This window comes from Macaca mulatta, chromosome 12 (assembly GCF_049350105.2).
Source record: "Macaca mulatta isolate MMU2019108-1 chromosome 12, T2T-MMU8v2.0, whole genome shotgun sequence".
NCBI classification, from domain to species: Eukaryota; Metazoa; Chordata; class Mammalia; order Primates; family Cercopithecidae; genus Macaca; species Macaca mulatta.
Window position 1 is genome coordinate 144,030,064 of NC_133417.1, and position 144,179 is coordinate 144,174,242.

At 48.4% G+C, this 144,179-nt stretch overlaps 2 protein-coding genes and 2 pseudogenes across 3 annotated transcripts; 2 read left to right on the top strand and 2 right to left on the bottom strand.

The window, feature by feature from the left end:
• Positions 1–8,224: 8,224 nt before the first annotated feature.
• Positions 8,225–8,307, top strand: LOC114671670 (U4 spliceosomal RNA; annotated as a pseudogene).
• A 42,899-nt stretch (positions 8,308–51,206) lies between these two features.
• Positions 51,207–53,415, bottom strand: LOC100428932 (uncharacterized). The gene has a single exon (XM_028831295.2). It carries the CDS (start codon positions 53,413–53,415, stop codon positions 52,852–52,854), a length of 564 nt encoding a protein of 187 aa, XP_028687128.1. The 3' UTR covers positions 51,207–52,851.
• On the top strand, positions 53,324–115,394 carry TWIST2 (twist family bHLH transcription factor 2). 2 transcript variants are annotated; one of them, XM_015111246.3, is made up of 2 exons: positions 53,324–54,675; positions 114,701–115,394. In XM_015111246.3, the coding sequence occupies exon 1, from the start codon at positions 54,158–54,160 to the stop codon at positions 54,638–54,640; it is 483 nt and encodes a 160-aa protein (XP_014966732.1). In that variant the 5' UTR covers positions 53,324–54,157; the 3' UTR covers positions 54,641–54,675; positions 114,701–115,394. The 2 variants fall into 2 exon arrangements, with proteins under 2 accessions (XP_014966732.1, NP_001180741.1); NM_001193812.1 differs by lacking the exon at positions 114,701–115,394 and having other exon boundaries at positions 53,972–54,699.
• An 11,115-nt stretch (positions 115,395–126,509) lies between these two features.
• On the bottom strand, positions 126,510–131,334 carry LOC100423658 (uncharacterized; annotated as a pseudogene).
• Between the last annotated feature and the right edge of the window lie 12,845 nt (positions 131,335–144,179).

The following is a 144,179-nucleotide window of genomic DNA, read 5'->3' on the forward strand; positions in this document are numbered from 1 at the left end:
CTTTCTGCCTCCCCTCCACGCCCTCCCTCCCGAAACAGGGGACCATGTCACGGTTGAGAATGCAGACCCTGGTTCAGACTCAGGCTCCACTCTCAGCCACTGTGAATTCCTGGGCAAATGACCTTCTGTGTACATCAGTTTTCTCTCATGTAGCGTGGAGACTGAGGAACGCTCACTGCATACATGGTGTGGATTAAACAAATTAATCTATGTGAAACCCTTAGCACCTGCAGGGAGCCAAGAATTCCATGAAGGAGTTGGCTCTGCTGTTACCAGTGGTGTTGTTATTTCTCATTCCAGGCAGGGGGTCTCGCCTGGGTTCGGGTGGAAGGATATGGCAGAATCTCCAGGAGGAGGGGGGCTCCTGGATATGCTGACAGATGAAAGCCTCTCCATCCAAGCAAATGGCTGGTAGGAGCCAGCCGATGGTGCCCTGTGCCTGGGCACTGCCCACCCTCCTGTCTGTCAACTCCTCTCACATCTATCCTTAGGCAGACAATGTTGTCATCTCCATTTGTGGCTGAGAAAATGGAAACCTTAGAAAGATCCAGTAACTATCCAAAGCCACTGACAGGATGTGACCTGAGGCCATCTGCTGTCAGAACTGCCACCCTAACCAGCCCCACGGGGAGAGCTGGCCATGGCCTTCAATTATGCTATGCCACGTGCTGCCACCCTAACCAGCCCCACAGGGAGAGCTGGCCATGGCCTTCAATTATGCTATGCCACGTGCCAGAATTTACATCTTGACCATGGTGGTGGCCACACAACTGTGGACTTTCGTCAAAAGTAAAAAGGATGAATGTTACTGAATGCAAACTATGCCTTAACGGAAGACACCCTGAATTGCATAAACATTTTTTCCTTTCAGTTCAAAGGCATTTTCGTGATATTTGTTGTACAGTTTGTTTGGTAATAAAGTCAAGAGGCAGCAGGAGGCTGATTTTGTCCAAGGCTCACTATGTAGGCTTTGAAATATCAGTGTTTCTTGGTCAGCATCACCTTTCCTGGAAAGAGGTGAGTCTGTGGGAGATCCCATGTGCAGATGGCAGATGCCAGGCTGGGCTCTCCGGGGTCAAATGAGCTAAGTCTGCAAGTCTGATGCAGGCGAACATCTGCCGGGGAGCTGGGAGGCTGTATCTTCCTGCTCACCTCCATTCTGAGAACTGTCATCAAGCTCCTCACGCTCAGGGCTCTTTGAGCTTCAAAACACTACTCTTTTATGAGAATCGCAAAATCATCGTGGGGTTCCGGCTCAGTTTAAAACTTAACCTGAGAGGTCTCTGGCGCTGCCGTTTTGTTCTGGAGGTGTTTGTACCCCTGCTTTATGGGGAGGATGCTTGCAGAAAGGACACACATGAGTGATGATACATATGTGTTGGAGACAGAAAAAGCAAGGTAGCATTGACCTTTGTTGGGGCCCTGCCTTCCTGGCTGGGGTGCCGCAGTGGGACACCCCCTGCCCAGTGCTGCCTGTGTGGCAGGAGGACAGCTGGGCACTGTGCCCACTGACCTCACAGTGCCTGCAGGTCCCCGTCATGTCCGTGCCTGCCTCTCTGTCCCTGGACCATCCTGCTCTGCCCGCTCCCTGCTCCTCCTCAGCTTCTCACTAAGTCCCGGTTCCCTCCCATCCTCCTGCAACCTTTCCTTCTGTGCCCTTCCCTCTGACAGTAACTCCCACTGCGCGCTGCTGCTCTGGAAAAGGGCTTCGTTTGCCTCAACCTGGGTGGGCATCACAAGGATGCAGGGCTGTGCAATCCGCGCTGGCAGGCGACAGAACACTTGGGTAGCTTTTGAAGTCAGTTTTGTTGAATTAGTGTTGCCGACGTTAAGCACGCAGGCGCACACACATGCACATTCTTCCTGACATTCTCACATTTTGAGCAAATCCAATGTAAATGAGACGGGAAGGTAACTGGGAGAATCTCTGTCCACAAGAACTACTTTTAAGGCCAGATCTCATTTTCAATGACGACTCTCTGTCTTTACTTGATTGGAAGGTTCAGATATGTTAGAAATTTAGGTGGGAAAAGTGACGGAATCATGTTATGTCTTGATTGTGTGGTGGTTATACGACAGTATACATCTATCAAGACTGAAAAGGATAAATTTTACTGAATGGAAATTACACCCTAATAAAAGATGGAAAAGCAATAGGTTGCAAAATAAAGAATTCAGTAGATTAAACAGGTGTTTGAACTACATGACACCAACAGCCCATTGGCTAATTTTTTGTCATTTAATTATCTGATTCAAAGGGCTGTTTGGTAAAGAACCAATATCCAGTTTTAAATTTGGCCAGGTTGGGGGAGGACACTCCGTCTTTTTGTCTTTCCAGCTCTCTTCCTTTCTAAGAAGCACTCTCTCTCCTTCTGGAGAACTCATCCTCCCCCGTAACTTGAAGAAGCTCAGAAAACTCAGTTTATCCCTGATTTTGAAGTGTGTTCAGATGGGCTTTTCTATTCCCTATTCTGGATACAGCAAGAATGAAGGCTTGGGTCCACAGGAGGAAAATGGGGTGGGCAAGGTCAGATGAGCAGCCGCAGAGGGAATCGGTCCAGCGGGAGCTCACGGAGGCCACTTGGTCAGTCTGAGGTTAAAAGATGCCTGGACAAGAAGGGCAAGGACTATGTTGCCCCATTTTCCAGCAGATTTCAGAGGTGAGGTTGCCTCATTGCCGGCTTGTTCTTTCTGGAGCTAGGGTTGTTCTCATGGTCCATCTGGACAGTGAAGGAGGCCAGGGGTGTAATGAAGAGGGGACGCTGGATCGAGGAAGAGCCTGAAGCAACCATGGCATCAAAGAAGGTGGCCCGAGAAACACAAATGGTGGTTAGAGTGTGCTTCCCTCGGAAGAGAGCAGGTGTGATGCAGGAAGAGGATGGAGTCCTTCCATCTCCCCGGCTACCCATCTGTTTACTCCTAGCTCTGGGTCAGCACCCACCAAGGGAATGTGGAGCCTCGGGAAGGGAGGGCTGGGGAGCACCTTGGCACGGCAGCTATTGGCTGCAGTGAGAAGAGACCACGGTGAAGCCACACATTCTGCAGTCTGCCCTGGGGACAGTAAAGGCCGAGTTCACAATGCTGAAAGTTGAAATTGTGGTGAAAATAATCAAGCTTTTAAAACATCATCTCAAAATGCAGATACAAAGAATAAAAAATAAGAAAATGATGGGAGAGATAATGATAGAGAAGACAGAATAAAGATCCAACCTATGAAAAATAATTTTTTAAAAAAGAAAAATCAAAAAGCAAATCAAAGTTATAATAGAAGAAAACTTTGCTGAGTGATGTGAAAATATCATTAAGCCCTCTGTATTCCAGGGTTTCCCATCTGCAGATTCAATCAACTGAGGATCAAAAACACTGAGAAAAACAGTTAAATATAATAATATGAAAATTAAAAATAATACAAATAAAATCAATACAATATAACAACTATTTATAGGGCATTTACACCATATTAGGAATTATAAATAATCTAGAGGTGATTTAAAGCAAACAGGAGGATGTGTGTGGGTTATGTGCAAACACCATGCCATTTTATATCAGGGACTTGAGCATCCTCAAATTTTGGTCTGTTTGGGAGTCCTGGAATAAGTCTCCCTTGGATACTGAGGGATGTCTGTCCTGGAGTATCCAAGTCAATAGGATTCTTCAATATTACCCAAGTAGTTCACATTCTAGCGAACATCTGGAAGGACAAGAGGAGGAAGGGAGGGATGGAAGGAAGGAAAAGAGGAGATAACAGAAAAGTGAACAGGAAACAAAATTTATTACACCATGTTTTTAGATAAGACTAAACATTACAAACATACAAATTCCTTAATTCAAATTAAAATTCCTACAGGATTTTAACTTCACAAAATAAGGAAGGAAGGATAAGAGAAGATAAAGAGGAGTGGACAGGAAACACAATTTCTTACAGCATGTTTCTAGATAAGAAGACTAATTATTACAAACATATAAATTCCTTAATCAAATTGACATTCCTATAGGATTTCTCTAACTTCACAAAAATAAGTGCATTTGGAAGTCATGTGAAAATAGCTTCAACCAATAAGGAAAGGAAAAGAAAGACAAGAAAGGAACAAACGGGAAGTGAAGAGAAGGAGGAGATGGAGGAGGCCTCTCCCAACTGGATGTTACAACACTTTTGAATCCACAAAAATTAAGCAGATTTATAGTCATTACAAAGGATCCAACAGTCATGAGATTTGTCCAGGTCTTCTCCAAACACTTAAAACTGCTGATCTAAATTTATTTATTTTGAGATGATCTTGCTCTGTCACCCAGGAGTGGAGTGGTGCCATCATAACTGACAGCAGCCTCCAATTCTGGGCCAAAGTGATTCTCTCAGCTTAGCATCCTGAGTAGCTGGGGCTATAGGTGCATGTCACCACACCCAGATAATTAATTTTTTTTTGTAGAGATGGAGTCTTGCTGTGTTGTCCAGGCTTGTTTCAAACTCCTAGTTTCAAAGGATCCTTCTGTCTTGGCCTCCCAAAGTGCTGGGATTACAGGTGTGAGCCACTGCACCTGGTCTTTAAATTTAAAAATTGAGCCAACACAAAAAAAGCAAGAAAGGGAAATCAGTTCCCAGAAATCAGGAGGGAGCTCTCAGCTGGGGCAGTGAACAGGAGTCCCAGTGGTGTGCTCCAAAGAGGGTGTGCAGGTGGGCTGGAGTTCTCACAGTAGGAGAAGTTCAAATGACCATGAGAAGAAAGAATCCAGAATTCTCTTCTTGTTTGACTCTAGGAGATGAGAGTTTGGAAGTTTCCAAGCGTGAGCAGGGAGGGAGCAGAACAATCTGTGTTTTGGCCACAGGTCGTAGCCTGGAAGCAGAAATCCTTTAAAAGGCTGTGAAGTGAGAAGCACACACAGCCTTTGCTGTGTGCAGGTGTGAGGCCCACAGTCACACTTCTATGCTCAGGGTGTGGAGGCAGCAAGCTGAAAACCATACTCACAGATGAGAAGTAGCTATAGCTGAGCCCAGTGTCAACTGAAATAGACCCACAGGGTCCACTGCCCCGGAGTGGGAACATTTGTGCCCCAGGAGCTAAAGTTAATGGAATAATCTGAATGAAACTCTTAACTAAAAATACTTTAAATATTCAAAGAGCTAAAGGAGGGGAAAGAGTTCATTCCTGCTTCTGTAACAACATTCCACTTTCTGGGTAACTTATAAACAATGGGAATTTATTTCTCCCAGTTCTGGAGGCCAGGAAGTCCAAGACCAAGGTGCCAGCAAGCTTGGTGTCTGGTGAGGGCTGCTCTCTGCTTCCAAGACTTGCCTTGTTGCTGCTGTGCCCTGTGGAGAGGACAAACACCGTGTTCTCTCTCACTTGGCGAGGGGACCGAAGGCTGTGTCCTCACATGCCAGCAGAGTGGAAGCGGGAGGCAGTTCTCTGAAGTCTCTTTTATAAGGACATTAATTCCGTTAATGAGACTGGGGTCCTCTTGGCCTAATCGCCTCCCAAGGGCCCCAACTCTTCATAGCAACCCCTTGGGAGTCAAACTCCGATACATGAATTTTGGGGGGAAACACACATTCGAACTACAAAAATCCTTAAAGCAAGAATAGGCAATTATGAAATAAGAATCAGCAAACGTGAAAAATGATTAAGAAGGTTTTATAAGAGCGAACAAGAAACCTCCGAGAGTCGATGTGACGTCGCTGAAGAGGGAAGCACAGTCACGCATGGGGTGAAGACCGCGTGTACGACCACGGTCCCGGAAGAGGATAATGGAGCTGAAAACTCTTATCATCTGGTGATGTCGATGGCACCGCACGTTCCTGACGTGTTTGTGGTATAAACAAACCTACTGCATGCCAGTCGTCTGAAAGTCTAGCACATAGAATTATGTGCACCCCGTAATACCTGATAATGGTAATAAATGATGACGTTACTGGTTTATGTAGTCGCTGTGCCATACTTTGGGTCATTATTTTAGATTACATTCCTTCCATTTGTTAAAAAGTAGAAAAATAGTTACCTGTAAAACAGCCTCAGTGGGTCCTGCAGTACGTATCCAGAGGAAGACATTGTCATCATAGGAGGCGACAGCTCCATGTGTGGTATTGCCCTGAAGACCTTCCAGTGGGACAGGAGGTGAAGGTGGAAGACAGTGATATGGACGACCCGGACCCTGTGTAAGCCTAGCTTGTGTGGTAGCTTGATTTTCAGCACAAAAGTTTAAAAAGTGAAAAATTAAAGTAAAAATGTTTTTAAGCAGAAAGAAGCTTACAGAATAAGAATATAAAGAAGGAAATTACTTTTGTAGAGATGTACAATGTGTTTGTGTTTTAAGCTAAGTGTTATTACAGAAGAGTCAAAAAGGTTAAAAAATAAGAGTTTATAAAGTTAAAAAGTTACAGCAAGTTCAGGTTAATTTATTATTGAAGAAAAAAATATTTTTATAAATGTAGATGAGCCTAAGTGTGCAGTGTCTATAAAGACTCCAGCAGTGTACGATAATGTCCTAGACCTTCACATTCACCACCCCTCACTCACGGACTCACCCAGAGCAACTCCCAGTCCTAGACCTTCACATTCACCACCCCTTACTCACGGACTCACCCAGAGCAACTCCCTGTCCTGCCAGCTCCACTCACGGTATGTGCCCTAGATAACAGATGTATCCTTTTTTATATTTTACACTGTGTTGTGTTTTGTTTTAGATGGAGTCTTGCTCTGTCGCCCAGCCGGAGTGCAGTGGCACGATCTCGACTCACTGCAACCTCTGCCTCCCAGCTTCAAGCGATTCTCCTGCATCTTCAGCCTCCCAAGTAGCTGGGACTACAGGCGCCTGCCACCACGCCTGGCTAATTTTTCTATTTTTAGTAGGGATGGGGTTTCACCATATTGGCCAGGCTGGTCTCGAACTCCTGACCTTGTGATCCACCCTCCTCGGCCTCCCAAAGTGTTGGGATTACAGGCATGAGCCACTGGGCCTGGCCAACACTGTGCTTTTGCTATGCCTTTTCTGTGTCTAGATACCAAATACTTCCCATTGTGTTACACTTGCCTACAGTATTCAGTGCAGTCACATGCTGTCCAGGTTTGTAGCCTGGGGAAGAGGCTAAACCACATAGCCTAGGGGTGTAGGAGGCCACACCATCCAGGTCTGTGTAGGTACACGCTCTGATGTTCACACAATGACAAAATCATCTGACAATGCATTTCTCAGAACATATTCCCATCATTAAGTGATGCATGACTGCAGAAAACTGGGGGAAGAAACGTGAAAACTTGTCAGCCTGCAGCACAGTGAGATAAAGAAATGGAAACACATATGAGAAATTAAGAGGCAGAGAGAACAAGATGAGGTGCTTAAATATGCACCTCATAGAAGTTCTAGAAAAAGAACAGTGAGGCCGGGCGCGGTGGCTCAAGCCTGTAATCCCAGCACTTTGGGAGGCCGAGACGGGCGGATCACGAGGTCAGGAGATCGAGACCATCCTGGCTAATATGGTGAAACCCCGTCTCTACTAAAAATACAAAAAACTAGCCGGGCGAGGTGGTGGGCGCCTGTAGTCCCAGCTACTCGGGAGGCTGAGGCAGGAGAATGGCGTAAACCCGGGAGGCAGAGCTTGCAGTGAGCCGAGATCCGGCCACTGCACTCCAGCCTGGGCGACAAAGCGAGACTCCGTCTCAAAAAAAAAAAAAAAAAAAAGAACAGTGAGACTCTGGAATAGGCAATATTTATAAAGATAATGCCTGAAATTTTTCCAGAATTGAAAGACATACATGGTGTGATTTTAAAATATCCTCAAGTCCTAGACAGGATAAATAGAAACCAATTCCTGTGAAGACAGAGCATAACAAACCGCGAAACACAAGGATAAGGAGAAAAAATTGAAAGCTACTTGGGATTAAAAAACACCAAAAACAACAGATACGAGATGAAGGGTAAACAGTGAGATGGTGGTACACGCCTCATCAGTAAGGCCGGTTGTCGGCATGCAGGGTAATTATATCCATAATCCTCACATTGCTCTGATCCAAGGACAGACAGACTTCACAGAGCAGGAGAGATAACCTGGAAAGAGCGAAAGGAAGTGAATATTCGACAAAAAAGGCATCACAAACCAGGATGACTTGGAGGATTAGACAGTAAGTGGTGCCCATATAATTGGTTGGCTATTTAGAAAAACACATTATCTACTGTATACAACCCCAAATATTAAGATTAAAGAGTTAAATTTAAAATAATCATAGTGCACAGCTTTGCACAGTGGTAGTATCGTAACCCATGAGGTTTATCCGAGGTGCGATTATTGCTAATTAAAAACTTCCCCACAATAATAATAGTGTAAAACGTGGGATGAGTAAATGAGAAATGTGCCTAACATTACTGATGGTCAGAGAAACGCAGATCAAAGCAGCGCTCTCCTAAGCAGAGGTTTTTAAAAATGTGAATGCCCAGTGCTGGGAGTCAGGTGGGGAGGGGCCGGGTAGCCTCCCAGATCCTTGGCAAGAGTGAGGCTACAAAGTGCTAGAGTGCTTTTGGAAAGCAATTTGGAAATTTATGTGTTAAAAATGATCCAATGTCCATTACCTTTGACCCAGTAATGCCGTGATGAATCATCGACTTTGAGGGAATAATAAAGAAAGGAGACAATGATTTATGCCTGAAGGTGTTCCTCACCACCTCATTTATAATAATGAAATCTAAGAAAAACTACAGTGTCCATCATCTGAGAGATGTCTTCAAATAAATAATGGAAAGCTAAGTGATGAAATATTATACTGTCAGTATAAACTGTTTGAGAGTTTTTAATAACAGGAGAAAATGAACATGGGACAATGTTAAGTAAAAAAAAAAAAAAAGCAGGTTATGTTACTGAATACAAAAAATAACTGCAAGGCTCTTTTTAAATGAGCGTGACCCTGCCACAATATTGCAGCCGTTACCTTTGCGTGGTGAATTGTGGAAGACTTCTGATGTCCTCCCCTTTTCTACCATATGGATGACTGCTTTTTGAGCACAGCACAGTCAGGAAGGGCTGTTTACGAAATTTGAAATAACTGCTGGGAAGAGCATCCTTTGACCTACAGTTTGCACAGTGCTTTCGAGAAAGGCAGCACACGCTGCGCTGGGATCCTGTGCTGCAGGGAGCGGGAACCGTGTCTGGGGAGGGAGATGCCACCTGGAGCAGCTCTGAGCAAGGGACGTGGATGACAGGCTTTGTCCTAGGACCAGCCATTTGCTGAGAAGTTTCCAGAAAGTACATGCCCTCATCTCTTAGCTCTGTGTCCTTGAGCCGAAGCCGCTTGTCACCGTCTCTCCTTTCCACGGAGGACTCGGTCTCAGCTCGGGGGACTGTGACGATTGCACCAGTGCTGCCAAGAAGGAGGCCAATTAGTACAAAGTAAATTTTTCTCCCCCAGGGAAAATGGACGGAGGCCACCAGAGCACTTCTCTGATGGCAGAAAACACGAGTTTCCTGCGTCCTGGGCCAACCAGCCACAACCAGAGATGAAAGAGACCAGAGAACGTCCCACAGCCTCCTGGGCCAGAGCCGACCGGGCAATTAGACCTCAGCATTTATTTATGGAGCTAATTTTGTGTGTATTGCTCCTATTTCCGTCTGTAGATAAAAAGCAGAGATAATCAGCTTGGCTCAGAACGTGGATACTCTGGGAGCCCCACCCGGGGACCACTTTAAAGCAGACGGATCCCACAGGGAATGGTTCTGAATTGGGGCCGAGGAATTCCACTCCACCACAAACTACACAACCCCCCTCTTCCCGCTGTGTCTTCCTCCAGCCGATTTGTGGAGGGGCTATTTATAGGATTTCCACCATTTATGGGAGGCATTTCTGAAAGGAAAAATCAGGCGGGGGCGTTTTCCTAGTAAAAGCTTATGGTCATCATCATTTGCTCTCATTAGTCCCAAATCCTCTTCGCTGCAGCGTGAAAGCCCTCCTCCATTCTTTGCTTCACCACATTTTGATTCACTAACTCCTTCCCTAAGTTCTGCTGTCTCAGAGACAATTTGTAATTAATGACGAAAGCCCCACTTCCCGAGCTGTGCTGGAGAGGTGGGGATCTCACTAGCACGCGTGTCTCCAGCAAATACGTGTTTCTTGGGGAGTGTTGTGAAGATTTTATCAAGCATATCCCTACACAGAACAGACAGGCTGCCAGGTCACATCTGGGGACAACTGGGAGCCTGGAAATGTATCGTATTTCTTCTCATGAAGTTTTCTCACCTGTCTTTGGAGCTGCCGTGATTAACATTAGGGCAAAAATTAAAATAAAAAAAAAAACACATGGTAAAACCAGTGGAGTAGCAGCTGATAAAACAAGTACAGTAACTAGAAAGAAAGTAATTTTGAGCTGATTGAAGAGAGAATAGTTTATTCTCCCTTCCGGAAATAACTGCTGCCTCTTCAAACCTGACATTAAAATACCAGAGATAAACAGATTACTCGCTATGTTTTGAAATTGAAAGTTAACTTCATTATTTTAAGAATTTTAGAACAGTGTTTTTTCTTCTCATGACAATCAGATATCAGCTTCCTCTAAAAGTTTTTGAACGTCCCCTCACATTAGTTGTACTGCCTTTTTCAATTAAAAATACTTCGAGGACTGTGAAATGATTAGTCAATTCCAACATTCTCTATTAATCAGTGCTACGGTGAAGGCTTTAAATATTGACAAAAACATGCCCCATATAGGACAAACCAAATCATCTTTCAGGCATTGGATCAGAGCCAATAACTTGAGAAATAAATATGTTGATTCTTCCACAAATCTTTAAGTCTGATCTGTGTTATCTTCGTTGCAATTATAAAAATAAAATAAAAGGGGCTTCAAATATATACTAGTCTTGCTATTTGAAACAGACGAGAAAAAACAGAGCTTCAAATATATGGTATTCTTGCTATTTGAAATGGAAATGTGAAAGAATGAAGAAGAACGGCAAACAAGTAAAGATTTAATTTCAGTTTTCAGAGACAAATCAGTTATTCTAGGTGATTAAAAAAGACAGGCCTTGTATTGGTGCATTTTCACCCCCAAGTCAAATAAACCACGTCTGCAAGAAAGGTCTTTTGCCTTTTGCTCTTGTCCAATTTACCTTCCAAAATGCCTGTGGGTGTCTAAGGCACTCTCTGTAGTAGCTGTGACTCTGAGCAGCTGATGACCATTTTGTGCTGGCGATTGTTATAAACAGAAATCTTATCTAAGAAAAGCTGAAGGAACTAGAAGACACTGCTATTTGAAAATGTGGTTGTGAACCTTTTGTAAAAGGGAGTCCTCTCCATGGAACAGTCGCCCTCAGGTTCTCCATTTGTCTAGGGGAGAAGGAAGAACTATCTGGAGGCACCTGCTACCCGTCCTGGAGTCGCAGGTGCTCTGGTGGGCGTGGCCATGTCTAAACCACGCCCATCGCTCTGGTGGGCGTGGCCATGTCTAAACCCCGCCCCTGCGGATGTGAGATGCTGCATCCCTCCGAGTTCAGCGTTGACTCTTTGAACAGACATTCCCCAACACACACACACACACACACACACACACACACACACAGACACACACACACACAGATCTGTGACCCATGGGCATTGCTGAAGTGCCTGGCATGGCATCTCCTGAAGCAGCATTCAGGGGAGCCGCTGGGAGGTCAGCAGAGTGTCGGGGCGGGGTGGCTCCTGGGATCAACCGCATCTGACATCTTAATCTGCCCAGGGCTGCAGCCATTCTGAAGCCCGGGCACACGGAAAGCACCACCATGACAGAAAGACCACCCCTGAAACGCCAATTTTCTTTTCTTTCTTCCTTTCTTTTTCTTTCTTTCTTTTTTTTTTTTTTTTTTTTTTTTTTGGAGATGGAGTTTTGCTCTGTCTCCTAGGCTGGAGTGCAGTGGCTTGATCTCGGCTCACTGCAACCTCCACCTCCCGGTTTCAAGCGATTCTTCTGCCTCAGCCGTCCTAGTAACTGGGATTACAGGCAAGCACCACCATGCCTGGCCAATTTTTTTTGTATTTTTAGTGGAGACAGGGTTTTGCCGTGTTGCTGAGATGCCAGTTTTTACAGGTTTCTACACGATGGCCATTCTGGAGTCATCACTTTGGTGGCATGTACAACACCTCCATCCCACTGCCACACACCAATAAAAGTTCCACAAAATCACTCTAAGTCCACTGCCCTGAGATTACTGATGGAGGAGCAAGTGCCTGCTGTGTAAGGTGAGGGTGCCAACATGAATCTCTTGGCCAGGGTAGAGAGTTGACCCCCACTCAGAAGTCAAGTGAATGAGCAGAGGTCAGCGAGGCTGCCAATCGGCCAGAGAGTTTGGGCCATTCCCCTGAGATTTTACATCTAAATGAATGCTCCAGAGTTCACTGACACCAATAGATTTAGAGGAGGGGGACGTTGGTTGCACACGGAGATACTGTTGGGGGTGGTGGGGGTGGTCATTCTCTGGCTCTTCTCTTCCTCCTACCCTCCAAACTCTAGCTGCTGACTGGAGTGGACAGGGTGGCTCCCCAAGTTACTCATGACAGGCAGAGGCAGTGCAGGCACCGGGCTCAGGGCAAAGGAGAGTGACTGGGATGCCTCACCCTGACTTCCTCTTGATTGCCTGGAACAACTTAGCTGAGTCTTTCTTCCACAGTCCCCTTCTTCCCTACGTCCTGGGTGTCCTACCTGACACCAAAGGTACTAAGCTCCGGTCACTACTCTGCAGAGCAAGGAACGAATGTGTGTTCTGTGGCTGGTGGCTGTAAACAGAGAAAAGATGGTTTATGTATGGTGTAAGCCCTAATAGCTTGCCATGGGCCATGGCTCATGGCAGGCAGGGGGATGAAGTGGCCTATTTTGTCATCATGTCACGGCCTGGTCACACCTGGTCACGGCCCACCTTGGTCACAAATGCAGATGGGGTGGCACCCGTGTGGAGGGTGTCATTAGTGTCATGACCTGCTTCTTACAGGGAGAGCCTCCAGTTCAGGCAGAGCAACAAGACCACGCCCCACAGCAAATACAAACTGCTCATTTTCATAGTGGAAGCTGTTCCTGCGTCATTTGAAACTTTTTAGTCACACATGATATACATACACAAGAGTCTACATATAGCTGTGTACCAACTAAACACATCCAGGAAGCCGGGCACCAGAATTAGCGGCACCAGATAAGTCCGTCCCGGGGGGACTCCTTCCAAAACCAATCACAATTCTAACTTCTAATAACATAGATTAGTGTTGCCATAGATTTGTGTTTGTACTTTAGGTAAATTGAATTGTGTCACATATACACTTTTGTGTCTGGCTTCATTTGTTAAACATGCTATTTGTGGGATTTGTCCAAGGTAGGGGCGGAGCTCTCTTTTTTGTGGCTGCATAGTGCTCTCTTTGTGGGTATAGCACAGTTTGTATGCTGGTGGATATCTGAGTAATTTGGGGATATCACTAATCATGTTCATACAACTGAACTTTTTTGACATTTAAAAATTAAATTGCAAATTTAATTTTTATTTGTAATACAAATTGCAAATTTTGATTCTCTGTGCAAGAACTGATGGATAAAATGTTTACATTGGGTTGACATCACTGAAGGTGTTGTTTTATTGATGCAAAATGATGACCTATACTTAGTGTAATAATCAATTGACTTGGATCATATCTTTACTTTTAATGCCTCTGTGTGTGTGTGTGTGTGTGTGTGTGTATGTGTATTTGTGACTGACTGCAACATGTATTTGTTATCTCACAGTTACCATGGGTCAGGAGTCTGGGTCCTCTTGGCCAGCTGCATGCTCATCTGGAGTTTGAAGTCCTCTTCTAAACTCATTTAAGTTCTTGGCAGAATTTGGTTCTTTGCAGTTCTATAACTGCAGCCCTCAACTCCTAGAGGCCGCCCCTCACCTTGGGAGTTGTGAACCCTGTGAGGTGGCTGCTTCTTCAGCATCAGTAGGAGAATGTCTCTAACCCCTGGTCCATCTTTATGGGGCTCATCTGATTAGCCGGTACCCACCTAGGATGATTTGCCTTTGACAGGTCCTGCCCATTCTCATACGGCTTGAATCCTAGAAGTCGGCACTCAAGAGAGCCACACTGGAGTTCTCCTGACCACATGTCTCTATCTCAGGGCAGTCTCTCCAGCAAGCCAGTTTCAGACTGGCTTTACTCCTGCTTGGTGACTCATGGCTGCAAAGCAGCATGTCGCATATTTTATTCTTTCCACTGTCCTTCCTTCCTGATGTGCCAAGAGTCTTTTATTTTCTTTCTGTTTAACAAACTTCCCTGAGGCTTTCTTTTAGAGTAGGCTTGCTGGCAACACATTCTCTTAATTTTCCTTTATTTGAGCACATCTTTCTTTTTCTTTCTTTCCTAAAGGATACTTTTGCCAGATATGGAATTTGGGGTTGACAGCTTTTATTTCAGCACTTGGAAAATGTTGTGCCACTTCCTTCTGGCCCCCATAATTTCTGTTGAGATACCTGCTGTCATTCAAACTGCTTCTCCCGCTGGGGGAAGGTATTGTTTTGCTGTCACCAATTTCAAGATTTTACTTTGTGTTTGGTTTCCCGGAATTTGATTATGCTGTGTTTTGGCATGAGATTCTTTGAGTTCATCCTGTTTAGGATTTGCTCAGCATCTCAAATCTGTAAGTTGATGTCTTCTGCCAAACTTGGGAAATTTTCAGCCATTATTTATTTGAATACTTTTTCAGGATCTTCCTCTTTATTCTCTCCTTCTAAGACTTTGAGGACATGAGAATTAGATTTTTTGTTATAGTCCCACAAGTCCCTGAGGCTCTGTTTCTTTTTCAGTCTATTTTCTCTCTATTGTCCAGATTCGTTAATTTCTGTTGTTCTCTCAAGTTCACCCATTCTTTCTTCTGTACTCTCCATTGAGTTTTTAATTTGAGTATTTCAGTTGTATTTTTAAAGCATTAATTGATCAGATCATATCCTTATTTTAAATAGACTACATGTGCCTTTTAAACTGCTGTACCTTACCATATCCTTCTAGCCCCTATCACAAACTATACCTAATTCAGAAACACCTTTTAGTGAACACTGTATTTTTAAAGCTATGAAATCAGGGCCAGGCATGATGGCTCAGGCCTGTAGTTCCAACACTTTAGGAGGCCGAGGTGGGCGGGTGGATCACTTGAGGCCAGGAGTTCAAGACCAACCTGGCCAACATGGTGAAATCCTATCTGTACTGAAAATATAAAAATTAGCCAAATGTGGTGATGCACACCTGTAATCCCAGCTACTCAGGAGGCTGAGCAGGAGAATCACTAAAATCACTAAAACCTGGGAGGCATAGGTTGTAGTAAACTGAGACCCCACCGCTGCATTCCAGCCTAGATGACAGAGCAAGATTCCTCAAAACAAACAAACAAACAAAAAAACAAAACACTATGAAATCAGCCTCCAGGAATGTCAGTTCAGAACAGGTAGGTTCTACTCTGAACAGATGAGGTCCCCAGTGTTCAAAGAGCTTAACCAATTTGTGGCTGTCTTCCTGTGGCAGGGCTTGGTGCCTGCATGGTGATCAGATCAGACGTGAGTCCTTCTTCCCTATTTCTAAGATTATTCCTAATTTAAAGATCCTAAAAGTACTTCCTGGAGTCCTGGGAAAACCCACTTTTGGGGCCTGGGTGCCTCCTCCCAAATAAATCATGTGTTATGAGACAAACTTTTTTTAGTTGCCACACTCCCCCACTTTAGTTAAAGCCTGAGGTCTTAAAGATAAAAATGGCCAATACATCTTGATTTTAATGCAAGGAGCTTGAATTCAGGCTCAGTCACCTAAGTTTGAAATGCAAGAGTGTGACTGACCTTTAGCTGCGTGTCGTTAAAGAGTCTGTGGGTCATTTGTGTCTGGGACCAATCCAGAAGGCCCAGTTGCTCTGGCTAGGACACCAGACCCCAACTTTTGGGACCCTAAGTCCAGCATATCTGCCATCTGCTCCCTGGGACAGCTGAGGAGACGTCTGGACTGAACCCCACTGATGGTGGATGTGTTGGTCCTTTCCATCCAGGTTACCAGGACAGCTGGTCAGAAAAGTCCTGCCTGGCCGGGCGCGGTGGCTCAAGCCTGTAATCCCAGCACTTTGGGAGGCCGAGGCGGGCGGATCACGAGGTCAGGACATCGAGACCATCCTGGCTAACACGGTGAAACCCCGTCTCTACTAAAAATACGAAAAGAAATTAGCCGGGCGTGGTGGCGGGCGCCTGTACTCCCAGCTACTCGGGAGGCTGAGGCAGGAGAATGGCGTGAACCCGGGAGGCGGAGCTGGCAGTGAGCCGAGATCGCGCCACTGCACTCCAGTCTGGGCGACAGAGCGAGACTCCGTCTCAAAAAAAAAAAAAAAAAAAAAAAAAAAAAAAAGAAAAGTCCTGCCAACCTTGCTCCTGTTAGAAAGCCCTGGCCATCGCTCGTGATGGCAACAGGCTGCCACCCCACCCCTTCTGTCTTCCGGCTCCTCCTTCTCCCGCTGTGGGTCCTTAGAGACTAGAAGGTGACACAAGGCTTTCTTTGTTTTGTCCATCTGTGTTCTCTGTGTCAGGGCCTATATCAAGTTTCCTAGCTGCCATGACTAAGTGCCACAAACTTGGTGGCTTCAAACAGAAGAAGTTTATTCTCTCACAGTTCTGGAGGCTGGAAGTCAAGAATCCAGGTGTTGACAGGGTGATGTATCCTCTGAAGGCCCTGGGGGAGAATCCATCCTTGCCTCTTCCTTCTTCTGGTAGCTGCAGGCGTTCCTGGTCTTGCTGGGTGTATATCTCCACCTCACTTTCACACGACCTTCTCTTCTCTCTGGGTCTCTCCTCTTCTGTCCCTTGCAAGGACACTTGACATTGGATTTAGGGCCTCTCTGAATAATCCAAGATGGTCTCATCTTGAGAGCTTTCACTTAATTACATCTGCAAAGACCCTTTTTCCAAATATGATAATTTATATTTGGGCATTAAGACGTGGATGTATCTTTTATGGGGGCCACCATTCAATGCAGTGGAGGGCCCAGTCGTTCAGAAGGGCAGGAGCCTGCTTCAATTCCACCTCTGGAACCAAAGGTCAGTGCTTAGTAAGCTCCTCTAGGACTGCCCTCTCTTCTCTGGAATTTCATGCTCATGGTTCAGCTTGTTTCAGTCCCATCTCAGAACAATCCTGAGGATCCACGTGCAGAAACAATGGCCCAGTTCGTTCTGACACCACCCCCATGTAGCAGGAAGTTTTGATCTATCCATGATTGATTTGAAACACTCCAGTGATAAAGACATTGCTTTCTTTCAAGCCATCTGGAAGTCAGAGCAAGGAACTTCTCCCGTTAACTTTGCCACATCTGGGTGCGAGTGATTCACGGAGAAGCAGCCTCGTTCTGGTTTTCATTTCAAGCGATGTTTACAAGGAATTTAAGCAGTCGCCTCTTGAAGGGTCTTTCATTCTATGGCCACTGCTTCTCGCAGAGCCCACTTCTCTGTCTAAAAGTAGAATAACATTTTCCACAACCCCATCTTAGGAAACGTTGGAAAGACTAACAAATTCCTATTTGCAAATCAATTTCAGATCTAGAGTTCTGCAAGCATAAGATGTTGTTATTTTATTTGCTAATTAAAACCATCTCCTTAGAGTTTTGCTTTCCTCTCTCATTTGAATAACAAAGAGAAACCGAGATAGAACCACATCTGTTGAATCTTCTCAATTATTTCTGAATACGGGGCGGAGGGAAAACAGGAGACATCATGAGCATGACGCACAGACACTGAGGAAACCATGGATGTGCTGCTGGCAGATGGTCAAAGCCCAGCGAGCAAATGTGTTTCTATTTCTGCTCTCAATTAAGTATCAGCTCTCCAACCTCAAGTTCAGAGTTGGACCTGGTGTTCACTTTTTCTCCTTCATGACAAAATTGAATCAGTGTTATCCTGGTCTATATTTATTTTTTAATAAACCTTCTTCCTTCTAGTCATCCTCAGCTTCAATTTTCAACTCAGAAAATGCTGATTACATTAGAACATCCAGGGTCAAAGAGAAAGGGAAAAAGACGGACACATAGTGGGTTAATATTAAGCAAATATGAGGATCACTCCAAATTCTTAAATGGTCTTGACAATATAATTTGTAAAACATTTTAAATTCACACAGTGCAATTTGTGATTCCATATTGCCAAACTCGCCAATGAATGTATTTACTCTGCTTCTCGTTTCTGCCCTTTGGCCTTTTAGACCCCAGTGTTCCCTTCTGACATGAACTTAGCCACATCTGTCCGAGGGAAGACAGAAAATCCCACAGATCTGACAGTGATTGCAATTTCTCTGATCTGACAGACACGTCTTATACATCTCCTGCATGAGAAATCCCCTTTCCAGAGGCCAGGGACAGCCCTAGCTCATAGCTCCTCTGTTGATTTGTTTGGGTGTGAAACCCTGAAGAAGAAACCTCCAGAAGGAGACGGTTCTCTGGAGTGGCAGTGGTGGGCTTTGGATGAGGTCGTCCAGTTCTCCAGGTTCTTTCCATTCTAGAAAGGGCAAGTGGGGGAAGTGGGGAGGGTCTGGCGGTGTCTGGCGATCAGGGGGCCGGGGGAAGTGCAAGTCTGTGCCTGCCCCACAGATCTCGCTCCTCCAAGGGCAGCAGGAAGCCACCTTGCCCCCTCGCGGCCTGTCCACAAGTGATACGGGTGGGGCTGATCCCACCTAGGTGTCCATGGCCCACCTGGGTTCCAGCAAGCCTGGTTTACATCACGCATCTCTCTCTGACTCCTTCCTCTTTCAGCCTCGCAGCCAGTTTGTCACCAGATCCCTCTGAGGACAGGAAACAGCCGTTTCTTGCGTTGCCAGGAGCCAGCTGTGCTGGGCCCGTTACTGTCACCTTCCCGCCTTCCCACGAAGCCCTTAAGGTCCGCTGCACATGGTGACTGTCATATCCACATTGTAAAGATGAGAAACCCAGAGCTCACAGGCCGTTTGTGCTGGTGGCTGGGCAGGGGCCAGGTTTGGAGCCAGCCTTCCTGCCACTTTCCCCTTCCCCACTCACCTTTTCCTTTCCCGCCCCAGCCTCCTGCTTCCATCCAGACTCTGATGCTCTCTATCTTCCCAGGCTATCGTGGCATCTTCCAGGCCAATGCCCCTATTTCTAGCGTCACCTACTCTAAATCCTCCCTCCACCATTGCCAAAAGCAATTTTCCCTGGAAATCTTTAAGCCATCTACCTCCAAAGCCTTGGCTAGGCCTTCCTTTCCCTTTATTCTGACCCCTTCCTCCTCCTGGTCTCCTCCCTCCAGCTCCCTCTCTATAGACGGAGATCACTCTCCTCATCACTCCTGGGGCAACTCCCCCACTCCTTCCATCATGCGCCTGCCCCGCTCTGGGAAACCAGAGCCTGCCCCTGTTCCCAAGGACTTCGCAGTGCCTTCCCCTGCCCACACCCTGCCCACCTGGGAGCCAGGCATGTCCACTTTCCACAGAGTCTTCCCTGAGTGCTTTGGGCACAGGGAGCTCTCTGCATCCCTTGTCCGTATATCTAGGGCCCTGGAGGCCTCGTCAGTGGTGTTCTGTCTTTCGTCTCCAACTAGACAGAGCACTCGCTGGGGTCAGGGCATGCATCCTCCTTCTCAGTTTCCCTACAGTGACTTTTTGGCTCTTTTTCGACAAATTAAACCCTTCTGTCACAACTCTGCCATCAAAGCCCTTAGCAGCTTCACCCGGCCCTGCTTTCCTTCCTGGGACCTCTCTGATGTTCAGGAACCCACTGGCCGGCTCCCAGGCTCCCACCTCTCTTTCTAACTTGACCAGTCATTCTCAACTGTGCTTCCAGAGCCTTCTGTATTTGCAGGGTTCCCCTGAGCAGGAGGAGGGGCTGAAGCTGATGGGGTCTGAGCCTCTACCCTCCACAACCCACCCACAGCCAGAGCAGGAAGCCTTGTCCACTCTGTAGACTGAGCAGCTGGTACCTTTCTGGGTAGATTTCCTGGTTCAAATCCTGGCTCTGCCTCTTCCTCTCTCTGTGGTCCTTGGGTGACCTATGCAGCCACTCTGCTGCCTCCTTTTCCTCACCTGTGAACCGGAGAGGATATCAGCCCTCTCTTAAAGGTTGCTGCAAGGATGGGAGGTATCAGAGCAAGCACTGAAGCTTCATGGGGTGAACGAGCCGGTGGAGGGTGGCCTCGACTTCTTCCGTTGCTCCGACCCATGGAGCTCCAGTGTCTTGGAGATTACAGCACGTCTTTGGTAAGAGTTTTCTGCCAGTTGCAGGCCAAGCCAGCACTATTTCCTCCTCTATGGGGCTCTGGTGGCAAGTCCTCCACCCTGTGGGAATCTCTCAGCCTCTCCCGCTAGGGCATTTAGCGGTTGAAGAAGACTAATAACAGTACAGTGAATGATGACTGAGTGCTCACTGTGTTCCCTGGGCTGTACGGAGGCAGCCATGGGCAGTCCTCACATGCCCGGGCTGTTCTGGAACCCACACCCTCCATCTCTGACAATGCTAAGGGCCATTGACACAGTGCTGGAGTGGGAGTGCTTTGCTCTTGGTGGATCTCTCTGGCCCCTGCTCAGCCCTTCTGGACCATCATCATCTCCAGATAGACATAGGCTTCCCAGCCAAGAAGGTGAACCAGAGAGCTCCCGCATGCCCTGGGCACCGGGTGAATGAGAGGGCTCCCACATGCCGTGGGCACCAGGGCTGGCCGAGAACCTGACGACAGGAAGCTGGGATAAAGCTGGAAATATAAACATGCAATGGGGTGAGCAAAAGTACTACCCGAGAGTGGACCATTTTTTGGAATTTAAAGAACAAGATTCAGACTTCGGGTAAAACTCACTGGTGACATAAGCTAAGCATAGTGAGAAGGGTGATTTGATCCCATTTGGGACTTAACTGACAAATTGCAGTATTGAAACAGTCATTTGTCAGAGAACTGCTCCCGGGGCTTGGAGTGTGGATACCAACTCAAGCAGAGGCCGCATGGAATCATCCCTCCCATTCAGGATGAGCGAATCTAGGACCTCTGGGGTTAATCCTGTCTCTTTTGTTTGCTTATTTGTTTGTTTCTTTGATATATTGTTCTATTTTCTCAGAGATTTCCTTGGCTTTTATCTCCCAAATATTCTGTTGAAAATTTTTATTTTAGCAATCACATGTTGTTGTTTCATAAAAAAGAAATTGTCTAAAGGGCTCACTTTTATTTTCTGTTCATTTTTCATATTATCTTATTCTTGTTTCAAAGATGAACTTATCTTCTCACTATGAAGCTAAACATTATTTGCTAGGATATTTTTATTCCTAAATTATATCCATTTCTTTTCTAGTCTATTCTCAAGGGTTCATCCTCAGGCTGGCATTTGGTGTCCTTTTTTTGCTTCTCTAGGTCTTGCCTTGATCATCTTCCAGGTTAAGAAAAAAATCTACATTTAAAATCTGGGTCTCTGTAATTTTTGTATTCCAAATATAACTGAATCTAGAAAAAAATTACTGGTTTATATCATAGTTAATTGACTTACTTCCATTATATATGTAGCCAATCTAGGCTTCAACAGTAAACTGAATTGAGTTATAGAAGGTGGGTATTAAAATGGCTAATTTGGGATTATTCTGACTACAATTAATGCTGTGACATGGTTCTGTTCATTTTAAATAGAATTTCATGGAACAGATATTACCAAAGTGTACCCATGTCCCAGCTGCCCTTGACTCACAGTGAGCCCACCTTGGTCCCTCTGGTCAGATCTGCTTGGGGTCAGGATGCCTCCCACAGAGCTTGGGAAGTGCTGTGACACTGGGCACCCTGTCCTTACACTGCAGCAAGTCCACCACGTTCAAAGTATAAGAACTCTGGGTAACACACCTTGCCAGGAGAAACTGTGACCTACAAAAAGCAGCAGAGGACAGAAACTCTGCTGATATATGTTATATATATCATACACACACACACACATATATGTATATATTTCACTCAAAATTGTGGAAGAAGTTGGGTAGTGAGGATACCTTGGTGTAAGTTGATTCCAGCTCTTAATGGCTATGTGAGCTTGGGAAAGTAATCCGACCTCTCCAGGCCCTTCAACAGAGGACTGTAGACCAGCTCACCTACTCTTCAATGTCATGCTGGTGAGTGTGGTTTGGGGAAGGGATGGCGTGAAGAGATTCTAGGCAGCATGCCCATCTTGGTGTCCCAACACCCTTACTTCTAGGAATCCAGTATTCCTACCAACGGAGACATCATACTAGTAACCAAGACTTCCACAAAACGCAGGCTCGTCAAGAGCTTTAAAAAGGAAGGCAGGAAGTGACAGGAGCTCTGATTCCATCCTCATCTGCTACCCACCTCTCTCACTCGCTCTTCAAAGCAGACTTGGAAGAGAACTTTTTAAAAAAATCATATTTATTTGCCCAAAGTGGAAAGAGTGATCTCATTAGACCCAAGGCTGTGATTTCACTTTAGGTTCAGTGGGAAGGATCGGTGAGCTCCTTGGTAACAAAGCCCATGAAACACACACATGTTCGCTATGGCAAGTGGACGTTGGCAGGACCTCTGTCATTCAACGCTACGTAAACACTCGGCTCCACACTGCAGACTTTAAAAAAGAATGTACACTTGACTCCATTTCAAGTCGAAGAGAGTTTAATGAGTATCCATGTATGGTGAGCGTGTTGGCCTCTTTTCTTGGGGTGTGAAAATACATATAGGTAGCACATGTGCGTGTGTGTGTGAGGGCATCCGCCTTCATGGAGCAGCCAATCTTGCCGTGGAGACAAGACTACCTCACATCTGATCATCCACAGTAATCCCAACGACCTGCAATAAAAACAGTAGTTCCCATTTATTGGGCACTTACTGTGTACTGCATTCTGACCAAGGAGCATTCCAGGGCTCACACGGTGACTGGCACAGAGGACACTCAGTCAATACATGTTAGTTTTTGTTACATCAGATTTTGCTGTGCTCAGTGTTCCCGGAAGGAGACAGCTCTGATTTGACCAGTGACTGAAAAGGCCTAAAATATCAAGGCGAGCTCTGCACTGTCCTCTCGGAAAGGTCTCATCACCATGGACGTTTTGACTCGCCAGGGTGGAAACAGCCTAGGATCACACTGAAGCCAACGTCTGCATCCTGTTCTGTTCCTGCAAGATTCCCACTCCAGCCTGCATCTGCCAGGCTGCCTGATACCTTTGCAGCTTTACAGGTAACACGTAGCCTCTACGCCGTGATAAAGAACACATTGACCACATGCACTTTCCTCTTCCTGGAGGCCTGCACGGTGTGAAATTCACTGTCAGTCACAGAGACCCTTCAGATCTGGGCAAGACCAGTCTCTCTGGAACCAAGGCCCTGAGTGAGGCAGTTTTTTACGCCCAGTAGGTTTCCATTATTATTCTAATTGAATTTCCAGCTTCTCTTGAAGTTAGCAAGGTTTGTTCCTTCATGCTCCTTAATTTTACACATTGGATAGCAGCTCTAAATGTCAAAGCTAGAGCCATTCAAAGTGATTTTTTAAATGAACAGTAAGCCAGTTAGATTCCTTTGTGGCAAGCATGTCACAGCTTCCCTTACCCCAGGTCCTAAAAGCTCCTGCTAATGGTTTCCTACATTATTACACTAATGTGCCTGGGGGCTGGTCTACTGGAAACAGATCTGTAATAAATATGTCAACAGCAGTGAAGGACAAGAAGCCGGGTCCTCTGCCCCCGGGCCCAGTGGGGCTATGGCACAACACAGCTCCAGGGCACCATGTGCCAGCCCTGTTGCATCTTTTTGGGGTGGGTTTTGATGGTGAAAGAATTATTGATCTTAATGAGGCTTCCTTGCACATTCATCAAAACTGTTGTCACATTTGGTCAGAGGCCTCACATGCGACCCTGGCTAGGGTGAGCCTTAGAAGGAAAATTAAGCAATTAAGCAAATCCAATTGCCTGGAGGCACAGGGGCTCCACAGACCAGACTTCAGCCGGAAAGCAAGAGCACTAATGGGGCTGCAAAGCCTGAACCTGTGACACCATCACTTTGGACTCACCCTGGGCGACCGGTCCAGAGGGAGCAGTGTCAGTTTCCTAGCACTGCTCTCACAAATCACCTTGAGCTTAGCGGCTTAAAACAACACAAATCTATGATCTTCTGGTTCTGGGGAAGTCTGAAATGAGTCTTATGGAGCTGAGAGGGGTGTATGCAGGAGTACGCTCTTCTGGAGGCAAACCCATTGCCTTGCCTCTTTCAGCTTCTGGAGGTTGTCTGTCTGTCTCTCTCCCGTGATGTGATCACATCGTGACACCCAACCTCTGCTTCTGCCCTATTTCCAGTCTCTCTGACCCTGACCCTCCTGCCTCTGAATGATAAGGACCCTTGTGATGGCATTGGGTCCATCTGGATAACCCAAGACAATTTCCCTGTCTCAAGACTCTTAAGCTGTAAGTCCCAGCCACAGCAATCAGGCAAGAGAAGGAAATAAAAGTCATCCAAACAGGAAATGAAGTCAAGCTATATCTCTTCACCAGTAATATGACTATATACCTAGAAAACCCTCATGACTCCACCAAAAGCCTCCTGGAACTGACAGACAACTTCAATAAAGTTCCAGGGTACAAAATCAATGTTTGAAAATTAGTAGCATTTCTATACACCAGTAATGTTCAAACTGACAGCCAGATCAAAAAGGCAACCCCATTTACAATACCACATACTCACAAATACCTAGGAATGCATCTAACCAAGAAGGTGAAACATCTCTACAAGGAGAACTAAAAAACACTGCTGAAAGAAATCATAGATAACACAAACAAATGGAAAAACTTTCCATGCTCATGGATTGGAAGAATCAATATCATTAAAATGGTCATATTACCCAAAGAAATCTGCAGATTCAATGCTAGTCCTATCAAACTACCAACATCATTTTTCACAGAATTAGAAAAAAATTATTCTAAAATTCATACAGAACCAAAAAAGAGCCTGAATAGCCAAAGCAATTCTAAGCAAAAGGAACAAAGCTGGAGGCATCACATTACCCAACTTCAAATTATATTAAGGCTGTAATAACCAAAACAGCATTGTACTGGTACAAAAAACAGACACTTGGACCAATGGAAGAGAACAGAGAACCCATAAGTAAAGCCACACTTCTACAACCATCTGATCTTTGACCAAGTTAAAAAAAAATAAGCAATAGGGAAAGGACTCCCTATTCAATAAATGGTGCTGGGATAACTGACTAGCCCCTTGCAGATGAATGAAACTGGACCCCTACCTTTCACCATATACAGAAATTAACACAAGGATTAAAGATTTAATTATAAGACCTCAAACTATATGAATCCTAGAAGAAAACCTAGGAAACATCACTCTGAACATCAGCTTTGGGAAAGAATTTATGACTAAGTCCTTAAAAGCAATTGCAACACAAATGGACAAGTGGGACCTGTTCAAACTAAGGGGCATCTGCATAGCGAAAGACACTATCAACAGAGTAAACAGAACAGCCAATAGGATTGGAGAAAATACTCTCAAACTATGCATTTTACAAAGGTTTCAAATCCTGACTCTAGTAGGAACTTAAATAATTGGACAAGCAAAAACAACCCATTAAAAAGTGATCAAAAGACACAAGCAGAGGCTTCTCAAAAGAGGACATACTAGCAACCAACAGACATATGAAAAAATGCTCAACATCACTAATCATCAGAAAAATGCAAATCAAAACCACATCTCACACTAGCTACCATCTCACACTAGCCAGAATGGATATTACTAAAAAGTCAAAAAATAACAGATGCAGGTGAAGCTGTAGAGAAAAGAGAATGCTTATACACTGTAGGTGAGAATGGGAATTAGTTCAGCCACTGTGGAAAGCAGTTTGGAGATTTCTCAAAGAACTTGAAATATAACCATCATTTAACCCAGCAATCCTATTACCGGGTATATACCTGAAGGAAAATAAATTATCCTACCAAAAAGGTGCATGCACATGTATGTTCCTTGCAGCACTATTCACAAAAGCAAAGACATGAAGTCAACCTAGATGCCTATCACAGTGGATTGGATAAAGAAAATGTGGTACATATACACCATGGAATACTATACAGCCATAAAAAAGAACAAGAGCATGTCCTTGACAGCAACATGGATGTAGCTGGCAGCCATCATCTTAAGCGAATAATTGGAAGACAGGAGGGTCAGTGTCAGTGAGATTGGAACAGAAAACCAAATACCACATATTCTCACTTATAAGTGGGAGCTAAACATTGGGGCTCATGGACATAAAGATGGCAACAATAGACACTAGGGACTACTAGAAGGGGGAGGGAGAGAGGAAGGAGAACAGGGCTTGAAAAACTAACTGTTGGGTGCTATGCTTAGTACCTGGGTGATGGGGTCTTTAGTACCTCCAAACCTCACATCAGACAACAAACCCATATAACAAACCTGCACAGGTATCCCCTGAATCTAAAATAAAAAGATCAAATGATTTTTTTTTTCATGAGAAGAGTAAAAACAAAACAAAACAAAACCCTTAAGTTAATCACATCCGAAAAATCCTTTTTGTTATGGAGGGTCACATATTCACAGGCTCTGGGGATTAGCATGTGGGCATCTTGGGGGCCATTATTCTGCCTCCATAGGAACATCGTCCTAAATCAGAAGACGGAAGTGCAGGAAGTGAAGCTCTGTGTGAGTCACAGGGCTCTCCCTCGGCTCTCCTGGGGAGAGGGGATGGGGACATGGAAAGCACAGCCTGTAAAACTCAAGGCAGTGTCTGCGAGAATGAGCATGAGAACCATCTCTAACGCCTGCATCAGACTTCACTCTTGTGCACTCTTTGTCTTAGTCATTAGGGCCAGCTCACTGGATGTGTGCTATTTTTCATCCCAATTTATAAAAAAACAAATGAGGTCATGATATGCTGAGTTACTCACCCAAGATCACAACTCTGTACACATCTGTCAAGGTGGTGAGGTCTGCAGACAAATCAAAGCCGGAATGCCCATCTTTCCCTTTTAAGGGGAATTCAAATAGTTTAGGATCTCAGAAGAGCCCCTTCCAAAGAAAGGTAGCATTTTTCATGATCACTTTCCCACACGAAAGACCTCACTGAAGGAGCCAAAGAGTTGAAATCCTCAGACGCCAGAGGAGCCCTTCTTCGAGATCTTTAAGGCATGATTCATGATGCCAACAATCTCTTGCTGACTCTTCTAAGTGTAAATCAACTTGACAATGCACATTCTCTGCCTCATGTGCTCTTCAAACCTGGCCTCTTCACAGGACGCGGCTTCGTGATGTAAGCTCTGGACGATGAGAGCTGTGCAGTGTGATTAATGCACCACGTGTCAGCAGGAGGATCAGAGGTTGTGTGTGTGCGTGCCTTAGTGTGTTGGTGTGTCCTCCCTGAAGTTCAGGGCTCTGGGAGTCTCTTTCCTACAGAGAAAAAGGAGGGGGAAGCACAACTCCATTGAAACTCCATTGAAAAAAGGAGAAAATGTCAAAGGAGAATTTACTTAGCATGAAATATTTTCATGACCCAAAAAGACAAGGACTGTGAGGACAAAGAGAAAAAGGACTCAAGCATGAGCTCCAGGGTAGTGGGCCCTGGTCCCTCCTCCCTCCTCACTTGGGAGAACGTGAACATGCCCTTGGCTCCTGGGTCTGTGCAGAGCTGCCCTTCATCATCCATACACTTGTCCCCAAACAAGTAGGAACTTCCAGGTAAATCTACAAGTGTGTGGGCCGACTGTCCTATTCGATGCAGACTCCAGATCTAAATATTCTGCTTCTCTGGGCTTGGGTTCCATTGTTCACACCGCTAAGCCTGCCCACATCCAGGTCCAGAAGCATCCTGGCCACACACCCAGTGCCAGAGAAGGGCCCTGGAGACTGGAGGAGCTGAGCAGGAGGCTCCCCAGAGCTGCTTCCAAGAGCAGAGTCATGCTAAGGAAAGTGAGGGTCAGTGCGCAGGGACCCGAGCCATCATTGCTCCAGGGGTGAGTCTGGGGCAGAAGAACACAGAAACAGTTCAGGAGGTGAAGCACTGTGCATCAAGAAGCTCTAACAATGGTGGGCAGCTGAGCCCGTAGGGATAGGGTACCTGTTTATTTTCTAAAAAACGATACTTGAGAGTGAAAAAGGGGTGTGATTCATACCACCCATGAGGGGCTATCCCCATATGAGTGCTGCAGATGGAAGGGAGGGACCCAGGACCCCAATCGGGACTTATGCCAAATCCCTGCTTCTCAACTACTGCACAGACAGGGGCAGACACAGAGTACCAGGGGTACTCTGGTATCCCCTGGGTACCAGAGGATGGGTGGTGCACTGATAGGATGCACTTTATAGTATTAGATCTTAAGTGGGAAAGAGTTCACACTTGGAAAACCCCAGAAGTCCCACCTTTGAGAATTTACAAATTAGTTCCCTTCAAGACTTAGAACACTAGAAAAATTATTGAGAGAAAAAGACTCATCAGCTGCAAGTGGGAGTAATATAAACGTCGTGAGTGATCTACAAGACAACCCAAATGCTTCTATTGACCAGAGTACTGACCTGGTGAGGCAACCATGCCACAGGCTTTCCAAGTGAGGGAGTTCTATTTCTGCTTGGGCTGTAGAACACTGCCAGAGAACACTGTTCCTACTCTAACCACCAGAAGATGCCACATCATCTGTAAGATCATAAGTTTTCTTAAGAGCTGAGGGTACAAGACAAACAGGTGAACTGAACCACAAGGAGTGACAAGCCCACAAAGGAGAGTTAAGATGTGTGGATTGTTTTACATTTGGCAAAGTATAAGAAGAGTTAACATAAAAACAAGCAAAAAAGAAATAGTTGAAATCTAATGGTTTATTAAATGCTGAGTATGGATATATAGGGTTGAATGGTGGCCCCCAAAAAAGTCATGTCCATGTCCTAACCCCTAGAAGTTGTCATTTTATTTGGTAAAAGCGTCTTTGCAGATGTCATTAAGGACCTCAAAATGAGAACATCATCCTGGAGTATTCAAGTGGGTCCTAAATCTTCTGTCAAGTGCCCTTATAAGACATACAGAGAAGAAAGTTACAGAGGAAAAGGCAACATGAAGATAGGCAGAGATTGGAGTGATGTGGCCACAAGCCAAGGAAGCTGGCAAACCTAGAAGAGGCAAAGAATGAATTCCACACTAGAGCCTCGGTAGTAATAGGGCACTACTGACACTTTGTTTCTAGACTTCTGCCCTCCAAAACTGTATGAGAATTAAGTTCTGTTATTTTAAGCCACTAAGTGTGTGGTTATTTATAGCCCCCTTAACAAACCAATACAGTGGGCTGGCGTGACAGTGTAGAATTGACGTAGGAGGCAGGACTCTCTATCAGACAAGATTGAAGGCTGGCTGAAAGGGGTAAGAGGCACGAAAAGCATCTCTCCATAAGACATGCCCACCATCACCATGACAGTCTACCATGGCCATGGCAATGCCTGGAGGATACCACGCCTTTCCATGGCAAGGACCTGGAAGTTACCATGCTTTTCTAGAAATGTCTGAATAATCTTCCCCTTATTTTGCATGTAATTAAAAGTGGGTATAAATGTGACTGCAGAATGGCCCTGAGATGCTACTCTGGACACACTGCCTATGGGGTAGCCCCACTCCATGAGGAGCAGGACCTCTGCTGCTGCTCTATATTGTGGCTTCAATAAAAGTTGCTGTCCAACACCACCAGCTTGCTCTTGAATTATTTCCTGCATGAAGCCAAGAACCCTTCCAGGTTAAGCCCCAATCTTGTGCTTACTTGCCCTGCATCAGAATCCCTGATAATTCTAGATACAAGGGAGCCTGCAGTCACTCACTGACTTTTTATATGGACCTTTACCAAGTACTTTTGTGAAGGATCAGAAAGAGGGAAGGAAACCTGAGAGAGTCTGTATCAGGAGACATGAAAGCCTGCCTATATCATGGACCCATGTCCAATATGTAGCAAAAGCCATGCTGGGAAGGGACAGCTCCCGAAATCAGGCAAAGATGCTCTTTCAGGAAGGGGAGGAAGCAAAAGCCATCTTCTTTACAGGAGGGGCTGGAACCTGACTCAAGCACAGCATCCTGCCCTGATGCAAAGCAGAAGTCTGACACTTATTACTAAAGGAGGATTAGAAAACTCTCACCCAACACCCTCCCAGACACTAACAAACAAGAATTTGATTGTCATGGGGGACAGGTAGGGATGCTGCCAAAACCCCATCTTTGAGGCCCAGATGCACACCTATGACTGAGGCAGGAGCAAGAGAATTGAGAAACCTCTCCTGACCCTACCCTAACGCTTGCACCAAGTAACAAGCATAGCAGGCTGTGACTGGAAGAGGCTGTAACTAGAGAAATCCCTTCTCTGTGGTGCAGATGTACAGGGCACATTGAGCGCTGAAGGTATAGCAGAAATATAGAGGGAAACCCTACAGCATTCCAGGCCCAAGTAAGCACAGGGAAACAGCAGCCCTCCAAAGAAGAAATTTGAAGTCTGTACCCACTAAAGTTAACTCTAAGAACAGAAATTGTACACCCAACTCAACTACTAAACAGATTGCCTCAACTCCTGTAACAAACACCTATCGTCAGAAGACACATGCTCATTTCTAGGCATAAGTACTATTTAGATTAGTCTCTACTGTTATTTTATGTATAATTTTCCACATTCAATAAAAAATTATGTAATACACAAAAAGGTATAAAAGATGACCCATTGTTAAGAGACAAAGCAATCAGCCAAATCAGACCCTGAGATGACAAGATGTTGGAAATATCAGACAGGGATTTAAAATTACTGTAATTAATATAATAGAAGATCCAGGATAAGATAGACAACACATATGAACACATGAGAAATTTCAGCAAAGAAGTAAATACTATAAAAGAATCAAACAGCCGAGCCTGGTGGCTCACACCTATAATTCCAGCACTTTGGGAGGCCGAGGTGGGTGGATCACAATGTCAAGAGATGGAGACCATCCTGGCCAACATGGTGAAACCCTGTCTCAACTAAAAATACAAAAATTAGCTGGGGTGGTGGCATGCTCCTGTAATTCCAGCTACTTGGGAGGCTGAAGCAGGAGAATCACTTGAACCCAGGAGGCGGAGTTTACACTGAGCTGAGATCATGCCACTGCACTCCATCCTGGTGACAGAGTGAGATTCTGTCAAAAAAAAAGGGGGGGGGAGTCAAATGAAAATGATACACATTAAAAAATATTAAAAATATATACCATAGCAGTGAAGAATTCCTTTGACAAGCTTATCAGAAATGTAGAACATTAGAGGAAAAAGTGTTATTGAAGTTAACCAGTAGAAATCATCCAAGCTGAAACATAAAGAAGAAAAAAGAGTAGGAAAAAAATAACAAGACAGAGCACTCAGGAGTTGTGAGGCAATATCAAACAGTCTACATATATGCCATTGTAGTCCCAAAAAGAGAAGAGAGAGAGAGAGCAAGATAGTGGGGCAGGAATAAGATTTGTGTGACAGTAGTTAATAATTTACTAAAATTAAGGAAAAATAGCCCAAGAAACCCCTGACGATCAAAGAAGTTCAGATATATCACATCAAGATATATTTTAGGGCAAATAGAAACAAAAGATAAATATAAGATCTCTTTTAAAAAAACTGAAGAAAAATACACATCACATGCAGAAGATCAAAGATAAGAGCTAGGGCAGATTTCTTCTTAGAAATGTTGTAAGCCAACAGACAATGGAGTGACATCTTTGAAGTACTGAGAGAAAATGTTGCTGTCTACCCAGAATTCTATATAACATGAAAATAGCATTCAGAAGTGAAAGCAAAACAGACTTTTAAAGATTAACAAATAAGGTGTGTGTTTCCTGCACACCTGCACAACAAAAATTGTTAAGAAAAGTTCGTCAGGCAGAAAATGTGTGATATCAGTGATACCAATACCTATCTGGGTCTGTACAAATAAATGATGAATGCCGGAACTCATAAAAATGAGTAATCATAAAAGATATTGTTTATTCACATTTTAATCTTTTTCAGAGATGATTGTCTAAACTAAAAGTGTAACAATGGTAAAATTCATAACATATGAAGAATCAAAATGCATGATGACAAAAGCACAAAGAATGAGCAGGAAATGGAAGAACACTATTGTGAGGCTCACACACTGCATGTGAAAAGGTATAACAGCATTTGAAGATAGATTGTGATAACTTAAAGATGCGTGTTGTAAACTCTAAGGCAACAACAGAGGGAGAAGGAGAGAGAAAACATTGTACAAATAAACCAATTATAAGGTAAAATTGAATACACAGCAATATTTAATTAATCCAAAAGAAGACAAGAAAATCGGAAAACAGGAGCAGAGTGCAGAATGAACAAATGATAAACAAGTGGGCTGGGCACGGTGGCTCATGCTTGTAATCCCAACACTTTGGGAGGCTGAGGCGGGTGGATCACCTGAGGTGGAGAGTTCAAGACCAGCCTGACCAACGTGGAGAAACCCCATCTCTACTAAAAATACAAAGTTAGCGAGGCATGGTGGCACATGCCTGGAGTCCCAGCTACTCGAGAGGCTGAAGCAGGAGAATCGCTTGAACTCTGGGAGGTGGAGGCTGCAGGTGAGCCGAGATCACGCCATTGCACTCCAGCCTGGGCAACAAGAGCGAAACTCCGTCTCAAAAAAAAAAAAAAAAAAAAAAAAAAAAAAAAAAAAAAAAAAAAAAAAAGGTAAACAAGTTATAGATTTAAATTCAACCCTATAAGCAATTACATGCAGATGCTCTGATTAAAAGGCAGAGATTGTAAAACTGGAAAGGAAACAAGACTCACTGTATGAGTAAAAAAAACCAAAAGACTTTAAGTGTTAAGACTTAAAAAGGTGAAAAGAAAAGGAGAGAAAAAGAAATACGATGTAGAGACCGATTAAAAGAAAGCTGAAGTGGCTATAATAATATCAGAAATACTAAAATTCAGCATAAGAAATATTACAAAGACAAAGAAAGACCTTATAAACCACTTGGTCAATTCATCAAGAAGACATCGCCATCCTAATTGTGTTTGTCCCTATTCCTGAGCTTCCAAGTGCATAAAGCGAAAGCTGAGAGAACTAAAATGATAAATGGACACATCCAGAATGACAGTTGGAGAGTCCCACACTCTTCTCTCAGTATTGATAGAAAAAGTATGCAAAATAATCAGGAGGGCAGTAGAAGATGAGAAAGTTGGTACCAACCAACTTGACTTAACTGACATTTCTCAGAACACTCCACCGTCTTCAGAATACACATCCTTTTCAGGTGTACACAGAATATTCACTAAGATAGAACATGTTCTGAGCCATGAAACAAATCACAGCAACAGTAAAATGACTGAAATCATACAAAGTGTATTTTCTGACCACAATTTAATCAGTTCAGGAATGAACAACAGAATGGTATCTGGAAATGCCACCAATAGTTGGTTGGTAAGCAGCAAATAATTCTTAGGTGGAAGAAGAAATACAAAATAAATTATAAAATGATTAGAATTATAAAATAAAAATAAAACATATTAAAATTTGTAGGATGTAGGTAAAGCAGTGCTTAGATGGAAATTCATATCATTAACTGCTTGTATTACAAAAGGGAAAAGGTCTGAAACCGCTAAGCTTCCACCCTAATAAACCACAAAAGGAGGAGAAAATTAAACCCATAGCAGACAGAAGGAAGAAAATGATAAAGAACAGAAGTAAAAAAGTAGAAACACAAAAACAGTAAAAATATCAATAAACCCTTATCCAGAGTGAATAAGAAGAAAGCGAGAAAATACAAAGTACCAATGTTAGAAGTAAAGCAGATACTACAAAAATTAAAGGGATAATAAGAAAATGTTATGAACAACCTTATAACAATAAATTGGATAACTTAAATGAAACAGAACAATTCCTTTAAAAACACAAACTACCAAAATTCACTCATGAAGAAATAAACCACTTGAATAAATCTACATCTATTAGAGAAACTGAATTTATAGTGATTTGAATGTATTTGGATTCCACAAGGAAAAGCACAGGCCCAGATGGCTTCACAGACAGATATTGCCAAACATTTAAAGAAGAAATAATACCAATTCCATACAATTTTTTCCCAAAAAAATAGAAGTGGAAGAAATACTTCCCAAATCATTTTATGAGGCCAGGATTACCCTGATACCCAAATCAAGAAAAGGCATTACAAGAAAAAAAAAAAAAGAACCGACCAAAAAACTAAATTAGACACAAAAACCCTTAACAAAATATTAGCAAATGAAATTGAGTAATGTATGAAAGTGATAATACGTCATGTTCAAGTAGGGTCTAATCTATGGATGTAAGGTTGGTTCAACATTTGAAAATCAGTAAACATAACTTGCCATATCAACAGGTTAAAAGTGAAAAAATGATATGATCAACTTAATTGATGCAGAAAGAATATTTGGCAAAATGCAAAGCCCATTCATAATTGAAAAAAAAAAACCTCTCAGAAAACTAAAAATAGGGGAGAACTTCTTCAACCCGATAGGGAGCATCTGTGAAAAACCTTCATCTAACATCATACTTATGGCAAAAGACTGAATACTTTCCTGCTGTGATTGGGGAAAAGGTGAGGATTTCTGTCCTCACTACATTTTTTAACATTGTACTGGAGTCCCATCCACTGAAATAAGTCAAGAAAAAGTAACGAAAGGCACATAGATAAGAAAGAATAAAAACTCTTTATTCATAGGCAACATGATTATCTATGTAGAAAATCCCAAGAATTTACATAGATGCTCGTAGAACAATAAATGAATTTAGGATGGTCACAGGATACAAAGTCAGTATACAAAAACCAGTTTAATGTCTGCATACTGTCAATGAACAGCTGAAAATGGAAACATTGAAAGTGCTGTTTAGCACTGCACCAAACCAAAAAACAAACAAACAAATAAAAATAATTGCCTAGGTGTAAATCTAACAATATATGTTCAGGATCTGTTACAGTTTTGAAAACTCAATATTATTAAGAGCTCAGTTCTCCCCAAGCTGATTTGTAGATTTAAGGCAGTAACAACCAAAATGCCAGCAGGTATTTTTGGTAGAAATTCAGATTCTAATATTTATATGGAAATGCAAACAACTTAGAACAGACAAAATAATTTTTAAAAAGAAGTACAAAGTTGGAGGATTCCCACTACTTTAAGACTTGCTATAAAACTACAGAAATCTAGACAGTGTTTTATTAATATAAGAACAGATATATAGTAATGGAAAAGAATAGATAGCTCAGAAATAGTCTTACATGTATATGGTCAATGGATTTTTGAAAAATTTGCAGGAAAATTCAATTGGGAAAGAAAATTATTTTCAGTAAGTGGTGCTAGAATAATTGAACATCAATATGTAATAGAAATCAACCTCAACTATTAATCTTACACTGTATACAAAAATTAGCCAGAAATAAATCATATAAATAAAAGAGCTAAAGCAATGAATTTTCTAAAAGAAAATACAGAAAAGGTATTTTTGATATCTGAGTTAAGCAAAGATTTCTTAGATATGATACAAAAATACAAACTGTGAAAGAAGAAGTGATAAATTGGACTCTATCAACATTGAAAACTTCAACTGCTTGAAAGACTGTTAAGAAAATGAAATAAGATGAAAACTGCGAGAGAAAATACTTTCAAAATATAAACTAAATAAAGAAATTTAGAATTATATAAAATTCTTATTCAGAATTTATATACATTTAGAATTGTATTTAGAATTTATATACATTTAGAATTACATTTAGGATTTATATAAAATTCTTACCCATTTAATAAGAAGATAATGACCAAATTAAAAATGGGCAAAATATTTGAACAGACATTTTACCACAGATGACAAATGGCAACTAAGTGTATTAAAAGATGGTCAACAAATCTTGAGACTCTTGTAATGCCAAAGAAAAAGACATGCTCAAAAATGGTAGGACATATGGGAAAGACACAGGTACAAACATGAAAGTGACCCCAATGGCCAAAGCTGAGGGAATTAGAGAAACAGCATAAATGATAGTATTGGATTATACCCCACAGTATAAAATAAATATCTATTAGTCAATAGTGATATAAATAACAAATAAATAAATGGGAAAAGGGAACTGCTCTTCTTTACAGTAGAATTCTAATTAGTAAATGGAGAAGACATAATGCAAATAGAAAATCACTATTTGGCAAGCACCACAACAAAAGCTGTTGCAGGCAAGAATCACAAATAGATGTTACAATTATTGGGTAAAAATAGGATGAAAAGCAGGATAGTCTCCTGGTCTCAAAGTATCTTCCCACAAGATTCTTACTAATTTGGAATTAGTAATTTCCACACTAAAGGAAAAGGGGTAACTTTATAATAGAGAAAACTAGCATTCACCTAACCGAGTTATCAAAGTTGCATCAGCAGTAATAATACATTCCACATACATTATATTGTTTCTGTGGTATTCTTACCCAAAATGCATAACCTCAATATGTTCATGAAAGAACATCAGATGAACTCAATTTGAGGGTCATTCTTTAAAATCACTGGCCAGGACTTGTCAAAAGTGTCAAAGTTATAAAACAGAAAGATTGAGGATCTGTCACAGATTAGAGGAAATTTGACAGTTAAATTCAATGTGGCATCCAGGATTAAATCCTGGACCAGAAAAAAAAAGTGTGAAAACAGGAAAATTTGATTAAGTCTATAGATTAGTTCACAGTATTATATCCGTGTTAGTTTCCTGGTTTCCACCACTGTACTATGGCTTTGTGAGATTATGGGAGACTGAATGAAGGGCATATGAGAACTCTCTATTTTTGCAACCATTATGTGAATCTAAAATTATTTCAGAATAAAAATGACATTTGGTAGAAAAAAAAGCCAACATCATTAGTCATTAGAGAAATACAAATTAAAACCAACAGGAGATAACTGTGCACCCACTAGGATGGCTAGAATTATTAAGACTGATGCTAGCAAGTACTAACGAAGATGCAGAGAAACTGAATTTGCTTTCTGTCTTTATCGTGGTAAAAAAGACACATCTATTGCATTTACAATGGTGCACAACCACTACCACTATATATGAATAGTTCCAGAGTCTTTTCATCAGCACAGATGAAAACCCTGTACCCACTAATACTCACTCCCTATTCCCCTCTGTTTTAACATATACCCATGATTTGTTTTAATCAGGGGAAATGAGACACGCAGATATGGAAATGACTGTTATGAAGGGAGGAATTTTATACTCACAGATCCCTGGAAACAGGAGGTGCAGTACACCTGGCAGGGCCTTATGGCGAAGCACCAGGATTGATCAGGAGGCAGAAGAGGTGAGGGGGATGCGTGCGAGAGATCCTTGATCGTGGTTTCACTGGAGAGGCAGGGCAGGGTGAGCAAGTTGAGCATGTTTAGGATTGAATAGCTGAAAAAATTTCAGCAGGCTCTGGGCTATAGTGGTCCCTAGTTGTCAGTATCTGGCTCTGGGGTGATTTAGGGAAGGGTGGGTAGTGTTATGGTCTGCAGGAGCCAGATAAAATCAGGTGGATGGGGATACTAGTTGGTTTGCAAATCAAGACATGCTCTCAGACAAGTTGTTTGCTATTTCCAGGAATTAGCGAACCCTGGGAGGGGCAGTTCCTTCCTGGGTCTGCAAGGACCCAAGATGTCAAAGCACTGTAAAATACAGAAAATAAAAAACATGACTAACACATGCCCTCCTCTTAACCCCTGGCAATGACTCGTCTGCTTTCTGTCTCCTGGATTTGCCAATTGTGGACATTTCATAGACATGGAACTGTATAATATGTCGCCCTTTGTTTTTGGCTTTTTTCATATAATGTCTTGTTTTCAAGGTCTGTCCATGTTGCAGCACGTGTCAGGACTTCATGCCTTTACATGGAACGACTGAATAATATTCCGTTGTATGGCTGGACCACACCTGTTACCTTTTCATCTGTGAGTGGGTGTGCAGGTGGTTTTTACATCTCAGCAATGGTGATCGATGCTGCTACAAATATTCATGTACACATTTTTTTTTGCACACCTGTTTTAATTGTTCTGGTTACATACCCAAAAGTATTATTAGGATTGCTGGATCATATGGTCATTCTGTATTTCACTTATTGAGGAACTGCCAAATGGTTATTCCCAGTAGCTGTGCCATTTTACATTCCCACCAACAGCGGAGGAAGATTCCAGTTTCTCCACATCCTTGCCAAAATGTGTCATTTTTCAGCTTTTGTTTTTTATGTTCTATAGCTGTCGGCAGCTGAACTTGTATACACTGCTGGTGGGAATGCAAAATGGTCCGGCCATTGTGGAAAATAGTTTGGCAGTTTCTTCGAAAGGTAAGTGTACATCCTCACAGGACCCAGCAACCAAGCCCCTAGAAAGATGAGAGATGAAATCGTCTGTGAGAGACCTGAGAGAGGTGAAACACATGTGTACAGAGGCAGCTTGAGGAAAAACCACCCTAAACTGGAAACAACCTAAATGATCATCAGCCAATGAATGGATGAGCGATTGCAGTATATACAGACCACAGAACTCTCAGTCACAGAAAGCAGCAGGCTCAAATATGTGCAACGGCATGGATAACCCTCCAGGGCACGAGTCTAAGGGTGAGAAGGTGGACGCGAAAGGCTGTTTTCTGTCTTGATTTCACTTTTATGAGAGTCTTTACAAAGCAAAACAGAAACAGAAATGAGATCAGTGGTTGCCAGTGGCTGGGGAAGGGGAGGCAACTGAGTGCAGAGGGGTTCAAGAGGACTCGTCAGAGTGATGAGAATGTTCTTAGGGAGATAGTTCCGCATATGAATTTTAAACTTGAAATGGATGGATTGTACTGTATGCAAACTATACCTTTTAAAAATGGTTATTTTTTTGTAAAAGCTTGCATGCTTTAGACGGATCTGCTTTTCTGCTTTATATGTGGAGCATGAAAACCAGCTTGCAGGTGGAGGGGCTCACAGTGTCTCAAGACACACAAAAGTTGCAGGAGGATGTGCACGTGTGGGAAACTGAGTCGGTTTCTCAATGTCAGCAGCAAGGGCTCACAAGGCTGTTTGTTTTGTTTTTTACTAGGTGTCGACAGCGCCTTCTCCTTCACCTTCTCTCTCTCTTCCTCCTCCTCCTTCCTCTTTAATGAATTGACCATTTTCCTTAATGTGAGCATAAAGAAAATATCTTGTTACTTGAAGATTTCCACAACTTGCATTGTTGTTGATTATATACCAAAATCTTCCTGGAAGAAAATACAATATTCCAGATTCCTTACACAAATAATTTTCAGAGAATGAAAAATTAGTGTCAATATTTTCCTCCTATTACGTTTCTAACCTCCTTACTTCTGTGTGTGCATCTGCCAGCCGACCCGTGAGCGCTTCTGCTGAGTTTCTCAGCCGGGAGTCAGTGGAAATCTATGGATTTCAAATGGATTAAGACCACAGGCGACACCCCCATCGTGCAGCCTGAAAGATGGACACGTTTTACACCCATCCTGTGTGGCCCAGGGAAACAAAGGCCACACTCTCATCCTTTGATATTGGCTCATGAATTTCTCCTCCGGGGGAAAAGTAAGTATCTGTCAAATAATGCAATAAAGTCGTTTGGCTTTACTCTTGGAGCTCAGCATCTCTTCAGCCAGTAGGCGTGAGGGCCTTTTTGAAGAAGGAAGGAAAAATCCGTCAGGAGTAGAAGAGGAAAGAGAAACTGGAGGAAGAAGCCTGGAGGGAAAGCTCGGAGTGGGCAGGCTTTGGTGCCTTGGCAAACAGGGAGGGGAAGCGGCGGCACTCCTGGCCGCCATCTATCCATCTTCCCTGGCGGGAGATGAAGAAATAAAGAAGGGAAATGGAGTCAAGGGAAATCATTAAAAACATTTTAGAAACTGTACAGCCTAGAGAAGTAACATGTCACTCCATATCCCTACCTATACACACACACACACACACACACACACACACACACACACACACTTTCTCTCTCTCTCTTTTCTGAACAGGACACTCCATGGCTCTTTCCTGGTCACTTGGGAGAGGCCTGTAGCCCACTCCAACTGCCCCGGAAAAGAGAAATTTACCACACACCCAGAAGCATTCCCCCCAGAAGCCTGCTTTGATGTGTTTTTATATTCCAGATATAATCAGTTTTAACACACGAGTTTAATTCCAAGTTTATTGCTTCATACATGTTAGGTCAAACCTGAGTGTTTATTTAGATAAGTGTTCAGAACTTTTTAAAGTCAAATTTTCAACTCATGAGTTTAAAGTTTTCTGAAGAACATTTTGAAACATAAACATAGTTTTAATTTAAGATCTGCTAAGGCTCAAAAGTGTCATGGGGAAGGAAGGCCATAATTTCTAATTATAAAGCATTGGGGGCGATAAATTCACATGACCTTTCCAGGAAAGTTTATGACCACGCCACCACAGGGCAGGGGCTTTATGAGGGGCCGGGGCATGTGTGGCCACCCCAGGCCCCTGCATGTTATTTAGACAGAGTAAAGAAAATCACACTCCTCACATCCCCAGGGCCTGCTCTTTCGACAGCACCCCTGAGCCACAGAGCGTGATACGTAGCTTCAGTCCCAAACAGGGATTTCCATTTCTGAAAATAGAACCGGGACACTATCATGCTGAGGGAACCCTAGCGATCATTCACCCCAACTGGTATCCACAGAGGGGAAACTGAGGCCACAGTGGAGAAGGGGATAACCAAGGTCATCTTCTAACCAATGACAGAAAACAGAATCCAGACTTTCCCTGGCCCAGTTATTTTTCTGACCTTCCCCATAGCCTGGTGCTGTGGCTAAGTTTTGCTCTTTTTTCTTCTCCTTCTCCTTCTCCTTCTCCTTCTCCTTCTCCTTCTCCTTCTCCTTCTCCTTCTCCTTCTCCTTCTCCTCCTCCTCCTCCTCCCCCTCCCCCTCTCCCTCCCCCTCCTCCTCCCTCTCCCTTTCCCTCTCCTTCTCGCTCCCCCCATCCTCCTCCTCCTCCTCCTCTTCTTCCCCTTCCTCTTCCCCTTCCCCTTCTCCTTCATATTCTTTTTTGACAAGGTCTTGTTCTGTCACTCAGGCTAGAGGCAGTGGTGTGATCATGGATCACTGTAGCCTCGACTTCCTGGGCTCAAATGATTATTTTGCCTCAACATCCTGAGTAGCTGGAACTACAGGCACACACCAACACGCCTGGCTAACTTTTGTATTTTTTGTAGAGATGGGATCTTGTTATGTTGCCCAGGCTGGTCTTGTACCCCGGGCTCAAGCGATCACGCATCTCAGTCTCCCAAAGTGCTGGGATTACAGGCATGAGCGACTGCAACTGGCATTTCTTTTCTTATATGATAAAAAAATAAGAGTTTCAATTGCCTGCCTTCCCACTCTCAATTAGCATCTACATGCAGCAAGAGGTGGTGGGTCCAGGTGAGCTCCCATGTTAGCCCAAGCCAATCTCCAGACACTTCATAGTCATGGGAAGAGAGACCAAATTCTGTGGCTCCCGCCTCTTGGCTCCCCACTCTCAACTCCCCCTCCACTGCCTCCTGTCCCCTCTGCTGCCTCCTGTCCCCTCCCTACCCACCGCAGTTCCTTGTCTGGCTGGGCACTGGGCTGGCTTCCATCTTCCAGCTGGATCACTTTTTCCCTTAGAACTCTCGTTTGTTTCCAGTTGCCTCCAGAAGGAAATTCAAACTCCTAACTGGTCCCACAAGGCCCTTGGGAGCCTGGTCCCCACCTTCTTCTATGGTGCTAGAAGCACACCCAGTGGACGAGCCTTGCTTATCTGCCCAGCACCTCTTTCCACTCTCAGGGCACCAACCTGCCCTTCTTATCCCACCCCATCACAGGAGCCCCAGCTGGAGTCAGGCCGGCAGAGCCCCCTAGTGTCTCTGCCAAACAAGAGAGGAAGGCTGTTTAATAAGCACTGCTGTCGTGGGAGGATGTGACTCTGGAGTGTCCCACCTCCTATCATGCACAGGAAAAAGCAAGGCCCACACACAGAGGGAGGCAGAGCTAAAGCATGGAGAGAAAGGAGAGGGATATAACATCACTGAAACTCCTGGATCCAGCGAAGCCTGAAGGCAACCCAAGCCTGAACTTCCCAAGTAGTGAGCCAATACATTTCTGGTAGGCAGGTTCAGGTTGAATGTCTGTTACCTACAACCAAGAGGGTGCTAACCACTGAGCCCCTGAGGTCTGAGCCACAGGGTGCTACCCATTTCAGGGACATGAACGCCTCTTTCATGCCTTTGGGTCTTGGCACAGCATCATCTCTTCGCCTGAATGAGTTTTTCTCCTTCCTCTGCCTGGCAGATGTTACTTACTGTATTAGTCAGGGTTCTCTAGAGGGACAGGACTATAGGGAAGATGTATCTATGAAAAGGAGTTTATGAAGGAGAATTGGCTCACATGATCACAATCTGATGTCCCACAACAGGCCATCTGCAAGCTGAGGAGAAGGAAGTGAGTTCAAGTCCCAAAGCTTCAAAAGTACAAAAGCCAACATTGCAGCCTTCAGTCTGTGGTTGAAGGTCCGAGATCCCCCAGCAAACCACTGGTGTAGGCCCAAGGGTCCGAAAGCTGAAGAATTTGAGTCTGATGTTCCAGGGCAGGAAGCCTCTAGCACAGGAGAAAGATGAAGATGGGAGACTCAGCCCATCCAGTCCTTCCACGTTCTTCTGCTTGCTTTATTCTAGCCTTGTTGGCAGCTGATTAGATGGTCCCCTCCCAGACTGAGGGTGGCTCTGCCTGTCTTAGTCCACTGACTCAAATGTTAGTCTTTGGGAATACCCTCACAGACACACCCAGGAACAATACTTTGCACCCTTAAATCCAATCAAGTTGAAAATATTCACCATCACACTAGCCCTTTACTGATGTCTTTCTGGACACCCCAAACCCTGCAGATCATTCTCTTCTCAGTCTTCTCAGCTTGGATTCAAAACCCCATTACATCCCTCAGCATGCTGTCTTATAAAGTATCTGTCGTCCCGGAGAGGTGGCTCACGCCTGTAATCTCAGCACTTTGGGAGGCTTAGGTGGTGGATCTCCTGAGGTCAGGAGTTTGAGACCAGCCTGGCCAAGATGGTGAAACCCTGTCTCTACTATACAAAAATTAGCTGGGTGTGGTGGCATGCACCTGTAGTCCCAGCTACTCAGGAGGCTGAGGCAGGAGAATTGTTTGAACCCAGGAGGTGGAGGTTGCAATGAGCTAAGATCGCGCCATTGCATACCAGCCGGGGTGACAGAGTGAGACTACATCTCAAAAAAAAAAAAAAAGTGTCTATCTATTGGCTCCTACTCCACTTCTTAGCACAATATGAAGCACACTAAATAATGATTAATTAGAAGGTACTGTATTAATAATTTGCTGTGTTTGATTAATTTCTTCCCATAGTTGTACAATAAATAGCATAGGGTTTTTTGTTTGTTTTTTTTTTTTTTGAGATGAATTTCAAGCGATTCTTCTGCCTCAGCCTCCCAAGTAGCTGGGATTACAAGCGCCTGCCACCATGCCTGGTTAATTTTTGTATTTTTAGTAGAGACAGGATTTCACCATGTTGGCCAGGCTGGTTTAGAACTCCAGACCTCAGGTGATCTGCCCACCTCGATCTCCCAAAGTGCTAGGATTATAGGCGTGAGCCACCGTGTCCAGCCACATTTTTTTAAAAATTAGGGTGTATCCCCAGTGAGGAGAGATGCCACCGTGATTCCTATGATCCCTCCACACTGCCTTCATTTGAAAGTACTATGTTTAAAGAAGTTAAATGAGTAGGGAGCTGAGCAGGGCAGGAAAGAGAGGGCATAGGATGTGGATGACAAATTTGAAGATTAAAAATCAGGGCAGGACAGTGAGAATGTGATATGGTTTGGCTGTGTGCCCACCCAAATCTCATCTAGAATTGTAGCTCCCATAATTCCCATGTGTGGTGGGAGGGACCTGATGGGAGGTAATCATCATGGGGGTAAGCCTGGAAGGAGCTGGAAAGTTACTCTGGAAAATCTGAGCCCAAAAGGAGAACCTGGCAGTGCTGAGAGATGAGAGGGTTTGTACTGAGAAAAGGTTAAATGTGTGAAAATCCACATTCTGAATGGTGAGATCCCCTGCCTAGGTCCCTTCCCCTCCTAAGTCTCCCAAGACACTGGAACCCAAGCTTCTGCCTCAGAGCAGGAGGTGGAAGAATTCCTCCCAGGAGAGAGGGGCCAGCCACAAGGAAAAATAGCAATGACTGGGCGATCTTCCCCCAAGTGTGACTGAGTCCCCAGCTGATCATCCCAAAGTAAGGCTACTAGTGACAATGGTCCCTCTTCTCACATACACACATATACATGCACACACACACACATGCACATACACACACACATACACACAGAGCTGCCAATCAACTCTTTAATGCCAAACCCTTGAATCTGGGCTTGGTCTTGTGACTTAGCTCATGGAACATTGGTACATATGTCAGGAGCAAAAGCTTAGAAAGCATTTGCCTTGGGGCTCATGCTCTTCAGACTGTGGTTGGAGTCCTGAGACCACAGCAAGAACAAACTCAAGCCAGCCTGCTGGAGAAGCCATGTGCAGGAGCACCAAGGGGTAAGAGCTGGTGCCTACCACCACCAGATCTGTGACAGAGGCCATCAGGCTTAAGCCATAAGATGACCACAGGTACATGAGTGACACCAGGCAGGATTGCCAAAACAAACAAACCAAAAACCACCCAGCTGAGGACAATCTGAACTGCTGACCTACAAAACTGTGAGCAAATACAATGATTGGTGTTTGAAGGCACTACATTAGAGGGTGGTTTGTTATGTGATAAGAGATAAGAGATAGATTGGAAGGGTGTAAGAACATCAGCCACCTGGCTATCTGGGGAGCAGGAAGTTTCAGGTAGGCTTTTGTGTGGGGACATGCACCATACAGGGAGGAACTACCAGCAGCCCAGAGTGACAGGAGTGGAGTGAGCCGGAGACATAGAACCTGGAATTGGAGAGGTCATGGGGCATGATCTTTGTCAGATTGGGTGGGCCTTACAGATGCTGGCAAAGACATTCATTTATACAAAGTGAAATGAGCCCTTGGAGGGAGCAGAGCAAAGGAGGGGTTAGATCTGACTGCATCCTGATGACACCATTGAGCCTGTCTGCTAGCCCTGAATTTCCTGGAACTGGCTGCCCCAGCCAAGGGCTAGATGACTTGCAACTTCTCCAGTTGTGCTGGGTCCTGCCTCTAGGAGGCATACCTCTCTTTCTATGATGTTACTTAGCATGGACCAGCAGTGCCTGAATCCATTCTTAGGTCAGGGGGTTGCAAACTGTGATGTTATAATTCTACCGTACCTCCTTCATTTGTTATTTTGAACACTTCTATAGAGTGAAATAATTTTTCATCAACTCTTACATTACATTGAAGTATAATTCAGTAAGAAAGGCTAGTTACATAAATGATTCTTTCCCTTTACTTACCAATTTTTGGGACCATGAATCCATTTCCTAGCAGCAGCCAAAAATGACCAATAAGTTTTGTATTTGAGTAACATTGAGACTTAAGGTTTTTTACCATCTGTGATATGTTTCTGTCTATTGCAGTTACTTTTCTCAATCATGATCATTTGCCCTGAAGTGGGGAAACACTCTCCAGTCCCTTCCTGGTCCTTTTGACATGAACATGATAGTTATTGATGGCTTCCTTGCCTTCTGGTGTAGTAAGATGCTCCAGGCTTATCTAGTTTTACTCTAGACCTAAGTCAACCATTTCTTCAAGGAGAGACCAAAATCTGCACACGAGCAGTGCTCATTGTCAGTGGGTGTTCATTGTCCTAGTTCTTTTCAGTAGTTGGGGTCAGGAAATACAGACCCAAGCCCATAGCTGATGTTTCCAACAAATTTAGAATTACATGGTTTCACTTACCTTTTTTTTTTCTTTTTCTTTCTTTTTTTTTTTTTTTGAGACAGAGTCTCACTCTGTTGCCCAGGCTGGAGTGCAGTGGTGAGATCTCGGCTCACTGCAAGCTCTGCCTCCGAGTTTCATGCCATTCTCCTGCCTCAGCCTCCCGAGTAGCTGGGATTACAGGTGCACGCCATCATGCCTGGCTAATTTTTTGTATTTTTACGAGAGATGGGGTTTCACCGTGTTAGTCAGGATGGTCTGGATCTCCTGACCTTGTGATCTGCCTGCCTCGGCCTCCCAAAGTGCTGGGATTACAGGGAGGAGCCACTGCACCAGGCAACTTCTTTTGTTTTACATTCGTACCTCTTTTCTTTGAGGTTGGAGATCTTGATCCCCAAAGACATGAACATAATTATTGATTTGGCTTAGCTTACAATATAGTTTTGGAATAATAATAGCAATTTTATTACTAGAAACATGAATGCTTAAAGGTTTAAGCCTTTTTTGCAGTTCTTTTTGCCTTTAGAGTGTATTTCACTAGAGATGTTAAGGCAATTATAGTGTTTTAAAGCTAGTTTAAATTATTTATGTTTGTGTGGTTAAGACACCAATATAATATACATTTGATAAGGTACATTTGTGTGATTTCGCTTTTGATTCTTTAGGGATTTCCATTTTTTTCATTTTACTTGATTTTATATATGTAATTATATGAACATTTACATGATTCCAAAGTCAAATCTACACAACAAGATTTATTTGGAGGGACTTGGCTCCCATTCCAGCCCCCTACACCCTATTCTTTCTGATTCTATTTATGTCTTGTTTGATCTTTCCATTTTCATTTTTTAATTGAAATTTGGTATATATTCCAGGTTAAAAAAAGTCAAATGAGTTTGATGCAAGAACAACTTTGATTAGCTCTCAAAGGCATTTTAAAATGTGTGCCAACTGGGCGCAGTGGTGCACGCCTGTAATCCCAGCACTTTGAGGGGCCGAGGCAAGTGGATTAGTTGAGGTCAGGAGTTTGAGACCAGTCTGACCAACATGGTGAAACCTTGTCTCTACCAAAAATACAAAAATTAGCTGGGTATGGTGGTGAGCTCCTGTAATCCTAGCTACTCAGGAGGCTGAGGCAGGAGAATTGCTTGAACCCAGGAGGCCAAGGTTGCAGTGAACTGAAATTATGCCACTGCACTCTAGCCTGGGCGACAGAGTGAGACTCTACCTCAAAAAAATAAAATAAAATAAAATAATAAAATAAATAAAAATAAAAACGTGTGCCAAAGGCCAGTGTTAGCTCCACTTTAAGAGCGAATGTTAGTGATGTCAAGAAGTCAAAGGCAAAGGATGGGGGAGCCCTAGCGTCCACCTTCTAAACCACAGTCCAGAAGTGTGGGTGTCCCACCAGGAATCCATTATGGAGAACAAAGAGTACATTGCGTAAGCAGGAAACGACTTATTAGAGGCCATGATAGAATCATTTGTGGAGCTGAATGAGCAGGCTCTAGGTAGAGCTGTCGAGCCTGGCTTCCCAGCCATACTGCAGAGCTGGAGTTGCTAACTCATCACATCCAGAAACCAGTGAATCCAGAACCACCTGGAATCAAGGAGCCACTCCTGCTGCAGCCAGCTTTCGAGCCATAATGCTCCTGCTGTGCGCCTCTCCAGGGACTGGATGTGCAGACCACACCTCTCGACATCCAGTGCCTGGACACCAGGCTGCCAAGAAAACCCAATACCTCCACCCTGGGCTGACCAGCAACGTGCAGGCATCTTCCCATTTCCCTACATATCCCTAGAAGTTCACCTCACCAGCCAGGGCTGCCAGAGCCTGAAAAAGGTCATTTTCTTTTTTTTTTTTTTTTTTTTTTTTTTGAGACGGAGTCTCGCTCTGTCGCCCAGGCTGGAGTGCAGTGGCCGGATCTCAGCTCACTGCAAGCTCCGCCTCCCGGGTTCGGGCCATTCTCCTGTCTCAGCCTCCTGAGTAGCTGGGACTACAGGCGCCCGCCACCTCGCCCGGCTAGTTTTTTTTGTATTTTTTAGTAGAGACGGGGTTTCACCGTGTTAGCCAGGATGGTCTCGATCTCCTGACCTAGTGATCCGCCCGTCTCGGCCTCCCAAAGTGCTGGGATTACAGGCTTGAGCCACCGCGCCCGGCCGAAAAAGGTCATTTTCATCTTCCCATCTGCTGCAATTCAAGAAGAAAGAAGAGAGGCTGGCTGGAAAGGAGGATGAGTACCCAAAACGGGGAGGAACGATGCCACCAGGAGATGACGCTGTTCGACACTGCTGGGTTAGCAACATCAGACTCTTGAGGGCAGAGCCATTACACTGTAGCTGTGCTTTGGCCCCAGCCCCCAACCCAAAGGATTTCTCAAGGGGATTATTTTTTATCTTTTTTTTTTTTTATGTTGATTGGAATCTATAACATTTATCTTTTTTCTTGACATATTGGTTGGACATATTTTGGGGGTATTTTGACACCTGTACAAGATGTGTAACAATCAAACCAGGATAATTGGGATGTCCATCATCTTCAACATTTGTCTTTCTTTCTGTTGGAAACATTATACAACTTAATTTCTAGCTATTTTGAAATATACAATAAATTGTTGTTAACTATAATTTCCCTACAGCACTGCAGAATACTAGAACTTGTTTCTTCTATATGACTGTATTTTTGTTCCCCTTGGCCAGCTCCTCTTTGTCTCCCTGTCTCCCTTCCTCTTCCCGACATCTGGGAACCACGATCCTACTCTCCACCTCCATGAGATCTGATTTTTTAGCTCCCACATGTGAGTGCAAACACAAGATATTTGTCTTTCTGTGTCTGGCTTATTTCACTTAACACTATGACCTCCAGTTCCATTCATGGTGCTGAAAGTGACAGAAGTTCATTCTTTTCATTTCTGAATATTCCGTGTTTTATATATATATATATATATCAGATTTTTGTATCCATTCATCCATGATGGACACTTAAGTTGATTCAATATCTTGATCATCGTGAAGAGTGGTGTGATAAACATGAGTGCACAGATATCTCTTCCATATAGTGATCTTTCTCTTCCTTCCTTCCTTCCTTCCTTCCTTCCTTCCTTCCTTCCTTCCTTCCTCCTTTCTTTCTTTTTTTTGGAAACAGAGTCTCACTCTGTCACCCAGGCTGGAGTGCAGTGGCTCGATCTCGACTCACTGCAACCTCTGTCTCCCGGGTTCAAGAGATTCTCCTGCCTCAGCCTCCCAAGTAGCTGGGACTTCAGGCGTGCATCACCATGCCTGGCTAATTTTTGTATTTTTAGTAGAAACAGGGTTTCACCATATTGGCCACGCTGGTCTCGAATTCCTGACCTCAGGTGATCCGCCTGCCTCAGCCTCCCAAAGTGCGGGGATTACAGTCGTGAGCCACTGCGCCCAGCCAGTATTTATTCTTTTGTGTTGGCTTATTTCACATAGCATCAATGACTTCAGGATTCATTTACATTGCAGCAGTTACCAGGATTTCCTTCCTCGTGACTCACCCAGCAGAGTAGCTGGGATTACAGCCACACACCACCATGCCCGGCTAATTATTTGTGTTTTTGGTAGAAATGAGGTTTTGCCATGTTGGCCAGGCTGGTCTTGAACTCTTGACCTTAAGTGATCTGCCCGCCTTGGCCTCCCAAAGTAGCAGTGGGGATTTTTAAAGGAGAATCCTGCCTGTACAGGATGTGTGCCTTGGGCTTTAGGTTCTGGCTCTTTGTAAGTAGGATTCCATCCTGCTGGTGTCACTGCTGAAATTAGGCAGAAGATTGGCTCTTGGACTTGACATTCAGAAAGTGTTCTTTCTGATACTCATCATCAAGAATACATTGCACTTTACGACTAGATTCGAGAAGTATCTTCAACCCTGGTTTTTAGAACTGAAAAATGATTTTGCAGTGACCCCCAACCCCTACCGCTGCTCTATCACACTGGGGAATGTGCTGGATGATTGAAATCTCAGGAGGTGGCAGGTGGTTGCAGGGAGGCATAAAGTATTGCCAGAATAAAGCCAACAATACATGGTATGAGGATAGCTTTTTCCCAGACAGCATATTTCTAACATTCGGCAACATGATGCTGAAGACCCCTAGAATCTACACAGAAATGCCAAAACTTGGTCAGATAATTCTCCAGAGTCCATCTCTGAAAATTTGTGGTTTCTTAAAATAATGGGTCATATTCCCTGTTACTTCAGTCTAAGAGAGAATAATTCAAAAGGAAGGCACCAAGACTAGTTTGATGGAAAAATGTCAGTGGAGCGCTGTGTTAGTGTAAGACTGCTACTGAGCTAATGCTATTTGCTTTGCAAATAAGGAGGTGCTATTTGACTGGGAGATGCTGTTATCAACCCCTGGATCAATGTCATTGACTCATTAATCTGTTGGATTGATTCTGTCACACAAATATGGGCTGCTCTGTCATCTGCTCTCAGTTCACTAAATTCAAGTGGAAGGAACAACCCACTACGTCACTGGGAATGGAAACTAGACCTTTAACAATATCTTGGTTTTTGTCTCTTGGCTCCATCAAGAACTTCATAGAGTTAAACTACAAAAGGATCTGCTGAAGAGCTCAGGTGGGTTCACCTGTGCAGGCATTTTGACAAAAGGTAGTGACAATGGCATTCAAATATATAAATTCATTGCTTTATATAGCTCCTGAGAGTTTACTAAATGTTTTTCACATCTGAGCAAGTACACAGTTTATTGTCCCAAGAAAGCCCAGGGGCTGTATAATTGCATTATCCTATTGTGTGTGTGTGTGTGTGTGTGTGTGTGTGTATGTGTGTGTTTGACACAGTCTTGCTCTATCACCCAGGCTGGAGTGCAGTGGTGTGATCTTGGCTCACTGCAACCTCCATCTCCTGGGTTCAAGCGATTCTCCTGCCTCAGCCTCCCGAATAGCTGAGATTACAGGCATGCACCACCACACTGGGCTAATTTTTGTATTTTTAGTACGGATGGGTTTTCACCATGTTGTCCAGGCTGGTCTCGACCTCCCAACCTCAGGCGATCCACCCGCCTCGGCCTCCCAAAATGCTGGGTGGATTACAGGCGTGAACCACCATGCCTGGCCCCTATTCTTGAAGACTATCCCCAGGTGACAATCCCAGCAGTGTCATTCCACTGCAGCAAGATTAAAGCCAAACTAATAGCCACCAAATTCGCTGTGAAAACATATCACCTTCTCTTACTTGCTGCCCTAAGGAAAACGTGCAATAGAAGAATCTTTCAGAACACCAGGTCATTTTTTTAAAAAACACAAAGTCACATGAAACAAAGCACACTTTTTTACATATATGAAAGGAAGCATTCACAGGATTTTCCATACTCAATAATGAATAAGTACCCCAAGAACTGTATTTACTTCTGTGGATCTTTATTGCGTGATATTTAATTCAAGTCCGAGTGAGCCTGGGTGGTCCTGCAAAGAATATTCACACAGAGATACATTATAGTACTTACGCTATTAATACATTGGCTTTATTAGCCTTATCACTGACTTAATTTTTGAAAGAAAAAAAACTCAAACTAAATCAATAACCTGAGTATTATTTCCCAAATTGATGATATTTTCATTTGGGTTTTAATTCAGCAAATTCCCCTCCTCAAAAGAGAAGAATGCTGTCACTTCCCCAGACAACCTGCAGGTGACTTTGGAAACGCTGCTAAATGCCACCGTGCCTTATTTTCTCCTATTTATGCAAGGGGTCACTGCCCAGGTAATGACTGTGAAGGGCTGGCAATACAGCATAAGAAAGACACTCCAAATTCCGTTAACCAAGGTTTTCTGCAAGCACCCGTCAGTAACACAGACTCCAGTACTTTAATCATTGTTAAAGTATTTTAAAATAGAAAAGATATGCCATGAAGAAAGTGCATCCAGACGACTGCACTGGGCTGCCGGTTATGACAGCACCTGGGCGCCCCGGGGGTCGCAGGTGAAATCCTCCAGGCCCATCTCCCTAGGCAGAGAAGAGCCTGCAACCCAGCTTGCTCTCCCCTTCCAAGGCGTCCCCGGGGCCTCTGGTCATCAGGGCTGGGCTGAGCCCTGGGCTGCTCAGGACCAAAGCTCAGCTGTTTTTCTTTCAAACTAAAGTATGAACTCTCTGCTGGAGAGAGAGACAGAAAGAAGGACAGCGAAAGAGACACACCGACAGAGCCAGAGTGACATAGGGGCACGCAGACAGAGAGACAGGGGTGGCGAAGCAGGCTACCAGGCAGCTCTGCTCCTCAGTAAAAGCCCTCTGCATCTGGGAAGGGGGAGATGTCGCTGGATCTGGGTCCTTGGACCCACACAGGGTTGGTAAAAAAAAAAAAAAGCAGCAAATCGCTACTGTTACTGCTCTGAGCAAAGAAACCAGGGAAAGGCCAGTTCGGGAAAAACAGGCCCTGTCCATCTGACGTGAAGCCCCAGGAAGGGATGCAGCCCAGCACAGGCAGGATGGCTGGGGACCTGGCTTCTCTGTCTCTCTCGTTCCTTAAGTTTTTATTTCAGAATTTTGAAGAAAGGGACCCGGAAAGCTATTTTGCTGTACTAGAGGGGCCGTGGGCCTTCCCAGCGCGGAGGAAGTAGGGCGGTCAGGCCGGGTGGGGCTGGGGGCGGTGGCTCTGCAGAACCTTTAGTCATCGAACTGAAGCCGCGGGTCCGGTGCGCAGACACTGCGCGGGGCGCTGCTACCGAGTCACATGCATGCGAGGGCCTGCTCCTTGGTGTTCTGCCTTCCTTGACAGATTGTTGGTAAAACATCCCCTAGAACGGCCGGAGCCAGGGCCCTTAGACAGGGGCGCGAAGAACCCGCTCTCTGCTGTCCTCGGGTTTCCCAACGCGGTGGTCGTGGCCCGCGGGCCCCACCTCGCGGCCCGCCTGGCCTGCCGGAGGAGCAGCGGAGGCCGAGCACTCCCCGGCCTCGGGTTCAACTTCAATAAAAGGGCCCAGCCCGCCCTTGATCACGCGGCTTGCCTGACAGCCAGGTTCAGGCCCGGGCCTAATTGAGCCCGGGTCACCTGGGAATAGGTTCAAAGGCATCCAAGCCGTAAACCACCTCCAGGCCCAGAGCCAGAGCGGCCTGGCGAACAAAGAGCCCCCGAACCACTTCAAACGCGCTCACGCTCGGCGTCCAGATGGCCCGGGGGCCGGGGTCCGTGGTGTCGCTCACCGAGGCCGGGCCCCACACTCCAGCCACCCTGCGCCCTCCTGCTCGGAGCTGCCCGCGGGCGCCCAGTGCAGCGGAAGCCGGGCCCGGGGCAGCCTCGTGCATCTCCTGGAGCGCCCTCCGTCCTCCGCTGACCCGCGAAGCGAAGGCGGAGCGCAGAGGCTGGGGCAGGACAAGGCGGGCCGGCAGGCGCCCCAACCCGCGCCCAGCAACCCCGGGCAGGGCCAGGCAGGCGGGCGCGGCGGGCACCGGGCGCTCCCGCAGAGGCTCGCTGTGGCGTTGTTTTAAAGGAGTTAGAAGAAGGTTCGGTAAAGGCATCGGGCGGGGGCTCCCCAGCAAGCCCGGGTGAGAAATGGTCCCCGACATGCACGCTAGCCCGAAGGGTGGCATCTCTACGGATCTTGGCGGCATGTCCTTGGGCACGGGCGTCTCCAGGGGTCCCCGACTGTCCTTACACTGGCGGTCGGGGCACCGAGACCGCTGCCCGCGCAGCTACCCAGACCCCAGGCCTAAGCTTGCCCGCCGCGGTGCAGACTAGCTGTGCGCCCGGGGGCGGCCAAGACCCACAGAGGACGAGGAGGCTCCTGGCTGTGTCCTTATCTTCGGGAAGCGCATCTGGGGCTGGACTCGCCTCTCGAGCCCCTCAGGCCGAAAGAGAGACCCCCCCAAAGCCCAGTGGGGGCCGATCTCTACGTTAAGGCGCAGACAAAGCCAGGCTTGGCCAGGCCTAGGGCTCGGGGCGGCCGGAGAGTGTCCTGCGTTCGGGGTGGGGGCGCGGGCGGCGGGCGAGGACCCGGCCCCCGGGATGCCCTCCGAGGCCGGGGCCGAAGGGGGAGGCAAAACTGAAAGTGCCGCGCCGGGGGGCGGGGGCGGCCGGCGAAGGCCCCAGAACTTGTCCTGCCCCCGGCCACCGCGGCCAATCAGCGCGCCGCCCTAGCTCCTGACAACTATTTAGCAACCCAGCCCGGCTAGAGTTTCCAAAAAAGTTAGAATAACTTCCTCTCCCGGAGACCTCGGTTTTTGCACAAGCCGGCCTTGAAATCAGAGCCTTTCCAGCAACTCCGAGAGCGTGTACTCGGCGACCGCGGGCTTGGCCAGCGGCGCGCGCTCGGCGCCCCGGCGCCCCCAGCCCCACGCGCGCCGGGCGGGCGCCATGGAGGAGGGCTCCAGCTCGCCCGTGTCCCCCGTGGACAGCCTGGGCACCAGCGAGGAGGAGCTCGAGCGGCAGCCCAAGCGCTTCGGCCGGAAGCGGCGCTACAGCAAGAAGTCGAGCGAAGATGGCAGCCCGACCCCGGGCAAGCGCGGCAAGAAGGGCAGCCCCAGCGCGCAGTCCTTCGAGGAGCTGCAGAGCCAGCGCATCCTGGCCAACGTGCGCGAGCGCCAGCGCACCCAGTCGCTCAACGAGGCCTTCGCGGCGCTGCGCAAGATCATCCCCACGCTGCCCTCTGACAAGTTGAGCAAGATCCAGACGCTCAAGCTGGCCGCCAGGTACATAGACTTCCTCTACCAGGTCCTGCAGAGCGACGAGATGGACAATAAGATGACCAGCTGCAGCTACGTGGCCCACGAGCGCCTCAGCTACGCCTTCTCCGTGTGGCGCATGGAGGGCGCGTGGTCCATGTCCGCCTCCCACTAGCGCCGCGCCACCCACCTCCGGACCGGCCCGCCAGGGTAGGTGCTGCGCGCGGGACGGGCGCCCTCCGCTGCGGGGGGCGGGCGGCAGGGGCGCAGGGGCCCTGGGGCCTGCGCGTGTCTCCTCGGGAAGGCCCCGCGGGCCGCAGTGGTGTGGATGCCGTGCGCTTTTCCTCTTAGCAACGAAGACGGGCGGGAGGGACGCTCCCAGTCCCAGGGACACCCCTGAGTGCAAACTTCCACGCGAGGGTGTCAGTTGGGAACCGGCGGACCGGTGACTTCCCCGGCGCGGTCCGAAGATACTTAGACAAATGTTCGCATATTTCATTCTCGGTGGTGTGAGGGTGTCCGTGGTTGGCGGTGGAAGGAACGGGCATCAGAAAAACCTACCGGGACCGGCCGGGGACTGGGAGATGGGGACCGGCTGCCCTTTGCGTCCGCCGCAGCGCAGGCCGCCCGCGAAGCTGCCCGAGCCGGTGGTGTCGGGCTAATGGCTTCGCTCTCTTCCCGGGCATGGGTAGAGCGCGTTCGTCGGGAGGACACTCAGATCTCCCCAGCTGCCGGCACCTGGGGTCCCCTGGCCGACCCAGTAGGCTAGAGGTGTGGGCCTGCGGCTCCAGGGTTTGCCTGGGGAGGACGAGAGGAAACTGCCCTGCGCTTCGGGGCCGGAGCAGCCGCAGGGCCGGGAGTGCCCGAGAAGGGCCTTGGGCCGAGGGCGCAGAGCCTGGAGCGCTGAAGCAGGGGGGTGGACGCAGCCGCGCGGAGCCCCAGGGCGCCCACAGGCAGGTGGAGCCGACCTAGGAGTTGGGAGCCCTGAGTCGCAACCTTGACCCTGGAGTGCCCCGGAGGGGCCCCGCCCGTGCCGCGTCCTGGGTTCAGCACCGCAGGGGTGGGCGAGGGGTCCAGGCTGGGAAGCAGGTCTGGAGGACAGGGAGGTGGTGCGCGCCGGGCCCTCCCTGCGCGAGGAGAAGGCTCGGGGGACACAGCCGCCAGGAGCACTCAAAGTTCTGGTTTCCTCTGGAAGAGCGATTAGGGCGTCCTGCACCGAGTCCTTTTCACCAGACACCTTTCAAGTCCCTTTAGACAGGCTCGAGCCACAGAGGCGCCGTCCTTTCCCGGAGGCTCGGTGAGCAGACGAGCCCCTCTCTCATCCGCCGTCCTGGGCCGTGGAGGGGCACAGGGTTCTTTTTGCTGGGGCCGCGTTAAAAAATCCTTCCTCCTTAGTATGTTTTAGTTCCTCGCACATCTTGTGATGTTTTTTTATAAAAGTCTCTACTTCACACAGAAGGAATTTAGATTAATCAAGAGCACCGGGCCGCCTATTCTTCCCAAACATATCTATTTCTTTTTTTATGTGGTACTATAATATCTGCGAATGTTGTTGCCGAGGCCACGAAAAGCTGATCTAGCACAGGTGGGTTTTATTTCATTTTTTCAACTGTTATTTCGATGTCACTGAAAATTCTTTCGATGAAAGAGCCTCCTGAGATAATGATAACTGTATAGTTTTTTAAGAAGAATTTTCAGCAGAAAATAACTTGTGGGAATCTTCTCCTGTCTTTGTCAAAAACAGATGGAAAGTGTCTCAAATCACATATTTCTCTAGGGAAGTTTGGATTGGCTGAGTACTAAACGCTACAGTGGGGTAATACATTAATTCTGCTTTTCACTGACTAAATAATGAGCTTCCATTAGTTGCTTCCATTTATGCTTTACCTCATTCATGGTTTATAGCACATCTGAAATAAGAACAAACAGATGAGGAATGTCATCTTTTTAAAAACACACACGTTGAACCATGTTTAAGGAAAATGTCACTGTAATTATCGTTAAGACTGCCCTCCAGAAAATTACTGAAAACAAATACCAGTAGATATGATGCTGCTAGAATTTAGTAGGAACATTTAAAATTCATTAAAAAATAATTTCACGCCTCAAAACTTAGAGAATCAGCCATAGGTAACCATTAAAGAGTATAGAAAAATAAAATGCAATACTTGTCATAAATAAATAAAAACAGTGCTAAGAGCTTATTTGGAAAAAAAAGTCCTTAAAAATATAATCGATAATTACACAGGTAGTGGGAGAGCCGATGATCTATAAGGAGCCTATTTATTTTTATTTTTATGTACTGGACTATAACTGAGTAGTTCAAACAAGCTAGTTTCTTTAAGTAGATACTCTAAAAGGAGAGAAAAGAAATATGGAAAAATTTTATCCATGAATGATTCTGGACACACCTTGTTTTTATTTATCAGGCACGTTAGGTAAACATCTTGTCATTCTTTTTGTTTTTAACTCATTATTCCCTGTAAGATCAATACAATTATAATTGGTTTGATTCCTGAAAATGTTGCTAAACAGCATTTGTTTTTATTTGTAGCATTTCTAAGAAGCATTAATTGTATGCATCAGTAAAGAATCTCTAGACATTTCAGTACATTGTAAGTGATTTTAATGTTTGATGTGGGATGTTTTCACGTATGTGAAGAAACTGTGTTGAGACTAACAGCAGCACAAAGCCTAAGTTGTCCTTTGAAAGGAAGAGAAACACAAGAGATGGCGGGGTGCGGCTGGTGCTGATAGCTATCCTGCCTTTCTTCTTTGGCCTGGTATTTAAAAGCACAATTAGACAATAAATCAGGTGTCTTTGGCCAGTCAGTTGGATTCATCTAATGGAAAAATCTCAAAAGGATTTTTTTAGTATTCTCATTAAATGCCTGAGCCTTTGCAGCAGGGTCCTGGCCACCTGGCTTGGAGGATGGGGGAAGGTGACCATTAGTTTATCAGAAGTTTGTCCTCTTCCCTGCTGTGTGGTTAAAGAAAACATCTTCTCTAACTTCTGCAAAGTGTGCACAGATTTTCAATAGTTTCCCTTACTCAACAAACTTTTTTTTTTTCTGAGAACTTTTAGCTCCTTTGAAGAAATTGCATGACCCCTTCACCATCTAATATACATTAGCCTTTTCCTCCCTCCTGAAAATTTACTTCTCAAAGGTGTTTGTTAACTGCTGTATTCGGGATGCTAGAAAATCAGTTCTTCACGGAGAAGAACAGAAACGCAGAATCCCAACGGAGCTTTTGCTTGTTTAGAAGAAGTAGAATGAAAGGCTGAGCTCCCTGGAATATAAGCAATGTTTGGTTACAAAATGCCTATCAACGAGATCTGATGTAGGGATTTGACCTGTTGGTGTGGGTCTTGTCCCCTTAAATATCAGCAGTCCTTTCGGCCTTGCATCAGGGAAGTCTTACTACTCATCTTGCTGGAGAGGGACTTCCTCAGACTTCAGTGTCTGTTTGAGGCCATTTGAGATAGAATACTTCACTGAGGTTTCCTGAAACTCATATTTTCAGACAGATCTTGAGCTGCACCACGTTCTTGTCATCCTTGCTTCACTCTGTTCTGGGTAGACGGCACAGATGCCGGATTCCTTTTGCCTGGCAAAAAAATAAAAATAAAAAAATTAAAAAAACCCCACACACATAAAGTAAACTCTTTCTGAGCAGAGCACTATAACTCATAACTTTAGTTTAAATCTGGGCTTTAAAAAAACAAATATTTTAATAAGCCAATTTTAAAGGCTGAACTTTTATGACAGTTTTTAAGCTTAGTATTTATATTAATCTATTCTCACTGGTGTCTTTAAAAACCCTGTGAATGCTGGAATGTCTGTTTATGTTTGTGTCTTTTCCTGGGAAAGGATAAATGTGCTGCAAAAAGCAAACCAAATACAGAACTCTCCGCTAGCAGAGAGTTCACAAATGAGGCAATAAAATTCAAAGAAGAGATGAATAAGTTACTGTAGCCAAGGAACGGAAAACCATAAAGGAGAAACAGAATCTAATAGATGCAGACATGGATGTTTTCAAAAGTAAAGCCAAGATGAAACACTACAAACAGAAACTGATTAAAAAGATATTCCACATGGTCACCTGAGTCTACACGTGATAAAATTGCATAGCACTAAACACACACACACACACACACACACACACACACACACAGGAGTGCATGTAAAACTTGTGAAATCTGAATAAGGTCTGGGGATGATATTGATGCCAGTTTCCTGATTATGATAATTGTACTGTAGTTTTGCAAGATGTCATCATTGGGAGAAAGGAGTGAAGATATGAGAATCTCTGTATAATATTTCTTGCAACCTCCTGTGAATCTATAATTATCTCAAAATTAAAATAAAAAAGATATTCCACAAAAATATTAAATCTATATACTTAGATAAGCAAATTATCTAAGAAATTACTACTAAGCTTTATCTCAGAGCAATAAACTAAAAATGTGACTTGAGCAAAACTCCACATTTTTTTTCTGATGCCATTTGAGAATCTCAATATATTTCCAGTATATAACTCTTTCTGAGAAGAGCACTATAACTCATAACTTTAGTTTAAATCTGTGATTCCTTATAAGTCTTAAATAAAGAGTAGTATCCCAGAAATATGAAAGGTGAAATACCAATTATAATAGCAATACATTTATTCCTATACTAATAAAGAAAATATTTTATAAAACCTTTTGGGAAATATCTACCTTAAACTGATACCTGTGTTATATTTGCTTTTTAAGATACTAATTTTATATTAAATTTCATTAAGCATACACACACAATTCTAAAGCCAATGATTTATAAAAATTATTCACCAAGAAGTATAGAGAATGGAGTTTTAGTATTTGGAGGCAAACGCAGTGAAAGGGAGAGGATATAGCAGAGGAGGAAGGGGGGGAGAGAGAGAGAGAGAGAGAGGAGAGAGAGGGGGAGAGAGAGAGAGAGACTCAAACTCTAAGCCCTGTTATAGTTATTTGTAATCAATAATTGTTTTAGAAACCTATTTTGTGTTTTTGTTTGGTAGTAACCCCTTCAGTGAGATTGAGTGATATTAAACTACACCTTACCTGATGCCGATTTGGAAATGAGGGCGGTAGCATTAACAAGGTGAATTTTAAGCTGTTGTAAACTGAGGCACAGTGGGATTTCCCTTCAGTGATTATTAATGGTTGTCACTTCAAAAGGAGACTTGGATCTGAAATTGGAAAAGCCAGCACGTAACTTGATTCCAACATGAGGGAAATTTTTTAGTGTTTAGTTGAAAATAGAGTCATTTTGAACCCAAACGGTATCTGACATGCTGCAGGTATCTGGGCTATTTCATCCACAACTGCGATGTTTAGAATAATATGATGATCCTGTGATTATGAGGATGCCAGAGCATGATGGCACGAGCTGAGTGCAGTGTCTGCTGGGGCTGTCCCTCACTGAGCAGTTTTCTATCATAATATTGTTTTCCTCTGTTATTTGACCAGGGAAAGATTTAGATGACCCAGCTTCTCTCGAAGCCTCATGTAGAACTATAGTTTTACTTCTCAGATCCTAAGAGCAATGCCTTTAAACTTAGACATCTCTCTCTTTTCTTTAGTTCAGAATTTCCCTTCACTGAAATGAAAGACAGAGTTGAACTCAAAAGAGCTTTCGGTTATCAAATTCGATTATCCTGGAAAATACTCTTGACTTTTTAGTTCACATTCTGCCTTAAAAAATAGCCATCAGCATCTTCTGGGAGGAAATGGTAAATTGTGTTATGTGGTCTGGCATTAGATTCCTATTTCTCGCTGTCTAATTTGACGGGCAGTTCACCTCTGTGTTTCTGGATGTGCAGGTCTGGTGTGTGACTGACGGGAAAGATCTGGGCAAACCCCTTGATTTGTATTAACCCTTCGAGCTTGACTAAACATCAGACCCCACCCTGTGGCTGAGGTTTGTGGTGTGGTCACAGGCAGAGCCTTTCCGGAGCGCCAGGCAGAGCAGTTCCCCCCGGAGGGGCTAGGGCAGCTTTTTAGCCTTTTGCTGTGAGAGGGGAGGGTTATAGACCGTTTTACCATCTTCCCCGTGGAGAAAAAATGGAAACTTTCGTCGTTACTACTGTTTTTCTATTGCTTTCCAGACAAAATGCCACCCTAGCATTTCTGTTAAATCTCTGTAAGTAAATGCCCCTGCTGAAGGGTGGAGAAATGCTGGCCTGCTTCCGAGGCAGGGGCTCCATGAGGGACAGCTTGGAGCGTGAACAACCTCCTAAAAGAAAGCACAGGCCAGTCATGTACAATCTCGGGCTCTGCTGCCACGGTGGCTTTCTTTGTCTGTTCTACGTTGAATTAGCATTCTGTATGTGAAAATGCAAGCAGGCAGCGTTTTCTTTTAATCACGAGATCTGGAAGTACCGTTTCCTTTCCTTCATCTCTGCTCTTTGAGTGGTTCGTGTGGCCGGTGCGCAGAGGGCTCGGAGTCGCAAGCCGGCTGCCTGCGTGGACTCCCTGGACCTGTTGCTTGTCCTTTACTCCCACAGCTCAGATTTTTAGCTCGACGGAAGAGTGCGCAGGCGTGGCGCAAGCTGGCCTGCAGGGCTGGCAAAACCCGTACCGAGTGGATCCCTTCCGGAAAGTTTGTGTGAACTTTAAATCTCAGTCTCAAGGAGAATGTTTTGTCTTGATACGTAACAGAATAAGGCAGTTATCATTTCTTTGGGAAAGGCCTAAAATACTGCAAATTGGAAGGGAAGGGAAAGGAAGGAGGAGAAGGTAAACTCTTCTTCCTCCAACCGGGCGTCAACACATCTCTGCTCACATCATTGACACTAATGGGCGAACAACGTCTCCGTGGAGGATTAATTTTCCTGAAATCAAATAATCCAGATTGCATACTACATGTATACTGCTTTCTAACTATTCAAAATCTTCAGCATATGCCCAGCCGCCTGGCTTTCCTCTCTTCCATGATAATCTGCATGTGAAGATGGGAAGCCAGGAGAGAAAGATATGATCACTTCGCATTCTTTTTTCTGTCTGGTGGACATTTCTTCTCCAGCAAATCTTTCCTACCGCTTCCCCCAAACCAGCACATACTCTTATACATTCTTTAGTTGAAACAGCATCTTTTAAAAAATGATTAACTGAAGTCCACTTGAGGTTTCACTTTATAAAAAAGTAACAGAGGAAGAACGAGAAGCCCACCATCAGGTCCCGTGATAGCTCACACGTGGAAATATAGACTGTAAATACAGAATGGCCGAGGACCCTCTGAGTGACGCGCATCTAGGGGCTCCTGAAGCCTCGTGTGGCCCATCGATGTGTGCTCAGCACCCCTGCCTCAGTGTGTGCTTGGCGACTCCTCTCCTTCGTGGGCTCACGTTACTGTTTTCTAAAAGTATTGTTTCACTGATACCAGAACAGAAGTGCCCCAAACAGATATCTGTACCCTAAGAATCCCAAGGTGCCCTGTTTTTGTTGACTTCTCTCATGCAGGCAGCATTTTCTTTTAATCACGAGATCTAGAAGTACCGTTTCCTTTCCTTCATCTCTGCTCTTTGAGTGGTTCAGTGTGTGCTTCAATGACCCCCAAACTCTGTGGGGGCCGTGCGGTGGCTGTGGCAGAGGGGGTGCATCCAGGACTGGCGTTTTATCGCCCCCGAGGTAGGGCCAGGAGAGAGCTTATCTTGAGGTCCCGTCTTGTGTGACTGCGAAGGTGTTAATAGGCAGGGTCCAGGTGGCCCATGCGAGCCGGGAGCATTGGAAGGGTAGAATTAACTGAAGGGCATTTTACTGGTTGTTAAATTATTGCTAATTCCAAAACTTTCCTTCGGACTATTTTTTTCTGAGAGTAGGATTTTCTTCTAATTAAACCACAAGCAAAAGATGAGCACAGTTACTCAACTCTCTGCTCGTTTCCATGTTGCTGTATGTCATCTCCTTTCTTGTTTTACTGCAGTTCGCAGGTGAATAATATCATGTAATTTCAGTGTGGAACAATGTAATTTCCATGTGCGTCCCCAGCAACCCCGTATACATTAATCTATCATTTATAATTTGTAACATGGAAAAGTTTTTTTTTTTTTTTCATGAAGGACAAAGTAAAAGGGAAGATTGGGTTGTGAACAGGTCAAGTGATATTTAAAGAATTTCACAAGGGATCAGGGCTGCGGAAGGGACTCAGGTCCCTTAAGAACAGGTCCCATTCTGTATTTATCTCTAGGCTTGTGTCAGGGCCGTGTGCCTCTCTCTGCTGCTGACCACGGGAGACCCAGCACCTCTTCCTCAGTGTCCCTCAGAGACCTAGAAGACAGCGGTTTTTTCAGAAAAAGCACCCTTCCTGCCATTCTCATAAAAACAACACTGTAAAAATCCAGCAGCGTCCCTCCACACTGCCGCAATAGTGCCACGAGGGAGGCCGCCACAGACATAGTGACTTGAAAAGGCCCTCAGGTGCCTTCCCCTCCTGTTTGGTCCCAGGCATCAACACTGCCCAGCAAGGTGCCTCAAAGAAGCCCCAGAGGGGGCTCTGCCTCCGAGGGCCCTGTGACAATTGCAGGTGATTCAGTTGCCAGAGAAAGCAGAGGCCCCCAGAGGAAGGTGGTCAGGGGGCCATCCATTGTGCCTGGGGTCAAGGACCGCTGGAGGGAGCTTGGGTTGGCCTGGGACTGTTCAGGGGAGGAGCGCCATGGGCATGGTGCTCCTGCATGACGGGAGGGCCATCCCATGACAGAGGAGGAGAGCAAGAAGAAGGACGCTGCTGGCTGTTTGCAAGAAACCGTCCCACCACCCTGGCACTTCCCTGGTCCCTGAGGCTGGATGGGCCTTGGAGCCCGTCTTCGCTGAGGCCCAAGTCACCCATCAGGTCGTGCTGATGAATGTCTGAGCATGAGCCCAGCACGGCTCAGTATTTGCCAAGGTTAAGGAAAGGAAGTGGTAACTCAGCACTGATTTCCTCCCCCTGGATTTAATAGTGATAGATCTAAACCTGCAGTCAGATACCACTTTAAAAGCCTCAGCTCCTCTAAAGACAGCTTCCAAGAGAAGATTATGCCAGGCCGCCGCTGAGGCTTGCAGACGAAGCAGATCCAGCCCTGCCTTTGCTGAGAGAAGCCAAACGACCATCTTGTCCGTCTCTTAAAGCATCCTTCTGCTTGAATGGCAGAGCTCCTTGAACAGAGATAAAATATTACATTGAGGCTGGGCAAAGTGGCTCATGTCTGTAATTCCAGCATTTTGGGATGCCAAGGTGGGCAGATTCCCTGAGATCAGGAGTTCGACACCAGCCTGGCCAACATAGTGAAATCCTAGCTCTATTAAAAATACAAAAATTAGCCCGGTGTGGCGGCACATGGCTGTAATCCCAGCTACTCAAGAGGCTGAAGCAGGAGAATCACTTGAACCCAGAAGGCAGAGGTTGCAGTGAGCCGAGATCGCGCCACTGCACTCCAGCCTGAGCGACAAAGTGAGATTTCGTCTCAAAACAAACAAACAAACAAACAAACAAACAACAGGCAAACAAACACCATACATTGGGCACATGACAGACTTTGTCCTCCCGGCTGGTTCCTCCAAAGCCAACTGGCCTGGGCATTCTCTGTACCAGGCTCTTGGACAATCAGCTTGTGTTGTACCATTTCCTGAAAGTTGCAAATATTGTTCAATGTTAATTACATAATTTCACTTTTTCTAACCAGAAAGAGGAAAAGGGAAGTGGGGAGACAGAAAGTGAAGCTGGTGTGCATTTCTGGCTCCCTGGGCACACCCACTGGGCTTTCTCCTACTTGGTTCATCACAATGTGAAACCATAATTAACTAATTCTTAGAACTTTTAAATGCTTGTGACTATACATGATCGGTGTGACTCTCTACAACAGATTTTGCAATTAATTTAAGTCACTGTTTCTGGAATAAATCATATGTGACTCTTCCCTTTAGTAAGCTTTTCTGAAGAGGTATTTTTCTAATTTGGGACATTTTAATTAGGCAGAAACCAAAGGCTGTTGACTTTGCGAGAGGCAAGCTAGCTCCCCAAGTGACTGTCTTGGGCAGAACCCATTGTCTTGTGTCTGGGGGATCCACGGTCCAGAATAAGACTTAACTGAAGTTAAGCGTGGCATGGAGAACACTTTTCTGCTCTCAGCCTTGCAATTTCTGAGACAAGTAATGGCCTCTCTGGGCCTCAGTTTCCCCGTCTGTAAAATAATGGACTAAGTTTCTGATAACCCTCTGGCTACTGGAATTCTAAGAGCCAATGCAACCCTGCAATTCCACTGCTGGGTGTATACCCCAAAACATTGAAAACAGGTGTTCAAACAAAAATTTGTACATGAGTGTTCATAGCAACATTATTCACAATAGTCAAAGGATGGAAACAACAAGGTGTCCATGAACTGAGGGTCAGTAAAACATAGCCCATCCATACAATGGAATCTAATTCAGCCATAAAAACAAATGAGGCTGGGCACAGTGGCTCACGCCTGTAATCCCAGCACTTTGGGAAGCTGAGGTGGGCAGATCACCTGAGGTCAGGAGTTCGAGACCAGCCTGGCCAACACGGTGAAACCTCATCTCTACTAAAAATACAAAAATTAGCTGGGCGTGGTGGTGGGCGCCTATAATCCCAGCTGCTAGGGAGGCTGAGTCAGGAGAATTGCTTGAACCCGGGAGGCAGAGGTTGAAATGAGCCGAGATCACGCCACTGCAGTCCAGCCTGGGCAACAAGAGCAACACTCTGTCTCAAAAAAACAAAACAAAACAAAAAGTGTAGTATGTGCTACAGCATGAATGAACCTTGAAAACATAATGCTAAGCTCAGGAAGCCAGATGACTACATATTGTGATATTTGGGATTTCATTTATATGAAATGTCCCAAATAAGCAAATCCATACAGGCAGAAAGGAAACTGGAGGTTTCTAGGGCTTCATGGGAGGAGATATGGGGCGTGAGTCCTGAACAGGTGTGGAGTTTCTGTGTGGAATAATACGAAATGCTCTGGAACTAGATAGTGATGATGCTTTCCCAACAAAGTATATGCACTTAATTCCACTATACTTTAAAAGCTCAAATGATAAAGTTTATATTATATGTATCTTACTACCATCATCAAAAAAAAAATCCTACTTCCCAGACGAGGTGCATCTCTGGTAACTGAGGTGCTTAGTTGGAGGTGGAGGGGCTAAGGGGCTAAGCGTTCACGCATCCCTCACTTTTCGGAGACCTTATCCAGTTTATCCTCCTGCTTCAGCGCTTATCTGACTATTCTAGTTATGCCTAAGAGCATTTTCCTTTCGACTTCTAGTTCCTAATGTGTTTATTCACACACACACACACACACATGCATGCACACCTGGCAACAAGAGCATCAAACAATTCTGAGGCACGCTGTTTCTTTTGCCTGCCCTCCGCTTTTTGTGGTATGTCGATTACACCTCTTGAAGCCTCTCCACAGTAGACTGAGTTCTCACACTCTGGGGGCCAGAGGCGGAGAGGGATTGACTCTAAGCCTCCATGCCGCTCGCACTCAGCCCCTAGAGGGGAGCCAGGAGCATTTGCCATATCTGTAGTGGGGGTGTCTGGTACCTGACGGGAAGACGCACAAGGGTGACCCATGAGTGCGCACCACTTGCCTCCATCAGCAGGCTGTCCACAGCCCAGGGCTCGTCCGCCTGCTCGGTGGACCACTTCAGGCTGGTTCTGGGCTCAGAGGCCCTTAAGGAGTTGGTGCCACCTCCAGAGTCATGGGATTCCTGCTCTTCACGTGTGCAGGTGCTGCTCCCAGAAGACAGGGAGATACAGGGAGGGTAGCACTAAATCGTTCAGCACCAGTTGTGTGTTTTCCTTTGGTTGCTCATTTTTCTTTTCTTCCTCCCTGATCTGTGCACCCTTTACATGGTCCTCAGCCACCTGTGTTTGAGACGCTGTCAAAACTGCCCAGAGCTGCTCTGAGTGCTCCCTCAGCTATGACCCCATCCTGTTTCTTTTTAAGACATCATCACCTTTAAGACATCATCACCTTTGTGGCATTATTCAGTCAGATTTTGAGACACTTATAGAAGCCGCAAAGATGGTGTTGGGCTCCAGGATTGTTTGAATTTTCAGAATCCAGACTGAGGGCTCAGGAGAACTTGGAGCAAATCCCAAAGGATCTCACCAAGGGTCGAGTTGCCAAAAGCAGATAAAAACTGTTCTGGGCCAGGCATGGTGGCTCACGCCTGTAATCCCAGCACTTTGGGAGGCCAAGGCGGGTGGATCACCTGAGGTCAGGAGTTCGAAACCAGCCTGGCCAACATGGCGAAACCCCGGTTCTACTAAAAATACAAAAATTAGCTGGGCGAGGTGGTGGGTGCCTGTAATCCCAGCTACTCGGGAGGCTGAGGCAGGGAAATTGCTTGAACCTGAGAAGCAGAGGTTGCAGTGAGCCGAGATCGCACCACTGTACTCCAGCCTGGGCAACGGAGCGAGACTCCATCTCAAAACAAACAGACAAACGAACAAAAACTGTTCCATGTGATGCTGCTGTTTCCCCATTCCCAGTCCCATTGCTGAGCAAAGAGAAAGCCACCAGGGAGGAGGCGCAAAGGGAAAGAGATTCCCAAAAGCCGTGGAGAGAGAGGACTCCAGATGGAGATGTGAGGACTGGACGCTGGGGCCCTGGTTGCTTCCTTAGTTAAGTTGTGCAGTCGGCTTGATAGGAACATGGGTCATCCTCAAGCCAGACACATCTTGGTCTCATGGCCCCCATCAGTCACCGCCGCAGGGGTTCTTCCCGCAGCTGCCGGGGCGCGGAGCCCAGCTGCTCTGATTCATTAGCACGTTATTCACATTTGTAGCACAGTACACTTGCTCTTCCTGGGGGAAGCTCTGCTCTCCTTTCTGGCCACTTCTGCTTCGTAGTAACTACATCGGAGGCTCGGCCATGTCCAGCCCGTGCTCTGTATGCATGGGGGGACACTGGAGCCAGAGCCCAGTGAGTTAGGGTAACTAGGAACTGTACCTCCATCATTGATTTTCCAACTGACTTTCAGAGACACCATCTGGATGCTCTGAGCCAAGTTGTCACCCTTAGGCTTCCGGGACACAGTGTCCCTCCCTTATCCCCTCCACTCCTCCTCCCAGTCCTTCTCACTATCCCTGAAGGCCAGACCTTGGTGTCAGAGAATGCACTGAGTCAGCATCCCTTTTAGCACACCTGCCACCACCTGACTAACAGCAAAGACAGGCTTCCTGGTGAATCCCGTTACAGCCGTCTCGCTTATCCATGGTTTCGCTTTTTGAAGTTTCAGTTACACACAGTCAAACACAGTCCAAACTCATTAAATGGAAAATTCCAGAAAAAAAATTGATATTTTAAATTGCACACCATTCTGATAAGTTTTAAATTGCATACCATTCTGAGTATCTTGATGAAATCTTGAGCTGTCCCGCTCCGTCCCACCCGTCTCTCAGTCATCAGATAGAAAAAACATATAGTATATATAGGGTTCGGTACCATCCTTGGGATCGAGCATCCACTGGGGGTCTATAATTTCATCCCACTGAGGTGCCATAGCCCAAGCCAGCAGGGACAGTCGCTCACAGCTGTGGACGGAACACCACAACCACGCTGTGGATGGAACACAGCGGGACATCAGGCCAGTGTCTTAGAGGTGGCAGCGGTGAACATCCAGTGAGCTGAAGTGGCGTTTACTAATGCAGGCCCTTCCTACGATCTACTTCCAAAAGCTGACCATTCCAAGTCCAGCAATCATAAATAAAATAGCAAAAGAATAACTGACCAAATTAAAATTTCAACTTTTATATACCAAATAACTATGACAACCAAAAATTTTTAAAGAACCAAGAAGAAAATATTTACAATCTATTTTGCAATGGGTTAATGTTCTTACTAGAAAAAAGGCCTTTAAAAAATTTAAAAAGACAAATACCCAGTAGGAAATATGGGCAAAAAATATAAATTCGTAAAAGGAGAAATTCAGTTGGCCAATAAACACACGAAGCGTTGAATTTCAACAATAATCCAAGGAATTTGAAATAAAGCAGAAGGATACTATTTTTATTAAATTGGAAAAAAATACATAATTATCACCCCCAGTATTAAGGAAAGTGGGGGAACCAGGCCATTCTATTTGCCAGAGGGAAGAAAAACTGCACAACCTTTGTAAAGGAATTTTGATAGTAGGTAAGAAAAGATCTAGGACTGGAAATACCCTTTGCACGAACAAATCCACTTCTAGGAGTTATCTTAAGTGAATAATAGCAGAGCTGCCCAGCAACAAAGAAATTCGTATCAGCTTCATTAAGATTGGTGAAAAAATTAAAATGTCCTGGGAAATAGGTGGGATAAACTCTGCTTGGTGCATATGCTGGAACACTATACAGTCAGCAAGTGTGTGTTTTAGTGGATGTTTAATAAAGTGACGGCCATGATGGCAGGATGGAGCAGTTCATACGATCTCAGGCTGGAAAATCAAAGTGTGTGTGTGCATGCATGGGTGTGTTTGTCTAGAGAGAAAGCGGCAAGAACGAACGTCTCTGGACCAAAAGTTGATGAAAGAGCTTCCTTTCCTTCGTTTTTTTTTTTTTTTTTTTTTTTTTTTTTTTTTTTTTTTTAATTTCTAGATTTTCCACAAATGCCCTGTATCACTTCGGCAATTTGAGAACACAAATCCAGAGGTGCCCACTGCTTTGTAAAGATAGTGTGGCAGGCACATGCTGACCGACCCTCCCTCCAGAGAAGGGCAGCTACTCCCAGTCCCATCATAAGGCGATGCAGTGAAAACACAGCTGCTGCCCACGTAGGAACGTCCTCACCGGAACCCCCCCTCGGTGTTATGACTTAGGTTCTTGCTAAAGTGATATAAAAGAGTGGCCTTCAAAATATATTTTTGTATCTTCTGCAGTCTACATTAAAGATGCCCGTCCATCGTTTTCACAAGAGGCCTTTCACGTTAGGATAATTTGGAAGGATGCATCGGAATGTGCCAGCGCGGCCCCCCTGTGGAGCTGGCGGCGTCCTTTGGCAGTGAGGGCTGTGCGGTCTCAGCCCTTCCGGCTCGCCTTTACCCGCTGGGCAGTTCCCGAATGGTGCTTCGTGATGGGACCGGCATTCATCCCCACGCTGTTAGATGTCAGCATCCTCATTTCTTCTGCCTGTTTTTCACTCCTCTCTACGTATTTGGGGATATCTGTTGTTAGTCATAAACCACTTCGGCTTTGGGGAAACAAGTGGGAAAAAACCACAATGAACTCCTTAGCTGTTCCCCGAACCCAAGTTGAGAAGAGGTGCTTGGACCCCGACTCACTCAGTGGAGCTAGAAAAAGCCCTTTCTTAGCTACTAGAGACATTCTATTCACTTTTTACCAGGATCAAAAATGAACACCACGCGTCCCCCGGCCTTGTATGATGAATGACAAATGTGTGGGACTGCAGAGAGGTCGGCCGTAGAGTGGGTCTACCCCCTGCCCCCGGGCATCCCTGTGTGCCAGCTTCTCCAGAACCTACAGGGAGGAAGCACCGGGCCGCACCTCCCCAGAGGCTGGAGACCAACCAGGCACAGAATCTCTCGTTTCCTTTCAGATTCTTCGCCATAATCTAATTTTTGTAAGCCTGTCTTCCTTTATGCCCTGGGCTACATTTGACGCATATTTCTGGCAAATTCTGGGACCACCCTTGCCAGATGACCAAATCCTTTTCGGAGAGATGACTGAAATATTTGTAAGTTTCCATCAGCACTGGGGGAAGGGGCTGGAGGTGAGGGGGGACCTCTCGGGCTGTGCTGTGGTGTCCTGTCTTCTCCACATTACACCCCCAGCACGCGACTGTGAGCGGCGATCGGGGCCTGATCCTCAGTTCGAAGACACAGATGTTCACTGCTGTAAAGACATAAAGAAACCAAGAGGTTAACGGCCAGGGTTAGTCCCCACCGCGGGCCTCCTGCATGAATCAGAGCCGACTGGGAGCAGGAGTGACTCAGAGCCACGGCTTTTTGTCTTCTGGCTGTGCAAATAAACACAGCAGGAAGGTTTGAATGGGCCAGGCCTGGAGCAGAGAGCAGGGTTGGAGGCGGCTCCCAGTTCCAAGGCGCGCCCCACCCGGCCCCCAGGCCAGGTCAGCCTGGGGAGGGGAGAACTAAGGGCACGAGGCAGCCCACCCAACCCGGCCAAGACCAGCAGGACAGGGGCCCAGAGGCTTGTACCTCACAAGGTGCGGGGAAAGAGGAGGTGGGAGGGTGCGGGGCCTTGGCTTGCTCTGTGGGGACACTGCCCTGGGGTCCACCCTGCCCCGGGATCCACTTGGTATAGGCACCCACCAGGCCTGCACCCTGCCCCTTGGAAACACCCGTGGGGCTGTCCCCTTCTCTGAGTATCTGTGAGGGGTTTTCCACTCCTTAGGGCCCCATGGAAAGTTCAGAGTGCAGGGTGTGTAGCCGGGCCAGGCCTGGAGGTCCTCCAGGAGCAGAGAGCTCCGGAAGGCCTGCAGGGGGTACCCAGAGGATGCGTCTGCTCTGAGGCTTGGTGGGCCCGGCCACCCGCGGGGCCTCTGCTCTCCCCTGCAAACGATGGCAAAGCCACGCTACGTCACTCCGCTCGTGGAAAATCCACCCAGCAAACATATGCCAGCACTGGGCAAGCAAAATTATTTTCATCCTCAGAATGGCCCAGTGAGCTGGGTGCTTTCACCCCCATTTCACAGGGGGGGAAACTGAGGGACCTATGTCACTCCTCAGCTGAGGGCACAGACAGAGCAGTGGGCAGAGCCAGGAAGCAAACCCAGCCAGTCCGATTGTCTAAAAAATGAAATTTTTCCCTCCATGCCGAGTATGACTCCGTCCTACTGAGTCGGGTCATTACGTCAGGGCTCTCTGCTTCAAACGATGGTGCACGGGGACTTCCCCATGCCGCAGGGAGTGCCCCGGAGAGTGCGGGGGGCCTGGATCCAGCCGGGCACCTGTCGGCGTTCCTACAGCCCTGCAGTCTGCTCTCAGGTGCTCCTGAGTCGGGAGCAAGGCCTGAGGCACTCGTGTCAGGTTTCACCGTGGGAGGTTGGGTAGCTTCAGCCTGGGCACAGGAGCCTCCAGGTCCAGAAGTGAGCAGCTCAAACCCCTGCCCTACACGTGTCACCCCCTGGCATCTCCTGGCTCTGGGTGGCCCAGCCACATGCCTGCAGGTTGAGTCTGAATTTGCAGGTCCAGGGCCAGCTGTGCCATCTGCTCTTTTGAAGCTTTTTTTTTTTTTTTGCTGTGGCATTAGACAGGCATCCCCTAACCCAGAGGACCCTCACTACCACTGCTCAGAGGTCCCTTTTCCTACGTGGCGTCAGTGAACACGCCAGTTTAGATGCTCTTTGTAGGTAGGGAGCAATCCCCACGGTCTGTGCCATGTCACCCTGTGTGGTGGAAATGCCACTCGCTGTGATGAACCCGTTCCAGTCAGTCCACCGTGCAGCGCCTGGCTGGGGCCGGCTGGGCCCTTCTTCCCGGTCCCATCTCCTGGGATCTGCTGTCCCCTCTTCAGGCCCTTCTTTGCATGGTTAGCCTGGGGTACCTTTCCCAGTCACTGACCTGACTCCATCTCTTAACCTGTTAATGGAATAGCGTGAACGACGCACCCCACACTGCATCTGGCATTACCCAAGCCCACTGAATGTAGGTTCCTTTACCCCCATTTCACCTGCTGCCAGTGGGATGGCCAGGCCTGCCAGGCACCGCCCAGGTTCCCCATGGCATGGGCCCTGCCTGCTTTCCTGTGAGCTGCCTCTGAGCCCTGGGCACCCTCCGTGGTGAGCGCCCCAGGCCAAGAGCGTGTCTGTCCTTTTCACCCTGTACCCAGCACTTGGAGCAGTTGCCAGTAAGAACCCGGGTAAGGGGGTGAGCAAACCTACCTGCTTGTCCTTAAAGCGTGGCGCCTTTGACCAGGCGCAGCGGCTCACACCTGTCATCCCAGCACTTTGGGAGGCCGAGGTGGGCAGATCATGAGGTCAGGAAATCAAGACCAGCCTGGCCAACATGGTGAAACCCCGTCTCTACTAAAAATAGAAAAATTAGTTAGGCACGGTTGTGCGTGCCCGTAATCCTACCTACTTGGTAGGCTGAGGCAGGAAAATTGCTTGAACAAGGTAGGCAGAAGTTGCAGTGAGCTGAGATCACCCCACTGTACTCCAGTCTGGGTGACAGAGCAAGACCACCATGGAAAAAAAAAAAAAAAAAAAAGCGTGGCGCCTTCATGTTCCATGCCTTCACGCTGCTCTCCTTCGGCTAGAATCTCCCCTATGCCCGCCAGGACTGCCTCCAGCATCCCCTCCTTGGGGAGCCTCTAACCACCCCTCCTGGTGGCATTTGTGATGACTCCTGAGGCCTCGTACATCCCCTAGCAGCCTGGTAACTGCAACGGTTTGTCTGCCTGTCACCCCGGGAGCACCTTCAGGACTGTGTCCTTGTCATGTGTCCAGATGCCTGGCTCAGCCCATGCCCTGCACAAGTGGGGGTCATGGAGGGAGCCACTGTTTCCCCACCAAGTACACAAAGAAACTACACTGTGTCTGATGCAAGCGCATGTTTTCTGTGCATCTGTGATTTACAATTCCCTGGCTACCTTCCTAGCAGAACGCACCTGGCAGCCTGGGGGTCTTGTGTTTGCCCCACACGGAGGAGCCAGCCTCTTGTTTGGAGGGCCTTTTCCATTCTAGAAGCCAGCAGCTGGACGGAAGGAGGCTGGCTGTAACATTGGAAGGGCCACAACCCCCGAATTTCTTCTGCAGAGGAAAGGAGATAGAGGTCAAGAAAGAGAGGGAGAGGGAGGCAGGGAGGGAGGGGGAGGCCACTGTACAGCCTAGCCTGGAGGCGTCTCGGGGGAAAGTGATTCATCTGATCTGGGATGGAAGATTATTTTGGGGAGTAAAATGCCCTGCCTCCAACACACACACACACACACACACACACACACACACACACACGCTCCTCAGTAAAATGCCCAGTCCTCGCCAGGCTGTCTGTAGTGGCTCAGGGGGTAGGGGCACAATAAAGAAAAGTCCCAGCCAGCTCCCGGGGCGGTGTGGGCTGAGGAAGAGGCTGGGAGGAGAGAGCTGTGGCTGGGAACCCTTCAATAAACAGGAAAGAATATTTTCCCCTCAGCACAGGCCTGGCATGGAGGAGCTGTCAGCAAGCAGGCGTCCGAAGATTGAGATCACAGAGGGGTGGCCGAGGCCGGGGAACGGGCTGGATGCAAGGTGGATGCCGCTTGGAACCCTTAGGTATTGAGTGCCCTGGAATTAGAAACTGAAAAGGCAGTCACATCCTCATCAGGAAGAAATCGGCGGCGAGTTAGGAGGCCAGGAGGGAAGCAGCTGTTCCCAGAGCTGAGGGGCGTCCCTCGATGGCAGGAGGGAGAGAAGTGGGAGGCAAAGGCTGGGGATGGCCAGGTGGCCCTGGGACCAGCAGAAGGAGCGGGCAGGCTGAAGAAGGTGTTGGGGCAGAGACTGTGGTCAGCAGAAGGCATGAGAGGGGCCACCCATCTGCGTGGAGTGAGGCTTGGGAAACGTGGAATGAAAGAAAGATAGAAAAAATGAATGCAGTGTAATGGAAGTTCCAAGGAAAACTGCGGTTAGGAAGGTGACTGGCATTCCAGAATTACCTTCCTGACCAGTGCAGTGACCCACAAAGATAGCATCCCTCAGACATCAGCCCCGTGCCCTGGGTTCCCTCTGGGTGCACCTGCCCAGGTGGTCAGGCTTACTGCACGTGGCTCCCAGGGGCTCTGCTGAGAAGCCCTTAGACATTGTCTAGTACAGCCCCTGGGCCCTCTCTGGGGTGCAGATGAGCTGGTGAGCTCCAGGCCTCAAACCCGACTCCCCAACTGTCAGGAGCCCCCCGCCCTCCAACCTGCTCTGGTAAACGTTGGGCTTCTGTCCAGATGACACAGCTACGCAGGGTTTGGAAGAACAAAAAACAAAACCCAAGCCTGCCCACTTCGGACAGGGGCAGGGTGGAGAGTCTCAGTGGGGGACAAGTGACTGGCTAAGTCAGGCAGACTCAGGGGGCATGGCCAGGTGGATCCCGGTCTCCTCCCATTCCGCATCATTCTATGGGACCACAGGAAACCAAACTGACCCTTCTCAAGACAGAGACACAAGATGGCTGTTACCCACAGTGGACACCAAGCAGCCCTGTGACTGTGTCTGTGGGACAAGCTGTGTTCTGAGGTTGGTAACTCTCCGGGATCACCTGCCGCCACCATGACCAGTATCCTCTGTTGCCCACACACCCAGGCATCGCTGGCAGGGCTGAGTGTGGTACCAGTGTGGGCTGATCCACAGGCATGGCAGGGCCGGGACACAAGTCCACGGCTCAGCAAGGCTGGAGGGACTGCTGCTTGCCAGCCGGTGCAGGGGGTTGTGTCCATTTGATTATCAGATGGTCCAGTGATGGGGGTGGCATCCACCTGCATTCTCTCGCATTTTCTAGAGGAAGGAAGTTCATCTCAGAGGGGTCAGTTGGCATCGGTGGCTGGGCTGGGAGAGACAGTGTCATCCGCATCAGCATCAGACGGCAGATGGCACGGGTAGGCGTGCGGGCAGCAAATGCTTGGCAGTTTAAGTGGTTTCCTTGCAAAGGACAAGGCTGGGGAGGACACGACTGAGAGAAAGGCATCGACTCCTGCAAAGCCCGCTTCCAAAGTGAGCAACGTGGACTTGTTTGCACAGAATGGGAAATACGTCCAAGTGCGGCGAGGAGTACTTTAAAGAAGGGATTTCACAAGCAGTGCTGGCACAGGCCACTGCAGCTTGTTTACTGCCACGGAGATGGAATTTCATACTTTCAAAAGGAACAATCTGGGATCTCTCAATAGAACTTCCAGGGCACAGGGAAGGAAAACAAAAATAGACAAATGGGACTATGTCAAACTTCAAAACTCCTGTGTGTGGAAGAACACAATGGTGAAAAGACAATCTGTGGAATGGGAGAAAGTATGAGCAGATTATCCATGTGATAGGAGAGCACTATCCAGAAGAGATGCAGGACTCCTACGATTCAACAATAAAAATTAGATAGCCTGAATACAAGTAGGCAAAGGCCTTAAATAGACATTTCTACAAAGATGATATACAAATGGCCAGCAAGCACATGAAAAGATGCTTGACATCACTACCCATCAGAGAAATGCAGACCCAATCAGAAAGAGGCCCCAGCTCACACCTATGAGGTTGCCTGCTCATGCCTGCAGTCCCAGCACTCTGGGAGGCTGAGGAGGGAGGATCGCTTGAGGCCAAGAGTTTGAGGCCAGTCTGGGCAACATAGTGAGATGCTGTCTCTACAAAAATGAAAATAAAACAAATAGCAGGGCGTGGTGGCCTGTGCCTATAATCCTAGCTACTTGAGAGGCTGAGGCGGGGAGGATCACTCGAGGCCAGGAGATTGAGGTTACAGTGTGCTATGCACACCACTGCACTCCAGCCTGGGCAACAGAGTGAGACCCTGTCTCAAAACAAACAAACACAGAAAATACATGTTGGTGAGGATGTGGAGAAATTGGAACCATTGAGCACTGCTGGTGGGAACATAAACCAGTGCCATAGAGCACAGTATGGAGGGCCCTCAGAAGCAAAACGCAGACCAAATAAACTGTGATGTGACACAGACACACCACACACCCCCCACACACATCCCACACACAAACCACACACCCCACACACTCCACACCCCCCCCCACACCACACCCCCCCACACACTCCACACACAAACCAAACACTCCCCCATATACCACACCCCCCCCCCACACACACCACACATCCCACACCACACACACTAACCACACACTCCACACACCCCCCCCACACACACCCCACACCCACACCACGCACACACCACACACACACCACACACCCCACACCACACAGACACTCCACACACAAACCAAACACTCCCCCACATACCACACCCCACACACACACACACCACACATCCCACACCACACACACAAACCACACACTCCACACACCCCACACACACACCCCACACCCACCACACACACACCACACACACACACCACACACCCACAACCACACACCCACACCACGCACACACCACACACACACCACACACCCCACACCACACACACAAACCACACACTCCACACACCCCACACACACACACCCCACACCCACCACACACAAACCACACACCCACACCACACACACACCACACACACACCCCACACCACACACCCCACACCACACACACAAACCACACACTCCACACACCCCCCACACACACACTCCACACCCACCACACACACACCACACACCCATACCACACACACACCACACACACACCACACACCACATATATCCAACACACACCCCACACCCCACACACAAACCACACACACCACACACCCACACCACACACACACCACACACCACATATATCCAACACACACCCCACACGCCACACACAAACCACACACTCCACACACCCCCCACACACACCACACACACCACACACACAAACCACACACTCCACACACCCCACACACACACACCCCACACCCACCACACCCACACCACACACCCACACCACACACACACCACACACCCACCACACACCCACCACACACCCACACCACACACACACCACACACCCACCACACACACACCACACACACACCACACACCACACACCACACACACAAACCACACACTCCACACACCCCACACACACACACCCCACACCCACCACACACACACCACACACACACACCACACACACACCACACACACACCACACACCACACACCCCACACCACACACACAAACCACACACTCCACACACCCCACACACACACACCCCACACCCACCACACACACACCACACACACAAACCACACACCACATATATCCAACACACACCCCACACCCCACACACCCCACACACACACCACACACCCACACCACACACACCACACACACACCATGCACACATCACACATGCACCACACACACCCAACACACACACCGCACACCCCACACACAAACCACACACACTCCACACACACCACACACAAACCATACACCCCACACACACCACACACACACCCCACACACCCCACACCCCACACATACCCCCCCACGCCCCACACCCCACACACACCACACACCACACCCACAAACACACCCCATACACACACCATCACCCCCCGCGCCCCCCCACACACACACACGATGGAACGTCATTCGGCCTTTAAAAAGGACGGCTCTTCTGACAGGGGCCATAGCATGGATGAACCCTGAGGACATGGTGCTGACTGAAATAAGCTGGTCACAGACAAACACTATATGAGTCCATTTATGCCAGGAACCTCATGTAGTCAGATTCATAGAGACAGAAGGCAGAACGGTGGGTGTCAGGGGCCGAGGGGAGGAGTGGGGAGTGCGTGTTTAGTGGGGACAGAGTCTCAGTCTGAGAAGGGAAAAAGAGGTCTGGAGATGATGGTGGTGAAGGTTGCACAGCAGCATGAATGTCCTTAATGCCACAGGACTCTACACTCCAAAACGTGAAGACGGTAGATTTTATGTCACGTGTATTTTACCACGATGAAATTATTTCCAGGGATGTTTCTGCCGTACTAACTGGAAGGCAGATGACTACTGGGCCGGGGGGGTCCCACGGTGGGTCCTGCCTGCCCCCATGCTCTCTACCCGCCCAGCAGTCCCTGGCCAAGAGTCCTGAGACACTTTATGCCCTCAGACTTGTTGCTCATGTATAAACCTTAACCCAAGGGGGTGGTGCTCCAGGGTGAGATTTGGGCTGGACGCGGGCCTGGGCTGTAGTCCAGGATGAGGACCAGGCCAGTGTAAGGGGGTTGCAAAGCCAGAGGAGTGGTCTCAGGTGCACCACCCTGTGCACGCCACAGCTTCCAGCACATTCTACTTGGAAGTGATGCTTACAGATTCTCAAGAAGGTTGAGTCCAAACCTTGCAAAAATTGGGTCCTGTGAGTGTCTTTTTGTTTGTCTGCATTTAGATCTAGTAACATTTTGGCCAGTCCTGTGCAGGGAAGGGCAATGCTCTTTCTTTTCCAAGAATTGGAGTTAATTGTCCCTGAATAGGATACAAATATGAGTCTTCAGGGTCATTCACACAAAAGCTTTCAGACATTTTTGAAACTGTGAATTATTAAATACATAGCATCTACTCATGGGGGGAAGTAGGGCACAGGCCTAGCCAGGGAGCAGACACAGGTGCCAGTAAACCTCTGGCACCAGGACGATTTGCTGGACAGGTGACCAGTGTGGTTCCCATTCTGCAGATGGAAAGTCCGGAGGTCACGGGCATACAGCCCAGAGACACACACTCCACAGATGGTTTCGCACAGCTGGTATCATTTGGGGCAGCTGCAGGGTCCTTCGTGTTGCCCTCACATTTACTGAGCCCTGGCTGTTTGCAGTCCTTCTGCTGGGTGCTGGAGACATAAGGATGACTAGAATCTGTCTCTCCTGTGGAAGAGTCACCATCCACATCCAGCCAAAGAGACAATGGAGGACTCATCATCCACTTCCAGCCAAGGAGACAGGTGTACTGACCGCCATTCATAACACTGCATGTAGCTGTTGTACAACAATGGTTAGCAAACAAAGAAGACAAGGATGCCTTCTCCTGGACACAGTAGGGAGGCCAGACCAAGGGCTGGCACTTCGGTGGATTTGTCGTTCAATCAGCAAATACTTGTTGAGCACCTCTGATGTGCTGGGCTCCACGTTAGAGACTGGGATATGGCGGGGAAGAAGTCAAGACAGTTCCTGTCACCATGAAGCTTGCCATGGGAGGGAAAGGGAGGGCAGGCAGGAAACACACAAGACAGCAGATGTGGGGTTGCTGACCACAGGTGCTGAGAAGGAAGCAAGAGGATGGGGAAGGACATCTGAAGAAATGATGCTTGAGCAGAGAATGAATGGAGTGAGGTGTCCTGCCTAGATTGAGGATTAGGTGTGCAGAGCCTGGGGTATGCTCTGGGGGTTGGGAGTGGACAGGGGGATGGCTTTGGAGTAGAAGGGAGCTGCAGAGATGTGCACGCGTGAGCACGCATGACGCTACGGGGTCCTGCTGAGTGAGACGTTCTCAGGAAGGTGCACACCGTGCACAAGGAATACACAATGGGCAGGTGGCTCTGAGCACCCTCCCTGCGCCCAATGCATGGTGCCAGGGGAGGACAGAAGCAAAGCTGGGCCGAAAGTCACGCTGGTCTTGGAGAGGCTTGATGAGTGGGGCTGAGGGGACTTTCCAGAACATCTCGATACCAGAAACAAAATAATAAAAAGCCTTTGTTCGTGTCTCACTCAGGAGAAGCTGGAGGCCTGTGATTCTTCTCCTTTGCCGTCCCTGCCTCCAAATCCAGACTAGGAATGGGGACGTCATTGTGCGTCAGCTTGAAACTGGGTTGGTGGCCTGCTCTAAACTTGCTGATCCATGTTCCATCAAGGAAAAGCGTCACCTGCAGCTCTGTACCTCTGAGACGGGGTTCATGTGTTAGAGGAGTTAGCAGCCTGTTTGGAAGACAAGGGGCCTGAGCTGTGTCCCAGGCAGGATGTTGACGGAGGGGATGGCAATTATCTTTGTCAATGATGAGGGATGGGATTCCATGTGCGAAGAGGACCACACCCTCCTGAGAATTTGGGGACCAGGGCTGGTGACTCAGGGAAGTGCAGCTATCACTGTTCAAGGGAAACACAACTTGGGAACACAGCTGCCCAGATGCTTTTATTCAATCCTCATGCTTTACAGAATCCAGGACATGAAAATCTAATTTGTTTAAAAACTCAACTTTCCTGCTGTGGGTATCTTAATTTCACATGCGGCATTTCTCTTTAGTTCCATGTTATTGGGTCTTAAAATGTCCAATTTAGTTACTTAAGGCTCTTCTTTTGCAAAGGAGTAGGAAAAAAAAGTTAAGGATGCAGGCCCAGGCAGGAGACGTTGTGTTATCCCAGGACTTCCACAATAAAAAAGCAAGCTTTTGAAACGATTTGTATCCTGGTTGGACGACTCTCTCCCTAGTGAATGCCAGTCTGCACCAGCCCCACCTCCTGGCCACTGAAAATCTTTAATATTACGTAGTGCATATATTCGTTCACTGGACATAGCACATTGAAAATGGCCTGAAGGAGTTTCTCTAAAGATGCAGATCTTGGTACTTTGCTTGTTTCTTGGAGAATCTACAGAGGTTCTCTGCCTTGGATGCTGACCCAGGATTCAGGTAGAAGAGTTGTCTGCCCTGGGCTCCCCACAGCACCTGGGTGCGCACCTGTGATTCAGGTAGGAGAGGGGCCTGGGCTCCCCACAGCACCTGGGTGTGCACCTGTGATTCAGGTAGGAGAGGGGCCTGGGCTCCCCAGGGTACCTGATTTGTCCTTCACGTGCAAGTGAGTTCTCAGGGGTGAGGTTCTATGTTTTGGTGCCTCTCTTTCTGCCTCACTGGCCCCTTCCTTGTGGAACATGTGTCCTCTTCCAGACTCTGTTGATGACTTCATACAGAGTGCACAAAGGAACAAAAACAATGAAGTTGACCAAGGAGGAAGCTGGTTGCAGAGTTTGGAAGGACAGCAGAGCAGGCACAGCTGGAAGGATTTATTTTTCTCCTGCTACCAGAAGACTCAGGACACAATGCAGAAAATACGAAATACATTCATTCATTAGCTTTCCCATCTCTTAAATGGTTTGACCCAACTGGGCAAGCCCTGGCGGAAGAGATTGGACATCTGGAGTCCATCACTGTCTGAGGCCGCAGTGGACCCAGCTGCCTTCTTTTCTCTGGGGTGATACATGGTGGACACTCAGCCCTTTAAGGAGCCCTGACCACAGATGAGACAGAAGGTGCAGCTGCGGGTCTTCTCCGAGAAGAAAACGGCCTCTTCCGAGACTCCTCCAACAGTGCTGCCCGCTGGGTCAGACTTGTCACTGAGCTTCCAGCAGCTTCCTCTCTGGCAGAAAATGGATTCAGCCAAAAGATCAAAGAAAAGGAAATTTAGAAGTCCATGTGACACTGGTCAAGCGTACCAATAAAGGGTGTATCCTCTGTGACTTTGTTTTTCACGTACTGGCATCGGTTTGCTTTGTTGGGAAGCTATGCAGACTTGCACATCACCTTGTAACAGAGGTTGGCTTCCAGTGGGCTGGACGTTTACGAACAGATGGGAGCCAAGAAAGTGCCGTGAACTTCAGCTCCCTGACCGGGGTCACGGGAATGCCGTAAATCAGGCCAGACAAATTCCCATGATGTCAGTCACTCGGCCGAGTTTCTGGGGGTCATGGGTCTCTTCGCATTTCTCCCCTGTCCCCAAGTTCCAAAAAGACAAATAAATAGATGGAAAGGTTACCTCACAGATCCTTGGCAAAGACCCCTGGAATAGCACAGCTCTGTCCCGAGTGAAAGTTTACTTCAGAAGATTCTGATGCAATAGAGAAAAAATAAATCGGGTGAGGGAGCCTGCGGCTCGTGGGGCTCCACTATCCAGCAGGGCTGGAGGAGGCGCCAGGGTGCAGGGAGGGTGGGGGACCCCGAGGCCCCGGCCAGGGTTCACATCCTCACCCCACTAGCGGTGGATGTGGAGGACCCTGGTAGAAAGGAGATCTGTGTTGCAGTGAGCTGTGCTTGTCAGAAATCCTCCTAGCGCACCGGTCACTGCCCTGTTGGGTGGGTGTGGGCGGAGGGCGGATGGCCACACAGCCACTCGGGAAGTTTGGGGACAGCTGAACCCCACTAGAGTGAAATCATGTCAGGCACCCAGGCAGCCTCTGCAGTGGGCACTAGGGGACTCTCAGCAGCTCAGAACTGTCTTTACTCCTAAGGAGTTTGAAATTAGGAAGAGTAAAACCTAGGGGGAAAGATGACTACAAAGTGTCTCCTGAACTGGCCCCACAAGAGACTGCAGGCTCCAGGTGCTCCCTGTCTGGGTAAATGCCTTCTGCTTTCTAGGGCTGTCCACTCAGTTATTAAGCCCACTGCTGTGTCAGGCCGAGGGTGCAGTGATGGCAGAGACAAAATCCTGCCTTTGGGGACAGTCCCCAACATGGCAGCAGCTAGATTAGAAAAAATAAACGTGAGGAAGCCTCCCAGAGCATCTGTCGTGGTATCTACCAAAACCTGTCAGGGACAGGAGAAATTGTCTCTCAGTAGGAGCTTAGATTAAATTCTAGGTAAATTATAAGAAAAGTACACTTAGCAATATGCCAAAAGAATAGGACGCTGTGAAGAAGGTGGGTGTATTTGTGGAATATCAGGGCATTCAGATGCCTATGAAAGGTTTTTGACACACTTTGGCAGTATGTGTCAAAAGCATTCAAATTGTTCAGATTCTTGGATTCATTTATGCAATTAAGCACATCTATAGTCAAAAAAGGGAAATAAAGGGAATCGATTCAAGAGATACTAAAATGCATCTGAGAAAAATTTAACATATTTCTGTTATTAAAACCTCCCTTTCTGATGTTTAAAATCTCAATAAGCTATCATAAAGAGATTCTTCCTTACCTTCAGTGGATCACCTGAGGTCAGGAGTTCGAGACTAGCCTGGCCAACATGCTGAGACCCCATCTTTACTAAAAATACAAAAAATTAGCTGGGCACGGTGGCGCTTACCTGTGGTCCCAGCTACTCAGGCGGCTGACACAGGAGAATTGCTTGAGCCCAGGAGGTGGAGGTTGCAGTGAGCTGAGATCGTACCACTGCACTCCAGCCTGGGAGACAGAGCAAGACTCCACCTCAAAACAACAGCCACAAAAAGCCTATGTAGCGCTCAAGTCTTTTGTATAAAAGTCAGCAGGACTCCCGCCAGTATACTCTTTTGTAACATTGTCTCAAACTAAAAACAATGATTCTATATGGATCACCAAAAAGGAAAGAAGTAGAGATAGGGCTATTCGCAAGCAGAAGATAAAAATATTAACATTTTTAGATGATACAGTTGTCTACCAGGACACCTACAAATGTTAGACATCTACAAATGTTACAAATGATACAGTCTCTACCCCATATCAAAAAAAAAAAAAAGAAAATAAATCATTTGAAAATCTTTAGAACAAATGAAACAATTTAGACTGAAGGCAATTGCTAAGTGAAGATAATTTTTCACAAGCACTCACACACACCAGCAATAAGCATTTCAATCACATAATGAAACAAAAAGATGTCATTCACACAAACAAAAATATTTATGCTTATGAGATACCTTATATATGTTTAGTGAGAAATATGGAGGACTTTTATGAAGAAAAATCTCTTAGCTAGAGAGTCCAATAGAATATTTTTTGAATGAGAAGTTTTATTTATTTGGACTCTGTTTGGAAATACATATTACTGTGAACATATCATTTCTTTTACAATTTAATTTATATATTTAATGACATGTTTAATTTAACAAAATTATTCTCAGGTGCACCTGGAAGACTAAGACAGCAAACACGCCCAAGAAACTTATGAAAAAGAAAAATGAGGAGAGAGGTTTTGCACTGCCAGGGACTGTAATCCAGAATTTTAATACTCAAGTTACTGGGTGCACTGGGGGCCAGGCAGAAAATGGAATGAAATGGAACCGTGGAGAGCTCAGAAACGACCATGATGCTTGTCCTATTCAGGTACAGGGTAAAGGAGACAATGGCCATGAAGATGGTGGATTATGCAGAGCATAATTCCCAAAAGGAATTACCTGGAGACTGGTTTTGTGCAGGTCTACCCAAGAACAGCCCAGGAGGTTGTTAAAGGCTGATGTTCTCTATTAGTTGGTAAACCCCTCCCATGGTGGCCCTCTCCCCTGTTGTACCCCTCCCCGTCCACGCACCAGCAATTCAATAGTTAACCCCTGGATCTCTGTGCCACCAGTGGGGACCCAGGACATCAGCCACCCCAAGGCTCACTTATCTGGGTCTGGCTTGCAGGCAACCCACTCTTGCCTTTTAGAGTTATTGTTACACTTTACTTTTTCCTACAGTTTTCTAATCTAGAGTTAAATGGCCACCAGAGAGTGTAAACGCCAGAGCGTCATGAGAAAAAGAAGAAGTCGGCTCCTCACCCTAGCGCAGCGGGACCTCCAGAGCTTATTAAGGCCATGGGAATCTGCAGACCTGTTCGGCATCCTGGGCCCTGGTGACTGTTGGAGGCCAGCCTGCGGGGATGCGGGTCACCTCTCACCGCTCGCTGTAGGGCTCCCGTATGCTGCAGATAGCAGCCCCCGTTGATCTTTTTCCCCGGTGAAGTTGTGCTCCTCATGTTAACCTGGAGTTTATTCCTCCAGGAGGTGACGCAGAACACAAACCTTTCTCTGAAAACAGTAGCAATGCACAGATTTAATTCTGAAACACAGGCTCTAATAGCCGTCTGCGACCATGGGGACAAATTCAGTGAAGAGGAGAGGAGGCTGTCCCAGCAGTGGGGGGTCCATGCTCTCAGCTGGAACATCAGTGTGTTCTCTCTTGATAGCCCTCCACCTTCAGGAGTTGACTTTGCTCTAATATTTCTTTAAGTGTTAATGTTGGAGCCTGCGGTAAGAACTCAGATAATTAAACATACCAAGTGAGGGCATGTAATCGTGCAGAAGGCTCAAACACCCAAGGATAAAAAGTGAGACCATAGTTTTAAAAAATTCTAATTGTATGATATCACGTCGCATGTATGCTTTATGCAGAGAATAATCCAGCAAGCACAAAAGGCACGCTGACTGAGGTTGTCTCGGCTGTCCTGGGTGGACACACAGCCTTCCTGACTTTGTCCCCTCTGAGACTGTGAGCCCCTCCTGGTGGGGCTCTGACCTTACCTTACCTAGGCTCATGTGTCTTAGAGAGGCTTGGAGTCAGTACCTTCTTGATGAGACCAATAATCAGGGCTCTGCTGGGCTGAGTGGAGGTGGGGGTAGAACATCAGAAGTGGATGACCTCTTGAAAAGGTGACAGTTCCTCCTCATCAGCCCACGACTGTTCCGTTTTCCTCTTGTTCTCCAATCATGATTATTAATAGAGCCCCTTTCACTCCCAAAGCTTCTCATTCTACCTGTTGGGTCATGTGGTCATTCTGTCCAGCAAATGCACACCTCCCTCCAGCCGGGACTACCTGGCCATTAGGCCACACCCACCACTCCTAGGGTCACTCGTGGAGTTTCCTAAAATGCCCCTTCCCTGCTCTGCTTGGCTACCCACCCCCTATTCTGACATGCCCAGCTAGGAAGGCCTGTGTTGCAAATCACTTGCTCGGAAACCAGGGATCTAGTGTCAAGTTAGTGGTTAGCAGGATCCCCTGGCCGTCCTGGGTCAAGCACCAGCTGTTGGGTTGTGGACATGGACAGCCCTGCCAGACCTTGCTCCATCCAGGCAGTACCTGTGGGAAGTTCCCTGGACCTGCAGAAGGGCACGATTGGCTGTCCTGGTGTGATGTGGTCAGGGAGGGCTTCCTAGAGGAGGTAGCACTGACCAGCACTCAGAGGTGCAGAGAACATTCTGCACAGAGCGAGAGGCAGAGATAGTTTATGTAGAGGACCTGCTATGACTGCCAGCTAGGGCATGGTTCAAAACCCAAGGGGAATGAATTCCCTATGGAGAGTGCTTGCCCTGCAGGCAGACAGGGGCCTCCACAGGGCTCTGGGCTGCCCACATTGTAGGGCATTATTTAGTGTGAGTGTTAGTGTTAGTACTAGTGTTGGTGTTAGTTTTGATATTAGTGTTAGTATTTATTATTTGTATTCGTGTTAGTATTAGTATTAGTATTAGTATTAGTGTGTTAGTATTAGTATTAGTGTTAGTGTTGGTATTTATTAGTATTAGTGTTAGTGTTAGTATTAGTATTAGTGTTAGTGTTAGTATCTGTTGGTATTAGCATTAGTGTTAGTATTTATATTAGTGTTACTGTTAGTATTAGTGTTAGTGTTAGTATTTGTTAGTATTAGTGTTAGTGTTGGTATTTATTGATATTAGTGTTGGTGTTAGTATTTATTAGTATTAGTGTTACTGTTAGTGTTAGTATTTATTAGTATTAGTGTTACTGTTAGTATTAGTATGAGTGTCAGTATTTAGTAGTATTAGTGTTAGTGTTGGTGTTAATATTTATTAGCATTAGCGTCAGTGTGTTAGTATTTATTAGTATTAGTTACTATTTATTAGTGTCAGTGTTAGTGTTAGTATTAGTGTTAGTGTTAGTGTCAGTATTTATTAGTATTAGTGTTAGCGTGAGTATTAGTGTTAGTATCTATTAGTGTTAGTGTTGGTATTAATGTTGGTGTTAGTATTTGTTAATATTAGTGTTAGTATTAGTGTTGGTGTTAGGATTTATTAGTATTAGTTAGTATTTATTAGCATTAGTGTTGGTATTAGTGCCAGCATTAGTTCTGGCTGGGCTGGGCTGGTGTCCTGGGTCTGAGCTGTCTGCATCCCCATCTCGGCCCCTCTTGAGCATCTCTCACATCTGCGGTCCTGCACAGTCCAAGTCCCAGCGGGAATGCTGCATCTATAAATCCCTACATAAGGAAATGTCATCCGGAGGAGCCACTTGGCCTTCAGATGGGAACACTGGACATGATGAGGGCTTTAGGGAGGAGAAGGTGCCACCTGCTGTGTGCCTGGGTTTTCCATCCATGAGAGCCCGTGGGCATCACAGCCACTCCATGAAGGGACTGCGTGGTTTTCCTCTTCCTGTCTGTCTCTCCATCTGTCTCTCTTCCTCTGTCTGTGTCTCTCTGTGTGTCTGTCTCTGTGTCCCTGTCTGTCTGCCTGACTCTGTTTCTCTCTCTCTCTCTCTCTCTCTGTATCTCTCTCATTGTCTTGTTTAGGGGCACAAGGCAAGTCAGATTTAACCCTGGGCCTCTGGCTCCCAGGTCCCTGTTCATACATCAAGCCCCACTCGCCTCCTCTTCCCTGGGGGGCTCTTTTCCCTCCTCTCCCAGCGGCAGCCTAGGTCTCCTGAGCCTGAAGTCTGCTGTCTGCACGGTGCACTGCCCTGTGCTTCCTGAGAGCGTGGGAGTCCCCGGCCTCTTTCCAGCCCATCCAGTGCCTACCTGTGTTAACTGGACCCAAAACCTCTGAGACCATTCAATAGGGTGGTGGCTGGAAAACAGATCAGTACTTTTTTCCACTTTTAGACTGCAGCCTGGACAGAAATGCAAACGCCTTGTGTCCCGTGCTGTGCCAGGGTGCCCTGCCTTACAAAACAGACAGCTCTGGAGAAGCATGTGTAAATTTAATTTGGGGTAACACTGACTCATGTTAGGATCATTTGAGCCTCTTCACCTCGACTCCGATTGGCCTCCGAGGCAGCACCGACTCACACTCCAGCTTAGATTGCCTTAGTGCCCTGCCTTCCAGACCAGTAGTTAATGATCTGTAAAAACACTTAAATTCATGGGGAAAACTCCTTCTTGAAAGGAGCAAATGTGTTTGTAACTTACAGATTCCTTTTGTCCCATAATGAGGGAACTTCCTGGGAGCCTATCTGCTTGGAATCCTGGGAAGTGATATCTCAATTTTAAAAGTCCTCCACGATCAAAGCTTCCTTTAACAAAATCAAAGGATGCTTCTGGGTTGCTCCCCTGGAAGCTGGGGCAGTTAGAGCTGACGGGCAGGTGAACGTGGTCCAGGTGTGCCCCCCAGGATGGATGCAGGTCAGGGAGATGTGGTCCAGGGTGCAGATGTCTGAGCCCCTCCCAATTTGAGGGCAGCTGTTGACATCATTCCCTCCAGTTTAGGGGACAGATGGACACGAATGTTTCTTCTATGATTCTTTCTCCTCTAGGTTCTGTTTTTCTGTGAATTCTTCTAGAAACCTGAGCAGGGCCTTTGCGTTTCTGAACCTCCATTTTCTGCTTTTTTATTTACTTGGGTAGTGCTTGAAGTTCCTTGGAGGACAGCCGCGGTGTTTACGTGACTCTTGTTTTATTACCAGGATTGGGCTGGCGACAGTTCCTCCTCCCAGGCAGTCGCCCCACGTGGACTGTTTATCCTCGTGGAGACGTGCGGGATCCACGAACATCGTGGGAGCCGGCCAGGGCCCCACAGGGCTGCAGATGGGCTCCGTTCACCACACTGCTCATTTAAAAAATTCTCTGCTGATTTAAAATCCACTCGCGCTTGCCGCTGTAGCTGGTCGTCTCTGAGGAGCTGAGCTGGCTCGCTTGACATTAAACAGGAAAAATAAGGAGAGAAAAAAACAGAAAGCGAGGGGAGAAGTGACAGGAGACGCCAGAGCTGCAGAGTGAGATGGAGATGGCCCAAGCCCAGCCTTATCACTCCCTATCCTTTAATTCCAATAGAAGGAGAAGGATGGGGATTTTGAAGACAGATCAGGGAAAACATTTAGCATTTGAGCAGAAGAATTTTCTAGAAGCCTGGCCAGGAAGGGGCTCTGAGCACACGGAGGGAGTTGAGTAAGAAGAATTCCCAGCTCCAAGGATCCTGAGAGCACCCTGGGGAAGACCATGTTGATTCCGTGCCTTGTGGAGAGGGAGGCGGTTTTCAGGAATGAAAAGCTGACAGGGTTATGTTGTTGCTGGTTTCCCAGCTGTAAGATGCACATAACTGTGGCTTTTCTCTCCTTCTGCATCTGCAAGGCTTCAGTAATTGATGGCCGATCAGAGTCGCTGTGCGAAGCCAGAGCCGTGAGCAGCGTTGTGGTTTCCGTCCTTCGCTCTCCTCTGCATTAAATGTGATTGGCCTTTTCCCTGGGGTTAATCCAAATTCCCCTAGGGTTAATCCGAATTATTCCAGCCTTCCTCCGTTCGGAAATCCATCCACGAAGTTCAGCCCCTCCACAGAAGGCGCCGCGAGTGCCCACACAGCTGAACATCTTCTGGGAATAACAGGGCCAGCACCTACAAGCCAGTTCTTTGAGTCATTGGCTGCCGACTGTGCCTGGGCTCAAGTGCCAGTAGGCTGCCAAGTCTGCCCCAGGGATCCCAAGGCTCCTGGGCGTGGGATCGCAAGACTCTGAGTCAGCGCTCCCCACCTTCACCTGGAGAATTGAGGGCCCAGCAAGGCCAAGACCAGGCCAAGTTCCCCAGACAGCAAGTGGCACAGGTGAGGCTGAAGGCCTCACTGGGCCTGGGCCGCTTCCCATGTGAGTGGCCTCATGCCACGGGCATGTTCTCAATCTGGGGCTCTTCTCTATGTAGGGCTTCTCCCCCTCCCCTCTCTGGCCATGTCGCAGATGTCCAGGTTTAAGCCCCAGAACAAGAGTCTAGGCATGGTCTGATTCATGGGCACATTCAAGGGTGTGGTTGCCGCCCGCAGGCCACCGGACTGGGCAGGCGAGGTGAGAACGGCACCTTCACACCTGCCGGGGGGCTGGGGCAGGCAGCAGAGGCGAGACCCACGGAACATCGCTGTATCATGGAGAACGGCTCAGATGAGGGGTCCGGCTGCTGCCGTCCCACGGTCCAGCAGACCCAGCCCCCAGTGCTGGCAAAAATGTACCTCACAGGCCTCCCCCAGGTCAGGAGCACAGGGAGCCTTCCGGAAGCGTGGCCAGGAAGTGCCTGCTCCCTGGGGCCGGCTCACTGCTCCAGAGGAAGATTCCAGGGCTGAGCTGCGCTCACCCAGTTGACTGTTCCCAAACCCACCAGTCCGCAGGTCACTCCAGCTCCCCTGAGTGGTGTGGGTAAGGGGCAGAGGAGGCCAGGGGGCATCAGTGGAGCGTCCCCCCCATGGAAGAGAATGTCCACGTGCTCGTGGAGACACGTTTCTCCTGAGAAGCCTGGAGCGGGTGGGGGTCAGCCCTGGTCCGTTAGGAGCTTCTTCACCTTCTCATACCTCTCAGCCCTCAGTGCCCTCCCAGGTTGTGCAGACGCGGGGAGGCTGCACCACTATGGACATGCAGTGCCCCCTCCCTCTCAGGGTCCCCGTGGCCGAGTCTTCCCAGCGGAACCCTGATTCCCGCCCCGCCTCGCTTGTGGGCTGGAGGGCTTGGCTCCCCTAGATGGTGGTCAGTCTTCCCTCTCTCCTCTAGTGCCACACGGTACCTGGCCAAAGCCGTCACGCTGCCTGACTCAGCTTGCTTTACTTAGTCCAGGCAAAGTGGTGGAAAAAGAAAAACTGGCCTTTTGTGGCTTTACAGTGCACATTTGACCAACGGAAGAATCAGCCCAGAAATGTACATTGATGAGTCTGCTATTTCTTGCTGGCTATCTATTGTCCTTGATGTCTATTGTATCAGCCATAGCACACAGAAGATGTCCTAGACACTGCACCTTACCAGTGTCTTGTGGGTGTTTGGTGCCTGTTAGCGGAGAGGTTCCGGGTGCTACTGAGAGTGATGGTACAAATTCACCATCAGCAGCCCCAAGAGTCCTGTAAGCCACATTATAAACACTTTGACTAGCCCTGGGGAGATTAAGGGAGTATTACTGGAAGGCTCATCGGGATCACATCTTAAAGGGAACCAATGGGTTTTATACATTTTAAGGTATATTTGTAATCTTAGCTTTAAAATCATGTTACTGGCCAGGCGTGGTGGCTCACACCTGTAATCCCAGCACTTTGAGATGTTTGAAGCATGGAGCTCACCAGCTCCAGTCTGTACCCCCCAGAGGAGGCCCAGGGGCTGTACTGAGGCCTGGACAACATGGTGAAAACCTGTCTCTACTAAAAATACAAAAATTAGCTGGGCGTGGTGGCAGGCGCCTGTAATCCCAGCTACTCAGGAGACTAAGGCAGGAGAATCGCTTGAACCTGGGAGGTGGAGGTTGCAGTGAGTCGAGATTGTGCCATTGCACTCCAGCCTGGGTGACAGAGCAAGACTCCATCTCAAAAAAAAACCCAAAAAACAAAAAACACATTACTGATGATTTACTCACTAAGATATAAAATGCATCGTGAACTTTGTTCTACAAACAACAGAACAGCTCCCACGATGAATGCCTGATCCTCTACTGGGCTCTGAGTCCCAGGCTGCAGGGAGAGAACATTATCTTCTGAAGCACCAAAAACCCCAGGGCAGAGCTCTTCTTAGCGTTAATTATGTTTGCAACTCAGCAGTTCAAATACCTGCAACCGAGGGTAGACTATTTCGGGGAAAAGTGGCTTCTTTCTGCTTCCAAAATTTTGGTTTGCTAAAAGTTTCATTTATGAAACTTCTCTGGTCCCTCATACACAGTATGAGGGAGAATTCGAATTCCTCTCAGAAGATGCCATAAGGGTTGCTAGTGCCTTAAAGATGAGCACATGTGTACATGGTATTCCCTTCCCCAAAGCGAGCTCACCTCACCCCAAATCTAAGGAAGTACACTTCTGGACTGTTGTCCGGAGTCCCGGGGACGTGGGAGGTTTGAGGCTCCAGGCTTCACCTTGGTGAGTGATTGATTCTTACGAGTTGAGTGGAGCGAAGGGTGGAGAGGGAGGGCAGGCGGGAGTGCAGCGTTGGAAGGGCCATGTGTTTGGGCAGTGGGGGCTCTGTTCACACCACAGATTTCCAGTAACAAGAGACTCTTCCCACCAGAGGAGATTCTGAATGATGCTGCAATTGCCAAACCTTCTGCTACCAAAGGGAGCGAAGAGGAAGAGGAGGCAGTGTGTGGCCAAGACAGCCCTCGAAACGCTGGCAGGAGTGAGCACATTAGTAATGGCTAAGAATACACTTGAATCATTTGCAGCAACCCAGGACAGAGATGCCACAAGAGGGCTTCGGGGAAAGGCAAATCCACTCATGCATCTTGGAGTTTTTTTTTTCAAGTTCAGAAAAGGAACCTTCACCAATGTCTTGGACCATGAAGCAGAGACTCCGGTGCTGACTCTTATCATTTGAGCTCCTAGGGGTACTCATGCCCATTGGAGCCTGCACACCAGTGACACCACCAACACTATCTTGGTGTCTTTCCTCTTAGAGGAGGAAGAGGACACAGAGGGGCGCCCGGTAATAACCCTCCTTTCCTCCCTTCCACCCTGCCACGTCATCTCAATAGACCATGAAGGTAACTGAATGAGTATGACTCCCTCATTACCAATTGAATCCTCTGTCTCTGTTGATGTTGGGCAGTTAAGCTTTTTCATGGGCTCATTCAGCATCTCGCTCTCTCCATCTCTTTCCACATGAGACTTACACTCCTCCGGCCAGATTCTGGTGCTCTGGGCATTTTTCGGAATCAAATCCTGGCATTTGGCTGAAATTAGTGCAATTAAGTTATCAGTTCCTCAAATGCCGTCTATAAATGACTTTTTGTTTGTTTTAGACAATCCTTTGTTTTCAAACTCTTGCTTTGGCCCTGGAGGCAGACTCGGTGGTCCCCTGGAAAGCTGACTTTCTCCCTTCACGCTCCTCAGAGCCCCTGTGGTTAGGCAGGACCACAGGACTAGTTCCAGCCAATGAGCTTTGGGAGGAAGCCTCGGCAGAGCTTCCAGGCTAACGTACGGAAGAAGCTGTGTGCAGGATGCCAGGTCTCTTCTGCTGCCCCAAGTGCCTGAAGAGGCCACAGGTTCTCAAGACCGTGGAGGCTCTACCAGCCTGAGTCCCTTCATGACTGAGTGGAGCAGAGTCCCTGCCAGCCTGGATGAGCAAGAAGCAAATGACTGCTACATGAACCTCCTGAGATTCAGGGCCTTCTGTGTTGCAGCGTGAAGCCTAACTTGTTCTGCCTGATACAGCACCGACATGAGCAGGAAAACCATCTCATAACCCACAGCCGCCTCTCGTGTTGTCCTGAAAACCTTATGCAGGTGGACTTTGCCTGTGAAATGGGCGGGCCATTTAAAATTCATGTGAGAGGAGCTCAGTTCTGAAAGGCACTTTTCACTCAAGTTTTTTACAAATCACAAAATGTTCCCAAGCTGTAACCATAGCTTCATGTGTTATTTACTAAATGTGGCTCTATTTCCCAGATTTCTTTCAAGTAACTCAAATGTTAGGATGTTGAGAGATGTAACCATTTTGCACTTTGCCTAAGCGCTATTTGAATTCTTATCTTTGGCTCAGGGTCTACTGCCCTGTTTTTAGAGTCTTGTCTCCATTTCAGGCTTTGTTGAAGTATTCTTGCCTCTACTCACTTTCATCCTTCTTGTTTGATTGCAGGGCAGTGCTTTGTTTTAAAGCAGATTCAACCTGAATTCTTTAAAACTGAACAGAACATCTGCATCACATCTATTTATTGACAAAGCTTGATTAAAGACAACCTAGGAGGGAGGTGGATTTCTGGATCAAGGATTGAAAGTAGATGGCTGGATTCCCTTATAAACATCGACTTTGACACACCACTCTGTATATTCGTGGGGTCTGTGTTAGCAAAAGAAATTACCCTAGGATGTGGAGATGAAGTTTAAATGGTAATTACATGCATTAAAAATGGCCATTTAAGGAAAGGATGAGTCCTGTGTAAGGAGTCGTAGCCCCTGGTTTAGTCAGAAATATTGTAGCAAGCATTTGGAGACTTCAGTTCGCTACTCAGCTTGCATAATAACGGCAAAGTCCTGTTCAGGCTCCCTAGATCTTAGCTCTGCTGTATTTCACCTAAAATTAGTCATTTCTGGCTTTCAAACTCAGGAATATTGTGGCAACTCATGAAGAAGTAAATGGGAATATTTGGAAAAATACACAGCTATGCATGTCACACGTGCATATAAGATTCCCACAAATGACTGCCCAGGCTGATTCCAGCAGAGAGGAGACTGGAAATGTTCTTTGACACGCAGGGGTTGTAAATGTTCTCTTAAAAAAATTGCAGTGTCATCCTTGGGCATGTCCTAGCCACACATTCCCAGAGTGGCAGCAGGCATCATAGGGTAGGAAGTGGTCATCCCTGGAGCCCTGGATCCCACAGAGGACTCCTGGAGCCAGTCTTAGAAGTCCAGCCCAAAAGAAGAGCCAGGTTTGATAGGACTGTCATTCAGTTCCCCAAATTACACTGACTTGTGAATCGTGGACTGGTTAGGAACAATGTGAGTATAAAGTCTCCACCCTCAAACCATGAACTCAGTAAATCATGACTCAGGCAAACTTGGGACAAGGGTGGCCCTTCTTAGAGAAGCAGTGTGTGTATATGAGTATCTGCATGTATATATGGTACATACATATATACACACACACACATATATGTGTACCTTATATACATAGACTGTGAATGGTGGGTGTGTACAAATATGTGTACACCAGGTGTATAAATACCAAAGACCCTAAAGTCATTGCCAGCCTGCACTTCCAGAGCCCACACTCTCTCCAGGCCATCCCTGTGTTTCTTGGGTCCGGAGCAGAGCTCCGTGCGCACTCTGTGCATGATAGGTATTTGTTGTTGAGTTGTCTCATCTCAAAGAAAATTATATTTGTGTATATTCCTTCGTAGTTACCTGAGTTATCTAAGCTGCAGTGAATAGTCCTCTACAGCCCCAATGCAGTCGTAACATGGAGTGGGATTCCACCCCTCACAGACTGGTGGCCGCATTTGTAAATGACTGCTCTGATGCTCTGATACTCAGTGCGTTCATTACAGATTTCTTAACGTGAAGTGAGCACCTGCTCCGTGTTCTCCCCCTTGCAGGGCAGGTAGTACCAGCCCATTTTGTAGATGAGAAATGGATTGCCAAGGATGATATGTAAGTGCAAGAACCCACCTGTCGGCGAGGGCGCCTGGCTTGCTGGAGGGAAGTGCTGCCTGGGTGGAGGCTGCCCAGCCCGGCCTGTGCTTTCACAGAAGTCCCAGGGAGGGCAAATGCGCCAAGGGGAGCCTGCTCCCAGTGCTTAGTTTTCAAGGAGAGCTGCATGGAGGATACATTCTTAAAGACATCCCTGGAAAGTGAGATTCACCTGGGGCAGTGGAACATCCAGAGCAAAGTCCTGCACTGGCCTCTGCACACGGCCAGGGAGGTGACAGCACCAGGGATGTCAGGAGCCCGTTGGGCTGGGGTCAGCCAGGCCACCTGCCATGCTTGTGGCCACTCCAGGCTGTATCCCCACAGACGCTGACCGCCGCTCTGTGCAGGACCGGCACAGCAAGAGCTCACCCTGGCCTGGGCAGGGCAGGTACCCTCCAGAGCCTGGGCGAAAGTCCAGCACCTCCCCATCAGGTATGAAGGCGTCCTCAGCTTAGGAGATGGCCACTGAGAGCTCGCGATTGCACCAGGCTTGTAAAAAAGAGGGAATGCATTCTGTAGCCACAATCCAGGTGAACCTTCCCCACTTAGGATTTTTGTTCCAGAAGCATGACCAGAAATGTGTGTGCACGTGTGTGGCTAACTCTCATTCATGTCATTTGCTAGTTCTGGAGAAAAAATTCACTGTTTAGGAAAATACAGAATATTCAAAAACACGTTGAAAATAAAAACAAATGCCATAAGACTTGTTGGAACATGCTACAGTTTATAAACATGGGGTTTTATTGCAGGAGTGTCGAATTTTTAAAAATTGAGTAATCATGAGTATATTTCTGTATCTCTTTACTTGATCCTTGAGGCTGCGAGTCTTCTGGGGCAGGGGGATTAGTCTCTAAGCTCTCACATCAAAGACAGCCTGAGAAGGCTGTGGGGGATCTGTTCTCCCAGGGTCTGCCCTTCCCGGACTGAAGTTGTTCCACCCACCGTCATCACAAACAGCACTGAGACACTTGACTCCTTCAAGTTCTCAGATGCCACGGTGTGTTCTCACCTGCACCCCGGGACCTTGCCGGCTCTTCGTGGGCTGATAAGAATCCGTGCACTTTCACTGCCGTTCTCGGATCCCCTGAGGTTCGGCGCGGCCCGGCTGTCAGTTCTGCAGTTCACACCACTTTTAGAAGGAGGACGCTGATTAGATTTGTGGATCATGACATTCACAGTCTGATCTCAAAAATGAAATGTCAGGAATTGCAGCCTTTTGTTCGAGTCTGATGCAGGAGATCTCCAACACGTTTTCCAGAGCCGTCCCCAGCTCCAGGTGCTCTTAGGATCGTCGAGGCCACCTTGACCCTATCGGGAGCAGTCGGACTCCTGGTAAACCTCTCTCAGTGGAGGGCAGAGCTGTGCTTGTCAACGGCCTCTGGGCCCTGTGCCCTCACTGCACCCGGTGGAGATGTCACTGGTCATGGCTGATGATTGGCCAAGCACCTGTGTGTCTCCTCAACAGGAACCTGGGGATTGGCTGGCGTGGACCTTTCCTTGTGCTGGTCTGCATTTCGGCCTGGACTTGTGTGTCTCTCTGTGCTGTCCTGAGGCCTGCAGGCTCCCAGGTGTCTGTGTTTCAGTGTAGGGGGAGCTGGAGGGTGAGAGGAGAGTCTGGCAAACATCCTTCCCCTGGCAGATCTAGGAGGTATGTGAACAGGGGAACGGCTTCCCCCAGGAGGAGGCTGAGGTCCTGAAAGGCAGGTGGGGGCCTCACGACAAGAAAGCATGGAGGTTCGAGGGTCAGGGGTCAGCCTCGGCTGGCTGACAGCACCCTCACTCTGGGAGCTGGAAGCTGGGAAGACAGAGGCCTGCACATTTTCCAGGCTTGAGTCCAAAAGCCCTGCTGTTCTCCGTGTCTCTGCTGCCTCACTGCCTTCCTCTGTTTGCCCCTAGAGACCCAAGCGCTGGGTCTGCGGAGTCCACGGGGATGTCTTTCTGTGTGAATGAGCAGCCACTGAGTGTGGGAGGATATTGGGCTCTGCAGGACAAGCTGTATTTATGCACCTGCCCAAGACAGGACCTAAGGCGGGACCACTGAAATTTAGCCCTGGAGCTCGTTCGTGGAGCCGCTGACCACTCATCCCTTCCTCTTCAGCTCGCGCTTGCTGCTGAGCTATGCGGGTTCTGTGTTCTGTTATGTGCGGGTGTGTGGACTGGACTCGCCTGCAGCAGCCACTCCCACCTGCCGTTGAGTCCCTGACTCTACATGGGCTGAGCCGGGCAACCAGGTGAGTCCTCCCCCAGGACTCAGTCGATGAGACTCCGGCTAACCCCACGGTGGAACACAGACACCTGAGAGCCCGCACACCTCAGGACAGAGAGAAACAGAGGTCCAGGTGGAAATGCAGAGCGGCATGAGGAGGGGGCCATGGCCCGGGTGCATGTGCGCTGCGCCACGTGTTACACGTGAGGAGAAGACACACAGGTGCTTCGCCAGTCACCAACCAGGACCTTCCCCAGTCACCTGTCCAGCCTGGGCTGTTCACTCACCCTGTCCTGCCCCTGAAATTTACTTTTTCCCTCTAATATGCCTTTTTGTTTGTTCATCTGTTTTGTTTTGTGTGTTTTGTTTTTTTTTAATGGAGTCTTGCTCTGTCACCCAGGCTGCAGTGCAGTGCAATGGCATGTTCTCGGCTCACTACAACCTCCGCCTCCCAGATTCAAGCAATTCTCCTGCCTCAGCCTCCGAGTAGCTAGATCTACAGGCGCCGCCACCTCACCCAGCTAGTTTTTTGTATTTTAGTAGAGACGGGGTTTCACTGTGTTGCCCAGGCTGGTCTTGAACTCCTGAAATCAAGGAATCCGCCTGCCTCAGCCTCCCAAAGTGCTAGGATTACAGGGGTGAGCCGCCGCACTCGGCCTTCTAATATGTTTTTTTCAGTCACCACTACAGGCCTCCACTAGCTGATTTTACCTTAACTGAGGCAAAGTCGTCAACACTTAGTGTGTGCTAGTTGGTTTCTTAATATGATGTGTTTCTCAACAGAGCTTTGTTTTATTCATGTGGTGCAGAAGTTTGAGAATCTGAAATAGGCTAAAAGTAACTGAGTCCAGAGCCTGGGGAGCCAAAGGCCTGTCCCTGTTGCAGAAAGGCCTGGTTAACCACGCTCCCAGCTGCTCTGCCAGAAACTCCAACTCTGCAGGCCTAAAAGCACCTCTGCCACACCTTCAGCTGAAATCGGGGTTCCCAGGGATTTGTGGGACCCAGCATTGAACTATAGTAGGATTCCTGCCATTCCTTAGGTTTTTGCATTCTTCTGAATATAGGTGAATAGATGCAAAAAATTTCAAAAGTAGCTTATTTTATCAGAGGCATTTGAAAAAAAGACTGCCCACTGAAATAGATTTAAGTAGAATTACTCTTGTAAACAGTTTCGCATTTTAAAAACAGCCTATTTTTCAGGATTAATTTGAAGAACTAAAAACTGGCCTTAGTTACAGCTATGGCTTATGGTCAGTGTTGTTTAATTATTCAGAACAGTTTTATATCCCCCATTTAAAATGTGTTCAAGGGAGACAGTCCCAGAATCATTCTGCCATACTTTCCAGGCTCTGCACTCCCCAGAAGCACAGCCTGTGCCTCGCCACTCTGAAAACAGGCCCCGGAGCCTGGACACCTGGGTTTAATTCCCAGGGCTTTGTTCCTCCGCTCTCTGGGCAGAGTGGCTTCCTGCCTCTCAAAGCCTCCGTGTGCTCAGGCTCAGAACATGGAACAGGGGAGCACTGATTGCGTGAGATGGATGAGAGCCTTCAGCCGAATCCCAGACATACAGTGTGGGGCCCGGCACTCAGGAAGCGCCGAGCACCGACAGCCATTGTTCGCAGCTTCTGGCACATTCGCTGTCCCATCAAAAGTGTGGAAGTGCCGACCCCCGGCCTCTGCAGCAGCCTGCACCCGGCTGAGCCTGCCCTTCTGAAGTCCTGGACCCTGGTGACCTTTCTGACGCCTGGTCCTCCTGCTAGCAGGGGGTGGTGCTCATGAGCCCTCCCTTGATACCCCCTGGTGTCAGTTCTCCCCGGCCCTGCCTCTCCTGTGAGATACCTTCTTCCCAGCCTCCCCCTCCGCTTGCCCCTAAGTATCTGCCTCCTCCAGTTCTGCCATGGATGGAAGTGTAGATCAGGAATCTGAGCCCATCTTTGGAATCCAGAGGCCTGGGTTCAAATCCTAGCAAAGCAAGTATCTCAGCCTCTATGCCGATTCCTCCTCTCTCCCAGGGGAGAATAAAGTTGGCCTCAGTCTAGAGAATCGGCCTCCGAAGCCCCCACCCTCTTCTGGGGTTCCCGGCATGTCCCTTTGCTGAATGGACTTGCCCTTCACGGTGTCCTGAGGACTCCAGCAGCTCCACGTGGCTGACACAGGTCTTGTTGCTCCCGAGATAACTCCTCCTCTCTAGATCTGAGTCTAGCTTCTGGGTCAGGATGCACCCAGCCACCCAAGCGGGACCCCTCAGCCGCCCCTCGCCACCCCCACACTCAGTGGGTCACTGTGTCTGGTGGGTGGCCCCTTGCCGCCCTGCCTGCACAGCTGCTGTCTCCGTGTGGTCCTGGCCTCCTTCTGGGCCACTGGGGGAGCCGCCCTGCCCAGGCCCCACTTTGGGGTCGGTCCCTTGCCAGCCAGAGCTGTCTCTGACAGGCAGATCTGATGGTGTCTGTGGACCCCCGAACCTTTCCCAGCCTCCCTGTCATCTTGGGGAGTCCTGCCAATTCCTGCCCCCTCCCCAGAGTCAATGCTCTCTTTATCCCCAACTCCCTCTCCCCACCCTCCTGGCTGTGCCTCCCATCTCTGCCTGTGCCCACGAGGCCCTTCCATCCCTCTCAACCGGAACTGACCTCCTTGAAGACCTGGCTGCAATCCTGAATTCTGTGACGAGCTCTCCAAACCCTCAGAAACATAACTGTCACCTTCCCTGTATGTTTATTGTGGACCTTGTAATCTCTTTATTGTAATAAAACTTTTGCAGTCATCACCTATATTTATAATATATTTATATTTTAGAACAAGACTGTTGCAGACCTGAATGTACTTTTCTTATACCTTTGCTAGTACAGTTTTGTGATAGTGATTTGTTCCGCTGCTTGTCTCCCCAAATGAACTGTGAGCTGGCTAAGGAAGGGTCCTCGTCCTACTCGCCTTCACGTGCCTGCGTTGGGCAGAGTGCCCTACACCGGCAGCCCTTCTGTCCATACTTTTGTTAGCTGCTGCTGCTGCTGTCGCTGGGAGGGCTGTGTCTTCAGAAATTCGTGTGCTCTGTGAAAAGACATTTGTAAAGTTCATGCCCCGGGTTTGGACCAGTGTATAAGTGCTGTGGATACAAAAGGTATTTCCAGCCCAGGGCTTAGTTGACCTGCATATTCTGGGGGAGATTCTGCACCTGCTTGGTGAGTATGTCAGGCCCTTCCTCACCTTCCTGTGGCCCCAGTCTCTCTGTGTCTGAAAAGGCACTGCTTGGCCAGATGGCCTCCAGAGGGGCGTCCAGCACCACCAGCTGGACGGGGACCACAGGGCAATTTGTGTTCCACCGTCTTCCACTCTTGGGTTTTATTTGGCGACTGAATTTGGTAGCATCTGGAGAAGTTAAGGGGTTCCGGGACTTGGAGGCCCCAGGTACTGGAAGAGGTGGAATTCTCTCCTGCCGTCTGGCTTCTCGTGGCCGGCCAGCCCTCGCTATCTCTGAAAGTTGGGAGGGGTCCCTTGGCAGTGCTCCCAGGATGCTCATCGTGGGGAAACGGGAAGGTCTCGCAGAGAGGAAGAGGGTGGGGCGGATCCTGAGGGATGGGTCAGACCCTGCAGCCTCAGCCCCGGCAGAGCCCGCCCTGGAGAGCCTGGGGGTTGCCAGGTGGACAGGGAGCGGCTCTGCAGGGTGGCCCCTCCCGCAGTGGTGCTGGGGGCTCCAAGCAGGAGGGAGCCGGCCTGGTCCGCTGCAGACAAGCTTGCCCTCTCCCCTGGTTTCCTTGGGCTGACTCCTCCTTGCCAGATAGGCCATTCCAAGCACAGTCAGCCTGAGTCCCTGAAGCCAAGCCCAAGCTGAGGGAGAGAGACAGCCTGGCTTCCAGCTGGCGTGAAGTCCTTGCTCCCCTGGAGGGGCCAGGCCAGGCCAATAGCCACCGGGAGCCCCGGCGTCGTAAATACGGTCATTCCCACATTCCCAGCAGGATTTCTCCTTCTCAGGCGCAGCAGGCAAGCCGGGGTCAGAGGCATGAGTCATGAAGGCGGGAGAGAGGGGAGGGATCCGGAAGACGGGCTCGGCAGTCCTCGCCTGACTTCACCCTGTCTACTGGCCCTCCACATCCTGACGGCGAATGCCCCGTGTGTGGGACATCTGAAAGCGTGCCTGGGGTGCCATCAAAGCAGAGAGGGATGCAGAGAGCATGGGAGGGAGACATCCATAGCATGGGGAGCAAACAGGCCACTATCCCCAGGGCCACTAGGCTGTGCTGGAATAACAGGCACCCTGCAGGACCCCATTTCAAGCTAGTGGTGCTGGAAGTCCCTCTGGAGGCCACCTGGCTGAGCAGTGTCCTTTCAGAGGCCAGCTGAGCACTGGCCTGCTCAATGTCCTGAGCAGATGGAGGAACCTGGGTCACAGAAACGTGGGGTGGGATGTGACTTATCCCAAGTCACCAGCTGGTTCCCTAGTATCAGGCTGCCACATGACCACGTCCTGAGCCACTTGTCGCAAAAATCATCAAGGCCCCGTAAGAGCTCAGAGCAGGCAGCGCCTAGTACATTTCTCTGTGACCAGCAGACACCCTAGGAACTTTGGGGTGTGAGTGAGGGTATCTCACCCATGCAGTCTTTCCTGGGAAGGCCTGACTTTCCAGAGGGGAATGGGGCCAGCCCCTGCCACACACACACATGCTCTGGGATTTTAGCTCTGGCCCATTTCTTGGAGTACCGTGGGCATGTGGTGGCCTCCCTGTCACTCACTGGTCTGCTGAGAATCACATGGCAGAGGCTTCCATTCGGAGCCCGCAAACGGAGACCAGAGGGTCCTGCCTGTAATAGTCACTGCTTCAGTTTGGAGAAAGGTAGGCACACCCCTAAGGGGAGGGAGGCACCCGGGTGAAGGAGTGACTGGCACCCTGGCAGAGCCATTCAGGGGAACGTTGTAAAAAACAAATTAATCTCAGAATTCCGATTGTTTCCTGATTCCCATTTGCTTCTAAGAGAGAATAGAGCCTGCTTTCCATCCCTTTCCTCTAAGGCTCATCATCATCCCATAGAAATATTCACCAAATCCTCTAACGCCCCCTTCGAAAGTCGCCGTCAGCCATGGTGTCCCTGCATTCCTCCTGCCACACTTCTGCCTTGGGTGCAGACACTGATTCTTAGACGGTCCTGTGGTGGGGCTAAGGGGGGATGGCAAGCTTTTGCTGTTTCCCTTGTGATTTTCTGTCCTCTGCACACCCCTCTGCCCCCGTGTGCCCCAAGCTTCCAGGACTTGCTCACAGCTGGAGGAGCCACAGAGATTGGCCAGGAGGAGGGGAGCCTGGCCCCCAAAGACATCTGCCTTTTTACCAAGTGGGCCCCCCTTGCCACCTTTCTCCTACAGCACCCAGCAAGGGTGGCAGGGCAGCTGGCTTCCTGGCATGCCAGGCCCCACCAACCCAGGCCACCCTGATGCCTGGCTCCCTAGTGACGGGTGGCTTCTCCTGCTCAGGGCCAGCCTTGTGCTCAGCTGCTCAGCCTCCAAGGTCCCCTGCCCTGCTTAGCGCTCGCTGTGCAGATGTGGCCTGGAAGGAGGCGTCACACTCTCTACCATGAAAGCAGCACTCTGCATTTCCTCCCCCGCCTCTGGACAAGGCATTTGTCAAAAAGACAGTGCACTGGGGAGGAGGCTCTGGAGTGGAGGTGGCCAGCTTCATGCTGGCACTGCCCATCCCAGCCCGGACTGGCAGCAAGCTGGGAGCCTCCCCGGAGCCGTCCAGCCCTCGGTGGCCAATGGTCTCTTTGAACCCTTACCCAGATGGAACAAGGAAACCGTTCGGCAGAGCAGGAGGGACTCTCCCGAGAGTCCCCACGGGGCCTGCTGCTGGCACCCTGATGCCTGCCCATTGGGTGGGTGATCACTGAGGCATGGTCCACAGGGCTGGACTCGGCCTGGGTGCACAGCTGTGTCCACTGAGTGTCCGGCCTGCCCCCAGGCCCTCCTGCCTGCCTGAGACTGTCTCAAGAGGGCTAGAGGGTGTGTCAGGGCCCTTCGGAGGAACTGCAGCTGGTGAACGCAATCTCGGGGCCTGGGTGCTGGGGATGGGGTCAGCCCCGAGCAGGGAGCATCCTGCCTCTAACCAGCTGTGTGACAGTATGGCCCAGCCTCAGCTGATCCCTCTCAGCAGGGCTGAATTGTCACGGGAGGTGAATGACAAGGCTGGATAGGTTGAGCCTCGTCTTTCTGCCCAAAAAACGTCTTAGAAGAACTGGAGATTTTGCCAAAGTGCAGATGTTGACTTTGAGGCTCCAAGGCCCGAGACCACGTCTCTGAAAGCTCCCGGGGAATGGTGCTATTGCTGGTCGGGGGACCAACTTCTGGGTAGCAAGAACTTAGAATGCCCGTGAGGCTGTTGTGGATGCAGAGGTCGCTTGGGTCTGTTGGATTCGTACAAAAGGGAGGTTCCCGCCAGCCCCTCCTGAGACACAGTTCAGGGTGGGCGCAGTGTGGGCGAGAGCTCCTTGGGCACAGCTGCCCTGGGGGGCTGGCCTTACTTTCTCCTTCCTCTCCCCTGAGTCGGGGGTGAGTGCTCTGACACTGTAGGGAGAAGGCACCCATGTCGGCCCAGCCTTCCAGATCGTGCCCTTGTGCTAAGGGCTTTGAGGCTTCCGTTGGGGTGGGGGCTGGCTGGGCAAAGCCCTGGAGGGGAGGCCCAGGGAGAAGTTGGCAGAGGGTCCTGGTCCTTGTGTCTTGTGGTCTTTCTGTCTGCCCAGGCTCACTCAGCCGCAGCTTTGTTATTTGGAAGCCTGTGGTCAGGCAGCTCCAGCGCTGGCTTCTGGTGGGCCCCTTGGCACTGTGTGGTGGTTGGGCAATGTGACCGATGACTGCTCCCCTACATAGTATGTGCCTGGGTTAGAAGGTGGGCAGAGGCTGCCATCTGTGCCCTGCTGCCCTCCGGTGTCCAACCTGGCGCGGCCCAGTGTTACTGGCCTCTTTGCTGTTGGTATTTACAGCCCTGTCCATCATCTATCCGGTCCTGGCCTTGGCCTGCCAAGCCATGTGCCCACCGGCCACGGGAGCCACCTGCTTGATCTGCACGGTCCCGGTATCCCTAAGGCTTCAGCTGCTGGTTTCTCTCTGGTCTCTTCGTTGTAGTCCCTCTTTCAACAAATATTTAGTGAGCACCTATGAAGTGCCAGGAGCTGTTCTAGACCCAGTTGGGGAAGAAAACAGCTCCTTGCCCTCTTGGGCTCCTGTTCTTTTGGTGACACGCATGTTGACCATAGACCAGGCAAGGCCAAGCCTTTCCAGTGAAGTAGCTCATTGAGCCCTCACAGCACCAATGCAGCACGTCCTATTGTGACCCCCCTTAGGTGTTTTGCAGAGGTGGAAACTGAGAGCTAGACAGGTGAAGCCACTTTCCCAAGGCTGCGCCACAGAGAGTGGTAGCTGGGCTTCAGACTGGGGCCAGGCTCCAGGGACCGTCTCAGGGACGGCTCAGGAAACCCAGCCTTGGAATTGCAAACATCCCTCTCCGTGCCCATCCCGGCATGCCCTCACCGTCCCTCCTTTCACAGATTTCCGAATGGTAAACGTTCTGTATTCCTGAAATAAACCCTTCTTAGTCATCCGGAATTGATTCTTTAAATACCTGATTTGACTTGATTTGCTAATGTCTTAGGATTTTTTGTATTTAGATTCACAGGCGGCAACGTTCTAGCCTTTGGTTCTGATGCTGTCAGGGGTCCAAACTGTGTCGTCTTTTTATGGAGGATGCTGGATATGGGTGGGAGCAGAGGGTATATGGGAAATCTCTGGACCATCCTCTTAATTTTGCTGTGAACCTGAAGTACTCTAAGAAAATAAAGTCTTTAAAAAGAAAGAAAGAAAGAAAGAGATATAAATAATAAAATGGGAAGTGGTCCTTCATCTTTAGGTTCTGGAATAGTTTAATATAGATGGGAATTGTCTGTTCATAGAAAGTTCTATTTAATTCTCTTATAAAACAAGCGGGTTTGTTATTCTTTGTGGCGTAGATACAGACCTTTGGTAACCTGGTCCACGTGCCTGATGGTTATCGATACATTTGGGTTTCCTACTTTCCTTGGGTGAGTTTGGTAACTCCGACAGCATAAGAATTAAGAGTGTGAGTTCACGAATCCAACTGCCTGGTGTCCGTCTGGCTCCTGCTGTCCTTATTCGTTGTGTGACTGGGCAAACGGAAGCTTGGGGTGACCAGGGACCTACAGATGTGCCCGGTGTGACCGGCAGCTCTAGGTGTTGTACACCCCCCGGACTCCTGCCTCAAGTTGACCGTGAGTCTCTCAAGATTTTCCTTACAGCCTGTTTCCTTCTCCCCAACATTCTTATTTGTTTGTTTTGCACTGGGGGATTAGCCCGTCATTTGTTGTCATACTTGCAGACAAAGTAGCCCCAGGAATACCTTTCCTTTGGACGGAAGGCATTTCTAGGGGAATTTCCCAGAAGCAGCCGCTGAGCGGTGCACATTCTGTGGCTGTACTGCTTCTCTCGCTCTCCCGCATGGTCCCTGGACTCACTGGGTATGGACTTTCCGGGCTGCCCTGCTCTTTCCACCAACACTCTGGACATCCTGGGAGTGTCACTGAGTGGGGGTGGTGAGCTCGTGGGAAGCCAGCACACGTCTGCTGGCTGTCTAGGTCTGGAAGCCGTAGGAGGTTGCCCTACTCTTAGAGTCTAGAGATTTCTTCGTGATTCAGCTGGGTTGCCCCTCCTCTTGTTTTCCTTCCTGGAACTTGGTGTTCTCTTTTAATCTGAAGATTATCCTGATAATCTGAAGATAATCCTGAGACACGTTCCTCTGCCCCATCCGTTCTCCTTCACTTTTTTTTTTTTTTTTGAGTCTCGCTCCATTGCCCAGGCTGGAGTACAGTGGCACAATCTTGGCTCACTGCAACCTCTGCCTCCTGGGTTCAAGTGTTCTCATGCCTCAGCCTCTGGATTAGCTGGGATTACAGGTGCATGCCAACCATGCTGGCTAATTTTTGTATTTTTAGTAGAGACAGTGTTTCACCATGTTGGCCAGGCTGGTCTCAAACTCCTGACCTCAAGTGATCCGCCCGCCTTGGCCTCCCAAGGTGTTGGGATTACAGGCATGAGCCACCGTGCCCGGCTTTCTTTGCCTTTTGCTCAGCATGCTGGGAGACTTCTAGGAGTGGTCTCTGATTTATTAGTTTTTTTTCATTTTTAAAATTTTTTAAACTTCTCCTTGTATTTGTTTTGTCGTTTCCAGCAGTCCTTGTTTTGTTTCCTAATGGTTCCTTTTTTTAAAGCAGACAATTCTGGTTTTATCCAGGTCCCTCCTTGGAGGGTGAATTCTGCTGCTCTGAGGCTGCCTCCCTGTTCAGAGGCCTCTGCTAGGTGTTCAGCCTGCAGGTGCCCCTGAGTGGCCCTCGGGTCCCTGAGGTGTCTCCTTATCTGTTGTGTGCTCACGCCGATGGCAGGTCTCACTGATCACACTGAGCGGTTCCATACCTCTGGTCGACTCGGGGTGGCTGAGGTGGGTGTCTGAGGGGTCAGGAGGCTGTGTCCAGACTCGGCAGGGGACTGAGAGCCCCCACTGAAGGACTGTGCCCACCAGGCACTCAGGAGAAGAGAGGACTGGCCTTGTGGGGTGGCCAGGACCCATTGAGACCCATGGGGGTGGCTGGCAGCTGGGACTTCTCCACGTCTGTGAACTCTGCTGTGATCTCACCCTGGCACGTTCCCTAGCCCTGAGCATCTGGAAGCTCAGGGTTGAGGGTGTGGTGGGGGAGGGAGAGAAGGTGGGGATGAGAGCAGACTGCCAGGTGGCAGTCCCTTTCACGTGAACTGGGCAATGCCAGGATCCTGTGGAGGCAAAGTCTCCTCTGCTGTGATGCCAGGGGCTGAGGAAAGGCAGGGAAAGCTCAGGGTAGTGAATGTCCTGGACATCCGCTCCGTGATGTGGACAGTGGTCACAGCCCATGTTTCTGTGGCCAGATTCTGAGCCCTGATCCTCACTTTTGCCCCTCCAGGGTCCCCTGGTGGAACCTCGGGTGTGTAATGGTGTGTGTATGTAATGTATGTGTGTGAGAGAGATGGGGTATGTGTGATGTGGAGTATGTGTGTGTGATGTGGTGTGTGTGATGTGGTGTGGGGTTTGTGTTAATCAGGGTGTATGTGTGTGTGATATGTGTGTGATATGGGATGTATGTGAATTGGGGTATGTATGTGTGTGGTGTGAGGTGTGTGTGTGATGTGGAGTGTGTGGGGGGTGTGTGTGATGTAGGTGTGGATGTCGTGTGGGGTGTGTGTGTGTGGTGTGTGAGTGTGTGTGCGATGTGGGGTTCATGTGTAATGTGAGTTGTGCGTGATGTAGTGTGTGTGATGTGGGGTGTGTGTGTGATGTAGTGTGTGTGGTGTAGCGTGTGTGGTGTAGGGGTTGTGTGGTGTTGGGGTTGTTTGAATTGGAGTGTGTGTGATGTATGTGTGTGGTGTGGGGTTTGTATGTGATGTGGAGTGTGTGTGGTGTGGGGGGGTGTGATGTAGGTATGGATGTAGTGTGGGGTGTGTGTGGTGTGTGCCTGTGTGTGTGATGTGGGGTTCATGTGTGATGTGAGGTGTGTGATGTCTGTGTGATGTGGGGTGTGTGTGTGATGTAGAGTGTGTGATGTGGGTGTGTGATGTGGAGTATGAGCGTGATGTAGTGTGTGGGGTGTGTGGTGGGGGTGTGTGTGATGTGAGGTGTGCATGATGTGAGGTGTGTGTGATGTGAGGTGTGTGTGTGATGTGGGGTGTATGTGTGATGTGAGGTATGTGCTTGATGTGAGGTGTGTGGTGTGTGTGTGTGATGTGGGGCAGGTGTGATGTGTGTGTGTGATGTGAGATGTGTGTGATGTGGGGTGTGTGTGTATGATGTGTGTATGATGTGGGATGTGTGATGTAGTGTGTGTGAGGTGAGGTATGTTTGAGGTAGTGTGTGATGTGAGGTGTGTGTGTGATACAGTGTGTGTGTGATGTGGGGTGTGTCTAATGTGAGGTGTGTCTAATGTGAGGTGTGTGTGTGAAGTGGGATGTGTGATGTAGTGTGTGTGATGTGAGGTGTGTGTGATGTGGTGTGTGTCTAATGTGAGGTGTGTGATGTGGGATGTGTGATGTAGTGTGTGTGAGGTGAGGTATGCTTGAGGTAGTGTGTGATGTGAGGTGTGTGTGTGATACAGTGTGTGTGTGATGTGGGGTGTGTCTAATGTGAGGTGTGTGTGTGATGTGGGATGTGTGATGTAGTGTGTGTGACGTGAGGTGTGTTTGAGGTAGTGTGTGTCTAATGTGAGGTGTGTCTAATGTGAGGTGTGTGTAATGTGGGGTATGTGTGTGCTGGGTGTATGTGCGTGTGTCTGTGTGCGTGTTCGTGTGTGTGTCTGACTAGAGGAGATTTCACATGTGTGCTCACCCCTCAGCCTTCTTCCCTGCCATGCTGGTTCTGACCATCCAACAGTGTCTCTGGTACTTTGCCCTTCCCTTTCTGCTGTAGAGTCTACCTGCACTTTACAAACTGATTCGTGTCTTCTCTGTGTTCTAGTTGCTTACAAACATGCTTCTGCCCTGCTAGATTTCTCTGATTCATCTCAGCTTTTTCAACAACTAGCAGCATTCCTGGCAATGATAGATGCTCAAATATGTTGCAGGAATGGAAGGAAGAAAGGGAGGAAAGATAGAAGGGAGGAAGAAGGAAGGAAGAAGAAGGAAGGAAGGAAGGGAAAAATGAATGAGTTGGTGAAAGGATAAATGGATAAAAGGAAGGAAGGATGGATAGATGAATGGATGGGTGGAGGGAATGAAGGGTGGGTGGTAGATCAGTGAATGGATCAGTGAATAAATGGATGGATGGAAAGATGGAAGGAAGGAAGGAAAAGGAAAGAAAGAAAAAGAAGGAAAGAAAGAAAAAGAAAGAGAAAGAAAGAAAGAGAAAGAGAAAGAAAGAAAAAGAAGAGAAAAGAAAGAAAAGAAAGAGAAAGAAGGAAGGAAGGCGGGAAGGAAAGAACGAAGGAAGGAAGGAAGGAAGGAAGAAGTAGGTAGCTGGGTGGCTGCACGGGTGAGCAGGTGAGGAGATGGATAAATGGCCTTAGAGTAAAACCTGTCTCCCTTGGCCCACCCTGCCTCTCCTAGCTTTTTCCTTAATGCTTCTGTCCCTTTGTTAGACCTTGGGGATATAGAGTTGAATGGGGCCTTTCACCTGCCCATTAGGGCCCGGTCTGGTGTGGAAGAGACAACTGAGGCACCCTCTTGGTCCAGCCACAGCTCTGCAGCTCCACCCACCCCCCCACTCCTGGCCCAGGCAGGCAGATACAGGGAGGTAACTGCACGCAGGACGCATGCACACAGTTCCAGGTGGCCTGTGTATGCAGGAGGCACTCCCCAGCCCCAGATGTTTTACATTTGTTGCAGAGAACGCGGCCCATGTCAGCAGACATGGCTGGGGTCAGGGTGACATCAAGGGGGCCAGGCCCGGAGGCTCTCGGTCAAGAAGACTAATGAACCTGCCACCCGTTTCTGCCTGAGCCTGGGTCCCCTCGGGCATGTGAAGCAAACCCTGAAACCCACCACTGGCCAGGGGACGGCCCCTGTCATTTTTGGCTTTTCATGGATGATACGGTATTTCCCCTTGGAGGGTTGGTTCAGCTCATATATCAAAAGCTGTGGTAATTATTTCCTCCCACTGAGGAAGGCTTCCATTTAGCTTTCTCTACCCCCCCCTTATTAATTATCTAATTACAACCACATTCTCCAAGAGAGAGCAGCCTTTGACTTTCTGCCCAGGACCACTTAAAAAAGGCTTAAATATTTGGAGTGCTCTGAACTTTGAAAAGTTGTGTGTGTGTGTGGGGGGGGGGGGGTATGCATGGGTTTCGGGGGAAATATGTCTTGGCCTTTTCAGACCCTTGCCTTGGTTCAGTAAATGTTCCTGGAGTTCTCTGAGGATATAGGCTGCTGGGGTGAAGCCTGGGGCTTGGGGTTGGGAGAGGGCTGGGGGTGAAGGAGCAGAACCACACATCCCCCTTACACACTGCTGTGTAGCATCAGACACCCACGCCCACAGGGACACACACGGACCCACGCACACAGATGCACACACCCACACAAAAACATGCACACTGACACTCCCATGGGAACACACACACACCCACTCACGAGGAGGTACATGCTTAAATACACACACACACTGACAAACGGACCCACTCACATGGATGTACACACAAACAAACATGCACATTAGCACTTCCACGGGAAAACACACACACGGATGCACACACTCACACAGAGACACACCTACACACTGACACTCCCACAGGGACACGCACAGACCCACTCATGAGGACGGACATGCTTACACAAACACACACACACATACACGGACCCACTCACATGGATGTACACACTCACAAACATGAACATTAGCACTGCCACGGGGAAACACACACACACGGATGCATACACTCACACAGAGACACACCTACACACTGACACTCCCACAGGGACACACACAGACCCACTCAGGATGGACATGCTTACACACACACACACAGACACATACACGGACCCACTCACATGGATGTACACACTCACAAACATACACACTATCACTTCCACGGGAAACACACACACACGGATGCACACACACACACACGTCCACACTGACACTCCCACAGGGACACACAGACTTCATGGATGCACATGCTCACAGAGACACACACACACACACTGACACACACACAGACCACCTTACATGATGCACACACTCATACATGCAATTTACACAACTTGCACATGGACACACACTGACACTTCTGGATATTCTTTCCTACTCACACGCTCTCACATTAGTGGGCACACTCACAGACGCAGACACACGATGTCACCGAGCACCACATCACACGTTCCTCCAGCTTCCACATGTGGCTTCCACATCCTGTCCCCAGTGCCTGGGGCCTCCCTGGACCTCCTTCCCTGCAGCAGAATCCTCATGGTGGCCCCTCTCCTGGCGGCTGCCTTGGGGAGCCCATGCCTGCCTCTGGGCCGACACCCACCCCTCCCACCACGCTCAGCCCCTCTCGGGGAGGAGGGTCTTGTCGCGCTGGTTTGCCCCTTAGCTGAGGGGAGCTCTCTAATAATTCTCGCTGAACACATTCTCGCTGAACACTGGCCTCCCACGAGCTCTGCCGGTCAATTGGCTATTCTCATGTTTGTGCCACGGGCATGGGAGTGAGTCCTAACATGGGCCAGGCCCTGTGGTGGGCAGCAAAGGTCCCGGGGCTCAGGGCGAATCTTCAGAGATCCTTGCTAGAGCTCAGGTCACCCGGCAGGACAGCAACACAGCTTGGGGGCTGCTGCAGGCTGGCCTGGGTGTGTGGCAGAAGCAGCCCTGGGGCGCGGCGCGGGGCCCACCTGTGTTCGCCACACCCCCGACCAAGGGCTGATGCCAGTGGTATATCCCCTGCCCTGTGGGCCCCACTGCAGTGCCCCAAGACCTTGGGCTTATGACACCACATCCCTGTGCACCCTGGGTCTCAGACGCTGGCCCCGGCCACCTCCCAGCACCTTCTCTTTGAGCTTGGCGGGCACAGAGGGCGGTGCGGCGTCGGGGTCTCCACCCCGGCTTCCTGGAGGACCTGGACTTTCCTCCTGCCTGGGTCTCCTTCCCCTGCAGGTGGGAACAAGGCTCTGGGTAGCGCCTGAGTGGGTTCTTCCTCCAAGGCGCTTGGGACAGCAGGTTGCAGCCTGGAGCTGCACCGAGCCTGGCACACCCACAGTTGGATTGGCCCACAAGTGCGCTTGGAAGTCATTTGTGTGGCAGGAGGGGACCTTGTGGGGCTGGAAGAATTGTGTGTCTTGATCACAGTGGGGGGTGCAGGAAACAACACGCATGATGAAACTGCAGGAAGTACACATATGCCACTCACACGCAAACACACAATACACACACAAAAACACACACACTCCACATACCCACGTACACACATAAACACACACCATGCACCACACAAATATACCACATACTACACACACTCCCCACACTGTACATACACACCACATACACACCCATACCACACACAAACACACCACACCCCCACATGCAAACACACACCACATACACCACCACACACAAACACACATCACGTGGCACACAAACCACACACTACACACACATCCCACATTGCACATACACACCACATAGACACACACATACCACACAAACACACCACACCCCCACATACACACACACAAACACACACCACATACACCATACACCATACAAACATACCACACACTACATACACACACAAGCACACCACACTCCCATATACACACACAAACTCACGCCACATATACCACACACCATAAAAACATACAACACACACACAGACATACCACATACACATAGATAACATACCATACACACTGCCCACTATATACCACATATACATATCCCACACCACACATAACCCCCCACACAAACACACACCACATACACCACACATATCACACCCTACACACACACTTCACACTGTACATAGACGCCACATACACACACAAACACATACCACACACACAAACACACCACACCCCCACATACACACACAAACCACATAGCCCACACACCACACAAACATACCACACATTACACACACTACACAAACATACCACATGCATACACATGTACCATGTACACTGCACACTATATACCACATATACATACTCCACACCACACGCACCCTCAACAACCCCCCACACACAAACACACACCACACGCACCCACACGAGTGATATATGAATAAGCTGTTGGTGTCTACTGGTGTAAGATGCTTGGGTGTGACATGGTGACACCATTGTATGTGTGGTATATAACGTGGTATATCGTCTGTGTGGATATGTATGTAATATGTTTGTGCAGTGTGTGGGGTGTGTGTAGTATGCGGTGTGTTTGTGGTGTGTGGTATGTGTTTGTGTGTGCATGTGGGGGTGTGGTGTGTTTGTGTGTGTGGTATGTGTTTGCGTGTGTATGTGGTGTGTATGTACAGTGTAGGGTGGGTGTGTAGTGTGCGATGTGTGGTGTATGTGATGTGTTTGTGTGTATGTCGGGGTGTGGTGTGTTTGTGTGTGTGTATGTGGTGTGTATGTACAGTGCGGGGTGTGTGTGGTGTGTGTGTGTATGTGGGGGTGTGGTGTGTTTGTGTGGTGTGTGGTGTGTGTAGTGTGGTGTGTGGTGTGTGTAGTGTGTTTGTGTGTGTACGTGGTTGTGTGGTGTGTTTGTGTGTGTGGTATGTGTATGTGGTGGGTATGTACAGTGTGGGGTGTATGGTAGTGTGTGGTATGTTTGCATGGTATGTATAGTGTGTGTGGTGTGTGTAGTGTGTGTGTGTACGTGGCAGTGTGGTGTGTTTGTGTGTGTGGTATGTGTATGTGGTGTGTATGTACAGTGTGGGGTGTGTGTGTAGTATGCGGTATGTTTGTGTGGTGTGTGGTGTATGTGGTGTGTGTTTGTATGTGCGGGTGTGGTGTGTTTGTGTGGCATGTGGTGTGCATAGTGTGGTGTGTCGTGTGTGTAGTGTGTGTGTACGTGGCAGTGTGGTGTGTTCGTGTGTGTGGTATGTGTATGTGGTGTGTATGTGCAGTGTGGGGTGTATGGTAGTGTGTGGTATGTTTACGTGGTGTGTATAGTGTGTGTGGTGTGTGTAGTGTGTTTGTGTGTATACGTGGCAGTGTGGTGTGTTTGTGTGTGTGGTATGCGTATGTGGTGTGTATGTGCAGTGTGGGGTGTATGGTAGTGTGTGGTATGTTTGCGTGGTGTGTGTAGTGTGTGGTATGTTTGTGTGGGGTGTGTGTGTGTGTATGTGGGGGTGGGGTGTGTTTGTGGGTGTGGAAGCTGCATGAAAGGCACATGGGACATCTCTATGTTGTTTTTGCAACTTCCTGTGAATCTGTGTCAAAAGCACAAATTTTAAAGCAAGAATCCGCCGTAGAGAGCTCCCCCCAGCGGCTGACCCATTTCTCTGCGTCGTCCTCCTGAAACACAGCCCTCTGCTGCCCAAAACCCCACAGCTCCCTCAGGCCTGGATAGGGCCAGTGTGCACATCTTGTCCCCAGGCAGCCTGTTCTGAGGGGCTCACCCACAGCCAGACAGCATTCACGGCCATGCCGAGCACTGGCCAGGGAGAGGCCTAGGGGCGGTGAGTGTGAGAGAGAGTGCACTCGGGGGCAGGAAAGGGCCCTGGGGGGTGGGAAAGGGTGCTCTGGGCTTGGCCTGGCCCTGGGGGCAGGGGTTGCAGAAGCTTGGGCTGGCCCCGTAGCAGTCACCTGTCCCGTGTCTTTTGGGAGGAGCGTTGAGTAGAACAGAGCCAGCTCTCTCAGGGCCTGCCCCGTGTCCCGTCCCACCCAGCCTTGGGACGGACGGTCTCAGGACAATCCTGCAGGATGCCGAGCGAGGCGGCCTTATCTCACCGTCTCCCTTCCTTATCTTCCAGGCTGTCCGTCGCGTCGGCAGCGCAAGTGGAATTGGGATGCATTCGAGTCTGTAACTTCTGAAACCTGAACAACCTCAGGAGGCCCTCACCTCTGCCCTCCACCAGCGTCGAGAGAGGGGACAGCAGTGACATCGGACAGAAGACCCGGGCTCCCGTCCTCCCCCAGGACGGTCCCCACATAGGAAGGGCACTCCCAGCCCTCTTGCTGGTGATGTTGTCATGGTCATCTTGTCTCTGTTGGGATTTTTCTTCTGGGTCTTATGTTTTGGGGGAGGCTTATTCTTTCTGAAAATGTCTAGATTCAGGAACACATTTACGAGGATTTGGATTTTGAATTTGTATTTCCCTCTAAGTGCCTTTTTTAATGTCTATTTTTTTAATAAAACAGAAATGCATTATTGTACAATTCTGTTGAAACTGGACCAAGGCTCTCAGAAGAGGACCCCCGAGTTCCTTCCCCTCCCCCGAGCCTCTGCATGATTGTTTCAAGTCAGCCTGGAATTCTTATTTTCATGCCGCTATTCTTTTTCTTTCTCCATGATTTGCTCGGCTAGCCATTTAAAAAAAAATATTCTCTGTTCAGTGTATATGTTGCTTGTTTGTTTTATTTATTGAGATATTTTTACAAGCTAAGTGACTGCAGTGTGGCTGTGTATCCTGCTCCCCACCCAGGAAAAATAAAGACTTCCGCGCAGCCATGGTCTCCCCATCTCTGTTCTCATCTCCACTTCGCAGCTCCGGGCATGGCCTGAGAGAGTCAGAACAGGTCCCAGGAATCAGTATTGCTTCACTTTAAAAGGCACGAGAGAGGATGTGAGACGTTTTATGCGGTGCATAATTGCAGAAATTTCTAGAAACTACCAACTCTAACATGGTTGCCAGTGTGAACAGACCCGGGCCTGGGAGAGCAGAGGGGGCCTCAGCCCTTTCCCAGTGCCTAGTCCTCTGCTGCTCCCCAGCAGCCTCAGCACGAGAGACCATTGCTGTCACACCTATGCCCCACTCTTTTTTTTTTTTTTTTTTTTTTTTTGAGATGGAGTCTCGCTCTGTCGCCCGGGCTGGAGTGCAGTGGCCGGATCTCAGCTCACTGCAAGCTCCGCCTCCCGGGTTTACGCCATTCTCCTGCCTCAGCCTCCCAAGTAGCTGGGACTACAGGCGCCCGCCACCTCGCCCGGCTAGTTTTTTGTATTTTTTTAGTAGAGACGGGGTTTCACCGTGTTAGCCAGGATGGTCTCGATCTCCTGACCTCGTGATCTGCCCGTCTCGGCCTCCCAAAGTGCTGGGATTACAGGCTTGAGCCACCGCGCCCGGCCACTGCCCCACTCTTGATACAGCAGTGTGCCCATCCTGTGCACCGTCCCTGCTGTCCAAAGTCAGGGCCAGCCTTCCCTGCTGCTCACCCTGGGTGGTATTCCCTGCTCTCCCAAGCATGGCATTCATTTGTGCCATCACCTGCCTGCCTGTCCGAACGAGTCACTGTCTGCTCCACGTGCATCCGTGCCATGTTGACTGTGAGCTCACCAGGCAGCTGGCTAAGGATGGAGCACCCGGATGTGCAGGTTAGGTTGGAATCCTGCCCAGAAATCCCACAAGGACCATGATCTGCCACCAAGGAGAGTCAGCCCAGGTCTGGTGCAGGTGGGCACCTCTGCATGAGGGCAAGGGTCCATGACCTGCCCGCTGCCTCCTTACCGTGTCAGCACCCATGAGCACTGTGGGGGTGGGTGGTGCTTGTGGACCCCAGGGTGGAGGCTTCCAGCTCTGGGGACTGTGAGTCACCAGGTCACTACCCTGAGACACCAAAGGCATGTCTCCTGGGGGACGCCTGGTACTGGGGTCTGCTGGGTGGAGCTGCTCACCAAGCAGTGGGCACACAGAGCCCACTCAGCTCCCAGACAGGGGTTCTGGAAGTAGGGATCTCTGGCAAGATGGCGGTGGCCTGTAAGCCTCATTTCCCACTCCCACCCTGCCCCCAGGTCCACCATGGCAAGGACACGAGCTCTGGAAACACCAGCATGACCTCAGCTTCCATCTGGCTCCTGGTGGTGACCTTGGTACAGCACTGGCTTCCACAAATGCACACACTGCACATGCACACACCACACACACATGCATGTATACATACCACACAACGCACATGCACACAAACCACACACACATACATGTACACACACACATGCACACACTGCACATGCACACAGCACACATACGCATGTACACACACACCACACACATAAATGCACACACTGCACATGTACACACCACACACACGCATGTACACACACCACACACATGCATGTACACACACGTGCACACACCGCACATGCACACACACCACACACACACACACACTGCGCATGCACACACCACACACACATGCATGCACATACACCACACATACAAACATGCCCACACTGCACATGAACACACCACACACGCACATGCGTGTACACACATGCGCACACACCGCAATGCACACACACCACACACATGCCCAAGCTCACACTGCACATGCACACACCACACACATACATGCATGTACACACACACACTACACATGCACACACACCACACACACAGGCACACACTGCACATGCACATCACACACACACATGCATGTACACACACACCACACACACATGCATGTACACACCACACACACAGGCACACACAATGCATGTGCACACACTTGGCACACTTCAAACAGACGCACACATACCCATGCCACATGAATGTATGCACATATGACCAGCACACACATGCACACGTGTGCACACACGAGACTCTGGGGAGAGAGAATAGGGCAGCAGTGGTCCCAGCAGCAGGAGGCCCCGCCCTCCCCCATACTGTCTGGCAAGCTCTGCAGAGGCCCTTAGGGGCCACGAAGACAGCGGAGGCCACGATGCCCTCCTTCCTGAAGTGATTCAAATAGAAATAATCCCAAATCACACAATGCAAAGCTGATGGACGGCGGGGCCAGAAGGAGTCTCTTTCTTGGTTTCCAAGTTAAAAACTTCATTCTTCCTCTGCCCAGTGCCCTGAGCCTGGTTTCCTGCTGAGCAACAGCCCCTTGTCACCTTTGTGGGGGACCCAGCCCTGTGAGTGTCCACACCCAAGCCCAAGGCAGAGGAGGTGAGGAATGAGAGTGCCCCATGCAAATGAGGGGGCAACCTGACCCCACGTGGGAGGTCAGGGATGGAGTTCAGTGGGGGCCTCAGAGCAGTGACCCAGCCAAGGGGGTCATCCCAGGGCCTCCCTGTGGCGGCTGCATCTCTGGGCATCACTGGCGGCTGCCTGTTCCCGGCCCACCCGCCCCACACTCTGGTCGGCATATCAGGGTCTCCTTCTCCCCCAGCCCTGGCCTCTCCTGGGGTCTCTCCTGGGGCTTTGTCTCCAACTCTGGGTGCCCTAGGAGCCGGTCACCAACACCATAGGCTGCGTGGAAATACGTGGCCGTGAATACAGGCTCACTTCCTGTTTTCACCCCTGCACACACACTCCTGGAAGAGGGGCAGAAAGATGCTGGCTTCCGGAACACGCACGTGTGTATCTATGGCTCCATACGCACGCTGGCATGCATGTATTTGCATGTGTGCGATGCATGTCTGTGGACGCAGGTACATGCTGTCCTGTAACCTGCTGCTGGCTCCTCCTCCCCAGGTGTTGTGGGGCCACTTCCCTGTGCTGGCTCCTGCTCCAGGGTCTCACAACTGCTCTGGCGTTAACCAGAGCCCCCTGCAGTCATGGCCCTGAGAACAGACCTGTGAGAGCTGGTGTGCACGTATTTTCAGGGTCAGATGACTGAGTCCGCAGAACAGGAGAGCGTTCAGAGCCCCAGGGGCTCTCTAAAGGAAAACATACCCCAAATCCCCCTCACTTCCACCTGTGTTCAAGGGCAGCCCGACGGAGGCCCCAGCTGTCAGGCGACCAGGTCAAGCTGAGGGGCCTGGGTGCAGACACGTGGGGTGAGGGAACCTGGAGGGGGCAGCAGCGCTGCTGGGACCTCTGCACCCAGCCAGGCCCTGGCATCGCAGACCATCCTTGAGGGAGGACCACTGGCCAGGCAGGTGGGGGCCTTGAGTCTGAATTTCCCCGCAGGGCGAGACACGCGGGGGGCGGGGGTTCCTCTGCAGGTCCACAGGCTCAGATCTGAAACACAGCCTTGGGCCTGTGCAGTGGCCAAGACCAACACGTCTCGATGGAAAAGTCTCACTCTTTGCTTTTGAAAGCAACTGCAGACAGAGGTGGGCCTCCAGGTTGTAGCTGATGGAACACAGGTCCAGTGGGAGCCGGGAGTCATGGGGCAGCCAAGAGGCAATGGGAACTCAGCCCGAGGTCAGCCATCTCCCTGTGGCCCCAGTGCCGTCTGCAGGATGCTGTGTGGCTCTGAGTGACCTTAGTTTGAGGGGTTGCTGGCAGCTCTGAGCACCCCAGAAGAGGAGGTGGGGGCCCTCACAGGAGACCTCTGGGTAAGCCTCTGGGTAAGGCTGAGTGGGAACGGACTGTCTGGAAGAGGGTGGCCCGGGTGGGCAGGGGGGTTCCTGGGGAGGGGCAGTATACTCCACGTGGCTACAGAGGCCAGGTGCAGCCTTGCGTTATCCTGTGCCTGCAGGGCCATGAAAATGGCGATCAGTCATAGAAACGATGCCGTCGGAGGCTCTTCAAACACCTCACTGTGTGTGGCATGGGTATGCCTGCGGGCCGCCACACATAGGGGCCAACCTGTAAAGGGGCAATCTGCCCCACAGATGCCTTCAACCCACAGACTAAGATGCCATGTCGTCTGGGGCCGGGGCCATCTGTACCGTCCCTGCATCCTGCTTCTCTGTGGGCGGCATCACCCACAGTCTGTCTCCCGCTTAAGCCCTTTGGCTTGGGGCGAGACAAGTCTAACCCTCCATCCACGGAGCACCGCCTCACTGCCCACACAGGATGGGAGCCTCCTGAGCGGCAACGGCCAGGGCAAGCGAAGGCCCAGAGAGCACGGCGATGGCAGCCCTCATGGGATGGAATGTGGGCACCTCATAACTGAAAGATAGTGCAAAGGTCTGTTCTCACTCCCAGCCCACAGGAAGACTCAAAGTGTCCTCTCCCTAAAGGAAGCCGACAGCTGCCTGGGAGAGTCAGGGCTCTTTAGAAACAGCCAGGCCCTTTGCCTGCTCATGGCCACACTGGTTTACACCCCAGTGGACTTGACTTTCCCCCTCCAAGCCCCAGTCTCCCTGAGATGAAGACCCCAATATCTACTCCTGGGCCTGCTCGCTGCCACCTGCCAGTTCTGTCCTCCTGAATGCAGACTCTCATCCTGACCCGGGCTGGGCTTAGGGCTGCCTTTTTCCTACCACCCCATCCAAGGCTGAGCGGAATCGCCCATCCTCCACATGCTTCCAGCAGCTCTCATCACTCGCTGACTCAGTGATTCAGGAAACAGACCCGACTGCTGAAAGAAAGCGGGGAGGGCATGAGTGGGAGCCGGAGGAGGGGAGAGGGATGGGAGCGATGCAGGGGTGCATTGGCCAGGAAGGATGACCAGGCTATGCCCGGGTTCCTGGGGTCTCGGGATGAAGCGTGGGAGGGAGCTGGGAGGGCAAGAAGCTGTCCGGCAGCTCTGCATAGCAGGATGTGTGTTTAGGTGTTTGTGTGTTTACACATGCCTGATTATCAGTGTTCCCCCCTGAAATCCTCCAGAAGATATGTTTACATCTGCACCCATGGAACCTGTGAATGGACCCTACTTGGAAACAGCCTTTGCAGATGTAATTAAGTGAAGGATCTGGAGATGAGACCATATGGATTTGGGGTGGCTCCTAAATCCAAGGCCAGCCTTACAACAGAAGGGCAGTGGGAGATTTCAGAGAACGCCGGGAGATGATAGAGCCAGAGATGGGAGTGATGTGTCCACAAGTAAGGAACGCTGGAGAGCAGCCTGGAGCCGGTGCTCCCTCAGAGCCTCCAGAAGGAATCAGCCCCACCCACACCTCGATTCAAATTTCTGACCCCAGAACTCTGGGAGAATCCACTTCTGAAGCCATCAGTTTGTGGGTGCTTGGTGCAGCAGCCACAGGGAATGAATACAGACCCTGAAAGTGACATCAAAGAAGGAATGACCTGTGAATGCACAGGAGAGAGGGACGGGGGCAGCCTGCAGACAGGAGACCTTGGCAGGCTCATGGAAGATGAGTGGGAAAGGGTGGGCAGCTCCTCGGCTGAACCTCGAAAGCGGAAATGCAGCAGGGAGGCCTGAGTCTGGCAAGCTGGACCAGCAGGCTGGTCCCAGAAGGACTGGGGACTGGCAGGTGACAAAACCTCTAATTCTGAGGTACAGCATGGGGCTAAAGCCGCAGGATTGGCTGATGGTCTGCAAGAGGCATGGGGAGACCCTCTTCCCAGCTCAGAGTTGATGACCACTCTCCCCCACTCCTGCCAGCTGGAGGAGTCCAGGAAGGGTCTGAACCCCAGCACAGCCGTGTGGAGCAGGTGGGAATGGAGGATTTGGGGTAACTCTAGGAGGCTCCCCACTTCTCCCCTGCTCAGCGCCAGCCGCTGGAAGCCCAGGCCGGAGGCAGGAGAACCCCTCTCAGCTTCCATTATAAATGGACACCCGGGACAGACAGGCCAGAACAAATACACAGAAGAAAGAGCACAGGGGAAGGGGGAGAACCACGTCAGAGGTGCTGCTGGAGAGAAGCTCCCGTATCTCCGAGATACAGCGACCGGCAAAAAAGAAAACTGAGAATTCCAGAGATCTCCTGTGAATTAGGAAAACCATTTTTTTGAATGGAAACTTTAGTAGCAGTTTTGGAAGATGAAATGAGGGAAATCACATGCAGCAGAGCAAAATGACAAAGAGAAGAAGAGAAAAAAAAAAAAAAAAAACCAAGATTTGAGCAGAGCACGAATCCAGGAAGTCCAATGAGGAGTCCCAGAAAGACAGAACAGAGAGGAGCAGGACTCAGAGCTTAGAGGCGTTTCCAGGTTGAAAGGGCCATGGGAATGTCCTACACCGAGAAGGAAAGAAGAAGAAGGGAGGGAAAGAAGGAGGAGGGAGGGAAAGAAGCGCGGCCCACAGCCGCACACAGTGCTGACGTCAAAGCACCGGTGCTAGGATGATAGAGGGAGCTAGTAGTTATCGTCCCTCTCCCCCGCCCAGGTTCTGAGCAATTTGGAAAAATAAAACAACAGGCGGAAGAGGGCTAAGTGTCACCTTTACAATCAGTGGAGGCTCAGCCAAGGTCAAGACCATCTGTGGGAACCCAGTGGGCCTGGCCTGGGGTACCCGAGCCCACTGCCTTGACCACCCACCCAGGCTCTAGGACTAGAAGGAAGGTGGGCTGGGCTGCAGGAACCCCGTGAGTCTTTCTGAATCTCCAGGGACATCACTGCTCCACGCTGGAACAGAGAGAGCCATGGCGGGAGACAGGCTATGGGGGACCCCATTGTGGAAACAGGAGTGGGGAGAAGCCAGGCCCCCTGGCCTCAGCAAAGCCTTGTCCATTGGAACCACATTGGACAGCCCCACAGCAGTGCTGGGACAGTGGGGTGACGGCTTCGACCCCCGGCGTGTGGACGCAGGTGCCCTGTCAGCTGTGAGTTCAGAGTAAAGACATCAGCAGCAGCCCCAGGCCTCCCCACCAGGACCTTGCAGGACCCCAGGCCCACGCCCAGATTCTGTGGTTTAAGGGAAGTTTGGCTGGAGCTATGTGTGAGGTGTGGCAGAATGTGGGGCGCTCACAGCTGGGGTGGCAGCAGGCGGTGAGCTGCCAGTGGGGAGGCGCGCTCACTGGAGCCCAGGACACTCTGTGGAGGCTCCTGAGGGCTGTGCACGCACGACTGGGAGGGACAGAGCTAGGGAAGAAACTCTGCTCTGCTCTCTTCCCCCACACCGGTCACCTTCCACAGGCCCCCACTGACCCCCAACCAGAGGGCACAGAGCAGGGATCTCTGGGGCAAACGGGAAAAGGTCAGCTCCCCTCCCTGCTGGCCTGGCTCAACAAGCTCCCCCAAAACTAGGGCGAAAACCAGCAGATCTGGGAAGCAAACGATTCCGCCTAGAGGACAGCAACATCGCAAGCAGGGTTCCAGTGTGGCCTCGGGCAAAGCAGCCCAGTGCTGGGTGTGTCACCAAAGCAATGTCTGCAAGGAAAGCAATGGCGCTGAGAGACCCCGGGTGCTTTGTGTGTGTGTGTGTGTTTGTTTGTTTTGTTTTGTTTTTTTAGCAAAGTTTGGGGCTGAACGAGTGAAAAGTTCATGAAAAGCCACACACACACCAAAAAAAGAAAAGGGAAAACAGGAAACAAACAATGATTAACTTTAAGAAAAACAAAAAGTTTGAAAAGGAAAGAAGTGGGATTGCAGTATGTGATTCCGTTTTGCGAACTGTGATTGTATCACAGCTATAACGATGGAAACAGGAAAACAGATTCAACTATTAATTAAGACTTAATTCAGAGAGGCGCAAGAGGAGCAGAAACAGGCAGGAAGGTGGATGTTGAAGAGCTGAGTCCTCGGCTCCCGGGGTGGAAAGACAGAAGATCACGCCTAGAACTGAAGAATTCATAAAGAACATTCTAAGCATGCTATAATTATTATTATTATTATTCTTTGAGATAATAATGATAGCTTGTTAATAATAGCTTGTTAGTATTTTATTATTTGAGAGTATATTATTATTATTTGAGATGGAGTCTCGCTTTGTCACCCAGGCTGGAGTGCACTGGCACAATCTGGGCTTACTGTAGCCGCCGCCTCCCGGGTTCAAGAGATTCTCCTACCTCAGCCTCCAGAGTAGCTGGGATTACATGCACCTGCCACCACGTCTGGCTAATTTTTTGTACCTTTTAGTAGAGTTTAGAGAAACATGGCGGGGTTTCACCATGTTGGCCAGGCAGGTCTTGAACTCCTGGTCTCAGGTGATCCACCCGCCTTGGCCTCCCAAAGTGCTGGGATTGCAGGCGTGAGCCACCGCACTCCACAGCCTAAGCATGTCATTTTTAAATATGGAGATTAATACCAGAAGAAATGGATAAAAACACTGAAAGAACCCTCCCAACGCTGGGGCTCTGGGATGTGAAAGGAGGAAGACAAGAGCTCTTTTCCATTGTAAGCTTGTTAATATTTTAGGACAGATAGATAATAGGTAGACAGATGATAGGTAGGTAGGTAGGTAGATAGATTCATCTGAGATCAAAAGCTTAAACTTAAAAATTACACCATAGTGAACAGGGAACACTTCTACGCTGCTGGTGGGAATGTAAACTCACACAGCTGCTATGGAGAGCAGTGTGGAGACTCCTTAAAGAACTAAAAGTAGAATTACCATTTGATCCAGCAATCCCACTACCGTATCTACCCAGAGGAAAAGAAGTCATTATACGCAAAAGATACTTACACATGCATGTTTATAGCAGCACAATTCACAATTGCAAAATCGTGGAGTCAACACAAATGCCCATCAATCAACGAGTAGATAAAAAACTCTGGTGTGTGTGTGTGTGTGTGTCTGTGTATATATATATATATATGTGTGTGTGTGTGTGTGTGTGTGTATATGTGTGTGTGTGTGTGTGTATATATATATATATATATATATATATATATATATATATATATGACGGAATACTATGCAGCAATAAAAAGGAATGAATCAACAGCATTTGCAGTGACCTGGATGAGACTGGAGACTATTATTCTAAGTGAAGTAACTCAGGAATGGAAAACCAAACACCGTATGTTCTCACTGATATGTGGGGGCTAAGCTGTGAGGACTCAAAGGCATACGAATGACACAATGGGCCGGGCACGGTGGCTCAAGCCTATAATCCCAGCACTTTGGGATGCCGAGATGGGTGGATCATGAGGTCAAGAGATCGAGACCATCCCGGCTAACCCGGTGAAACCCCATCTCTGCTAAAAAATACAAAAAAACTAGCCAGGCAAGGTGGCGGGCACCTGTAGTCCCAGCTACTCTGGGGGCTGAGGCAGGAGAATGGCGTAAACCCGGGAGGCGGAGCTTGCAGTGAGCTGAGATCTGGCCACTGCACTCCAGCCTGGGTGACAGAGTGAAACTCCGTCTCAAAAAAAAAAAAAAAGAATGACACAATGGACTTTGGGGACTTTGGGGGAAGAGTGGAGGGGGGGCGAGGGATTAAAAGACCACAAACAGGGTGCAGTGTATACTGCTCAGGTGATGGGTGCACCAAAATCCCACAAATCACTACTAAAGAACTTACTCATGTAACCAGATACCACCAGTACCCCAATAATTTATGGAAAATAATCACACCACAGCAGGAGAGATTTTAATGGTCATTGTGTGTAATAAAGAGGTCCATGTCTGCACACACATTTCAGGCTTTATCAGTTTTCCCACAGGGCCCTTCTGGGTTCAGTCGCTTCTCCCGGGACAAGCTCCCAGCGCCACGTCCCCTCGGTGCTCAGTCTCAGTTGTGTCCTTGCATCCACCGGTCAGGAGAGACTCACTTCTTAGGCATGCCCAAGAAGATGGGAGGAGCCACAAGGAGTCAGGGGGCAGGAATGTCCGAGTGGGGACGACGCAGTAAGCGGCTGGTCCATTGGTGACCATGTCTATGCCACAGTCACCTTTTTTCACACATTCGTTGGACAGAGAGGACTAAGCCCATGAAAACGCAAGTAACAGGGACTCTCTCCCTTATCCCCAATTCACAGAGAAGCACACAGAGGTCTAGTAAGGCGAGCTGACTTGCCTGGGAGTAAAGGGGCTATGATTACAGCAGGGCCTGCCTGACTTCCAGGGCTCCAGAGCTCGGAGCCTCATGTCACCTTCTCCCCTGTCTGTGGGCACAGGCATGACTTGACGTGAAAAGCCTGGAAAGTAAAATGCATCTGTCTTAAATGCACTGAGAGAGGGTCACATTTAAAATATGTCTTCAATGCATTTTAATCAAGTATTTCTCTTGCAGTGAGAATGATCATACCCCAGTCTGACAGTTTCATATCAAATCTCTTCAAATTGTGTTATCTTAGAGTACCCACATGTGTATGCCTCCCTTGGCCAAATGAAATAGTTCCTTAGTGAACACTAAAACTGTGGTCTGAAAAGCTTGTTGAAAATATGGACAGAGGCACGTAACATGTAGGTCACTGGAAGCATTTCCCCAAAGGCACAACCTACATCCCTCTGGGCCTCCAGGACTGAGGAAGCCAGAAGCCCCATTCCAGGAGGACACACATCGTAGAAAAGGCACCAAATAGACATTTACATGGCAGGTCCCACCATTCATCTAGCAACAACTGGTACGGCATTAGGCAGCCCATGCTCCCACAGTGGCCTCGGTCCTTATGAAAGAAACAGGACCTGTTGGATTAACTCCTCCCAAACTGAGCGTGCCCAGCAAGCATTCTTACTGGAGGATTCTCCACCAGGAATTCTGGGGCCAAGGATTGGTATTCCAACAGAGAGACCCACCTTCCCATCTTCTTGTTTCAGCCTGTGGCAGCATGTACCTTCCACCTGCGTTTTAGTGACCCACCATCTGCACCACTCCATTTGCTTCAGTATCCCCTTTGTTGACATCATCTCCACCTTGGACAGTGGTGCTGGAGAAGCAGAAACACTGTGATTCTCTCCTCCTCGATCTGAACGGGAGCTGGGAAGGCTGGGCCTGCAGTCTTGAGGGGCTCGGAGGAGTCTTGGCTCCGTAAGCTACCAGCTGCCCAAACTTTGCGAGCAATGGGGTGGAAATGCCCAGGAAATGTGCAGAAGGAAGAGTGCCCTGTGCTCTCTGCTCCCCTTCCCCACCTGGGGGTGGTGGAGTCTGCCTGTGCTGGCTCAGTGCCCGGACTTGCACGGCAAGGCCTAAGGGTTGGTGAAGAGACAAAGGTGGAGAAATCGGGACAGTGAGAGGACTGGAAGTGGCTGGGAGTCACCTGTGGAGGAGAAGGAAGGACGGGACAGGAGCAAAGCAGGAGGCAGAAGGAAGTGCAGGGGTGCTGGGGGCTGGGGTATCTCTGGGTTCAGGGCTGAGAGTGAGGGAAGCAGTTTGTGGGGAGTCATAGCAAGCAATGCGGAGAGTGGCCAGGGAGAGAGAAATGTTAGGATTTTTGCATACGTTCAGAGTACACCTTCCTCCCACAAGCATCTTGGGACTTCAGTAAAGATTTGAACTACTGGGGTTGCTCTGCCTGTGGAATGGCTATTCTTTATTCCTTTACTTTCTTAATAAACTTGTTCTCACTTAAAAAAAGACTTGAATTATTTTGGCATTAGACAGTGTGATGATTAATTTATGGTCAGCTTGTCTGGGCCACTGTGCTAAGATATTTGGTCAGACATTACTCTGGATGCTCCTGTGAAGGTGTTTCTAGATGACATTAGCATTCGAGTAAAGCAGGTGGCCCTCGTCCAAGGGGGTGGGCCTCACCCAATCAGTCGAAAGCCTGATTAGAACAAAGAGATTGACCTGAGCAATAAGGAATTCCGCCCCCAGACTGCCTTAGGCCTGGAACTGCGACATGAGCTCCTTCCCAGGTTTCCAGCCTGCCGGCCCACCCTGCAGAGTTTGAACTTGCCAGTGTGAGCCAGTTCCTTAAAATCACTCTCTTCTGATGTGCACACCTTGAGCGGCTCTGCTCCTCCGGAGAACACGAACCAGCACAGTTAGTGTCTTCATGAAGACGTAAGTCCTGTATTAGAGGCCCCTGGAAGGACAGGCAGGTGCTAAGCTGAAGGCACCCACAAGGGAACACGACTGACGTCTATCCTGGGGCCTGGGAGGCACACAGGGGAGCCACAACCTGGGCTGGGACCGAGGGAACGCGGCTTGGGGATCCATAACCCACACAGAAAACAACCAGATAAGAATAAAGCAAGCAACAAATGACGTGCAAGACGAAAGAGACGAAGGGTCTTATAATAAGAAAAATACAAACACCCAATGATAAAAATATCCACCTCCTGAGATGGGTCTCAGCTCCCGCCTGCCCTCGCCTCGGCCTCCGTCTCCATGATGCATGGGGGCTCACAGCACCTTCCTCCAGGACGAGTTGGGGCAAGGCATGAATACGCTCTGCACGGGTCCAGCACCCAGGAAGTGCCCAGACACGGGCGCAGTTGCTGCTGGCCATGGAAGGGGTGGCCCGACCACCTCCCCCTCTCCACTTGGCTTCTTCCTCCATAAGCCATGGGATGGGATGGGTGTCCTGCAGAAGCCATCAGGTCTGTAATGGGCTGAAGTGTGTCCCCCCAAAATTCACACGTTGAAGTCCTGACCACCAGTGCTTTAGGCTTTATCTGAAGGAGGCTTTATCTGAAGGAGGCCTTCTCTGGAGAGAGGGTCTCCACGGAGGTCACTGAATTAAAATGAGGTCATTAGAGAGGACACTGATCCAACAGGGCCAATGTCCTCATAAAGAGGAGATGTGGGGACAGAGGCAGACACAAGTAGAGGGAAGGGGAGGTGAAGGACACAGGCAGAGCTAGCACCTGCATGCCCAGGAGAGAGGCCTGGGACAGAGACCCCCCTGAACAGCCTGGGAAGGACCCAGCCCCACCCACACTGTGATCTCGGGCTTCAGCCTCCACTGCCTGGACAGGATCTGAGGCCTGAGCCCGCTGCCCTCGGTGCCTCGTTGCGGCAGCTCCAGGACACGGACACAAAGCTGTCACGCTCCCTGGCCACGCCTGCTCTGAGAGTCACATGAACAGTACAGAAAACGGTGCAGAGATGTGAGAGCAGAGGTGCAAGGCACCGTGGACCTGTTTGATGTCCCAAGATTGCAAACCCCTAAGGCAGAGTGACGGTTCCTCCCACCTGTGCCTGGGTCAGACCTCCCTGGTTGGAGGGAGGACGGGAAGGTGCCAGCAAGGAAGACAGTGGTGATGCCATGAGATGATGGTGATCATTTGATACCAGACAGAAATGTTTCCCATCATCCCTGCTGTCACTCAGCATAGAGTGAAATCATGCACAGGCACAGAGGAGGGCAGCCCCGGACAGCCACCTCCTCCTGCCACCTGCTTCCCTCCCCACCTGCTTGCAGGAGAAGCGGGGGGCAAGGCCACGCACCCTCACTTTGAGCACGTCCTCTGTGGAGACTTGGAGCTAGAGAGACAAGAGGGTCCTTGGGTAACGGCAGATGACACCCTAGAGAAGGGCCATCTTCCAGGGATGCCGTGTCCAGCCCAGGCCACTGTCTGATTGGTGATGTCCCTCCAAAAAGCATAAGGTGACTGGGCGCGGTGACACACATCTGTAATCCCAGCACTTTGGGAGGCCAAGGAGAGAAGATGGCTTGAGCTCAGAAGTTCGAGGCCAGCCTGGGCAACAGGGCAAAACCCCATTTCTAGACACACACACACACACACACACACACACACACACACACACACCAGCCAAGTGTGGTGGTGCATGCCTGTAGTCCCAGCTACCCAGGAGGCTGAGGTGGGAGAATCGCTCAAGTCTAGGAGGTCGAGGCTGCAGTGAGCTGAGGTGGTGCCATTGCACTCCAGCCTGGGTGACAGAGCAAGACCCTGTCTCAAAAATAGGAACAAATATTTTAAGTTGAGCTTCAACTTCAAAATGCTGTCTTGGGGTAGAACGCCGTCACCCCCACCCACCTGCAGACTCCCAACTTCACAAGTCTTCTGAGAAGTTCTCTGCTGTTTGGGAATTTTCAGGGCTGGGGGGCAGATGAAATTAGCAATTTGACCCCCTCCCGCTGTATCTAACGCAGCTCTGAAGGACCTCCAGCCTCTCTGAGTGACTCCCTGGGCCTGTCAGCTCATCTACATATACTAAGCTCAGGGCTTCAAAATCAAGGCTAAATTTCAGAGAGCAAAAGGTCTGATTGCAGGGCAATGGAAACTCACTGATCCCCGACATACTGTGCTTAATGCAGTCGGGGGAGAGGACGGAGGGGTCCCTGCTTTAATTTCTAGTCGGCTACCTCCAGGCTCAATACGTCTTCAGGTATTTTTACTCTCAAAAATGTTTCCAGTTGGAATGCAGTAAAGTAGGTCCATCTCCTTGAGCAAAATTGAGATCGAAAGGCATTTAGGAATCATTTTCAAAATCCCAAGATCTGAGGAGGAAGAAGGAGTTGCGACCTTAAAGGTTAAAATCCTGGCCGTTCCAGAAGCATGTACTGGGCAAAGCATGGCTCTGACATCGCCCCTGCCCTTCCTCGAGCGTGAGCTGCACGTGTGGACGCTGATTCTTCTCTGCCAGCAGCAGCTCCGGGGATGCCCTGGCACCTTCCAAGTTTGCTGGGAAGGAGGTGAAGTGTCGGCGTCCCCAGCCCTCTCTTTGAACTGGGTGCTGGACGTATCTTGCTTCCTATTTCATGGTCTTGGTCCTGTTCTGTGGTCCTGGTCTTCTACCTAAACAATTCTATGCTAAAAGCTTTCCAGGCGTAGATCCATAGAAATCAAGGCTCACAACAGTGCCCCCGACGGGCTTGGGCCAAGACACTGTTTCAGAGAGGGTTTTTGGCTGTTGAACCCATCAATACGTAAAAAAGGACAAAAAGGAGAGAAGTAGACATTTAGGAGAAGGGGGTGGGGCTTAGCACGCAGCATCACCCCCACTGTTTCAGCCACCTCCCCTTGAAGGGCTCAGTTCCAAAAGGCAATTTTACTGCAGAGGAAACAACCTGGGAAGAGGGTGTGGACTTGACCTTGGTCACACTGCAAGATAACAGCAGAAACCAGCAAAGATCCAGGGCCTTCCAAAGCCAGGTCCCCGCTCCAAAGGAGGAACCAAGGAGAACCCAGAGCCTGCGTAAGATGGGAGGCCCAGGAAATCACAGCCCTTTGCAAACCCCCAATGCCTGCAACTCAAACACACCTGGCCTCTCCATCATGCCCAACCTGGGACAAGAGAATCGGCTCATCCCAGAAGGATACTTGGCAGAGCCACGCACCCCTGCCCTGCCTCTGCGACAGCAGCCTCTGCAGGCATGGACAGGAACCAACCAGTTCAGTAGCGCCTCGCTGCCTCTAGGTACCTGGAGTGTTGCACATGGTTGGCAAAGTGTCGCAGTCAGCTGCCTTCCCCTTGCTTCCTGCAATTTTGGCATCGGCAGCCGTCCACATGCTTTGTCTGGGTGTTTGGTCTTTTCCCAGCATCACTGTGGAGCCTACAGCATCCACTGGGACAGGCTGCAGGTGGGACCCACAGAGTGAGAGGCAGGTGGCCTCTGCGTTGCCGCCCAGGGAGCGGTAGATGGGGAACTCCGTGCGGAGCCTGAGCCTGGGTTCCTGCTCTCAGGGCAGCAGGACCAGCTGACCGGTGGAGAGGGGAGCTCTCTTTGCTTCCATCTGGGCCGTGACAGCCAAGGCCAGGAAGGTGTCCACGCCTGGGACCTGAGAGCCTCGGGGTGTTTGGCCCTTGGGGTTCGCATTCCAGGGCTTAGAGCGAGGAGCCAGGGAGCTGAGATCCAAACCCAACCAGGTGAGGGGTGGAGGGGAGGTGAGGCGCGCTCTCACGCTGACTCCAAAGCAAAGCCTTCCCTTTGAGCGCAGCGGAAACGTTTGCTGCACCCCAGGCTGTGGAGCAGTAGGGGCTGAGAGACACGGGGGCGGTTCGGGTTCTGTTTTTGCTGAGTGTTGTCTCTCCTTCGGTTGTCCCACAGCCGAGGTTCACAGCACGTGTCATGCTGTGTTCCTGGAAGAAGCAGAAAGCCACTGTTGGAAATGGAATTTGGGTCTTGGTTTCCTCAGCTATAAAATAGGGATGAGAAACCTCCATTCTACCTTTCTTGTTGGTTTTTGTGACAATGAATAAGATCATCTACATGAAAACATTTTGCACAGGATCTGATTATTGATTTTGAGCCAAATAATCAGACTATGTGCAACAGGCTATGCCATAGATTCTTATGCCTCTACTTCCCAGGCCCTTCAGGGGCGCCCACCTTTGTTGTAGCCCCGTGTGCGAGGGAACGGCCCAGCAAATCTCCGCAGAGCCTCCCGGGGCCTGGGTGTCAGCTGAGACTGGGACCTGTGTAGGACGGGGCCCTCCACGTAGAAGAAAGTCTGAAGGAGGAAGGGAAATGGCACCGCGCTCCTCCGAAGCAGGCAGAAGATGCTTTGCAGAGCTGAACGTGCCGTGAATAAAATAACCAATGAATTCCAGTCCATGAGCAAAATCCTCTACACAAACCTTGTTTGCACGATGCACATAAGGCACCATCTGCCTGTTCTCACCATGTGCTTCACTCAGCCTCAGGGTGACAGCTTGGAATGAACAGATGACATCACGCCGCTGCCCTAGTAATACAACGCTGAGGGCTTTTTGTATGTTTGTTTTCAGCCGTTCGATTAATTGTGAGGCGTCGGGACTAGTGCGTATAGGATGAGCCTGGGCCCACCCTCCTCAGGAGCAGAGCCAAACAGCCCTCCCCGACGTCTCCCAAGGACCTGACCACTGTACCCTGAACTTTTCCCCTTCACACATACCTATTCCCACCCATTCAGTAAAGACATTCAAGGAAAATGTTTTCTCTGCACATACCCCAACTCCCAAATGTTCTTTCATTGCTGTTTCAAAACAGTGAACATGCTGTTAGCAGAAGCTTAGCTAAGCCACTGCACTCCATCCTCAGGTCTCCAGTGAGGGAAAGTCAGGATCCAGGTGGGGAAGAGAAAGGGCACACATAGTCTCCCCTGCCTCCCGCGCCCTCAGCAGTCCCCAGCTTCCTGTGACCCCTTGTTTGGGGAACAGCCCAGCAAACCTTCGCAGAGCCTTCTGGGAGTCAGGTGAGGCTGAGGCAGGGACTCTCAGAAGACAAGGCCCTCCACGCAGATGAAAGCCTGAACCAGGAGTGAGAATGGCAGAGTGCTCCTTGCAGATACTCAGACGGGGCTTTGCATAGAGGAATGTCTGTCTCTCAGGCTTTCCAGGAGCGGGGTCCAGCTAAGCTCAAGGCCAAGGAACTTCACAGAACAAAACTGCCCCCACCCTGAGCTCAAGAAGGATCAAGGCCTTGTGCCAGGGGGCCACAGTGTGGGGCATCTCGACTCTGGCTGGACTTGGGGGAGGTGACAGGGGCTGTGAAAGGGCAGCCACATGTCCTGTCGTTTCCCAGGCTCTGCATGGCTGGGCATGGAGGGTGGCCGGAGGCTGCTGCCTTGCGTAGGTAGGAGCCAGGGGCGGGGCACAGAGGAGGGTGCCCTTGAGGTGGGAAATGGGGGTCTCTAGTGGGGGCTCTGCAGGCCCAAGGGGCTGGAAGCAACAGGTTACCCAGTTGTGCTGCTGAGCTCCCACTCGGGAATGTCTGAGCAGAACGATCTCCACGCCACAGAGGGGCACTGCTTGAGGCGGGAAATGGGGGAGCAGGTGATCACCGAGAGGGGGTGTGAAGAGGAGGGGGAGCAGACCAGCCTGGCTGTGGCGGGGAGAGGAGGTGGCGCCAGCCTCTGTGAGCCACAAGACAGGTGAGGCCTCTAGGTGAAGTGTCCAGGAGGCATTTGGAGGTTTGGATGTGGTCTTGGGTGGATGTCCTGTGGGAAGGGAGTGCATTCGGGGAGCTGGGATGAAGTTTCCAGGCAGGCATTCTGGAGCAAGGGCTGCAGTGGCACAGCCGCCTAGGTGGCAGGACACCGAAGGAGAGGTAGGTGCAGAGTGACCTGGGAGACTCACTGCGTGACCCCAACGTGGAGGGCAGGAGCAGGTGGCCTGAGTTGAGACGCAGGCAGCACCTGGCAGGTGTGGTCAGTGGTGAGGGAGTGTGGAGCCCCAGGCTCTGTGTGGGGTGCAGGATGGGGGACAGCTGCAGGGGAGGGGAGGAGAGGGATGCAGAGCTCTGTAACCCTAAGGAGAGCAGAGGGCCTCTGCAAAGCCCAGAGGGTACAGATGGGGGGCGTGGGAGACAGCCGGTGGTCTGGAAGCAGGAGGGTGTGGGATGACCTCTCGTGCTGGCAGAGCTGGTGGATGGGGTGCAGCAGGAGGCTATGTTGCACCAGGTAACAAGCCTGGCATGAGGGCCCATCTCTAGTGGGGGGTCTGCAGGCCCAAGGGGCTGGAAGCAACAGGTTACCCAGTTGTGCTGCTAAGCCCCCACTCGGGAATGTCTGAGCAGAATGATCTCCACACCACAGAGGGGCACTGCTAGCTGGACACGTGCTTCCTCCTGGGGTCCCATGGCGTTTAGGGCCTCTGGTTTCTAAGGGATTCCTGAAGCAAGTGCTTCACGGCCAGTGCATAGAGGCGTCCAGTGCAGTCTCCATGGCCCCCATCACCTGGGAAGGCCTTCAAGGGAGGTGAGAATTGCTCTGGGTTGGGGAAGAAACAAGAAGGTGGCTCAGCCAGCGTGACCCCCGGGACTCTAGTTGGGACCGGCTGCCTTTCTTTAGGGTGGCCTTCTGCAGAGCTGCCGGGCCAGCACGGGGAGCCCCTGGGGATGTGGAGGGAGCAGGGCACTCGGTCCCCGCTGCATCACTGAGCAGCTGGATCAGACTTCTCCTGAAGGTCCCTGAACCTTTGGCGTCTCCACCGAGGTGAGTGTACTGTCCTTATTGCTTACCTCCATTTGGGCTGGAACTCCTGTGTGTTTACAACACAAAAAGTTCCAACTGACAGGGTGCTCAAAACTGCCACTGAAAATAGAAATTACATCACTGTTGCTAAAAACAGTTGTCTGTGCAGAATTTCAGGAGGGAGAATAAGGAAACCTTTCTTGATATATTGGCATCCCAACAACCCACATCCAAAGAGCAGTGTTTCCAATGACACCGAGGAAAACAGGAACTGCTGCCAGGCGTGCCATCCTGGGAGTCCCAGCAAAGGTGCCATCCTAGGAGTCCCAGCGAACGTGGTGACCTAGGGCTCATCTTGACCCCTGCCAGGTGTGGGTGGCCTCTGCACAGTCCATTCCCACCGCTGGAAATAGAGCAAACGGAGAGTTTTCTGATTTGAGAAAACACAGCGTAACAAAACAACAACAGAAACAACAGCAAATAGCCCGAGTTTTCCTCCATGTCTCCATCTGCAAGGAAGCAACTGTGGAAACCACGTAGAACCGGCAGCACCACTGGGGAAAGGAATGGGCTGATAAATGAGCAGAAAGGACCACCCAGGTGTTCGCTGTCATGCCGGGGGGCTGTGTGGGTGCTCCATGTTTTCGATGTCCAGAGATGAGAAGTTCCCGAAAGGTACTGGAAGCTGAGCTCAGCCCCCGCTCCTCAAGCTGGAGTGTCTCGGCCTACTTCCTGCACGTCAGGGTGCCCGGACTGGCAGGTAGAAGGACGCTCATTTCTGACGGACACACCAGAGATAAGGCCCTCGAGACCTCTGCCCATGCCCTTCTTGTTCTGTGGGTGCCACTGCCACCACAATGCCCTCAACAGAGCCCTAAACAAGGCGCGCCCAATGAGCAGCGTGTGGAAGCCCCAGAGGAGGTCCTGGTCCGGAACCCGGATCCCCAAACACTCACATCAGAGCAGAGTGCTCCGGCTTCCCACAAGGCTGGGGGAAGTCTTTATTCAGCACACGGCAGAGTGTTTTTGCTCATCTGTGTTTTTTTCTTTGGAAACAGACTTTCCACACAGGATGTGACTTCTTTACTTCTTAGTCTTGCCTCTGTAAAATTTGTTACTTCTTTAGTTCTGTTCGGATTTTGAAAACACATCATTTTAATGCCAAGATTAACAAATGTGGCTCTTTATCATGTTGGAATTGACCCAACAATTCACAGATTAAAAAAAAAAAATAAGACAAAACGAATCACGTTGGAAAACGTTGCACATTCTTTTCGTCAGATGGTCCTGCTGACCCCACAGGCCCAGTTCCTCCCACTGCCCATCCTTGGGAGTCGTAAGATTTAATAAAAAACAAAGCCAAAGCTCCCTGCCTTCATTTTTATGTCCTTTGTGCTGACAGTGTCTTCCTGCCACAGCCCTTCTGTGTAAACAGCCAAATCTCTGTCCCTCCCCATTGGCTGATTGGAGCAGGGTGAACACTGGACCAGATAGCAGCCAACCACTAAGCTGCCAAGGGCCGTGGCATGGGTGGCCTGGATCAAAAAGATGAGTCGGCCAAGTGGAGTCCTCCTGGGAATTGGGAAACACAGAGGCTGAGCTCACTGGCTGCAAGAGCGGAGACCAGGAGGATACCTATCTGGATTCAGCAGCAGGGGCTGGGAAGGCTGCAGTGTGTGAGCCTTGAGCAAACTGGGGAGATGAGGGACCAGGACCCGTGAGGACGGAGAGGGAGCAGGCTGGCAGAGGAGCCACGGAGGAAGCAAAGGTGACCACACTGCCCCTGGAGCAGGTGGAGCAGGGAGTCTCCCTGATGCCTGATTGCCTCTCTCCTTCCAGACCTTTCGTTTTATAGTACATAGCCTTGTCCAGACATCTTTTAGGGCCTCTCTCGCATCCTCTTGACCTGCCTGTGTCCTGATGGTGCTTCACTAGGACGTCAGGTGCTTCTTGTCATCTGCCCAGGGCTTCCTGGATGCCTGTCATGGGACAGAACTCATCTCTTCTGGGGCCCATAAGTGGCAGCACAGGGGAGTTCACAGACCCGGGAGAAACTCTCCATCCATGGGACAGAAGCTGGAAGATAAATATCCCTCTTCCACGTTGTAGAGAAGGGGACTATTCTGACCCCATTGTCCATGACTGCTCAGAGGGTCCTCTGCATAACTGAGCCCCTGTTGCCAGCAGTGGCAAGTAGCTCGGTGACACAGCCTTGAGTCAGCTTTCTCTCCTCCCTCCTTCATTTGCCCAGGCCCCCTAGTCCCTTTTCCCCTGGGAAATTAGAAAGTAAGTGATCTATATAAAAACTTGGCCTCAGAGTCTTCTTTGAGGGGGAAGACAAGCAATGGCACCCCTGTTGTTGAGGGAACTTCCACAAATCGCTCTTATTTTGAACTTGCAACCAAAATAACTCAATCTAGAGAGTCTTTTAAAAAGCATTTGCAACTTCTACTTCCGGAAACATAGCAAACTAGGTTACTCAAATAAAATTCCTGCTGAAAACAAATTAAAATGCTGGAAAAATGTTTTTAATTCTTAAAAGCAATGAAGAGCAAACAAGATAGTAAGAAATAAACAGGCTAAACTATTTTTTTAAAAGTGGAGTCCAGATAAAAATGAAGAATGTAAGCTGATAGTACTACAAGGACGTTTGAAGATCGAGGCAAAATTGGACTGCAGTAGCTTTGCTAGTCTACATGGTGCAGAGACCTCTCAAGATGGGGAGTCTAATGAGAGACCCTCTTCACATTGATCTGAGATCTCCCCTAACTGGACCACCACATTCTCCATACAACACCCAGGAGACTTGAAGGAGAGGTACCTTCAAGGCACTGAGCAAAATACAGAGGAAAACCTACTTGTGACACGTATTCGCACCCTATATTTAGATCCCTTTGGTAATCAAAACAAAAATGGAATTCTAAAAAATGTTAAGGTAACCCTCAGAAAGATGGAAAAAGTGAAACAGAATCAACAACAAAAAATATTAAATGACAGACTTAAGTCTTAATGCATCAATAATTACATTAAATGCAAGGTCTTAAAACACCAATAAACAATAGAAACTGACAGACTGGATTTAAAACATTTCTCAAGTACACACTGTCTACAAGAGACTCACTTCAAATGTAATGATATAAGCAGATTGAAAGTAAAAAGATTTTTAAAAGATACTTTATGCAAACATTAATCAAAAGAAAGTAGAAGTGGCTATGTTGATATCTGATAAAGTAGACTACAGAGCAAGTAAAATGACCAGAATCGGAGAGGAGACATTATATAGTAATAATGATCAATCCAACAAAAATACATAGCAATCCTAAATGTGTATGCAGCAAACAACAGAACTGCAAAATATGGGAAGCAAAAATGAATAGAACTGAAAGGGGAAATAGACAAATCCATGATTACAGCTGAAGACTTCAAACCCCTTTATCAACCACTGATAGAACTAGACAAAAGATCATCAAGGATATAGAAGAGCTCCAAATACCATCAACCAATAGTATCTAATCATCAATATTATTAGAACAGTCCACCCAAGAACATCAGAATACATTTTTTTTTGTAAATCCCAGTAGAACATATATTAAAACAGACCACATCCTGAGCCATAAGACAAATCTCAAAAAATTCAAAAGAATGAAAATCATGCAGAATGTGTGCTCCAGCCACAGTGTAATCAAACAGCAATCAATAACAGAAAAACTCCAAAAACCTGAAAACCAAAAAAACCTCACAAAACCCCAAAACCACACATGGGTCAAAGAGAAAATCTCAGGGAAATTTTTAAAAATACATTGAACTGAAGGCAAATGAATATACAACATCTTAAAATTCATAGGACATAGCTAAAGCAGTGCTAAGGGGGAAATTTATAACACCAAATGCATATACTACAAAATAAAAATTATCAAATCAACAAATTTTTTTTTCTTAATGGAGTCTTGCTCTGTCACCCAAGCTGGAGTGTGGTTGTGCGATCTCGGCTCACTGCAGCAACTTCCACCTCCTGGTTCAAGCGATTCTTCTGCCTCAGCCTCCCGAGTAGCTGGCATTACAGGTGTGCACCACCACACCTGGATAATTTTTGTATTTTTAGTAGAGACAAGGTTTCACCATGTTGGCCAGGCTGGTCTCGAACTCCTGACCTAAGGTGATCTGCCCACCTTGGCCTCCCAAAGTCCTGAGATTGTAGGTGTGAGCCAACAAAAAGAAGAAAATAATAAAGATAAGAAAGAAAATCACTGAAATTGAAAACAGAAAAGCAATAGGAAAAATTAGTGAAACAAAGAGAGTGGCACTTTGAAAAGATCAATAAAATTGACAGACCTCTAGCAATACTGACAAAGAAAATGAGAGAAGGCAGAAATTACCAATATCAGTAATGAAACAGGTGATATCGCCACAAACTCTGCAGATATCAAAAGGATAGAGGGGAATACTATGAACAACTCAACATAAATTTTTCATCTAAGATGAAATGAACCAATTTCTTAATTTAAAATAAACACAAACCCACAATTTACCCAATATGAAATAGATCATTTGAATAGTCTATATATATATTACAAAAATTAAATTCATAGTTTTAAGACAAAAAAATCTTTATGCCCAGATAATTTCACTGAGAATTCTACTAAACACTTACATGGAAATTAACATTAATTCTACACAATCTTTTCTGGAAAAAAAGAATAGGAGATAACAATTTATTTTCTGAGGCTAACATTACCCTTATACAAAAACCAGACAGAGACAGTACATAAAAGAGTATACTACAGACCAATATCTCTCATAAATATCAGTGCAAAAATTCTTAACAAAATATTGGCAAATTAAATTCACCAATATATGGAAATAATTATATACTAAGACCAAGTAGGATCTATTCCAGAGATGCAAGGCTTTTGCATTATTTGAAAATCTTAAATATGATTCATTATATTAACAGGCTAAATAAGAAATCAATTAATTTGTTAATTGCACAAAAGTATTTTAAAATAGGCAATACCCATTCATGACAAAAAATAAGATTCTTAGAAAAATATGAACAGAGGGGGACTTAGTCAACTTGATAAAAAGTATATGCAAAAAACCTTAGCTACACACTACTTGATGGAAAAAGACTGAATGCTTTCCCTCTAAGACTGGGAATTTGGAAAGGATGTGGACTTTCACCACTCTTACCTAATATATTGCTGGATGTGCAGAAAGAAAAGGAAACAAATAAAGTGCATATATAATGGAAAGGAAATAATGGAACTCCCTATTTGCAAATGGCATGGTTGTCTACATGGAAAATCCCAGGGAGCCTATTAAAAAAAAAAATTCTAGATCTAGTGAGTTCAGCAAGTTCACAGGTAAGCATTCAAAAATCAATCGTATTTATATAAACTACTAACGAACATGTGTACACTGAAATTAAAAATACAATGCTATTTACAATTGCCCCCAAAACTGGAAATTCCTAGGTTCTAATAAATCATGTACAGGACTTGTATGCTAAAACCACACAGTGCAGATGACAGAAAACAAAGGAGATTGATGTAAATGGAGGGACATACCATGTTCATGGATTAGAAGACTCAGCATAGTAAAGATGTAGATTCTCCTGAAACTGATGTGCAGGTTTAACAAAACTTTGGTCAAAACCTCAGCAAGATTTTTTTGTAGGAATAGACAAGATTATTCTTGTCTATTTATCTGAAAAGGCAAAGAAATTAATAGCTAAAACAATTTGCAAAAGAATAAAATGGAAGGAATCAGTCCATCCAATTTCAAGACTTATTGTGTAGCCAAAGTAATAAAGAGTGTATGACATTAGCAAAGGGAGAGACACATAGATCAATGGAACAGAACAGAGGACCTGGAAGTAGACCCACACCAATAGGCCCTACTGATTTTTTAAAGAGGTGCAAAGGCAATTCTAGGAAGGAAAGATAGCCTTGCACTATGTGGTGTTGGAGCAATTGGACATCAAAAGGCAAAACATGAACCACAGCCTAAGTCTCACTCCTCATGAAATATTAACTCAAAATGGATCATGGATTTAAATGTAAAACCCAAAACTATAAACTTTTAGTGGGAAGTTGGGGGACCTGAAGGGAAAATCTTTGAGTCTAGGGCTAGGCAAAACCTTCTTAGACTTGACACCAAAAATCCAAGCTATAAAAGGAAAAATTAATAAACTGGACCTCATCAAAATTTTAATACTTTTTCTCTGTGAAAGATCCTGTTAAGAGGATGAATGAACAAATTACATACCTGGAGAAAATATTTGCAAACCACATATTTGACAGAAGACAAGTATCGAGACTATGTAAAGAACTCACCACTTGATAGTAAAAAAAAAATCAAGCAATTCAAATAGAAAATGGGCAAAGAAGGAGCACAGATATTTTACAGAAAAGAATCTACAGATTGCAAATAAGTATGTGAAAATATAGTCAACATTATTAGCCACTGGGGAAATACAAATTGAAGCCACAATGAGATATCATTTCACACGTACCAGAATGGCTAAGTAAAAATAGTGACAACCCTAAATGCTAATGGGAATGTGGAGAAACTGGATCATTTGTACATGTCTTGGGATTATAAAATGATGCAGCCACTCTGGAAAACAGTTTGGAAGTTTGTTAAAATACTAAACATTCTGAGGTGGGCAGATCACTTGAGGTCAGGAGTTTGAGACCAGCCTGACAAACATGGTGAAATCCCATCTTTACTAAGATACAAAAAACATTGGCCAGATGTAGTGGTGCACACCTGTAGTCCCAGCTGTATGGGAGGCTGAGGAAGGAGAATCGCTTGAACCTGGAAGGCAGATGTTTCAGTGAGCTCAGATCACACCACTACACTCCAGTCTGGGCAACAGAGCTAGACTCCCATCTGAAAAACAAACAAAAAAAAAAACTAAACATTCAATACTATATGATCCAGCAATTTTACTCTTGGGCAGCATTTATCGGAGAGAAATGAGAACTTATATTCACACAAAAACCTGTACATAAATGTTCCTAGCAGTTTTTTTCATAGTGGCCCAAAATTGGAAACAACAGAGATATTCTTCAAATGGTGAATGGTGAGATGAGGTGTGTGTGCTGTATCCATGCCATGGAATACTATGAAGCAATGAAAAGTAGCATATATTGAACATGCAGAAACCAGGGCAACCCTCCAGAGAACTGTGGTGAGTGAAAATAGATCCAAAAGAGTGCATGCCACACCATTCCATTTACGTAACGTTCTTGAGATGGCAGAATTGTAGACATAGAGAACAGATGAGCAGTTGCAAAGAAGGGTGGGGAGGGAGCCCAGGCGTGGTGGCTCACACCTGTAATCCTAGCACTTTAGGAGGCCCAGGCGAGAGGATCACCTGAGGTCGGGATTTTGAGACCAGCCTGACCAACATGGAGAAACCCCGTCTCTACTAAAAAGTATATATATATATAAAGTTAGCCAGGTGTGGTGGCACATGCCTGAAATCCCAGCTACTCGGGAGGCTGAGGCAGGAGAATTGTTTGAACCCAGCAGGCAGAGGTTGCAGTGGAGCCAAGATTGAGCCACTGTACTCCAGCCTGGGCGACAGAGTGAAACTCTATCTCAAAAAAAAAAAAAAAAAACAGAATTAGAGTGGAGGATGGAAAGTGGGTATGGCTATAAGATGACAATGTGAGGGACCCCCACGATAAGGGACAGCTGAAGAATGGAATGGTGGCGTATTCTGACCATGTCAATGTCAGTTTGGCTGTGAGGCTGCACCGTCTTTTTCTAAGATGTTACTATTGGTAGGAACCGAGTGAAGCGTGTGCGGATCCCCCTGTCTGATTTCCTAGGGCTGCATGCGAATCTACAATTATCACAAGATAAAAAGGTTGATTAAAAACAAGCAAAAGTACATAAAAATAAAATTTTATAAAGACAATACTCTTGTATGCGAAGAAGTTACCTCTGCTTGTTACTGCGTGAGAGCAGGGACCTACCAGGGTCAGCGTGGGGTCCTACGTTTAGTGGCAGCTACAACCTTTAGCTGGACACTGCCCTTTGCTTGGTCCTTGGCATCCCCCTTCTACGTGAGAAATGAAAGCTCTCCAGACTTGAAGAGGAGCACCCAGGACCCTCTCGGCTTTCTTCTTCCATGCTGCAGGCACGATCTGGGTGCCTGACTTGTTAAAGTCATAGCCATGCCTCCTCACTATGCTCTTCATGAGACACCAAGAGACGAGGAGGCAGAGCTGGAATTTGCCTTCCTGCCTAACTGCATGTCTCTACCCACTGCAACTCAAGCCCTGTGAGGGTCTGGTCACCATCTCTTTTGTTCCCTGCTGGATCCTGGTTCCTAGTGTGGCGCTTAGCATGTTGCATCTGCCCAATCAAGTGCTGAATCCATAGACCCACAACAAGTCCATCTTGGTCCAGTGTAGCAGCGAGTGCTGCCGTTCCCTGGGCCAGGGCTCAAGCGCTGATGAGGCCTCCCTGTGTGTTTGCAGCACAAGTATGCATTTGGTCCATGTTTCCAGCATACACAGCTTGTTCTACCACATCGGGCCCACCATCAATCGGTAAACCACAGTAATGTCACTGTGCCACGAGATCCATCCACCTCTTCCGTCACACAAGCGTTCTGTGAATGCAAAGTGCACATGCACAGGTGAGCGCAGTGAGTCCCGGAGGCACACAGAAGTGAATGTCACACTCTGTGCCCCAGACTCCCCCTGCTCCCTGTAATTTGAGGGTCAACCCTTCCCGCTCCCTTCCCATCAAGTTACCTTCCCTGTTCTGAGATAAAGTCCTGTATTTCCCACAGTATTTCCTTACATGTTAGGAGTCTACGACGTCTCTGTGACTGCGTCGGTGCATGGTCATGCCTACCATTCCCGGGTCAGTGCCTTGGTGATGGCATTTGGGACATGCCACGCTGTGGGCTCTTTGTGCCCTCTGCAGGGTAAAACTTGCAGCCCTCAGAAGTCACGCTGCTGCCCACCAAATCCATCCTAAAAAGGCGCTGTGGAAGGATGCCTGGGTGTTTGCTGCGGGCTATGCCTTGTTGAGTGCCTTGTTCTGTGTTAACTCCGTAGTCCTCTGTGCTGGTGCTGTCACCATCCGCATTGTCTGTGGGTGGAAGACCTGGGGCCCACACAGGCTGCTCCCTGGCCTGGAGTTGTATGACTGGCAGAAGCGAGACTCGGAAAAAGTCCTTGTTCTTTTTTTTTTTGAGACGGAGTCTCGCTCTGTCACCCGCGCTGGAGTGCAGTGGCCGGATCTCAGCTCATTGCAAGCTCCGCCTCCCGGGTTTACGCCATTCTCCTGCCTCGGCCTCCCGAGTAGCTGGGATTACAAGCGCCCGCCAACTCACCCGGCTAGTTTTTTTTTGTTTTTTGTTTTTTTTGTTTTTTTTAGTAGAGACGGGGTTTCACCGTGTTAGCCAGGAAGGTCTCCATCTCCTGACCTCGTGATCCACCCGTCTCGGCCTCCCAAAGTGCTGGGATTACAGGCTTGAGCCACTGCGCCCGGCCGAAAGTCCTTGTTCTTGATCTCTATGTTCCCACCTTGATTTTCCCCTGGCTCGTTGCACTTTCACCTCCCCCAGCTTTGAAAGATTCAGCTTCCATTTGGTCGTTCACAGGTTTGGAAGAGAATACTACTTCTTCCTGATCAGCACGCTGGCTCTGTATGCTCAAACCATTCCACGGGGAACCTGGGTGAAGACAAGCTGCCTTGTGCAAGGCTAATACATCTTCTGTGGCCCAAATGGAGGGCTGAGGGTCCCTGTGCACACCCACAAGCTTCCTCTGTGGAGCTTGGCTGGAACGCCTGCACGTGGGACATGCATCGCAACGAAATGCAATGTGCTTCCTTCTAACTGTAAATGGAGAACAAGGGATGCTCCACCCCCAAATCCCGACTCCCCTAGGAGCCTCAAGCTGTGGGTCCTTGCGGCCCCAGCCAGGTGGCAGTCGGCTTTGCAGCCACAGTGTCCAGACATGGCAGGAGGACCCAAAGCCACTCAGCATGGGG

Coding starts and splice junctions, on each gene's coding strand:
- LOC100428932 (XM_028831295.2), bottom strand. CDS start 53,415: ATGCCGCCAAGATCCGTAGAGATGCCACCCTTCGGGCTAGCGTGCATG.
- TWIST2 (XM_015111246.3), top strand. CDS start 54,158: ATGGAGGAGGGCTCCAGCTCGCCCGTGTCCCCCGTGGACAGCCTGGGC.